The sequence below is a fragment of the Capricornis sumatraensis genome, chromosome 22 (assembly GCF_032405125.1).
Source record: "Capricornis sumatraensis isolate serow.1 chromosome 22, serow.2, whole genome shotgun sequence".
Lineage (NCBI taxonomy): Eukaryota > Metazoa > Chordata > Mammalia > Artiodactyla > Bovidae > Capricornis > Capricornis sumatraensis.
In genome coordinates this window covers 21,077,101-21,221,279 of record NC_091090.1, presented here as the reverse complement: position 1 = coordinate 21,221,279, position 144,179 = coordinate 21,077,101, and the positions used below count along the sequence as shown (strand labels likewise).

Below are 144,179 nucleotides of genomic sequence, written 5' to 3'. Positions count from 1 at the left end.
CTGGTTATGGAAATTTCCAAGAAGGAAGCCTGGAATGTTGAAAGATTTTTAAGGTCCTTGAGCAATTAGAAAGCTTATGGACATTCACTAAGAACATTACATTGAAGCTGTAGTTTAAGAAACATTAGCAAACCTAGCTTGTACATAAAACTTCCTCAAAAAGAATGTCAACAACTTAAACATATTTGCTTTATGTTCCTTGTATATTTGTATTTTATTTTCATTTCTTTTCATCTTCAGTTTTGGCATTTTTGTGGTAGGAAATGTGTTTCCTGCACTGGAAATATGAGTGAGATCTGAAGTAGCCTGACTTGTGACTGACAATAAGGAAACAATCAGTCTGTTCAGTCCAGTAGCTCCTATGACTAGGATGTGTCCCCAGGGGGCTTAATAAAAAGTGCTGGGACTTCCTGATGGTCCAGTGGTTAAGAATCCACCTTGAAGTGCAGGGAACTCAGTTTCAATCCCTAGTTGGGAAACTAAGATCCCACGTGCTGCAGAGAAACTAAGCCCCTGCCTGCAACTACTGAGCCTGCACACCACAGCTGGAGAGTTTGTGAGCTGCAGTGAAAGGTCCCACATGACACAAGGACGATCCTGTGTGTTGCAACTAAGACTCCATGCAGCGAAATAAATCAATAAATATTTAAAAGTGCTGCTTTTAACTTACAGATACAGAGAACAAACTAGTGGTTACCAGTGGGGAAAGGCAAGGGGGTAGGGAATTAAGAGGTACACACAACAAAATATAAACTAAGGGCTTCCCTGGTAGCTCAGATGGTAAAGAATCCACCTGCAATGAGGGAGACTTGGGTTCAATCCCTGGGTTGAGAAGATCCCCTGGAGGAGGGCATGGCAACCCACCCCAGTATTCTTGCCTGGAGAGTCTCCATGGACAGAGGGGCCTGGTGGGCTCTATGGTCCATGGGGTCACAGAGTCTGACACGACTGAGCGACTAAGCACAGCACAAGCAACACGGATATACTGTACAAAACGGGGAATGTAGCAAAAGTTTAAAAATGACTATAAATGGAGTATAATCTTTAAAAAAACAAATAAGAGCACTTTCTATTATTTTAAGTAGTATCAGGGTAACAGAAGGGGCCACCGACTGCTCATATTCCTTGGATTTTCATTCCTTGGTGCCCCAGTAGACATTCAACTGCCAGGATTTGGTCCCTAGGGTTCTGGTTCCCAGAGTTGTTGGAAGCCAAGTTGCTGTCCTGGTGTGGCAGGCCGGAAGAGCTAAAGCACTGCTCCCTGGGACCAATTAAATGGTGGTCAGGAGTCCGTGAAGGGAATAATTCTGAAGTGTGTTTCCTGGGGGAGATCCTCAAGGTGGAAGCCGGCTTCATAGCACACTGTTTATTAGCCTTCCTTCCTGTATCACTTCCTCACCTCCCTATTGGCATTACCTGAACCTTGCAGTGGTTTTTCACACATGGCTTTTATTATGGTGAGGTAGCTTCCTTCTATTCCTGGTTTGCTCAGTGTTTTTATCAAGATCATACCTGTGTTTGATCAGAGTTTCAGAAATAAAGAGCTGGACGGTCCAGTACAGTAGCTGTGCTGTTCAGTACAGTAGCCACTAGTTGAGTATGACACAGAGCATTTGAAATGGACTAGTCACAGCTGAGATGTGCCTTGGGTATAAAGCAAACAGCAGCTTTGGAAGACTGAATATGAAAACACACAAAGTAACTAATTAATATATTTTATTAATAACATGTTGAAATGATAATATTTTGAAAATGTTGTATTGCATACATTCGGATTAATTCTACCTTTTTTTCACTGGGTACAAGAGCATCTAAAATGCGGCTTGCTTTATATTTCTATTGAACAATGCTGCTCTAGAGCAGGCATTACAGCTGGTGGGTGAAACCTGGCCTATCATCTGTTTTTGTAAATAAAGTTTTATTGGAAAAGAACCATGCTCATTAGTTTACATTTGGTCTGTGCCTGCTGTCACACTACAAAGGCAGAAGTAAGGAGTTAGCAGGCTGTCACAGAGGGACATGCAGAGGGATATTTTCTTGCTATTTAACTCTTTCTAAAAATATTCTTTCGTAATAGTTCTTATGGTGTTGCTTTGTTCGTTCTTATCAAATCAGAGCTTGTGTTCATTATGGAGTTTTCAAGTTTAAACTGGTTCCAATGGTCGTGCTTGGTATTTTCTTTTAATTTTATTTATTTTTGGCTGTGCTGGGTCTTTGTTGCTTTCGCCCAGGCTTTCTCCAGTTGCGGCGAGCGGAGGGTACTCTTTGTTGTGGTGCACAGGAAGTGGCTTCTCTTGTTGTGGAGCGCAGGCTCTAGGCACTTGGGCTTCACTAGCTGCAGCTTACGGGCTCAGTAGTTTCGCCTTGTGGGCCTTAGAGGAGGGACTCAGTAGTAAGTGGTGCAAGGGCTAAGCTGATCTGCAGCATGTAGAATCTACCTGGACAAGGTATCAAACCCACGACCCCGACATTGGCTGGCAGACTATTATCCACTCTGCCACCAGGAAAGTCCCCTGAAGAGTAACCAGGACTATCTCTGAAAGAGGGAGGGGAAAGATTCATGAGAAAAGATTTTTGTTGCTTTGCAGTTCCATCCTTTATGTAGTAAATGAACATTATTCTTTATGCTCTTTATGTATGATATATTTAACAAGAAGAAAGAAAAGAAGAAGGAAGGGAGAAATAAGAAGAGCTCAGAGTAAAGAGTCAGAATGATAAGGGAGATAGGTTAAGAAAACAAGAATCAGCTAATTCCTCAAAGAGCCAAGGTGCGCTTCATTCTTCCTTGGGTAGGAAATGCAGGGAGACGATCTCTTGGGTTCTTCTTCTTCTTCTTTTTTTTTCCCCCTTTAATTGTATAAATTCATTATCATTCCATTAAAGGAAGTAGTAAGAAAGAAAAACTAATCACTCCTAATTCAATTAACCTATGCGATTCTCTTTATAATGGATTTACAGAGTCTAGACTTACATCCATTGGTGCAGTGGGAAAGATAGTCAGCTTTCCCCATCCTCTTCCAGAGATGCATCTTTCCTCTACAGTTGGCTTTTCTTGGCTCGTTCCTCATCATATCCTGCCTTGCTTCCTACTCGAAAAGTATGGCCAGGAACATGTCCGACGTGTCCTTTCTCTCTTGCCTTTCTATATACTTTAACATCCTGAGTGATTCTACCCTGAGAGCTGAAATCTCTCTTCCATCCACTGAAGTCATTCTCTTTTTGGCCACTAGGGGACAACCACTGACTTGCGGCTACTCCACAGCGCCCCTCCTCAGGGTGTACACTTTGGGGTCATCTGAGGAGAGAAAGGTCCTTGACTAATTGGTTTATCCCTGCAGAGCTATTTTAAACTTTTGTTTCTGTTTTTAGTGTCAAATCTTTCTTCTCCTTCCCTTTGATTTTCTCATATGCATATGTGCTACCTAATAGATTCTCTGATAGCCTCACAATCATCCACGTCCCTTTTCTCTGGGAACAATTGTCCTCAGATTTTGTGCATATGAGGTATGAGTATGGTCATATTTCTGGTTGTCCGAATGTCCTCTCTTAGGTGGAGGGAGAACTTGGCAGCACATTCTATTCAGTGTCTCTGATGATGAAGAGTTGAAATCCTTTGAGGGTCCAAAGCTATTTAGAAGCTGAATCTTAGCTATGAGAAGTGGTCTGACAATAAAATAACAAGGCTGATTTTCCCCATAAGGCTCAGAACCTGGTCTCAGAGATCAATCCCAAACTGGAGTTCAAACTTGGGTCCAGCAACGGAATAAGTGTTTTGTTTGCTGCGGTGACTACATTGGAAGGGAAATAACAAAAATCATGTCCCATTGCTTTGTTCTCACACCTCATTTATGCATAGAGAAATACTCTTTTGATTTTTCCTTAGTGACTTAAAGAGGAGATCTTAAAGAGTGTGTAGATGGTGAATCGAGTAGAATCAACACAGAAGGGAGCAAAGGAGATTCCAGGTTGGAGATTCGACCCTCTTACTGCCTTGAGCTCATGCACCTCTTATTCTAATCATGGAAACTTCCTTAGGATTCAGTGGACAGGAATTTGAGGACAAGATGGGTTTGTTCTTAAAACTCCTTGTACTTATGCATAGACTGTTTTGAGAAGTCAAATTGCATTATCATTGGGAATGTGCACTTAAAATTTTAATACAGATAGATAAATTACTCTCTCAAATGGCTGCAGAAACTTACAGTCTAAAGTAAATATTCCAATTAAAAAGTGGGCAAAAGTGCTAGACAGACATTCACCAAAGAAGATATACAGATAACAAGTAAGCATATGAAAAGATGCTTTGCATCATATGCCATTGGGAAATGCAAATTAAAACTAGCGAGATGCCACAACACACCTATTAAAATGGCTAAAATCCAGAACACTAACAACACCCAATGCAGCTAGAGTGTGGAGCAATGGGAACTCTCATTCATTGCTGGTGGGGATGCAAAATAGTACAGCTACTTCAGAAGACAATTTGGCAGGTTTTTACAAAGCTAAACATAGTCTCACCATATGATCCAGCAATTGCACTCCTAGATATTTACCCAAATGAGCTGAAAACATGTCCACGCAAAAACTTGCAGACAAGAGTTTTGGTAGCAGCTCTATTTATAATTGCCCCAAATTGGAAGCAGTCAAGTTGCCCTTCAATAGATGAATTGATAAACATGCCATGATACATTCATATTAATGGAATATTATTCAGTGATAAATAGAAATGAGCCATTACCCCTGAGTATTCACTGGAAGGACTGATGATGAAGCTGAAGCTTCAATACTCTAGCCACCTTATGTGAAGAACCGACTCACCGGAAAAAAACTCTGATGCTGGGAAAGATTGAAGGCAAATGAGAAGGGGACGGCAGAGGATGAGATGGTTAGATAGCATCACCAACTCAATGGACATGAATTTGAGCAGACTCTGGGAGACAGTGAAGGACAGAAGAGCCTGGCATGCTGCAGTCCATGGGGTCACAAAGAGTCAGACAACTTAGTGAATGAACAACATCAAGCCACAAAAAGATGGAGGAACATTAAGCACATATTGTGAAGGGAAAGAAACCTGTCTGAAAAAGTTACATTCTGTATGATTCCAACAATATGACATGGAAAAGGTAAACCTGTAGAGACAGTAGCTGCCTGGGAGTGGGCAGGGAGGGGAGGCAGAATGAAGAGGATATCTAGAGCAGTGAGAGCATTCTGTACAATACTATATGACATAAGAATGATATAATACTATATGATATTATATGATGGATTTCCCTGATGGCTCAGACGGTAAAGACTCTGCCCACAATGCAGGAGACCGGGGTTCAATCCCTGGTCCGGAATATCCCCTGGAGAAGGGAATGGCAACCCACTCCACTATTCTTGCCTGAAGAATCCCATGGATGGAGGGGCCTGGCGGGCTATAGTCCACGGGATCACAAAGAGTCTGACACAACTGAGCAACTAACACTAATATGAAATAATGGTGGAAACATGCCGTTATGTATTTAGCAAAACCCATAGAACCGTGCAACACAAAGAGTTAACCCTAATGTAAACTATGGACTTTAGTTAATAACGTACCGAAACTGACTCATCAGTTGTAATAAATGTTATCACACAAGTGTAAGATGTTAAATATAGGGAAGCTGGTTGGAGGAAAGGAGTATTTAGAAACTCTGTATTTTCTGTTCATTCTTTTGTAAACCTAAAACTGCTCTAGGAAATAAAACCTATTACTTAAAAATAACAAGAAATTTACAGATTCATCAAGGATGTACATCTCATTTCTGTTATCTTTGTTTACACTGGTGACAGAATTTTGACAGGTGTTCAATCTGATGGGTCAAGTACGGTCTTTTATTGTTGTTTTGATTGCATTGCCCATTTGTTCTACTTAGATTGACATGTTTTCCAGATCCTTGGACCTTCCAGATTCACTTGTTGTAAATCACCTGTTCATTTCCTTTGCCTGTTTTTTCAGTTGATTGTTGGTTTTTTAAGATGTGGAACTGCTGCAGTTTTTTTTTTTTTTTTTCACACGTTGCAAATGTTTTCTCACAATCTGTCATTTGTTTTTCAGCGTGGATGATGATTGCTTTTGTCCCATTTGCTGTTGTTTAGTTACTAAGTCCTGTCCAACTCTTTGCCACCCATTAGAATGTTTCCAATTTTGAAGGAGTTTAGCCTGGAAATGTGCTTCTGGGGAGACACATGATGTGATCTGAGCTAGACTTGCAGATGAAGCCCATTCCTCTGGCCAGTCTTGTCTTTTTTGCTCCTGATGCTCCAAGCTGAACCCAGAGCTCTCTGCTCCAGGGTGTCCACGGAGGCGCTTCTTGAGCGTGTTCTGAAACTGGCACGGCTTTATCTAATGGGATGAAGCTGGCTAAAGAGATTAGCAAGATGTCTTGTGGATCCCACTTTTAATCTGCAGCCTTCAGGCTGTCCCTCTTCGGTTGGGAAGGGAGCTACAGCGACGACGGGGAGGACTGGACCCTTCATGAGCTGCGACTCTGAGGTCCCTGCTCCCACTCGTGGGTTAACAGGGGTCCCGGGCTAGGGGGCACAACATGGGCAGCCCCCAGGGCAGCTCCCTGCAGCTTGGACCATCTGCACCTTTCCCAAGGCCCTGAGTCTTCAGCCTCCGGGCTTATTGAGGTCAGGAGTGAGATCTGTGCTGTGGGAGGCTACCCGGACTGCACCCTGCAAGTATGGCGCTGCTGAAAGTCAAATTTGACCAGAAGAAGCGGGTCAAGTTGGCCCAAGGGCTCTGGCTCATGAACTGGTTCTCCGTGTTGGCTGGTATCATCATCTTTGGCTTAGGGCTGTTCCTGAAGATTGAACTCCGGAAGAGAAGCGATGTGATGAACAATTCTGAGAGCCATTTTGTGCCCAATTCCTTGATCGGGGTGGGGGTGCTGTCCTGTGTCTTCAATTCTCTGGCTGGCAAGATCTGTTACGATGCCCTGGACCCTGCCAAGTACGCCAAGTGGAAGCCCTGGCTGAAGTTGTACCTGGCCGTGTGTGTCCTCTTCAACGTGGCCCTCTTCCTGGCGGCCCTCTGCTGCTTCCTCCTGCGGGGCTCGCTGGAGAGCACGCTGGCCCACGGGCTCAAGAACGGCATGAAATTCTACCGGGACACAGACACCCCGGGCCGGTGTTTCATGAAGAAGACCATTGACATGCTGCAGATTGAGTTCAAGTGCTGCGGCAACAATGGCTTTCGGGACTGGTTTGAGATTCAGTGGATCAGCAACCGCTATCTGGATTTTTCCTCCAAAGAAGTCAAAGAGTGAGTGGCCTCCGGTCCTGGGGTCAGAGTGATGGGGACACAGAGACCCCAGCCTCTGACTCCCCCCTGTTCAGTGCCCTTTCCTTTCCATTGGGCACTCTGGGTATACAACTTATTACTGGAGTGTGTGTGAGGGTGAACTTGCTTGGACATACAGAATTGTCAATATTCTATCATTTTTTACCTATAAAATTAGCAGCATTGTACAGTTCAACTTAATGTTTGGCTAAGATGGGAAGATAGCGTCAAGTTATAGTAGCAGCTTGAATGCTGGTGGCCAGGGGAGACCCAGCCAGGACTGTCTGCTTCATACAGGAGAGATGGGTCACAGATGGCTGGTATCTGGCTGCTTGCCTCATTCAATCAAAGTGAATGGATTCAGTCCTACAAGCATACATTTCTGGGCTGTTCCCTTGTTTTCCAACTTTTCAACCCTGAGCATCCATTCTCAAGGTGTTTGTCCCTGGATATGGTGGAAAGAGCAGAGGATGGGGGCAGTCAGGGGGTCTAAGCTGGAGCTTTGTCTCTACTGTTCATTAGATGGGGACCTTGGACAAGGCCTTTGACACCTTGGGCCCCCTACTTGACCATCTCTCTCTTTTTAAAGTTACTTATTGCTGTGCCGGGTCTTCGTTGCTGGGCATGGACTTTCTCTAGTTGCGGCAAGAGGGGTCTACTGTCTGCTCTCTAGTTGAGGTGTGCAGGCTTCTCACTGTGTGGCTTCTGTGTGGAGCACAGGCTCTGGAGTGCACGGGCTTCAGTAGTTGTGGCGCATGGGCTTGGTGGCCCCCCGGCATATGGAATCTTCCCTGACTAGGGATTGAACCTGTGTCCCCTGCATTGGCAGGAGGGTTCTTAACCACTGGACCACCAGGAACTCCTGTTTGCCCATCTTTTAAATGAAGGCACCAAAATACACAACCTTGGTGTTTATCTCCTAGCTCTGTCTAGACCCTGGCATACAATGGGTGCTCAATAAACACTTGCTGGTGTTCACTACTTAAGTAATAATAGTGCAACTTGATAAAGTGTTTCTAAAATGTTCTTGGCTTGTGTAAAAGTAACATCCTGAAGGGGATGTAAGGGAATGTTCCAGAGGAGACTCTCACTCTTTGTACTGACCCTGGCATACCCCTCTTCCCAGAGACCCATCATTCGAGCCTTGAGTCATTTTCCGGGGAAAGGTTGGCCAGTCCTAAGCTGGCAGCTCTCCCCCACCTCTTCTTTCTGTCCGACTCTCTCTATCCCCTGGCTGAGGCTAGGGGTTCAGTTGCTCCCCCAGGTGGTTTATCCTCTGAGTGAGGCTGGTGAGTCAGGGGGACATGCACCCGGGACACGGGCACACTGGCTGCAGGACGTGGGTGAAGCCCAGACAACGCTGGTGAGCCCAGAGGGAAGGGAAGTCAGAATGAAGGTCACTGCTGGGGACTGTATTTTCTCTGTGGGAGGGGATTACTTCTATAAATCCCTTGTCAAGGAGGCTTGTAAACCACTCTGCCCTTCCTAGGGGACAGGTCTGCAGGGACAGCACGAAGTGCCATGATTTATGTATGCCACCCCAGAAGGTGTGAAGCCAGAGGGACAAGCAGAGTTCTGGGGGCTGGGGAGAGTGGGAGTTGATGGTAGAACCCGCTTTTGTGATGGGCAGTAAGGGGTTTCTCACCGTCATTTTCCTTGAATGTCTTCTGCAGGGTCAGTCCTTGACAAGACTTACAGGATCTCTCTGTAATCCCCAAATCCCCTTCTGTTCCAGGGTAGAGCAACATTCCAGGCTGCTTCACTCCCAGTGGTCGGCATATCCAACTTGTTAGGCCAGCATTAAACTTGATCAAAATCACCTCAGTGCCCCATACCAACTTATTGGTGTGAAACTATCCTAACTCCACTGACTTGGAAAAAATTTTCTCTGCTGCACACACACACACATATGGTCACAACATTAAGAGAAACTGAACATCCCTAACTGAGCCTGGCACTTGTGGGCTCAGCCAAGCATGGACAGATAGTTGGTTTTGGGAGATTTCTCACAGGAATCTTTAAGGTCAACGGCTGGCTCCTGAAGGCTCCTGATCATGGAGATCAAGTGGAATAATGCAAGATGTTTTACAAGAGTTTACAAGCCTTGACCCACCCCTGCCCCCTCACCCCAGCCTGCCCTGTTGCTGTGTTGCTGGGGCTTTTGGGAGGAAAAGCATCCTTATTTGGTGGGCACAAAACCTTTCCTGGGGAGTTTGTAGTATTTTTAGTTGTTGTTATCTCTATTTTGTAGAAATTTGAGCCTCAGAGGGGTTAAGGGATGTTCCAAAAATCTCACAGCAGGAAGTAGCAGGCTGGTACTGGGGGTGGGAAGGGGACAGATTTTTGGAAAACAAACAAACCAGCTTTATGGACAGTATACTCCACACACCACACAACTCACCCATCTACAGTGAGCAGTTCAATGGTTTTTAGTATTCACAGAGCTGTGCAACCAGGACTGAGGCTGATTTTAGAACGTGTTCATCATCTCGCAGAGAAACCCTGCACCCTTCAGTGCTCACTCTGACCTCCCCTGCCCCCAAGTCCAAGTAGCCGCTACTCCGCTTTCTGTCTCTATAGGCTTCCCTGTTCTGGCCACTTCATTTTCAATGGACTCATGTGGGATTTGTCCTTTAGGGTCTGGCTCTTCGGTCAGCACACTGTTTTCAGGTTTCACCCATGTCGCAGCAGTGTCAGCGCTTGTTCCTTCTTCTGCTGGGACGCTGTCCCGCTGAGGGGAGGGCCAGCTCTTGATTCTGCTCTTTCCACTCCGCTGTTCCTGATGACTGAAACCTCTGGAGGGGGCCGGTTTGCTTCAGGTCGTCCCTCCTCCTGTCTCTGTCTTGTTCTTTCCTTCCTTCTCCAGAGGCACAGTGGAAGGTGTGATACAGGCTCAACAAACACCTGTGGATCGTGGTGGGCTTGCTATCCTTCTATGCCTGGATCTCAGGTCATCACGAGGCCCCCCAGAAGCCAGGACCCCGCTCTCGAGACTCCCTGTGGGCTGTGGCACCCAGGACAGGACTGTGCTCACTTCTCCTGTGATTACTTTCTCTCTCCCTTCCCAGCTATACTACACTTGCTGTATATTGGGTTCTCTATGTTTATTAACCCAATTAATCTCCACCACCCCATCAGAGACTTTATTGTCATCTCTCAGGTGAGAAAACAGAGGCTCTCAGAGGTCAAGCGATTTGCCAGGGTCCCACAGGTGTCACTCAGCTGGCACACAGGCAGGGCAGGGGGCTGTTATAATTGGGGGAGGTCCTCAGAGGAGTCCAGGAATACCACCTCCCTCCGAGACTCTTGAGTTTTCAGAGCAAGGAATTGGGATATAGATTTGGAATTCTTAACTAGAACTGCTTTTATTATTATTTTTGCATTTCAACTTTTAATGTAGAAAATTTCAAGCATTCACAGAAGTAGAGAGATTATAAGAAATCCCCATGTACCTATCACCGTATTTTGATAAATGTAAACATTCTCCCTTTCTCATTCCATCACTACTGCCCTCACTCCCCCAAAACACACATCCAAGTACTAACCAGGCCCGACCTTGCTTAGCTTCCGAGATCAGACGAGATCGGGCGCGTCCAGGGTGGTATGGCCATAGATAAGAGATAAAGAGGATCTGTGTTTTTGGGCCTTTTTGTTTTTGTTTAACAGATGCACAATAGTAATCATGTCCACTAACACTACTATCATCTAATACCCTGTCTGTGTTCAGTATTCTCTGATTGTCTCAAGATGTCTTTTACAGTTGGTTTGTTCAAATCAGGATCTAAATCACACCTTGCATTTGGTTGTTAGGAGACCTAACAACCTTTCTTACTCTTAACGTTACCTTTTTCATGCCATGTGCGTCTTGGAGGAAGTCAGCCACTTGTCCTGCAGAATTCCTCACATTCTGGGCTTGGGTCGTTGCAGCCAAGAGCTGCCGTCATCTAACGTGTTCTGTCTCCTTTGTTCCTGTGTAAACCAGTAGTGAGGCTAAGGTGTGGCTGGATTCAGGTTCAGTTTTGGCAAGAACACCTAGTAGGGTGCTGCAATGGCACCAGGTTAGACATGATGTCTTCAGACAGTTTATAATAATAATTTTTTTTTCGTTCACACCACTGGCATGTGGGTCCTTAATTCCCCAACCAGGGATGGAACTGTGCCCTCTGCAGTGGAAGCATGGAGTCTTAACCATTGAACCACCAGAGAAGTCCCTACACTCATTCCTTTAAGGTTTCTTCCTGTTTTCATGACCAGCTGAGCTTCAGGGTCTTGGGATGAGAGGCAGAGCATGAAGAAGCTCAGAGGCCTTGGCACCATCAGCCTGAGGGGACTGTAAGCCAGGAAGGCCTGGCCTGGGGCCCTCAGTCTGAGGGAGAAGCTGGCACTGAGCTCTTGCACATTACTGTCCTTTCCATGGAACCCACAGGACAGTAAACTCTTCCTAAACAATCAAGAGATATCTCAAAAATTCTCGACCTTGGCTAGAAGATCCCTGAGGCAGGGCTGTGTCTCCCCTCAGACTGGAGCTCCCAAAGGGTGGGGCCGTGTCTCCCTCAGACTGGGACTCCCTGAGGCCCTCAAACTGGGGCTCTCTGAGGCAGGGCTGTGTCTCCACTCAGAGTGGGGCTCCCTGAGGTGGGGCTGTGTCCCCTCAGACTGGGGCTCCCTGAGGTGGGGCCGTGTCTCCCTCAGACTGGGGCTCCCTGAGGCAGGGCTGTGTCTCCCCTCAGACTGGGGCTCCCTGAGGCTGGGCTGTGTCCCCTCAGACTGGGGCTCCCTGAGGCAGGCCTTTGTCTCCCCTCAGACTGGAGCTCCCTAAGGCAGGGCTGTGTCCCCTCTCAGAGTGGAGCTCCCTGAGGGTGGGGCCGTGTCTTCCTCAGACCGGGGCTCCCTGTTTCTCCCGCTGAGACTGGACTCTCTGGTGCAGGTCTAGCTCTCTCATCAGGCCAGTTCTCCCTGAAAGCAGTGCAGTGTCTCCTCTCAGAGTCGGGCTTCCTTGGGAAAGGCTGGGTCCCCTTCTTTCCCCCTGCCCTTCAGAGAAATACTAATACTGCACTTGCTGTATACCAGGTTCCTATGTGTATTAACCCAATTAATCTCCACCACACCACTGTCAGAGACTTTATTGTCATTTCTCACGTGAGAAAAATGAGGCTCTCAGAGGTCAAGCAATTTTCCAAGTTGTCCCACAGGTGTCACTCAGCTGGCACACGGGCTGGGAATTCACTCATTATCAGTTCACACTCCTGGATCCCTCCTCTCCTTCCTATGCTTATTTTCATATGGCGTTCCTTATTGATTTATTAATTCACCTACTAAATTATAGTTTTTTCCAGGAAAATTCCAATGTGATGATTTTCCTAAATTGTATCTTGGCTGTGAGAGAGTGAGCTAGAAGAAAGCCTTACCTTAATCAAGACCCCTACAACCCTTGGTGAGCCCTGAGCAGAGATTTGTAGCTTGGGAAATACTCTGATATAAATAGCCAGCTCACCAACTAAGGAGCTCTCCTCTGCCTGACTTTGTCTTAAGAGGGTGAGTGAGTGGAGCCTTAATCTGTGGTTGGAACTGGGGCGAGTGCTAAATAAACAAGACAGTACTCCTGAGGGAGGGGGAGGGTTAGTTGCAGAGATATGGGACCCCAAGAGGTCCTAGGCTGGGGGAAGCCCAGTGTCAATCAAGCCAGGGCTGCCCTCCCTTAGGCCCCAGTATGCCTCAGGGAGGATGAGGCAGGTCTGTAGGCCTTACCCCAGTTGAGGGAAACGTGGGGAGTGCACAGGAGAAATGATGGTAGGCAAGGAAGGCCTCCTGGGACAGGGAACAGTGGCGAGAACACACACCTTTCTAGGGAAGTTTAGCTAGAAAAGGGCTTCCCTGGTAGCTCAACTGGTAAAAAATCCGCCTGCAATGCAGGAGACCCCAGTTCGATTCCTGGGTCAGGAAGATCTCCTGGAGAAGGGATTGGCTACTCCAGTATTCTGACCTGGAGAATTCCATGGACTGTATAGTCCATGGGGTCACAAAAAGTTGGACACGAATGAGCGACTTACACTCCTCTAGCTAGAAAGAGCCAACAGGCAGGAAGGTCCTGGAGACTCTGAGGAAACTCTGAGGGGAGAGGTGGGAAACTGCTGTGGGCTGGTCTTCCACTTCCTGTGTAACTTGGGTGAGGGCTTGCCCTGCTCTGGGCCCCATTTAGTCCTTGGTAGAACAGTCCAGTGGGCTGCAGGGTCCCCCCAGATGGCCAAGAGTGGGGAGGATCCAGCATTCTCTCAGAGCCTGTGTCCTGGGCATCCACTGACTGCCTCATCTCACCCTCTCCACAGTCTCTGATCGTCCCACCTCACACAGTCCACAGCTCACATGTGCAGATTTGGGACTCAAAGGCCAGCTCTCTGCGCTGTAACCCATTGCCCTCCATGGGGATGCTGGGGCTGGCTTAGGTAGGAGTGGGTTCCAGGGGTGCCTGCAGGTCAGAAAGAGGGAACAGCATCTGTGTTTGGGGACCAGGGCTGTGGGGGCAGCTGGGCCCTCAGGATGGGGCTGGGAGCCCCAAGGTGAAGGTTGCTGCTCCAGTTCCACCCTGGCCAGTGGACCTCGTGCCACACAGGCCTGTTCAGATGGCTGCTCCCAGGCACTCAGGGTAGGTGAGCTTCAGCAGCGACCCCTCCTGTCCTTGGACAGATGCCGCCCAGCCCCAGCCAAGGGCCAGTGGGGAGCTCTGCCCTTGAGGGCTGGGTCACAGCAGGGGCTCCCCTCTTCTCCACGGCCGGCAGGGCCCACACCACCCGCTCATGCGCGGCTGCTCCCCAGCGGAGTAGAGTGGTCTATTCCACCCTCACAGCTGCTCCCTGAGGACACACAGGTTTCCTGCGAAAGCTCTTGTTCAGTCACCCAGCCCAGCCCCGGCCCAGGAGTCCACATTTGCTTCACAGTTAATATGTACCAGGCACTCCTCTAAGCCTTTTTACATGCATCCCTTCACACAATCCTCATGTCCAGTTCATTTTACAGATAAGTAAGCTGAGACCCACAAGGGTAAGGTGGTCCAGAGGGATGGATCTGGAGTAAACTAAGGCTGTCCTGCTCTCATCACGGTCCTAGTCCTAGACCACCTGTGCATCCAGGGCCAGCTGTGCTGTGGGTCCTGTCCATGAAGCAGAGGCCAGGGACTGCAGGGCAGGTGGAAATATGGTCGCCATGACCCAGGCACGGATTGTTCTGGAACCAAGGAGGCCACACCGTGTAGTATGGCATGGTCTTAACCATACCGATCAGCAGACAGTTCACCGAAGAGAAACCACAAATGGATCTTAAAACATATCAAAAGATTCCCAATTACACTTATAATGAGAAAAATAAAAGAAATTTAGAACAACTTTGGAGATATTATTTTTCATCTATCAGGTTTTGGCAAAGATCAAAAACAGGACTTGTGTGGGTGTGGCCAGTGGAGATGTCACTGTACAATCCCCCAGAGGAGACAGACGGCAGAGCTTGGGTGCAACCACAGATGGGCCCTGATGCAGAGACTTCTCTCCTAGCAACTGATGCCCTAGATATGGTCCCAGTATGTGAACTGACCCCGTACATGCTTGTATCAACACGAAACTGGGAGAATCCCCAATGTCCATCAGTAGAGAACTTGATAGTACCCCATGGGCTATCTGCACACTGGGGATACCATGCACCTCATTAAAACCTGGAGAACACTCCCCACTGACAGATATAAAAGGTCTCCAAGGTATTGTTACGGGAAAAAATGATGGTTTAAGGCAGTGTCAATATAATGTGACCATTGGGTAAAAACAAAACAAACAGGAAGAATTTTTGCAAAATCTGAATTTGCTTGTCCATGTGTGAGGCCTCTGTAGACGGACAGACAGAGCTGGCCACAGTGAGGACACTTGGAGGCCAAGAGACAAGAGAGTGGGAGAATTTTTTCAATCAAAGAGATATTACTTAGAAGCTAAACATTAACATGTTTTTTTCTGGCTGAGTGGCATGCAGAAACTTAGTTCCCTGACCAGGGATCAAACCCATGCCCCCTGCACGGGAAGAGTGCAGTCTTAACCAGTGGACCTCCAGGGAAGTCCCTGAACATCTTTTAATTTTTTAAAAAATATTTATTTATCTGGCCGTGCCAGGTCTTAGCTGTGGCACTTGGGATCTTCAGTCTCTGTTGTGGCAGGTGGGATCTAGTTCCTCGACCAGGGATTGAATCCAGGCCCACTGCATTGGGAGTACAGTCTGAACCACTGAACCACCAGAGAAGTCCTTGAACGTCTTTTTAAGGGTATAATTAATTACCATTTCAGTGAGCATTGGAAACAACTTCCTTCATGAGCAACTACATGCTCCCTGTTCTTATGTTGTAAAAGTCTGCTGTTATTATGTAATAATGCCTTGCAATTAAAAAATAAAATTAAAAAAACACATTTTTAAATTCAAGATAACGTGCACATAATCAAGTGTGCAAATCTTCAGTGCACAGCTACATAAACCTTTTTTTTTTTAAATTTTTGGCTGCACCATGAGGCTTGTAGAATCACAGTTCCCTGACTAGGGATTGAACCTGTGCCCCCTGCAGTGAAAGTGCAGAGTTTTAATCACTGCACCACCAGGGAAGTCCCTGCCCCTTTTAAATTTTGAATCCACATAAATGCACAGTGTGCTCTGGTGCTGCTAAGTCACTTGAGTCGTGTCTGACTCTGTGTGACCCCATAGATGGCAGCCCACCAAGCAAATATAAATAAACAGAGAAATGTGAAAGTTGGGCAAACTGCATCCTTCAGGTGAATAAAGCTCTTCCACGCAGCAGGGAAGGGTGGGGCAGGGCTCATTGCGGATGGAGAGCAAGCCACGGGCAAAGACTCATTCCTTGCCCCTGCTGCAAAGGCCCAGGGCCAGAGCAGGCCTTCGGGAAACATCTGCTAGACAGAACTGATCTGGCCAGAGGGGGTGCTGGTTGGTCTCCAGAGCTGTAAGGAGGAGATGAGGTTAGAGAAGGGGCTGGGGGCTAATATTGATGGTCACAAATGCCAGGCAGAGCCTTGTCTCACACTTACCACCTTTCCTGCGGCTCTCATCCTACCAGCCTGGCACAGCTCCAAGAAATCACTGCATGCCAGGCCCTGGCAGCACATAGAGTTGTTGGGTGATTTTTTTTGCATAAATCTTTATCTTGGACTTTATAAAAACCGATGTGGTGCTCCATAGACTGGGGTCAAATGTTGTCTACAGCGCAACATTGATGTTCTAACACACATAACAGCTTCCAGGAGTACAGTGCTCGTGTTGATCTTGTGTTCAGTTGGGTTAAAACAATGGGCAATAAAAGAATGAACACATTCCTAATGCATGTGATTCACTCTTGTCTAAACGCCCCGTCCTGTGACTTCCTTCCTATCTACACTGCTAGTTATCCCAGGATCTTGAAGAAACACTGAACCACTAATAGGCTACCCTCTGGCAGATCAGTACAGTGAACAGCACTCTCGATCTCAGTTTTACCAAAGGTTGCTCAGAGGCTTCCAGGGCATTTCAGGATCAGCACGTCCACAGAGTCCTTGGAATGTCTTGTAAGATTTTGTGGAATCTCCTTTGCTATACAAGGGCTAGAATACAGATGTTCCTTATTTACTTGCTTCTTGGTTTATCATCTGTCTCAACCCTCTAAATTTAAGCTCCAGGAAGCTGGGGCCTTGGCTTTCTGGTCCACTCCTCCATCTTCAGCAGCTGGAATAGTGGCTGGCGTGTAGCTGATGAAGAGCAAATTAGTTCTTGAGAAGAATGAGGGAATGAATATCCCAGATTTTCAGAGATGAGGGATGAGAGAAACTGGCACCTGCTGAGAAGTCCAGGAGGCCGGTCTCAAGCCAACTATCTGTTTCTTCTGCAGTCGCATCAAGAGCAACGTGGATGGGCGGTACCTGGTGGATGGTGTCCCCTTCAGCTGCTGCAACCCCAACTCACCGCGGCCCTGCATCCAGTACCAGCTCACCAACAACTCTGCACACTACAGCTACGACCACCAGACGGAAGAGCTCAATCTGTGGCTGCGTGGCTGCAGGGCCGCCCTGCTGAGCTATTACAGCAACCTCATGAATACCATAGGTGCTGTGACACTCCTTGTCTGGCTCTTTGAGGTAGGCCCTGGTCAACGAGGGGGCAAGACAAGAGGGACTCACCTGCCCCACTGGGATTCATGGGGTGGAGCTGGGCCTGGGACTCCCTCCTGGGAACCAGCCCTCTGCTGGCATGCAGGCAGGCCCAGGCTTGAACACTGGCACTCCACTTCTTGTTTCTGTCCTACCACTTAAAGAAGAGTTGAAATGCATAGCACATAAAATCAATCATTTTAAAGCGAACAATTCGGAGGCATTTGGTACATTCACAGTGTTGTGCGACTACCACCTTTATCTTGTTCCAGAATACTTCCACCACCCCCTCAAAAAAACCTCACATTCATTATGCAGTCACACCCCTCCAGCCCTCCCGCTAAGCCCCTGGCAGCCACCCATTTTTGTTCTGTCCTTGTGGCTTTATCTATTATGGACATTTCATATAAATGGAATCTTGTAATATATGATCTTTCATGTCTGACTTCTTTCTCTTTGGATGTTTTTGAGGTTCATCCTGTCTCCACATTTTGCACCTGAGGTCTCAGAAACTTATTTAACCTCTCTGTTTTAGGGGACTGACAGCACTTAGCTCTGGGGCTACTGGGAGGCAACAGGAGTTACAGGCACATTGATTTGTGCTTCTCTTTGAAATCCTGGTAGCAGTTTACTGGGTATTCTGATTATCTGTAGATTCATTTTCCATCACCTATTTGGTTTAATTCCTCTCTGTAGCTGCTGGGCTTGGGATGTAGCAAGCCCTCATTCATTCATTTGTTTTAGAAATAATTCTCAAACACCTGAGTGCTGGGCGCTGTCCTGGGTGCTGAAGAAGAGCCCGTGTCAAGGAGGGGTAAACTGAGGTAGTACAGAGGGTGACTAATGGGCTCCTGCTTTGAGCTAACAGCAGGAAGCCCAGCCTACAAAAGCTAAATTCACAAAGCCAGGAATATTAGGTGAGGAAACTGCCCATCAGAGATTCACTGAAAGTTTCCCTTAAGTAAGTTTATCTTTAGTGCTATGGAAATTCACAGGTAGCTGTGTTCTCATCTGAGACACACCACTTCTAACTCACCATGTCACACCAGAGGGGTTGAACTGCCTGTTGAGGGGGGATGAGAAGGGGAGGGAGGCCTTCTTCTCACACTGAGGGAAACGCAAGCATATTCATGGAGATTTACTGGTCCCTGGCTCCTTGAGGCAGTCTTAGGAATGAGTCTTAGGAATGAGTGGGTACAATGAGAAGAAAAGGTTAGAAGGTAGAATGAGGATAGAAGGCTAGAAGATCACATCCTTGAAAACCCATGAAAAGAAGAAAGGATAACTGAAGTCAGTGGGGAAATGAACTTCCACTGGCTGCCTCTCTGCTTACCCACTTTTCCAGAAATCTAGCAACTGCTTAAGAAGAGGACGTTTGCTGGGAACAGGGAGTTTCCATGCCCCTGACTTTTGCTTGAGGCTTTTAGTGGGCAGACTCTGAGATGGGCACAAGGGTGGCTGAGCTGATAAGATTCTGCCCTCAGCCTTGCGCTCCTGGGTTTCACAATCCAGTGAGGATATGACACCTCAATAATAATAGTAGTGCAAAATTCATAGTGTGGCAGGAGGCCTTCTTGAGGAAAGAAGGAAAGAATCAGAATAGGCATGTGGGTACCAGGAGGACTTCCTGGAGGAAGGATTTTTTCACTATAAAAATATCTTATTAAACTTTCAGTCAACAATTATAATAAAACCCTAAAACTACTAGTTACTATTATCATGCACTACCATAATTATAAAATACTCCCAGAGAATTCATTCTCACATGTCTACTGAGGCCCTGTCACCATGGGGTGCCCTTCTAGGGCTGTGACAGCAGGTGAACCAGACGCATCAAGGGCACTCCTGCCCTCAGGGAGTGAATGTTCTCTGTTAGTGGGCCTAGGCCTCTCACAGACTTTGCTATACTATCAAAGGAAGAGTGCAAGCAAAGCAGGAATTTGTGTAGAAGCAAGTGGCCAACAATACAGGGTGAGAAGAGCAGAAAGAATACTTACCACGCTGCCTAATAACCAACTACAGCTGCCACACTCCACACACACTGAAGTGTCACAGCACGCCCATGGAACAGGTGGCACTTCATCTGAAAATCTGCAAACCAGACAAGTAAACAGGCTTCCTGGACACACGGCTGGCTAGGTGCCAGGGCTGAGGCTTGAATCCAGGCATTCTGGCACCAGAGTCTGTAGCAGTGACTGCCAGTGAACAAATCCAAACCAATCACCCACTCACCCCCATACTAATCAGAATAACAGAAATACAGGGAAACCATCTATTACCTTGTTTGCAGGAAAAAAGATGACTTTTTATTCTGTCCAGCAAATAGTTGCTGAGCACCAAGTATGCACCAAGCAACGTGCTAGGAATGAGGTGGAGGTGGGCATGGAGAAGGAGCCCAGGATTAATGCCCCCCAGGACAGGGGAGACCTAAGGGGAGGGGCACCCCTAATACGCTAGGTAGAGAAAACAGCACATGGTAAAAATGGGAAGGAGAAAGGCTGGGGTGGGCAGTATCCTAAGAACCCTGGAGTGACTGGAAAGGGAGGAGAACAGGGTCAGAGGTGAGGCAGGGGCAGCGGGAGGTGTTTCGAGCACTCAGGCACGGCTGGGGCAGGCAGGCCCTCGTCAACTCAGACCCAACAGAGCCTTGTCTGAAGGGCCCCCGTGGTTTCTGGGTAACACCTGCCCCAGCTACTTCCCTGCTCCTGTAAGTCTCCTCTCCCCACACCAGGTGACCATCACTGTTGGGCTACGCTACCTGCACACGGCGCTGGAAGGCATGGCCAACCCCGAAGACCCTGAGTGCGAGAGTGAGGGCTGGCTTCTGGAGAAGAGCGTGCCGGAGACCTGGAAGGCTGTTCTGGAGAGTGTGAAGAAGCTGGGCAAGGGTAACCAGGTGGAAGCCGAGGGCGAGGACGCAGGCCAGGCCCCGGCAGCAGGCTGACGGCCCTGCAGCCCCCTCCCCTCCAAACACTGAAAAGTAGTGGACTCCAGGAACTTTGGATACCCCCCGGATCCCATGAGAATCTCCCAAAGAGGGCCGCCATCTCACAGAGGCTCTTCTGGATGCTGGGATTTAATATTCAGGGCCCCTAAACACTTCTGTTGAATAATGTCTCAACCTGTGAGTGCACAAGTCCTGCTCAGCCCCACCGCCCAGGACGCACCTTCACGGTGGGCTCACCGAGGGCCTCTCAGAGGGAGACTCTGCAGTCACAGGAATTCGGTTCCACCCGGAGGCCACTGGCCACAGCTGAGGGCTGCTCTCCTTTCACAAGCCGGCCGTTCTGGTGAGCTCCAAGTTGCTTCCTTCTATATCCAAGTGTCACTTGGTGCATAAGCCCAGGAATTCACAAATGTACTGGACATACTGTCAGTTTTTCAAATGCAAAGACTGAGAGGTCAGCCACTTCACATAATTATAGACGGTGAGGGACAGTTATGTTTTTTTCAGAGTAATGGTCTCTCCAAAGCACTGAGGGCTCCAAAGAGGAATTTTCAATCATGAGGCAAGAGAATTTAAGAGAGGGGATGATATTCCCCAGCAAAAACACAGCTTTTGTGAACCTTCACAAGCCCTCAGCACTTAGCCAGGAGTGAGCCACGGGCTGAGGGAGTGGGGCTGCTGGCAGGTTCCAGATAACGTGCCGGCTGACCTCCTTGGGCTTGTCCGTGGAAGCGCTGGGTCTGCGGCAAAGGAGCAACAGTGAGACAAGAGTCCCCCGTTTGGAGACTGGGCCTCACCTCCAGTGGGCCCAGGGACGCCCAGAAGGTGCTGCGACAGCCCCTGGACAACACGAGCCATCCACAGTGGAGGGTGGAGTCCTCTGCAAGCTCTGTCCTGCTTCTTCCCCCAGATATCCATCCTGCAAAGGGTACTTCCTGAACACCTCTGTGTTAAAAGATTCTTTGCAACTTCTCTTCTTCCCATGCTAGTAACTGCGAAAGAAGTTTTCACTTCCCTCCGGAAAAAAAGAGAGAAAAGCAGCTTTAAGGGGAAGGAGGGAATGATTTCATTGCTGTCCTGAGTCTTCAGTGTGGAGATAGTAAGACTTCTGGTGCTGCCTGGGCTATGTGCTGGGGCTCGAACTCTCCCAGACCAGATCAAAGATGTTTGAATATCCTGTCAGACTCTGGTCTCAGGTAATTAGACTTCTGAGTGTGGAGACCAAGGGATGATCCATGTGGGCAACACTGAGGGAGTCAAGCCCTCGGATGAGGGTCCCGGAGCTCTCCACCCCCAGGGGTGCTGAGTACCATCCAGAAAATGCCACTGCAGGCCCGCACACTTGACGATGCTGTTGACAGCTGTACAATAGACATTAAAAATTATATTATACAAAAATCACCTTGTTAAATGCCTGTCTTAAATGTAGGTGCTAAATGTGTTTAGCACAGGAACCCAGATTCTTGCTGATACTTGCTAACAAAACCAAGCGAATCCTGACACTGAACGGAGGCACTGCTCACGATCAGGGAGCTGTCTCAACAGTGCGGGTGTCACCTCGTCTCTGATCTGCGAGAACAGGGGCCATCAGGTTATCCAAATAATCTCAACATTTCCTAGTATTTGGACCAGGACGGAATTTAGTATTTTAGTATGTGCAATCTCAATTTAGGGATTTAAGCAAAAATTCCAAATCTCCCACCCCCACCCCCCACCCCTTGCTCTGGTCAGAATTTGAGCGCTGTTGAGAGGATGAAGGGTGAACAGACCCTACAATAAATATCAGTTAATTCCGAGCAGACTGTGTAGGGAGCCCGGAGCTGGTGTACTTAATTACGGACATGCAGATGACAACCTGCTGGAGGAGGAGGCCAAAGACACAGTGCAGGAAGCTCCCTCAGCATCCTACGTCCCACGCCGGGGAAGTGAAACCACTGGAGGCAGTGCGCTCATACGAAGGGGGTAAATTCTTAAAGTCTCTCACTTACAGGTCCCAGAACAGAAAGGGGTGGGGTGGGGTGGGGGCTGTGGACTGAGCCAGCGGGAGGGCGGTCTTTCACCCCAGGTCAGGCGAGCAGGAGGCAGAGGACAGGGCAGTGAGCACCCGTTACGTAAGAAGTGGTTGGGCTAGGCTCCATCTTGAGTGTTTTATTTTAAAAGGAGCCTCAGGAAAAGCAAAGAAGGAATACTGGGGGAGGGAAACCTAAGCTCAGGTCTTTGTCTGAATGTCCTGAGCTGGGCTGTCACACAGCAAAATGCATAGGCAGCAACTCCCGATAGCTGCTTTCTCAGCATACAGACTGCATCTCTGACTGAGGTGGTATGCCATCCTCAGTCTTCTCAGGTAGCTGCCAGAGTAAAATGCCCATCTTGTTTGGTCCTCTACAAGTGCCCAGCAAGACCGGGACCAGCTTTTTCCTGTGTCTAACCTCAGTCTTTCTTTGGGCCAGTGTCAGTTCATTTCTCCCAAGGGACTCTGCTTTTCAAATCTTGCCTGCCCAACCCTGGGGGAAGGTGAGAGATAAAGACAGTATCTTAGAATTTCTGTTTTTAAAACAACTACTCCACAGTGAAGGAGCAGTAACAGCTATTCCGAACATTTAACAGGTGTCTTAGTATCTGTGGCCCCAGCTCAAGACCACACAGACTCCTGCAGCATTTTCAAGCCCCCAGTCAATAAACCCTGAGTAACCTCAATTCAGGTTAATAAGATTAGGCGCTTGCTCCGCACACTCCCCCGCCTCTTCTCTCCTTCTGCAGGCACCTGTAACGCTAGGCCAGCAGGTCTGCAGCTTAGTCAGGGGCAGGCATGGGGTGGGGCAGGACAATCAGGGGCTCTGACCTGCTACCAGATCCAAAGGCAGTGCCGCCAGCCAGCAGCACTGTGTGTGAAGGGCTAGGACTAGGCGGGGATAACATGGAGTTCTGGGGGAGGATGCCTCCTGGTCTTAAGAGGATGAGATTGGCTGGAAGAGAGGAAATATCAGACCTTGATTCCTGAGGGCGTTATATCTTGCCCTCTAAATCAGAGGATGCATGTTAAGTGGCAAAGTGAAGAAGGTCATGTGAGCCTGGTATAAAGAAAAATCGCCCAATGTCTTTTACCTGATGACTGTGTAAACGTCTGCACAATGGAGCTCGACTCAGCAACGAAAAACCCGGATGGCCCTCAAACGCATCAGTCTTCTTAGAGAGAAGCCAGACTCAAAACGCTACGTGTGATATATTTATCTAACACTCTAGAAGACGCAAGACAAAGGGACAGAAAAAATTACTGGTTGTTTGGGGTTACGATTGGGGAAGGTGCCCAAAAAGGGGCACAAGAGAACTTAGGGTGATGCAACGGAACCAAACTGAGTGTGGTTTGTTAGAAAACACCTGTATGCATTTGTCAAAATGTATAAAATCATCCACTAGAAAGGGTGAATTTCACTATTTGGAAAATAAACTTCCATACACCTGACTTAAGAAAAAACAGAAGTAGGGACAAAGTAAGAAGGGAGCATGTCAGAGGGACTTAATGAGTCCTGGAACTTTGATGTTAGGATCAGGGATGGGAGTAAACTAGGAGCAGCATTAATGACCAGGAGACAGAGGAAGCACACTGGAAACTGTTTTATTTGATGTTTTCCTTTTAAGAGGATTTTCAAGAGCACTCGTAGGCAACGACTCCCTTGCAAATGCAGCACGCAGCTTCCTTGGTGTAAGTGTCTGGGGACTGTAAGAAGGACCTGGCAATCACTAGGTAAGAAGAGGCAAGAGGAGTTTAAACCTGGAAACAGCTTCCAGCTGGGAGAGGCGTTGAGGGCCCTGTTTCCCCAGTGATTTGAGGTCCAAGATAGTTCAGAAAGGTCACAAGCTGTCATAGTCAATCAATATGAGACTTAATCAGCTGAAATGATGAGCAAGCTTTCTTCAGAAGGTCAAAATAGTTTGGCTAACAGCCATAATTATTGACACTAATAATATAAGCATCTTAAATTTCAAGCTAATACAGATGTCCCACTTTATTTGTAGCAAGGTGACATGGGGGACAATTCCACTGCATTTCACTGTGTGAAACAAAATAAAGGAAATGTAGGCAGACCCAAAGTAATGTCAACACCTAAAGCATTTATTTGGATATCTTTAAACTTTTTACATATGATACATTCCCAATTTTACAAGTTGTCCACAGATAATAAAGTTATAGCCAATTTATTAAACAGATATGATTTTTCCCTGATATGGAAAGCATGTTTATATAAACATTTCTACAATAAACATAATACATGCGGAACAAATCATAAGACTAAGATGATTCCTTAGTTGGGGAAGACAACTGGCTTAATGATACACACACCAGAAGATAAAAGGGTGTGTTGCTACTTGATGTAAATTCACTTTCTCTCAGACTCCCTGACCTTCTCAGAAAACAGAATCCAGGGACACCCTCTGCTAACAGCAGGCTTATATGAAGTCAGTTTTAAAAGTTGAAGTATTGTTATGATTTAGTGAAGAAGTTTATAATCCTACTACAGAGGGAGAAACCTGGTTTTATTCAGAGTTTAAGCTTGGTTAACAACTGGAGAAAAGCCAAAAGAAGCTGGACTTAAAAGCTAAAGGAGTGGGGATGTGACCAAGCCCAAAATAAACATTAAAATCATGATGCCCATCCACAGACCACACCACCAGAAAGGGAGAAAGGCCAGAAGAGGGGGGTAAGCGCTGGGTTCTAACGTGGATTTTCCTCCTGTTGGGCAAGAAGCGCCTCCTCTCAGATGGGTGAGTCCGTCCCAGGCAAGAAGGGTCAAGTTCATCCTTTCAGAGGAAGGGGTTCACACACCACCCCGGTGAAGTAGCGAGTATGGCTTCTGCACCCCCACTGCCTTTAGCTGAACGTCTGGATTTCTGGCCTTCCTCCTGGGTGTACTGTGGAGGGTGTGAAGCTGAGCAGGATACAACTTTCAGACGCAGTTCAAAGAAAACTGAGTGAAACGGCTATCTGCATTGGCTAAAAAAGTCCAAGAGCCTCTTATTTATTATTCATTCATCCCTTAGTCCCTCCTCAGAGAGACTCCGAACTGACTCCTCCCCCAAATCTGCCACCACCCTCCGCGTACCCAAGCTTTCCGCACACATGATCACGCAAGAGTGGTGGGTGGCATGGCGTGGTTATGAACTATTTTACTAAGCGGCTATCATTCTAGGAAGGCACCTCTTAGTAAGAACAATATGGTTAAAAAATAATAATAAGCCTGGGCACACGGGCTGTCCCAGGAATGTACTAAGTGAACTAGCAGGTAAACAGCAATTCATCTATTCCAGAAAATGCTGGAAGGGTGGGTGGGGGTGAGGGAATTTCAAAACACTGAATTCTCATTTTTTCTGCAAGTGCTTGATTCTAGATGAATACACTCTTTCAACTTAGTCTTAGAAATAACAGAATATATTATCTGAAAAATTAGGATACTCTTAAGTTTTCAAAAAGCCCTTTAAAACGAGTATTTTTTCCTCAAAGCCAAAAGCCTTGCAAAAAGAAAAAAAAAAAAAAAAGAGGTGGGAATCCAACCTTGCACAGTCCGGAAAATCAGCTGGCACATAAAGACACCACCATCTCCCCTTTGGATTCCCACAGGCTCCTCCAGCAAGAGTGTCCCCCAACCCCCTCACAGCCAGTGGAAACAGGGAATGCCACTTTCGAAATACACTTCTTTGCTTAGAGGTAGGGTCCCATCAGCTGTGGGTACACTGATCCAGCCCCAAGGTTGAGAGTCACTGAGTGGGACCAGGAAGTGTGACCCCCAAAAGACCAGAGACTTTGCTTCCTGCCGCTGTTGAATCAGCTTCCGGCCTGGAGTTCCCTGTGCTCAGTAATGTGACATGGCTCAGATGACTGGGGAACAGTCAAACGCAGTCAGATGCCCGCAAATGGGCTGAGTCCAGCCCAGGAAGAGAAGCTCCTTCCTGGATTCGAAAATTCAAGAAGTTATGTTTGAAGGACACAGCAAATGATCCAAGAAAATCTGCTGGCAGAAAATGATTTTCATCAGTTCCTGGAGCCAGAAGCTATAATAAAAACTGGGGGCAGGGGGGGAAGCTTAAATAATTCATTTCCAAATTCAGAAGAAGCTATTTCCTATTTTCTTTCTTGAAAAGCCAGCTGGTTTACAAAAATCCAAGTTCATGTATTTGGTAGTGACGTAGCTATAGGTGTTGCCAGTCAATGCCAACCAGTGTCTGGTTTGCTTCCTGTGCGTGTCCAATTTCCTCTGTGATGCTGTGCTGGTGCCAGAGCTTCTGAATCTTCTTGAATCGCTCTCTGCACAAATGTAAAGGATTTCCCCGTCTAGAAAGAAGACACATGTCACTCAGGAGGCATTTGGTGGTGTATTCATCTATTCTACTCCAACCTTTCCTGGTTTAGAGAAAAGTTAACGAGTTTACTGGGTTTAGATCCTCTGCAAAATTTCTCTTTGGCAGGCATCTGTGGCTATTAATATGTTAGCTCTGACCGTTTGCTAGGAGCAGCTGAAGGGGAGTAAGTGTAGAAAAGAAGAGAAAAACAAAACAAACTACACTGACTCAGGCTGGGGTGAGGAACAGGAGGGTGGGGTTGAGCAGGAGGTTAACGTTGAGAGGCTAAAACTGTGCATTCATTGTCCATTTTGTTGGTAAAATGTAAAACAGGGAGTGGCAAGGGGGAGGATAAAAACATTACATAGGTAAAAATGTTCTTCCAAGTACGTCTTTTAGATCCAATGTTTAAGCAAAGCAGCCAAACATGAATAACTCTGGTGTCCAACGTAACCAGACAACAGGAGTTGGTGAGCCTGAAGCCTTGGCTCCCGACTCAGAGCACCAGTCCTCTCAACTCTCCATCCAGGGCTCCTCCTCCTAAGAGCCCACGTTTCTTTTTTTTCTGTTTGGCTCATTTCTTTTTTCATTCAGTCTTCCATTTATTCATCCAACAGTATTTATTTAGAACCTGTTATATGCTAGTTCGCTGTCCCGGCCACATAAAATCTAGCCCAGGAGACAGACAGGCAGCAGGCAGGTAAACACAGTGACTCTGGGTCAGAACGTGGGCTAAGAAGAAAATGGAGCCGGCCAGTGCGACAGACCTACTCAGAGGCCACGCTAGCCAGGGAGGCCAGGAGGACTTCCCTGAGGAGGTGGCACTGGACTGAGGCCAGCAGGAGTCAGCCACGTGCTTAGGTGGCACGGGACGAAGGGGGATGGTAGGGGTGGCACAGAGTCATTAGAAATACACCAAGAACTCATCTGGAATACGCAAGGAATACCCACAAGTCAGAAGAGACAAAAATAAAACTCTCGGTTACCAGTGGTTATACAACAAATCACCCCAAAGTTAAGGGCTCTAAGGCATTTCTCAGAGCACCAGGTTGAACCATCAACTGGTGGCACAAGTGTATGCTTGCGGTCAGTCAAGTGTCTCGGGAGCCCAACTACTTATCTTGCCTTGGTTTCCAGGCCTTCAACTTCTGCTCCCCAAGCCTGGGAACCTACATGTAGGTTAAGATTTCTACCCCATTTTGGCAAAAATAAACAGTCTGAAAATTCTTTAATAGTGCTTAAAGGAACTGCTGTTCGTATATTGCTTTTGATGCAATAGGTGCTACCAGAGTAGAATACTGCCTCAAATACTGTTTATTGCTCTGTAAGTTCTAAGTCTTTGTCCCCCAGATTCTTATGTAGTAAGGTAAGTGCTTCTCTTCTCAGTTAAGATTTGCTTTTTGTCACCTGAAGAATACCGGGTCTCACACACAAGACTGCACAAGTCACAGTGCGCTCTCCCTGCAGCGCTTGATGCCGCAGGACCATTCAACAGTTCTCTGGAGTGAGACATGGGAAAAATGTCTGCCCCATTTTCTCCCCCTTATGTATCGTGATGGTCCTCATGACTTTCTGAGGGCTAGCAATGGGAATGGCAAGCCAGACAGCAAGGGGAGCTTCCTTGAAAGAGTCCACAGACAACAGCCACTTGTGCTAATGCCCTGGGCAGGTAGCAGGCAGGCCTCTGGACCACAGGGTTCATCGGGATCACCTCAGGCTGAAGGTCCTGGAGGCCCAGAGCCAGCCAATGTAGTTCCCCAGGATGGGCCTTACCTGAGTCCCTGGTCAGTCTCCCCATAGTCATCAAGGTAAGGAGGAGAATAAAAACAGCCTTTGGTTTTGCCAGCTAAAAATAGTACTTGACATTCTCGTACTCTGTAGAGAGACCAATTTATATATTAGGAACCAAGATTTGGATTCAGTTACAAATGGACTGAAGTCCTAGAAAAATCAACAAAACCACCAGAAGTATGGGGTTAACAGATACAAACCATTATACGTAAAACAGATGAACAATCAGGAGTTACTGTACAGCACCGGGAATTATACCCAGTAACTTGTAATAACCTATAATGAAATATAATCTGCAAAAAAACAAAACAAAAAACCCCTACATCACTGTGATGTACACCTGAAACTATTGCAATATCCTAAGTCAACTACACATTAATAAATAAATATAAACAAACAAAACTAGTGTTGGAAGGCAAGCAGTGGAATTTATAGCAGAGACACTTGATAGCTTCAGGTGGACAGTGAAGGGACTTAGCCATATATATATATATGTATCCATTCTCTCCCCAACTCCCCTCTCAACACATGCCTAAGTATTAAAAATAACTAAAAGGACTATATTGTTATCAATATCAGGAGGAAGAGGGACATTTAGGATTAGATTTCAACAACTCATATAAAACTGGCATTGAAAAAATTCAATATGAGAAAGTTAACTTCTAAAAGTAGTTACTGATGTATCAACCACTATTATGAGAAAATTATTCATTAAAAAAATGATACACAGACATTATAAATTATGTTGACCTAAACACAAAGCAACCCCAACTTGACCAAAAGCATTCTGAAATATACTGAACAAAGTAAAATGCTACTTTCGTATTTTAAAAAAATTTCCTGGTTCTGTTGAGAGGTTTGCTTAACTGTTTCTGGTGTTCGTAATTCAGCTTAATTCAACATTTACTGAGAACCTGTAGTATACTGGGGGTACTAAGATGTGCCTAAAATCTATGTCCCAGAGGAGCTCAAACTCACGTCACTTCTTTCCTTCAGACCCTGAGATGGCTTCCAGCTCACTCAGAGATGTCAAGGGGACACACCAAGCCCACGACTCTCCCCACTGTCCTCGCTAGTCCAGTGGCAGTAGCCTCCATGCTGTTTATTTTTCTTTTGGCCATCCTGCATAGCTGGTGGGATCTTAGTTCCTGGACCGGGGATCGAACCCATGCCCTCGGCAGTGAAAGCTTGGAGTCCTACTCACTGGACTGCCAGGGAATTCCCTCTTTTCTTAAATAAATTTTACTGAGGTACAATTTTTTAAATAAAATGTATCCATTTTTAAAACACAGTTTGAAGAATTTTGTCCTTTCTGTTTCTTGAACATGGCAGGCACAGTTCAGTTCAGTTCAGTTCAGTTGCTCAGTCGTGTCCGATTCTTTGCGACCCCATGAATCGCAGCACGCTAGGCCTCCCTGTCCATCACCAACTCCCGGAGTTCACTCAGACTCATGTCCATCGAGTCCGTGATGCCATCCAGCCATCTCATCCTCTGTCGTCCCCTTCTCCTCCGGCCCCCAATCCCTCCCAGCATCAGTCTTTTGGCAGGCATACCCCCCAGCAATTCTGCACTTGCTGCACGTTGCACCCTAGAATGTTCTCCCCTCTTCTTTAGGTTTTTATTCAAGACACCTTCCCAGGGACCTTTTCTGGCTTCCTATCTATAATAAAATCCACCTCAGCTCCCATTTCATATTCCCCTCCCTGCCTTATTTTTTCTCTTCTGCATGGATCACTTTCTAAATTCTTATTTTCCATCTCCCTCACGAGAAAATGAGCTCCATGGAAACAGAGGTTTTCGTCTGTTGTGTTTACCACTGCATTCTCAATGCCTCGTACACAGTCACTAATAAGTATCTGCTGTACACTGTTGAATACACACAACTACCTGCATCAGCCTGTGCTTTGTGTGAATCCTGCCATTGTAACAAAAGAAGTAATTAATTCTGACTGTGTCTGGGTAGAAAATCAAAGATAGCTAGCAGTTTCACATTAGAACGAGGTGCAAAGAAAGAAGAATAGCACTGTTATGGGGATGGAAATGACAATGGAAGAATCAGCACAGAGTTAGCATGAGTCAAATATGAGGTGTGGAGACAAGGCTCCCCGTTTTCCTCAAATGAATCCACCGTTTAGATGGCCTCTAATCCTCTTCAATGCAGCAGTTTCTTGTGTCCATTCCTCAACAGGCATCTACTGTGGCAGATCTAAGCTAGAAAGCTCTTTCCAGGGCCTTACCTCAGGAAGATGCCCACCCCAGAACCACAGGAGTAGGTGTGAGCAGTGCACGCCCCCACGTCCTCCCCTTCCAACTCCGTCTGGCAGCAGTAGCTCTGGGAGCACAGCAGGGTTCCACATACAAGGCACAGAGTTGGGGCTCTGCTCTTGTCACCACCGGATTTAGGGCACCTTTAGGGAATAAAAAGAAGTACAAGTGAAGACTAAAGAGCTGATGGTGGTAAAACCATCCTGGGAAACAGTTCTGCAAAATCAAGTAGAGCTGAAGAGCCATACAGACTGCAGCCCAGGCAAACCCACTCTGGAATAGACAGCATCCCACACAGACACCCCGACATTAGGCACTGCAAACACTCAGCTGGAGAGAGGAGGAATAACATTATCAATAGGAGGGGAAACAGGTAAATGCTGCTGCTCTCAGATAATGAAACGCTAGGCAACAGGGCAAAGAGATGAATGAAACATTATGTATGTCAGATGTGTAAATAAATCTTACAATCAATGCCAGTGAAAAAAGCCACAGGAAGAGGTACAATGTTATTTTAAAGCTTAAAATAATGATATACGCAATATAATATATACTGCTTAGGAATATAACGATCTAGTTAATGTGTTACTTGAAGTGCAAATGGTTTAGATAAACTGTAATGAATCAAACTTGTTCCTCAGCATCCGGTTTCTCACATTTTATTCTGTAAGATAGCGGGATCATTCTTTCATGAGTTAAATAGTGTAAAGTCCTCCTGATGTCACCATTTCTCTACCCAAACTGAAGAGAACAGCGAAATCTCTCACATTCTGTGGAGAGAACAAGTGTTTACAGTGGCAGGAAGCGCTCAATAAACTAATATCGAAACTTACGAGAAATTAGATGCTTGATTAATGAGGCTGCTGTAATCCTCTGGAAGGTCTATTAATTTGTTAGATTCTCTTGGATAACTAGAAACAAAACAAAACAAAAGCCACACAAAAACTCAGTTAATAGGAGGACATATTGTTTAACAATAACAAAGTAACTCTTGACTTAGTCAAATAAAGGGAAAACGGGTGCTACCACAGCAGTAACAAGCTGTAGCAAGAAATTTAAAGTGCACTCTTAAATAACACAGGGCCTGAGGCCTCACAGTTTACTTAAAGAACTCAGCATAAAAACTGTCAGGACAACAGACAGTCCTCTACACTCGTATCTTGCTTCCTCCCCACCTCCTGCCCACAACCAAGAGGTTTGACAATCTTTAACCTACCTTATAGCGTCTCTTTCACCTTCCAGGTATCTTTTAACTTCGATGTTATGACACCAACTTTAATGTAAATGGAGGAAAAAATAAAACAAAACATTTTACTTTTGAAGGGCTAGAACTAAATGTACGAGGAAATAAATATCTCCACTACTGTTCTCTGTCCAGGCAAATCTACTTATGCTATTCACTGGGCCTGGCAAAAATCTTATCACAAAGGTGAACCCTTAACTAAGAAGGCCTAATGAATCACAAGAATTGAATTTTGCCAGGCTCACTATCTGAGAATTTTGTAAAATATGTGTTTCCAAATATATATATATATTTATTGCAACATAAAGAAGAAAATTATATCATTACCTTTCAATCAGTAATTTCATTATCTCCTTATTTTCTTGAAAAAGACAAAGGAGGTTGTTTGGCAGGGAAAGATAGTTACATAGATGTTCAAAATGGCTTGTTCCAGAAGCTGTAAATAGAGAAGGAAAGAGATACAGATATAACAATTAAGAGCAGATTCTATATTAGAGTAAGCAACAGCAGAGTTTAAAACAAAAAAAAGCACAAGACGGAAGAGTTCAATTTTGCTAGGTACATAACCTATACGAAGTAAATAAAATGGCACAGGAAGGAATCCACAGAGTCAGGCGACTCCTTTATTAAACTGGCCACAATTTCTTGATGTTTCAATATTATCATATGCAAAATGGGACACCTGTCCTGTGTGATATGCTTTATGGGGTTATTTGTGAACATTAAATGACGAAAATAACATATGAGGAGCTCCAGAAAAGTATAAAAGCAGTACAGAAATATAAGACAACTTTATCACTGAGAGATGGATTTAAACATTCACTTAATCATCACTGCAAATAACTAGGAAGTCTAAACTGTTCCCTCAATGGTGCCTGGACAACTAGATAGATAGAGATGCTATTCAACAAACTTGTAGAGAGTGACATTACATGCAGGTGCCCCATGCCCTGGGCCAGGCACTACGAGATACAGTTAACAGTCTACCTGTATACTACTTTCAAGAAATGAACTGAAGCAGAACATAGAGAATAACTGTGAAATAGCAAATTAACTCCTATATAAAAATCAGATTTATGTGCAATTATGAATATTCTGAACCTCAATGCCACATGTTTCGTGTTAAAAACCACCTGAATTTGTTTTCTCTTTTTAAAATCTGAAGAACCCATTTTATAAATAATATATACTGGAACATTTTAACATCTGACAGCCAAACTATATTTTTATACATGTACAAAATCAGTACATTACTGAGATCCAAATAAAATCAGATATTTACATAAATATGCATTTAATTCTGTAATTTTGTACATCAGCACTCAACTAGCTATGATCTAAAGTTTTAGTAAGTTTTAATTTTTGCAATGCACTTTAATTCTGAAATTGCTGGAGTGAAAGACAATACACATTTCCTACATTTTGAAATAAATTAGAAATTACCTTGAATTTCAGGTGGGGAAGGAACTCCATTTAAGTAATGGAAAAACAAAGCGGAACACCTCAGAAAAGGCATGATTCCAGCTTTGACATTCCTCCACAGATGCCAACCAGATGGCATTTCTTTCAAGGCACTAAAGAAGAGAAAAATGATAAGTGGGAAACTTAATTTAAAAGTGATTCATTCTAGTTATAGCACAGTGTGAAAACAGACAACTGCTATTTGGAAGTGACAGCAGATTGGTGTCAAAGGTGTGGGTAGCCCTGACTATTACAGGTATAACTGGTGATATACCTTCCACACTGTTATTAAAATTTATAAAAGTAATATAGCTACATAAAAAGAAAATCTGGAAAATAAAAAACTATCTGTTATTCTGTAACTTTGATATTAGCGAGTATTCTTCTGGCAAACTATTTTCATACTAATCAGTCTAACACAGTTATAAGTGTAACATGAAATTTAAAATTAACATAAAAAAACCACACATTTTTCAAAATACCATAAACCATAATTTTTATCAGAGTTTTAATACTCTGGATAATACCTATCATAACCTACACTAAATTACTCCCCTGTAAGCGAACTCTTAGATTGCTTTAAACTCTTTGCTAATATAAATAATATCAGTGTACACTGTTTTGTCTACAGGTTTTTCTATAGGTGGATTATTTTGTTAGTATGGATTCTCAGAAATGGGATAATTTAGTTAAAAGAACACACAGTATGGTTCCTGAGATCTACTATTAGAAAGCCAAGTGAAATTGTTGTAACCAAATCACAGGAGCCTCAATAACATATGAGGTTCTGAGAACTTCTACCACCCCTGGATATTATCTTAAAAATGTGTGGGAAGCACAGTATATTACCTTTCTTGCAGAGATTTCCAATCATGTTAGTATATTAAAAGTTCGGGAGTCCTGCAGATCCCCCACCTTCTTTTTTAAATATGTCAACAGACAGCAATTTCCTTTATTTAGCAAACAAACTCCATTTCCCCCCCTTTTTCTGACATGAGCACACTGCGGTATTTATCTATTTGTGGCTGTGCTGGGCCTTCGCTGCTGCACGTGGGCTTTCTCTGGCTGTGGTGCGTGGGGGCGACACTCCAGCTGTGGTGGTGGGCTTCTCATTGCAGTGGAGCCCAGGCTCTAGGTGTGCGGGCTTCAGTAGTTGTGGCGCAGGGGCTTAGTTGCTCTGCAGCTTGTGGAATCCACCCAGACCAGGGATTGAACCCATGTCCCCTGCACTGGCAGGCGGATTCCTATCCACTGCGCCACCACGGAAACCCCAAATGAATTCCTTTTTCATGTTATCACCTCCCAATATTTGGGGAACTGCCTATCATATAAAGAGTATGTATGATCTCACCTTCCTGTAAACTGCTGAATCATTTTATACAAAGCAAGAACTGCTAATTCTTCTTCTTTGCCAGCAGCATTTTCTTGATCCATGCCACTCTTTTCTGAAAGACAAGGCAATATTAGTACCCTGCATTTGCCTACTAAGTGGATTGCTGACCACATCATTTAAGCACTCAAATATATTCACACAGTCACATGTAATATGAAAACACACCCACGAAACACACAGAACTTTAATCCCTCAGGTCTGAGCACAGTTTACTATCATAACAAGGAACCTCTTAGGCAGAGGACGTGAATGTGCCCCAGGGTGCCGGGCAGCAAGTGGTGAGTAAAATCTGCTAAATATACAGTCTGTGGTACTCAAATATTACTAAACATGTGAAATTAAAAAAAAATAAGTATAAACATTCACATCACTAAGGGATTTTTAACAGAAGGGAAATTGTTTCAAAAATTTTCACATGAGGATAAACAGATTTTTGTTGTTTATTTTACTGTTTACCATTACAAGTAGGCTTATTATAAATTTATGTATTATTCTCATCCAAGCGCCTTTTCCTTCAGCACTTTTTTTTTTTAAGCTGAGAAAACTCAATTATTTCCTTTAAGAATCTGACAAAAAGGAGTTACCTGTACATGAGGTAAGTAAGATCTGAACGATGTGTGCCATGGTGACCAGATGGAAAATGTGAAGGTCCCCAGTGCCAAGGCTGATCCCTGAAAAGTCCTGACACTGCAGCGAAGGGAAGGCAAGCACCAAGCCCACCTGGACAGCAAATACAGGGTCAGACACACCGCCGTCCCTGTCACTGCGGAACACATCTGCACTTCCTTAATGTGATCCTTTTGTGAACTCAGTTCCCCAAGAAATCTGTTGTTCTTAAAGGGTACATCTGTTAGAAATTCCACTAGGCCTGACTAAAGACAATTATTTAGAACATTATTATCTCATTTATCCAGTGATTCCCCTATATACATTTATTGTTAATAATAACAAAAATAAAGCTTGAAATCTTTCTAGGTAGTAAGCAGCGGAAAAAGCATGAATTTTGGACCCACAAAGATCCAGGTATGAATCCCAGATTCTATTGTGAGCCTTTTAGATAATTCTTCTGAGTCTTAGTTTCCCTGTTGGTAAACTGGAGAGAATATATGTGTTTTTAATACCTTAGTGGTAAGGATGTAAAGACTAAATGAGGATGAATGTGAAAGCAGTCAGGTGCCCACTCAATGCTAGCTCCATTGTGAGTCTCCTGCCGCCTGCATGATGGTGTCGGTGGTGGTAGTTCTCAGGAGAGATGGGAACAATAACAATGGCTAATATTTACTAGGGACACATTGCTCTAAGAGCACTGCATTGATTATCCCACTGAGTTTTGACACAATCGTATCAGGTAGGTATTAACTAACTTAAAGGCATAGAATCTGATGCCCAAAAGTGATTAAGGGGCAGCACTTGGGGCTGCTGTGTGTGGTGGTATACTCAGTGTCCTGTGAAAGGGAGCCTGGTTGAGGGGGGGCTGAACTTCAGCCATGCACTGCTTGGTCAGTGCTGATCTAGCACCAGAATGCACTTGCTCAGAAGACATGACTTGCCCTAAATCACACAAAGGGACTGTGTGTTACTAAGTAGTGGAACCAAAAGGCTGTATCTGCCCCAAACCACTGTATGGGTTGGCAGCAGCCCTTACATTATGAGTGTTATTTTTACTTCTTTATTGTAAAAAGCATAGCGAGGTTACAGTACTGACCTCAGTCACAAGGCAAAAATGAGAGAGACTGGATTAGACACCCAGGTCAAGTCTCTCAACCAGATTCTTTAACATTTTTTTTTTTTAAGTACCTTCAGAAAAGAATTATACTCAGAAGTAGTTAAAGAACAATAGATGATAATTTCTCTTGTCTGCCTCTACATTACTCCAGTCTAAGATAAAGCTACAGAGCATGACAGAGAGAATTTCAAACACAAATTATAAAATACCCACCAATAAATGAAACATGTCGATATCTAATATGCATGGAAGGTCTCTGTGGTTGTCACCAGGCACCAATGCTGATATTTAAAGAAAAACAAGAGATCATATTTTATATATCAATGTAAGTATTAAATTATTTTTAACATGCATATAACCTAGCTTGAATTTATTTTTTGCAAGCTATAAATGAATTCATAGCTAGAACTTGCATATAAGACAAACAGTATTACCAAAATATTTTTTCATAGTGGAGGGAAGTTTCATTACTAAAAACCAAATTACAGAAGACGAGAAATTACCATAACACCTATGGTACATGTATTAATACTCACATGCAAAAAGTTTACAAAAGTGTCCTTGCACCACTGACAGTGACACCACTGTCCAATGTGCTCCAGCAAATCTTGTTAGTGACCTGAGACAGTCATCCTGCAATAGAGACTGACACAGTTAACAAAGACGCCAGCATATGAAGTAGCTCTCTTCTAGGAATGCTCGTTCAAAGCATAGCTAGTTGAAGGAAAGTTGGAAGCACAGTGAAATCTCTAGATGGTATGGTACTGAATCTTATGACGTTTTTACTGACATGTCTCTAACGTGAAATGAATGGAATAGAAAATATCTAATTGTATGCTGAATAAAACAAAGTTATCTCCTATCACCGTGCTGCTAGTTCTGTATGGAAAAGTTAAGAAGGATACATGCCTCAAGACAGACAGTATACAACAGAGACTCTCAGGAATGTGAAGCAGTATTTCTTTGTATTTAGTCTAAAGAAATACACTAAAATGTGGGAAATACTCCCAATACTGGGGAAACTTCATGGAAGATGGCTGTATAAAACCAGGGTGTCAGTAAACATCAAAAACTGTTATGGGGACTATGTAGCAACAATGAGAAAACTTTAAAGTTAAGAATATAGTAGGAACAAAACTACATGTCAATATCTATTATAATAAAAGTATAAACATGCTAATGAAAAAAGACAAATGGGGGACTGACTCAAGTTTTCTTCCTACTTCTCTATTTTCTAAATTTTCTATAATGTTGTTTGGTTCAGTAGATATTGAGGACCTACCATACACTAGTCTTGGTTTTGAAGATCTTAAAATGAAAACTCAACCCTCCCAACTGCTTTTGTCAAGGAGCTCACAGCCTTGAGGGTGGGAAGGGAAAGAAAAGGGAGGCGGGGACAGCTACAGGAGGCAGGACCCCAGATGAGCGATATCGCGCTCAGGGCTGAGAAACTGCCCAGGGAAGACAAAGCTTGCAGAGCTTCTTAAAGAGGAGCTGTCTGCTTTGGGCACTTGAGCAGAGGCAAAAAGCCTGGAACTAGCATCTGGGGACCAGTAATGATTCTGCAATCCCGGACAATGGATGTGGAGACTGGCAGGAAGTGAGTGATAATGGAGAAATAACATTTAAGACGTATGACTGGGGATACTTTTTGGAGAACCCCTCTGATAGTATGTTAGGAGAAAGTGAGATTCAGGGTAGAGAATCTTATTATTATATAATTATAATAATATTAATCAATAATTAAACTAATACCATTATATAATTATAAACATAATTATAATAACTACAATGATAAAATATATAATTATAAATATATTAATATTGATATTATAATAATCTTATTATGATTATAATAATCTTATCGTTATGGTTATTATTATCATAATAATCTAGGCATGAAAAGATACAGGGCTGAACCAAATAAACTGAATAGAAGAAACAGGACAAATTTCAGGAGAGAGAAATTCAAATTTGCAGGAGAAGAATTCAACAATCTCTGCTGATCAACTGGACGTGAACATCCAGACCAAATGATGCATCCAAAAGTACCTCCAGGATTCTGGCCTGGTCACCTGGATGGACAGTTGGTGGCATTAACTAAGACACTGAATACAGGAAGAAACATTTTTAAGCCGGATTGTTCAATCTGAGGTGCCTTTAGGAGATACAGGTGAGAAAAATAAAGCAGACAGTATGGTAACAGGTCAGGCTTGGAGATCTACAGGTGGGAATCATTTGGAAGTAACTCAAATCAGAGTCATAGACAGGGCTGACTGGGGAAGAATATCATGACTGAGTCATGGGCCAAACTCTGGGGGTTTAAAATAATATTTATAGGACAAAGGAGGGAAAGCAGATGGAGAAGAAGCTGCCAGCAAGATAGGGAGAAAACCAGGAATGTCACAGAAATCAATAGGTGGAGAGAAAGATAAACCACCTTACGAAGGTCCCTTATCATCTGATATAGGAGACAAAGGTCAATGAAGATAAAAAGTGGAAGTAAAAAAAATAGAAGTTTATCCCTAATGGCTATATACTATATACTTCAAAAAATTAAATTTCTCTTAGAAATTTCTCATAGAAAAATAAACTTAGACAAAATATAAACAAATCAAATATAATGTTATATAAAAAGGCTACTCTACATCAGTGGTTGCCAGCCTTTTTGGCACCAGGGATTGGTTTTGTGGACAATTTTTCCACAGACAGGGGTGGCAGGGTGAGGGTGGGAATGGATGGTTCCAGCAGTAATGCAAGTGATGGCAAGTGGCAGATGAAGCTTCGCTCGCTTGCCTGTATTCACCTCCTGCTCTGCTGCCCAATTCCTAACAGGACCGGTACAGTTTGCAGCCAGAGGTTGGGGACCCCTGCCCTACATGACCAAGTTGGGATTATTTCAGGGATGCAAGGCTGACTGGTATAACAATCAATATAAACCGATTACACACAATCATATTAGCAGAGAAATAGGGTGCCAAAGAGGTGTGAAGTATATAGAATCTAGAAAATGGAAGAACTGCCTTAAAAACCAGATAAAATAAACTCTGTTCTATACATTTGTGACTGCCTTATCAGCATATTTATCAACTCTTTATTTACTACAGCAAAAAAGTGTCACAGTCAACACTGATAGTCATATCCTATCCATCACATATCATACCTAAGACTATAGTAAACTGCTATTCTACTGATTTACTATAAAAATACAATTCAGGGCAGTTTTAATACCAGGGCGTACTCCTAAATATTCCAACGCAAAGCGACCCAGGTGTCTGTATTTTTTTAAAACTCCAAAGATCGGTCTTATATCAGTGGTTCTCAATTCTGGCCTCGGGCAAAGCTTTTAAAAAATATTAATGCCTGGGGCCCATCTTCAGACATTCTGATTTAACTGACCTGAAGTAGGGCCTAGGCATTTTTAAAAGCTCCTCAGGTGATGTTACGTGAATAAAATTACATGTACTTTTACAACTGTAAGTTTGAACAGTAAGCAGTAGATGAAGCTGATAGTAGCTACATGGTAAAAATGAGCAAGCTTTAGCTGTATATTCCTTCACTCTTCTAGGCATTAAATTACTCTGTTCTGACATTAATTTGTATTTATTTACACACTGCTTACAACAGGTAGTCAAATATGGTAGAGGGTATGTTCTGTTCAGTATTTCCGACTATAGAACTGAAAATTCAAGAACAAGCACTTTGTTCTTAGTTTTCTCCCATCTTTTTACATGTTTAACCAAAAGAGATGAAGTCTATTTAAATGAAAAATCATGAAAAATTAAATTGCAAACATTACTGCTTCAATATTGTTATAGAAAATGGGTTTTACTACAAAAGGAATGAATCTATGCTTAAACAACCATCATAGGTTTTTTGGATTAAAAAGAGCAGAACAACCTAATTTCTACTTTCCCATTCCATGGATCGAGTAAACTGATAACTTACCAGTCTACAAGGCAAAGGACCAAACAATGGTTTATCTTCATCACTTAAAATTCTTTCTGTGGTTAAAAATAGTAAAGATGATAAATTTTATGCTTTGTATATCTCAAGTTTTAAAAAAAGTAAAAAACCATTCTTTCTGCAGAAAGCATAATATTGTCAGGTTTTGAAATCTTTTAAGTCATTTCACAAGAATTAACTGTGCATGAGAAATAAAAGTGAAAATACATTACTTTAACTGACTAGAAGCTATAACCACCACTAAAATGAGTGCTCTTGTGGCTGTGGTTAATTTATAAACTGTCAATCTAATATTTTGTCAGTATACTATATTTCCTGCTTCAAAGTTTTTATATTATTGCTTAAGAATGTTGCCCACTTTAAATATCTCATTTAAATACAGAAATCTGCACACAACTCATGTCAATGTATGCTTTAGATTTAAAGACACAATTCTTGAGGTACTATTTCACACCAGTCAGAATGGCTGCTATCCAAAAGTCTACGAACAATAAATGCTGGAGAGGGTGTGGAGAAAAGGGAACCCTCTTACACTGTTGGTGGGAATGCAAACTAGTACAGCCACTATGGAGAACAGTGTGGAGATTCCTTCAAAAGCTGGAAATAGAACTGCCTTATGACCCAGCAATCCCACTGCTGGGCATACACACCAAGGAAACCAGAATAGAAAGAGACACATGTACCCCAATGTTCATCGCAGCACTGTTTATAATAGCCAGGACATGGAAGCAACCTAGATGTCCATCAGCAGATGAATGGATAAGAAAGCTGTGGTACATATATACAATGGAGTATTACTCAGCCATTAAAAAGAATACATTTGAATCAGTTCTAATGAGGTGGATGAAACTGGAGTCTATTACACAGAGTGAAGTAAGCCAGAAAGAAAAACACGAATATAGTATACTAACTCATATATATGGAATTTAGAAAGATGGTAACGATAACCCTGTATGCGAGACAGCAAAAGAGACACAGATGTATAGAACAGTCTTTTGGACTCTGTGAGAGAGGGAGAGGGTGGGATGATTCAGGAGAATGGCATTGAAACATGTAAATTATCATATGTGAAATGAATCGCCAGTCCAGGTTTGATGCATGATACAGGATGCTCGGGGCTAGCGCACTGGGATGACCCAGAGGGATGGTACGGGGAGGGAGGTGGGAGGGGGGTTCAGGATGGGGAACACGTGTACACCCGTGGCAGATTCATGTTGATATATGGCAAAACCAATATAATACTGTAAAGTAATTAGCCTCCAATTAAAGTAAATAAATTTATATTAAAAAAAAGACAATTCTAAATCTCTTACCTATGCTTTGGATGGTATATGCACAACTACCCCAACACATTATGGGCACACGGGGATCCTCTTCATTGGGATGAACTTTCAATCCCACCTTATAAGTAGCAGTTCCAAACGTTGCGAGCATTTCTTTTATGCTTTCAGAATAAGGGTTCCTGAAGTGAACATGCATAGCATTAGCTCACAACAATGTGCTCACATCAATCAAATGGCTCAGTTTCTTAACAGCTATCTTCTATGTTGGAATTGAACCCCTTAAACTATCTAAAGACAGTTGTATGAAAAGGGGGAATTAAAGACATGAAGACAGTCCCTGCCTGAGAATAGTTATGTTCAACTTGGGTTGGTGGTGATGAGGCACAAGCCCGAAAACAAGATATTAGGCTGAAGGTCTACATATTAAACTACAGGACCCTTGACCTCTTCCTCCATCTCAAGAACATCAGCAATGTACACCCACTGCCATTGATATTAGTTTCTCCAGTGATGAATCCTCATGGAAAAGCCAGCTTTTACACAATGACATTTTCGGAGTCCCAAGAAAAAAAGACTGGTAGGGGCCTGATCTCCTCACTGCAAGGCTCATCTGTCAGGACACTCCAACCTGCCCACCAGGTATCCACTGAGCTTCCTAGTGACTTATTCTTGAACAGTCACCCAAGGGCCAATAAACATTTAAGGAAAGAATCAAACACCGATGAGAGAAACACCAAAACAGAGAAGCAGAAAAAGAAACTCAGGGAAGGAGAGACAGTGCAGAAAACAGCAAATTAATTAAGAAAAAATTAGGGGATCAGTCCAAGAGGGCCAACAATGAGCTAACAGTAGGATTAGCTCTAAAAACAGAAAATCCAAGAAGAGCAAATTATCTAAGGAAAAACCAGAAACAATTCTCAGAATTGTAGGATATGAATCTTCAAAGAGCCTGTTGAAAATACACATAGCGAAATGAATGAAGAAAGATTCAAACACCAAGGAATATCACATAGAAATTCTAGAACACTGGGAATTAATGAGATGACCACAACAGTTTCCAGAAGTAATAAAATTACAAAGGAATAGGAATCAGGTGTTAATTTCTCAATAGGTGCTGCTGCTGCTGCTAAGTCCCTTCAGTCATGTCCTACTCTTAGCGACCCCATGGACTGCAGCCTACCGGGCTCCTCTGCCCATGGGATTTTCCAGGCAAGAACACTGGAGTGGGTTGCCATGTCCTTCTCCAATGCATGAAAGTGAAAAGTGAAAGTGAAGTGCTACAAGTTAGTAAAATAATGTGTTCAACATTTAGATGTGAAGTTAATTCTAACCTATAATTCTATACCAAACCATCCATCAAGCATATGGATACAAGAACTGTATTTTCAGACATGGAAAATTTAACATCCAGGAGCCTTTCCTCAGGAATCTGCTGAGGGATGCAACGTGAGGGAGTAAATGAAGAAAGAGAAGGATACAAGATCCAGCAAACAAGAGCAGCATGGACAGGGCGAGTGTTAGGGTAAGAGTTGTGCCCTGTCCTGACTGGTGCGAGAAGACAGAGGCTGTGGGAGGAAGGCTTCAGGGAAGAAGATCATCAAATGGATCCAAGCACTAATAGCTACTGCTAGGCATCTGACAGACCTACAACAGCATTTAGGAAAAAAAGTATTATATACACAGAAAACCAAGTACATAAAAAAAAAAAAAAAGAAGAAAAGGTAATTATTAACCACAGGAAAACAAAACTGTAGAAGAAAGATTTATCACACAACTTATCAGTATTAACAATTGTAACGTAAAAACTGACAAATGATTTAACCAAAAATCGTAGAATAACTCTACAGGAAGATTGGTGAGGACTAAGTGAATAGGGAAGAGGTAAAAGCTCTTCCTATATCAGAGCTCTTACTATAGTCTCTGTAAAGATACTTTAAAAAAAATGATGAATCAAGACACAGTTGATTAAGCATCTTAATTACAAATAAGGAAGGAAATAGTAGAAAGAACAAAACGACAGGACTGGGGATGGGAAGGGGGAAAGTGGGAGCACATGACTGATGTTTATTCTATTTAAATCTTTTAGTACTATTTTTGCCAGCTTCCCAGGTGGCACAGTGGTAAAGAATCTGCCTGGATCCCTGAGTCAGGAAGATCCCCTGGAGCAGGAAATGGCAACTCACATCAGCAGCAGTATTCTTGCCTGGGAAATCCCATGGACAGAGGAGTCAGGTGGGCCACGGTCCATAGGGTTATAAAGAGTTGGATACGACTGAGCACACATACATGCACTAGATAGTGATAGTGAAGTCGCTCAGTCATGTCCAACTCTTAGCGACCCCATGGACTGCAGCCTACCAGGCTCCTCCATCCATGAGATTTTCCAGGCAAGAATACTGGAGTGGGTTGCCATTTCTTTCTCCAGGGGATCTTCCCGACCCCGGGATCGAACCTGGGTCTCCTGCATTGCAGGCAGATGCTTTACCGTCTGAGCCACCAGGGAAGTCCGCATACATGCACTACTTTTGCTGAGATATTTCATATGTGCCAGGCACAGCTGCCAGGTAACTTTAAGTGTTGGGAGCCAGCGTGAGGAACTCCACCCATGGCAAAGGTCATGAGGAAGGAAGCTTGGCATATGCAAAGGCATGATCAAGCCTCAGGAAACCCCCTGTTCCCGAGCATCTACCCCCCAAATCAGAGTACTTTATGGGGAGCTCTCCCCCATAACCATTTCTCTCGGAGAAGGAGTTAACTTGCAGCTCCAAGTTAATAAAAATTCCTGGGCGTGACAAGAGTGTTTCAACTTAGGAACTCTGAAGGTTCTCTGGCCTGCCTGATCAGGCTCGTCTGGCCGCATGTGATTGTTTACAGCCTCCCAACTGTGAGAGGCATGGGATGTTTTAAAATTTTCTAAATACAGACTCTTTTGAGAAGTTAGAAGATCATTAGTATAGTATTATGGGTCGATTAGGAACTATATTGGTGAAGGGTTTTTTCTTTATTTGTCGTGCCAATAATTACTGCTAATTCCCTGCCCTGGGTGTGACAAGGATGTCTCAGGTCAAACCTCTCTGCTGACAGACTAGCTTGTGTGACAACCTCTCAACCATAAACAGCACAGAAAGTTTGGAGTATTAGCATAGGGCTTTTTTCATTGATGACTCAATGATTGCCATCAGGCCTCCATATCCTTAGGCACCTGGGAATATATTAATCAATGTATTTGGAATATAGAAAAGGAAATACAGTAGTTTTTTGATGTTAGCAATACTAGACTTTTGAGTTAATGAATCTTCTCTTTTGTTATAGATCACTGTACTTTGTTATAAATCACTGTGTCCTTGCTATGCAAAAATGTAACTTTATCACTATCTTAAGACTAAATAGATCTTAAGGGAAACATTGGTGAAGGGTTTTCATTTGTTGGGCTGATGTTTGCTGCTAAATCTCCATATTCCCTGTCCTTATAATGAATATAACTAGCATATAGGAGAAATAAGTATTAACCTTTAAGATAAATCATGTTAAACCTTAGGTTAAGTAAATTCCTTTCTTGATTCTAACTCACTACACCCTCACCCTATAGGAATGCAACTTTATTTGGAGGGTGGCGCCTGATTTAAGAAAAAATCACCCCTGGAAAAATAAGTTTTCTGGGTAACTGACCGGTATCAGAAAGGGCCATAAAATGTCAGCAGACCTCATGGCCAGAAGATGATGAAACTCGTAAGACCTTTGTATAATTTTATATGAAGCACCTGATTGTGACAAGGGTGAGGTCTGCTGACCCCCGCGTGACTCTGTATTCATCCCTATATATAACAAAAAGGTATATAAACAAACCTGAAAAATAAAGAAATCGGATCAGTTTCTGGAAAGACTGATTCCCCTGTGTCGTTTCTTTCTTGCTCCCTGCTTTCCTGGCTGAATTCCCATCTGAGATGTGGGTACTCACCAAGCCTGATAATTCTGCCTGGGCTTCTGAGGTTGGACCGGGGAGGCCTCAGTGCCTCCTCTCCTTCGGGAGAATGGAAAGACGCCTGTGGCCTACGTAGGTGGTGATTGGTATTCCATGTAAACCAGTTATTCAACCTCTTTTCTCCACTAATTCTCCTACTACACTATCTGTTTCTAATCTCCCTCTATATCTGTAATTAAATAAGTTTTTTCCAGGACGCCGATTCCGTCCCCACCTTCGAATTACCCTGGATCCACCGGGGCTGGACCCTGGCACATTATGTCACTTTATAACACATATGAGGTAGATATTATTTTCTTCCCTTTATAGATGAGGAAATTGAGTGAGGTTAAGTGATCTGCACAAAGTTGCACAGCTAATAAACAGTGGTGCTGGAACTGAACAAATGCAGCCTCGTTCTAGAATCTGGGCTATACTTTGTAACTTACTGGCTATGGGGTAAAATGTGGTGAACTATGGTGTTGGAGAAGACTCTTGAGAGTCCCTTGGACTGCAAGGGATCCAACCAGTCCATCCTAAAGGAAATCAGTCCTAAATATTCACTGGAAGGACTGATGCTGAAGCTGAAACTCCAATCCTTTGGCCACCTGATGCAAAGAACTGACTCACTGGAAAAGACCCTGATGCTGGGAAAGATTGTAAGGCAAATGGAGAAGGGGATGACAGAGGATGAGATGGTAGGATGGCATCACCAACTCGATGGACATGAGTTTGAGCAAGCTCCGGGAGTTGGTGATAGACAGGGAAGCCTGGCGTGCCAGAGTCCACGGGTTGCAAAGAGCTGGACACGAATGAGACAGTGAACTAAAATAAAGCTGAAAACACTCTGGTTTTGATCCAGAGTTACTAAGAGGTTGGTCAGACCGTAAATAGAAATACAGAAGTCAGCAGGAACCATGGACTTTGGTGAGGAGGGTGAGCAGCTTGGATTTAGATGTACTGATGAGGTGCCATCAAGGATAGCCAGATAAAGGGGTACAGTAGGGAGTCAGCAACACCTAGGAGAAGTTTGTGAGAATTAAACATGCCATGTAGGTCTTAGGTGTTTATCAGTATTCCTGCATTAAGTCTCAGGATTTATTAAGATCAATGTCCTGTAACATTTTGCTCCTCTACTTAACAAGTTTATTCTTACTAATGGCTAATTTAATTTTTCATTTCAAGCAGACCAAATGTAAAAGGGATAATATACTCACTTAGGATGAAAATCAGGCCTAAATCCTTCAGGAAGGTGCAATTCATCCATATTTTCTAAATTCTTCGATGAGGCAGTAACTACAGAAACAAGCATTTTATACTATTATTGTTCAGTCCACAATATTTCTATAAATTTCAGCCATAAATTTCTTTCTAAATTAAAACAGGAAAAATTCCCATAATGAAAACTGGTGTAATATACATTCAAAGCATGAAAAGTACTATTGCTCTGGATGAGCTAGACACCTTCCTCAATCATTGTGCTTCTCCTGATAGTGCAACCACTGGAGGAGTACGCTGTTTTGTTTCCTTAAAACCAATGGTATAAATTCTGCTCAGCTCACTTTCCCTCAAGGTCGGAAGTGCAGTGCATACCTATCAAACTTGGGAAGGTTTTGGTAATGCCAACAATAAAGTGAGTCAGCCCATGGAGAATAAAGCCAGCTCTTCGATACTCAGTTACATCTCCCCCACCCCCAGAAGCTCTTCAATAAAATGGGGGAAATAAGTGAGAAGTATCTATCATAAACTACACATGAGTTTGTGTGTTCAAGGAATAAGGAGTAATGTAGCAGTTCCAAATTTAGTTCATTAAGATAAAGAAAATTTGAGTAAGTCAAATTTTAAAATGTGAGGTTTCACTTTTAAAATATTTTAAAACAATTTATTCTGGAACTGTATTTTCTAGTGGTCTCAGATGTTAGGGAAAAATGAAAGCAGGTTATTAGAACTTACTAGGAGTACTTTCTTCTTTCCTAAGAACCTGTAATGCTTTTATTTGCTGAGATATTGTTCTAATCCACTGAGTCAGATTTGGTTGGTCTGAAAAATTTAACCTGCTAGAAAAGATTATAGAGAGTGTTTAGTATTCTGTTGTTGCTTAGTTTAAGATACAAAAAGACTCCTTAAATCATCACGGGTATATTTTAAACATACTTCAAACATTAAAATACTAAAACAACCAAAAAACCTTGGGGAAAATTTGTTACTTTAAAAAGTCAGAATAGGTATTTATTTGTCAATGGAAATGAAAGTGTATTATTTGTCAATATGATGCTACTAATTATTAGCATAAAATTGAGTTATTTGTCAAAAATTTCACTTTTCCAGTATCAGAATTTGCCAGTATTTCTTAAATATCACAACCAACACATTATGGATACTATTTATTGAGTGCTTATTATGCTGTAAGCACCTAGTTATGTTGCAAGCATTTCACAGTATTAGATTTAATCCTCAAAATTTTCTTAATAGGTTATATTATTGTCCCCATTTTACAGATGAGGAAACTGAGGTTTTGAGCTATGTAACTTGACTAAGGCTGTATATGGGACAGACGTGGCATTCAAACCTAGCTACTTCAGACACAATAGCTTGTCTTCTTAACAAATGTGCCATAACTGACTCTCCTGGGAAAAAAGCAAAACCTGCACCACAGAAGTGAGTTTTTTCTCTTTACACGCAGAGAATTTTATTCTTAATCTTACAGTGACTAATTTCTTTATCAGTTCAAATGCAGATATAAGTCAGGACCATGTTATTTCTTTTCTGATTAAAAAAGCATGAGCTTACATCATATCTAATGGTATTTTAAGAGCATTTTGCGGTAGCATAGACTAAGACACCATAGTTTGAACTCTTAAAATTGAAGAGAAAAAAACTGACTCTGCTTTAATTTAAACCCAAACAGTAGCATAGAAATAAACAGATGATTCATATTCATAAAACTTAATGTATACAAAGGTCAGGTTTGAATAGGAGATACCATCAAATTCATATCTGAAAGGAAAATGATCATGAATAACTAAAAAGCACACTAAACATCATGAAATAACAAAATTTTTACATTTTAAATACACTAACAGATATTCACTTTTTGGCCCAATTCTTCTATTGGCCAGTAAATTGCAAAAAATAATATTTAATTTTTAGTATGCTCAATAAGGTCAGTTTGAGCTGCCCCTCTCCCCACTGATTTATTGAGTATCTCAAGAAAGTATGAAGGAGATATTTAAAGCGGGGTCTTAGAAATAAAGGAGACAGTTTTCATTAACCCATGGGAATTTTATATCCTTTATAGTGTTTATGGGTGCTTAAGAAACTTAAATTTTGGTCTGTTCCTTTCTAAAAACTAAAATTGTATCTCATAGGTCAGCTAGAAGAAATGACTAAATAAAAAGTTTGGAAAGTACCTGGAAAACATGCATTTACCTAGAGGGATATCCCCACTCAGCTGTGGTTTATCATTTCATTACCTTCTAAAGGAAACTACTTCTTTGATACAAAGGTTTTATGAGCCAAAACTTACCCATGAAAAACATTTCTTGGAGGAAGCAGCAGAGGAATAACAGTATTACTCAAGCATTCACAAAGGGGACAAAGGAATTCTCCATTTTCTACATCATAGCTTGTATGTAAGCGTAATCTCTGTTGCCTTCGCTGTTCTTTAGCTTGAACGGAATCAAAATACCTTCACAATTAGAAAACATGAGGTATCAAAAACAATGGCAGTTCTTTTTTTTAAATGAGAGCCACAAGCTTCAACATTTTGTTTCCACAAAACATCTAAAAATTAAAATTTTAAAATGACCTCAATTATTTTTAAAAGTGATACTTTACATTGTAGTAATTAGTAAAAAGGGCTAAGAGTTCTAAAACAACAGAATTAAAAAAAGATTGCCTTGCAAACAGTCAGTCACCAAGTAGCATATTTCTTGGCCCTAGTGCGCTGTGGTTACTCCCCCAGGGCTAGTGCTACTTACTTGGGGTGGTTCAGGACAACTCAGCGAGCAGAGTACTAGAATAATGGCACTTCTGCTACTGCAGAAGCACGGAAAACACCGAAACAGAGTAAGTTTGAAGTTATTCCATATTAGCTCAGAGAGCCATGACAATCTTGAGAGGCAGCTAGGCAAGTGCTAGCATCTTCAGAGTCATGAGTTGTTCACCTTGGACCCGAAGAAAGACATTCTTCTTGGGTTTATACCACTGTAAAAATCCTTTTCTTCATCCAGTCTATTAGATTTCCCATATTAAAAAATACAGACCCCCTAAATTAAAAATTATATTTGATATACTATGAAGTTTCTAAGTCACTCCTTTAAATGTACTGACTAAGCAAATTAATTTTAATTGTTATTTGTTAGGCAGTAATAATGGAGTCTTTTCTCCTTCAAATGTGTTTAGTTTTCTCCCCTTTTTCCAGAATAGAATTTCCTTTATTAAAAAATTAGATTTTGAGTCTTTGGGTAAGCTTCTCTTGACTAATATTAAGAATATAAATTACCTTTGCCAACAGTGTGCATGCATAATATGCCCACAGCTACCAGTATGTATTCCACAAGACAGATCAGGGTGCATGAATAATGGATCATAATTTTCTGCATTATGAAACAAACAAAAAACATAAGAGAAAACTCAAACATTTAATATTCCTATAACAAATGTACACTGCTAAATTGTGAAATCCTTACTAAGAGCTTGTAAACTTCAAATGAAATGCTAGTTTATTCCTTTGAGATACCAATAATTTATATAAGACCCTAGATTATTTAGAATACAGGACTCTCTAATTTTCATTACCCTGAGCAAATTAATGAAACTTCCTTGAACTGTGAACTGAAACTGGAATCCTGTTGTTGTTTAGTCGCTCAGTTTTGTCTGACTCTCAGCTATGTCTGACTCTTTGCGACCCTATGGACTGTAGCCCCCTGTAGGCTTCTCTGTCCATGGCATTTTCCAGGCAAGAATACTGGAGGGGGTTGTCATTTCCTTCTCCAGGGAATTCTGTATTTAAGCACATCTAATTTTTTGAACACATCACATTTTCAGGGCACTGAGAGACTCTTATTTCCCACAAATGATGGCGCTGTCTTTAATGCCTTCAGGGCAGCTGGCTCACAATGATCTCGAACAAAAAAAGATGTCCTGGCAGTAGTGGGGCGCCCCCTAGAGGAGATTCTGCATAAGGACACTCATGCAGAGAAGAGCCACAATTACTGTATGAGTCACAGGTGCAGCAAAATACCAGGACAGCCGCCCAGACCAGAGTAGGGAAAAAAGGGCAATTCACACAGTCTTCTGTTCTGGCGCTAATTTTTATATTCAAAGGAGATGAAAAATGAAGACAAACATAAAGTGGCTACCTGGCTTCTTCAGGAATTCTTGGAATTCTCTACATAAATTAGTATAATTTTAGAAATTCTCTAACAGTAAAATTACTCGTTTCAATTTGCTTTATATAATAGAATAGTGCAAATTTCACAGCATAAAGAAAATCTTTAATGACCTAAACTGTGAAAGTCTTAAAAAAATATCTACTTATAGCCAGTCAGTTTTTCCAAGCAGGTAACAAACTAAATACAGGTGATAACTTTATGTTAAGCCTAGAATGAAATCTGTAAACCATCTGGTACAAATGATCATTTCTTCAGATGAAGCAGACCAATTTTTCTTAACAAGGGGGCTTGAGAGCCACACTCTGAAGGCCTTCCATGTAGAGAAAAGGCAATTTTACCAGTGGGCTCTCAAACTTCCTTCTAGTCTTACAATGTAAAAAGCGCTGGCTAAACAAGTGCCTTGGAATTCAAGACACAGTTCCTGTTCTCACCAAGTTTACTGGTATCACTGAGGCACATGCACATATAAACAAATAGAAGAGGAGAGACATAAAAGTATCTACGCTGTACACAGGGTGTAGCCCAGATGCCCCTGCAGGAATGAATGACTTACTCCTTCAGCTGTTAAAAGAGGGCACTCAACTGTTACCCCTCTTTAAGAGACTTTGCTCAGGGTCACACTGCTTTGCTCAAGGTCACACCTCTTTCCAGAGGCAGCCCACAACCAGTTTATTATCAGTGTCAGGGCATAAAAAACCCACTCCCTTACCCCAACTCAGGACAGCTTTGAGCTCTATCTAGCTCCAGAGCACCTATGGCGTTGGCTAAGGTCTTCTGGGAACTGTACCACAGCTCAACTTCTCCATCTGGCCAAACCTGCTTCCTTCCCCTCCATTCCATAGATACTGATTCCAAGACTCCTGAAGAATCCTGCGCTACACGGTAGTCTGTCTCAATAATCTAAATGAGAATCTGGCTCAAGGACTGCTTCTCACAAGGCTTACTCATCAGGATTTCACCCTGGAACCATCCATGAGAAAAAATTATTATTGTCATTTCAGTGTGTCAACTAATTACTGGAACTTTACAAGTGTGAAGAATGGGAAAGACTGTTAAGTACCAAAGCATGTTAATGTTCTATCACAAAGGACAGCTCTCCTCTGAATCCCTGCTATTTGTCAGCTGTGTACTTCAGGCATGATACTTAACCCGCTGGAACGTTTCTGCATTTGCTAAGTGAGGAATTCCCACCCAAGTTACCTGCCCAAGATACCAGCAAGCCTACAGAGTTATCATCGGATTAATAAAATCTCTGTATGTCACTTACCATACTAAGTAAAAATAATAAATAGGGCAGTTGAGGACACAGCTATGACTTACCTGGATCCTGAATGAATTTACTTCTATCTTTTGATAACACAGTTGATCTCTGCACAAATGCTGCCAGGACCATTGCCTTGCTTTCTGCATTCACCTCTTGCTCTTCCTGACACAATATACAGGTGACACACTGTCTCTGTTCAGGGACCCGAGTCTGTGCTGGGCCCAATGCTGTAAGAGTCATATCTGAAACCACAGGGCTGCAATAAAAAGGTTATGAGAATAATTAATGAGCCTAAGAAGTTTCTATAGAATCACAGAACAGTGACTTTAGATATGTACATACTTAAAACACAGTTTTGATGACTTGATTTGAGACAAAGTCTTTCACATCTATTAAATTATCTCCTTCAGTTCTCACAGCAATCCAATATATAACACAGAAGCCAGATGCTAAGTTGACTGAGCCTAGTGTACTCATTCATTTATGAATGTTAAGGGTTTTTTGAATAACTTACATTTTAAGCATACACAGGAATTATTCTATCTATAGTCAGAGACATGCTCATAATTATATGCTAATTAGCTCAGATTTCTAAGATTAAATCCTCTAACTACATGGCCACACAATTTTTCTATCAACTCTTCTAAATTACTCTGGGATTAAGTGTACTTATAAAGAAAAAAGGGGATTCCCTGGTGGCTCAGCAGTAAAGGATCTCCCTGCCTTGCAAGAGACACAGGAGATGTGGGTTTGATCCCTAGGTTGGGAAGATTCCCTGGAGAAGGAAATGGCAACCCACTCCAATATTCTTGCCTGGACAATCTCATGGGGAGAGGAGCCTGGTGGGCTACACTCCATGGGGTCACAGAGTCAGATACGACTGAAGCGACTTAGCACACACACATGCATGCAAAAAAGAAAACAAACAAACAAACAAACAAACCAAACATCCTCCTCAACTGAGAACCACTGGTCAAGCGTTTCAAAAACTGTGATTAATTTTTACCCATTATCAAGTACAGCAGAGATAGAGGAATCCAGTTCTAACGTCTGCTGAAAGAGTTCTTTGTTCTCATCAATAAAGTGCCGCTGCATCTCAGACATCTGAGCCATGATCTTTTCTCTGCGTAATCTGGCAATCTCAGCTTTTCTCTTCCTCTCAGCTTTGTCTTTGTCTCTCGAACTCTGAAATTACACTTCATTTAATTAGACCACTAGAGGCTAAATGCATATTTTTCCCCCAAAGGAGATACATTTTTATTGTAAATACTAATTAGATTTTTAATCAACTTAACATGCTAAAGAAAAAAAAAAGTAGTCCAAAAGATTGCTACAAAAATAAACAAACAGTGCCACAATTTCTTTGGATTTACATGTTTGTGAATAATATCAACTACCAATTTACTGCAGATAAATCTAATTGCTTAAAGCGACCCTGCCGCAACGTTTCAGTATTACCACACTTTACATCTTCTACCTCTTCCATTACGGTTCCTTCTGCCTCTGCCACAGGACTGGTGGATGAACTCTCCCTCAACTTCTTAACAGCATTGAAAGTCTATGAGAAAAAGTATCAGTTACTCTGAAGCTATGAAACATTATAAAATTTAAAGATAAACATTTAATATTTTCACAAAAAGCAGAGCGATGTAGGAAACTTTACCTTTAATATCCACTTAATCATATCTTTGTGGACTTCTAGGTAGGGAGCATTCTGCAGTGTTTCCAGCATAGCTAGTATACTAGGTGAGTTGTTTGGAGCCTCACCAGGTTCTAAGGTGGAAGAAAAAACGGGCATGTGAACAATAGTTACGACTTCATAGTGCTTACTACCAGGCAAAAGAAGAGAAAATGAAATTGCTTATAATATCGGCCCTTCATTTGATTACAGGTCTTTTAGAAATTTTCAATACTTCTCAAAATGTGACATATTTGTATTTCACAAACAAGCTTTTAACAACTAGAACACTTTCATCATTCAAAAACTGACGTCTTATACCATATGATTATTTTAAGATAGCCTCTAGCAAAATTCAATAGAAACCCAGCTGAAAGGTCTACCTGAGATTTTACAAGTCTGGGAAAATGAATTAGATCTGGTAAGTACACAGGCTCTGATAAAATACACAGGTAAATACAGATAACCTCATAAAATTGGATTCAATATAATCTACTTAAAACCTATATGATCAAATAAAAGAGGCTATACTACACTTTAAAAAATCACTGATATGTTGAGTTAGTTTAGTAAAAGTTGTATACACACTCGATATCTTCTGTGTGAAGGTAAATGTTATGACATGCTCCTCCATGACATTCTCTAAATGCTGTTTTTCTTCTTGTAGTGCCATCCCAATTAAATGTAATACCTAAAATACAAGTACATAATGTTGTCAGAAAAAACAAAAAAGAATCCACTACTGAAAAAAGAGAAATCAAACTATTAAAGATTAAGTATAGTTAAAAATAATTCAAAGTACTAATTTTTGTTAAATCCAAACTCTAAAGTTCATTTTCTAATAAAGAATTCCCAGCAAGGAAACAAAAATTTCTATTTCAGCTAGGAAGAAAATTCAATTGCAAATTCTTAAGGTAAGTTAAAATTACTGACAGCTGTGACTAGCAATTCATATAATTTTCAGTTTTATTCCATCCCTACACTACAGTCTTAAAAAACCACTGATTCTAAGGATCAGTGGTCAAATAATTAGACCTGAAAGCATTGATCACATAATTATCTAATCTATAATACTAGTTTAGTTTTTCTAAGGACTAAAAATCATCTCAGAAACGGACATACTTTTATCTCTAATGCCACATCATTTATAAAGATGTTCAGCATACCTGATGAAAAATTCATTGCTAGACTTCTAAGAATATAACTATACTGAATCCGTCTGATCTTTATTGTTCTTTACCTTGCTCTCCAATTTTTGAAGGAGATACGTGTGTGGTGTCTCTGAATCTTTCCCTATACATAGGGCTGCTGTGATTGTCAAGACATTTGGAAGAACATTAGTGTGAATGACGTAAAGCCAATGTATACATAAGATAAATGATGTTCATTCCTCTTTTCTCCATTGTTTCCCACAAATCTTTTGCTCATATAATATTGATAGTCTCCAGTACACCACAACTCCATGCTTTTACATTTTATTATTTTTAATTTTTGTAATCTCATTTTTTAAACTTTTTATTGTTGGGGTATAGCCAATTAACAATACTGTGATAGTTTCAGGTGAACAGTGAAGGGACTCAGGCATACACACACATATCCATTCTCTTCCAAAATGCCTTCCCATCCAGCCATGCTTTCACATTTTTAAGTGTATGTTTATAAACAGGAGGGGAGTATACATATACAAATATCTTAGCCAGTGGTATACTTGAGGCTGCTAAGACAATGGGAAACAGTAGCTTTGAAGCAAGGCTCACCTTCATCTGAATTCTAGCTTCACTGCATTGAAGCTACATGCCTTTAGGGAATTCCTCTGAGCCTAACTTCATCATTTTTAAAATGGGAAAAAACATTAGCTTCCCTCTAGAGTTTTGAGGCTTACCAGTACGGCACATAAAAGTGCCTGGCAAGAATAGGCTAATTCTATTAATTGAGTATTATTATTATCTTACTTTCTAGTTGAGTAACATGGACCAGTTAATTGACTCTCACTGAAACTTGCCTTCCTCATCTATACAGAAGAAAAACTATCTACTATCTATATAGAGGTATTATGTGAATTTAGTGACATAATACTTTACGAATGACTTACATTAAAGCTATAAAGTAAAATACCAACAAAGGTTCTGAACTTGCCACTAATTAGCTATAGGACAGTAAGGACCTGACTTTCAATTTCTTCAATTGCAAAATATAAGTATTAATGAACTCACAAGTTTTTAAAGAGAATTAAGTAAAAAACAAATGCAAAGATAACACATTATACAAATATCAGAGTAGTCTATAAACAAAGACAGATCAGGACCAGTCAGTGAGAGGCAGATCTGCCAACAAGAGCAGGGTAATCACAACCATGTGGTGTAAAAATATCTGCCAAGCTCTCACTTTTATCCTTAGACACAAAAATGGAAACAAAATACTTTATTTCAAAGTAAGGTAACACTACATTTTAACCAAAGTGCCCCATGTACAGATATTGAAAGAGTATTTTGTATTTTGGTTTTTACTACAAAACCACTGAAATATAAACAATAATTGTCTTCAAACTTACCCTTTGCAGCATAGACTCAGACCAGATGTGTCCACTATGTTCTACAGTCCATTGCAATACTGTCCTCATGATTAGCAACATGACATCTGACTGCAAAATGTTAACAAGACTTGCAAACAGAGGGCAGAATGGGGGCAAAACTGGAGGTGGAAGTGCTGAAAACAAAGATAGTATTGGCTTCTTTTGTATAACACGCTTTAAACCAAACCAAACCAAAAAAAACTATGACCTTATTACATACTTTTGATAGCTTTCAAATAATATTTGCATCTTAAAGCTATATTTTACCTTCTCAGGTCAGTTAAATGCATAAAAGTAGCTCCATAAATAGCAGTAGTACAAAAGAAGGTCTTTCTTTTCCCTAGGAATGTCTGAAGATCTGAGATAAAACCATTAACTCAGAGGTGACTCAGCATAAGACTATGTCTATATTAACCTATATTAGCCCTTTAAATGTTCATTCATTCAGAAAGCTCACATTTAAATCTTTCACTTCACTAAGGATCATTATCATAGTCTATACAAAACAACCTTTAACAATTAAGAGACTGACATGAGATTTTGGGAAAGATTAAAAATACCTGTATCTTCTTTATTTTGTCTTTTCAATTTCCGTTGAGCTTCCTCTGCCTAATAAAAATGAATTAATTTGGACACAGAATAAGTAATATGAAACAATATCCAAAACTACTGATATAAGTTAATCTTTCTCATACTAACTTCTGATTTTAGGAAATTTCTATCCTTAATTTTGTCATCACCCTGAAATTGATATCAAGGTTAATTTCCCCTTCCACTAAGAGAATCTCCCAAGTGGATTCTTTTTTGGTTTAAAATTCAGGGGAAACATGTATCAACCGAAGTCAAAAAATTATTTAGGTTTGAGCTCTATTTCATGCATCAAAAATGAATAAACACTGCTATATATAAAACAGATAACCAACAAGGACCTACTACATAGCACAGGGAACTATATTCAATATTTTATAATAAACTATAAGGGTAAAGTATCTGAAAAACTATATATAAAACTGTATATATATATAGTTATATAGTTTATATATATATAAACACTGAATCACTGTATTGCATACCTGAAACTAACATAACATTGTAAATCGACTATACCTCAAAAGGCTTCATGTTTAAGTTTTGTTTAATGCCATTTATTCAAATCTTATTTTTAAGAGTAAACTGCTAAAAGGCAAAATTTAACTAGTTAAATTCCGTAAGTCACCATGAGAAAGCATAATGTTAAGCACTAGCAATTCTGAAATGGGTGTAAAACAGGTTAACTGATTACCATACAGGTTGATGATTTGTCTTCAAAAGCCAATAAAATACATATAATTAGATATATGTAGGTACGTGTATAATTATATAGATCTCTTTTATGTATGTACAAAATACTAAGGGGAAAACCCCATATGTTAAGTGGTGGTATTATAGGTAATCTGTACTTTCTTCTTTATACCTTTTAATATTTTCCAAATTTCCTACAATAAAAATGTGTCCTTTTCCAATCTCTGTGAAAAGCAGTAGGAAAAAACAAAAACAAAAAAACTCCAAGCAACCCCTTCCCAATATACTTTTAACTTTCCCAATTACCTTGGATTGCTCTGCCCTTGAAAAGTGATAGAAATACAAATTGAACTCTTTGGCACACTCTGGTTTCAGTTCATACATGCCTCGTCCTGTTAATCCAGGTTTCCTTTGGGGAAGAAAAAATTCTTAAATCTCATATACTGGACTTCCCTTGTGGTCCAGTGGTTAAGAAGCCGCCTGCCAACGCACGGGACATGGGTTTGATCCCTGATCTGGGAAGATTCCACATGCCACCAAGCAACTAAGTTTGTGTGCTGTTACTACTGAAGCCACGCTCTACAGCCTGTGCTTCACAAGAAAAGCTACACAGTGAGAAGCGTGTACAACTAGAGAGAGCCCATGCATAGCAAGGAAGACCCAGGGCAGCCAAAAATTAAAAATAATAGTAATTTTAAAATCTCACACACTGCTGGTGAGTATAAGCTGGAACTACTTTCTGTGGATTCATTTGGTAATCTATATCCAAAGCTTTATATGCATCCATTTTTATCTAGCATGTCCACTGTGGATTTATTCTAACTGGACATGGGAATGTGATGGTCATTGTGGTGACAACAATTTGAAGTCTAACAATAAGGAACAGGTAACACACATTACGCTATCTCCAAACAATCGAAAACCATTAAAAGTGATGTTAACTTCTATATTTTGACATGTAAAGATGTCTGTGAAAAGTTCTACCAAGTGAAAAAAGCAAGTGTAATTTGGGTTGAGAGAAATTTTTTTAAATAATTTACTTTATTTATATTTATTTTGGCTGTGCTGGGTCTTTGTTGCTACATGGGGTTTCTCTAGTTGCAGAGAGCAGGGGCTACTCTCAGTTGCGGGGTCCAGGCTGCTTCTTGCAGTGGTCTCTCTTATTGCAGAACTGCAGCTCTAGGTGCACGGCTTCAGCAGCTGCTGCACTTGGGCTCTATATCACAGCAGTCGTGATCTAGTGTGGGCTCAGTAGTTGTGGCACACGGGCTTAGCTGTTCCATGGCATGCGGGATCTTCTTTGATCTGGGATTAAACCCAGGTCTCCTGCATTGGTAGGTGGATTCTTTACCACTGAGCAACCTGGGAAGTCCCTGAGAGTCTCTTTTCTAGTTTTTTTTTTTTTTTAAATACTTCCCCTAAAAAACATGTATTGTTTTTAAAATCAATAGAAATAAAGACACTGTCATCGAAGTAAGGAGCAAAGAAAAAGCAAGATTAAGAAAATGCCTCAACAACCTTAAGGGGAAACTAGTTTACTGACTGGGTGACACACTGGACACCAAAGAAAGCATCATTCGGAGGCTGACCCACCTCTCAGGCGGCACATTCAAATGGAAACAAAGGAAGCACAATGCATTTACCTATGATCAGGTTAATTTCAGCTATTTGAACCTACCAGCTATGAACACCTATTTTGAATACAATGAAAATTCTCATCTATCTACTTTAAGTTGCTAAGCATAGGGCTAGATCATAAAAGAGAAATGTCAGTGAGAAATCTAGTTCAGAATTACATGTCTGAAAATGGTTGCCACTCTCTGAAAACAATTTTATTCTTACTTCCGTTAAAGGAAACACTCTAAGAAAAATTAATGTAGAAAATAAAATCAAATGTGAAAAAATAGAAAATAAACTCACTTGAAATGGGCAACTGCTTCAATCACACTCTCCATGCCAGTCTCCTTGTTCTCCTAAAGGTACAGGAAATAAATGTTTTTCATGTTAATAACAGTATCTGCTAGCAGTCTGAGCATTGTGCTTTTATCTCATTAAGTTTCATAAAGCAATTGTATAAAGTGAATATACTACTATCTCAGTTTCTACAGATGAGGATTCCATAGGAAACATGATTAATATGCAGCATTTACTTGGTTAGCTAACATTCATTCAGATTGATACAATTAAAAACAAGTCACCATATGAAATCAAGGTGACAGCTTTCAAAAGGAATGAAATAAAAACACAAAGTATGCCTAATATTTAAACAAAATTTATATCTTTATAATATTTCCTGAAATAGCTATACAAATTTCTAATCTATCTTCATCAAAACAGCATTTTCCAAATCATATCTTATTTGTGACAAGATGTTAACAGGAATTGTGTGAATAAAAGAATTCTCTGGTCAAAAATGTTTGGTAGATATAGATGCCATCACTTTGTACAAGGTATTTGTATTTTTAAAATGCTGTTTAAATTTTATTTCTTCCTATTCTAACATCTAAGTGAAACTATAATTGTTCCCTCATTTCCTGCATTAAAAAGTACCTGCATACACAACTAGAAATGGAAATGGCAAAAGTAGCCCATTAACAGAGACCTAAAAAAAAGTACACGTAATTTTTATTCTGAATAGATATTTAGTGATGTTAAAATTACTATTTTTTTAGGTGTGATAACTGGCAAATGCACAGGTTTTTTCTAAAAGCTTGTAACTTTTGGATCAACCTTGGCACTCCTGACATTTGGACTAGACAGGTCTTTACTGTGAGAGTCTGTCCTGTACTGTAGGATGTTAAGAGTATCCTGGCCTCTGCTGAGTGGATGCTAGGAACACACACACTCAGGCCTGAGTAGTGACACCGTCAAATGGTCCCCTCCTGGGGCGGGGGGGTGCCAAAACTGTCCCTGGTTGAGAACCACTATTTTAGATATATACAATTCTATTTATAGATGAAATGGTAAATCTGGTATTCTCCACAAAATAACCCAGTGAGGGTGTAGGGATTAGTGGTTAGAGTAGAAGTGAGAATAAAGTCATCTGGTGAAACTGGTGATGGGTTCATTATACTATGTTCTCTATTCCTATAGATGTTTAAAGTTTTTAAAGTTTGAAATAAGACAAAGTTTAAGAGAAGTATTACAACACCACAAGGTTTAAATCCTAGAAGAATGAAAATTAAGGTTCAGAGTTCTAATCTATGTTTCAAATATGGGAAAACATTGTGAAAAACCTTTCCCAACCGTAATTGGGGTTTCTGAAAAGCCCCAGGGCTGAAAAATAGGTAGCATAGGACCTTAAGATTCTAGGAGGAAAAATAGCTACAACTGATCTACGAATGCCTATATGAATGTTAATTTACATTCACTAAAATGAGAGGAATGGCTTAGCAGGAAAAATAGAATGTTAATTTACATTCACTAAAATGAGAGGAATGGCCTTAGCAGAGTCTTTGGATGCTTCAGAAGGAAAAAAATCTAGCAAACTTTAGTTTATTCAACATAGTTGAGTAGGTATTTCTAGGTTATAAAGTGTTATCTCTATCCATCACAACTTTGTACTAAACACCCTATCAACAATCCTTCTTTAATGGATATGTAAATTCGGTTCTAAGGAACACGTTTTCTTTTATTCAGTAGCCTTATCTCTTTCAAGGCTTCACTATAAAGGATTCTATTTCTTCGCTGCTTTCCACTCCTAGTACCTGGTATTTTCTTTTTCTATGTATTTCTAATAAGAGTGACTAGAGTTATACATGTGCTAGCACTGCAGTTTTTACAACTGCGGAAAAGGTACACAGAAGTCAATCTATACGTACACTATGTGGACAGTTAAAGGTTTAAATATTTCCATATATTTATGGAAGGGTTTAAGGAAGGATTTCCAAATATTTTTTAAAATGTAGGTACTTACATCTTCAGGTAAAGACTTTACCAATTCACTATGAGCCATAGGTTTGATGCTCAACTGATGGATAATCTCTCGTTTAATCTCATCTGTAGCATTAACCTGTCCAACTCCAGGAATAAATCTCTCTCCTGTCAACAATGAATAAGTACATACACACACACTTAACAATCATAATATTTATAAGCAATACATATTTATAATTCATGCAATACAGTATATTTTTCTTTCTGTACAATGGAAAAGCAATGACTGGTCAGGCAATAAAGCAGGGTGAGAGCAGCTCCCAATCATCTTTCTGAGCCTCTGACACAACAGGTGAGTATAGTCTTTAGCCATGGAGAGAGAACTCTGGTTGCTGTTTCCAAAGAATGAGATCAGAAGGTGGGAAGGGACTAGAAACAGCAGCTGTACCAGCAGGCTAGGAAACTGCTTTCAAGTCATGTGCCATGTGGTAGGAGGAAGGGAGCCCTCCTTTGGTCTTTGATCTAGTGGCAAATAAGGTATCACCTTCTGAGATCTCCTTCTTTGGTATTACATCCTGACAGCAGCCAGGATTCTCTGCTCCAGGACTGTTGAGAGTCTGAAACAGTATGGGAGGAGGGAGAAAGTAAAGCACACAACAGGAAACATGGAGGTGACGGGACTTAAAATATAGTGAGAACACTTGCGCACCACAAAGCTATGGAGAGAAACGCAGCTAAGATATAAAGTAACAATGAATAGCTCCTAAATATCCTATTCTTGTTTGCTAAATTCTCCTGTCCCCTGTTTTATTCCTAACTCACAATTTTCCAGTTTATCCTGCGTTAGCAGTTGTCCTCGCCCCTTCTTCCAAAGCACTGTAGTGCTGTTACCCTCATCATTACAGTGACCAGAGGGGAAAATAAAAATATACACTCAAATCTCCTTCCTCTAAAACTGAGGAACTGCTCAAACAGAAGAAACAGTTCAGATTCTAAACTACTCAGATTCTAAATACAGGACTTCCCTGGTGATCCAGTGGTTAAGAATCTGCCTGCCAACGCAGGGGACATGGGTTCAATTCCTAGCCCGGGCAGATTCCATGTGCTGTGGGGCAACTAAGCCCGTGTGCTACAACTACTGTGCTCTGCAACAAGAGAAGTCACTACAATGAGAAGCCCGTGCACCTCAACTAGAGAAAGCCCACATACAGCAACAAAGACCCAGCACAGTCAAAGATAAATAAATAAAAATTTAAAAAACTTTTTAAAAAGTCAATATAATACATAAATGTTTCAAAATATCCAAACTTACCAACAAGCATTATAATGAGGTAAAGCATTTCTTCTATTAGAGTGTTGTTCTGCTGAACTAAATCCTGAAACCATCGGGGGCAATGGAAGAGAGCAAGTTCAGAGATAAGAATAAAAATCATCTGTATTACCTCAGATGATTAAAATAACCAAAAAGAATGAAAGGCACTTCTCTAACAGTTGTATTGTGGTCTCATAAGGCATGCTCTTACCTTATGGGGAGTCTCAGAACTCATTTTCTTCCCATAATCTGGGGTACTGAAAATCTGATAAAGTTCAAAGCGGCTAAGCATTATCATCAGGAAATGATTTGGATCCATCATGGAGACACCTGTCTTTTTTTAAAATGTATGAAAGAAAGGAAAAGAGGAAGGTCAAAAGGGCTACTAAACAACTAGTGAGACATATTTTGGTTTGCACAAGAGAAAGCAGCTTACTCGTTCATCAGTTCTAATAAAAGATGAGGACTCATTTAGCCCCAGTCCTTACTTGTGATAGCTACCAGTGTGGACAGGAATCTATGCTGGTAAAACAAAACAAGACACGCCCTGAACCCACATATCATAATAACATGGACTATACGTTCTCTTCCCTTTTAATGCTTTGAATTAGTTGTATCCCTATAAATTCAGTTCAAGGTTTTATGTCAGTGTTGTCACTGTCAGGGGTATGACTTCGAGAGAAATGTGGTATAGTAATAAAACTTTCAGTATTTTTTTTTAAATGCATATCATATTAAACTCTTTTCAAGAACTCAAACTAATTTTTAGTAATCAATGCTATACTAAGTGAAATGCTGGCTTTTAAATATTAGTTTTAATTCTCTTAAAATTCCATTTGCATAGATTCTCAATCAACTTGAATTTTGATTTTTCTGAACCAATAATTTTTTGAAATTTACATTTTGTAACTTATTCTATAATTTCTAAATCCACTCAGCAATAATATGGAAACACTACTTTGTGACAAGCACTGTGCTACATAAATGGACGTAAAAAGGACCAAGAGAGTTGTCACAGTTTAGTGTGGAGGAAGGAAAGGAAATAGGCAACCACAATCCAGAGTTATGAATGCTCTGGTGGGGATAAGCATCATGCTATGGGCCCTCCCCAAAAGGATACACAGCCATGTTTTAGTATGTCAGCTTTCTGGAGAAAGTGATGCTAAACTAAACATGAAGATATGCAGGAAAACAAGACAGGTAGCAAACAGAAAGGAAGAGGGTGGGGTGTACAACCTAGGTAAGGAAAGAAAGAAACGTACAAATTTTAAGACTTAATGCAGTATATGACAAATTCAGGGAGTTTTTAACATAGTTAAGTACTGAAGGCCTTGAAAATCAGTTAGAGGATTTGGGGCTTTATTATCAGAGGACAGTGAAGAAAGGATAGCTTTCAGATTTCTGACTCTAATAACTGTACAGACTGTTGAACAATTCACCAAGGTAGAGAAACTCTGAAGATAGGAAGAAGGTATGGAGGACACAGTCTTTATTTTGAATGTGTGAAATACAAGATGTGTCCAGGAAACCAGATGGAAACGTTCAATCAGTTACTTTTGCCATATGAATTTGGAGCTTAGTAGATAAGGGCTAGGCGGCTTCCTTGGTAGCTCAGTGGTAAAATATCCGCCTGTAATGCAGGAGATGCAGGTTCGATCCCTGGGTTGGGAAGATCTCTGGAGAAGGAAACGATAGCCCAGTCCAGTGTTCTTGCCTGAGAAATACCACAGACAGAGGAGCCTGGCGCGCTACAGGCCATGGGGTTACAAAAGAGTCGGACACAACTTAGCGACTAAACAACAACAGATAAGGGGTAGATCGAAGTTACAGATTTGAGAGTGATCCTAAGTGTCTGGGTCCGGTGAAAATAACAAAAAGTAAAACTCCCCCAAACCTTTAAATTTAATGCTTTTAATTCATTACCTGAAGCATTACTATATCCTTATCAAACATTTCACGTCTACATTTCACATTGTGGTAGTAATAAATCTAAAAAAAAAAAACAAGTAATTATATTGGGTAAACAGGTTTTTATTTGTGCAGTTCTCTCCTCTCTCCACTCACCAAAAGAGCACTGGCTTTTGTGCATGTGAGTATATGAACATGCAAACACACACATACAATGTGATTTCCCCAGCAGTGAATGCTATCTTAATAGAGATTAACTAATTAGAAATTTCCAGATTATAGTGTGGAATCTCCATGGAACTTTATGGTTCACATTTTGCAGCCAACTTTCTGGGTCTCCTAATAAAGTTCTTTCAATGAGATTTATGGCTATCAAAAGTAGAGAAAAATCCTATACCAAGTCTTGGTGAGGTTTAAAAATTAAAACCTCAATTTCAGAGCTACACTAACAGAATTTTATCTTTTTTAACCCAATTTTATAACTAAAGTAGGTGAAATCTTGATTTTTCATCATGTTTTTAAAAATATCAAACTTTGTTCTAAAAATGACTTCAAGTGAAAATTAAGTTCATTTCTACTTTTGATATTGTTTCTTAATAAAATATGAATAAAAGCTCTAAGAAATTTTTGGTTTAACATTACATCTATCCTGTCAAACAGTTTTTAATAAAACATTTTTAAGGTTCATTCCCAGCGGCCATTCAATAGTTTTAATATAGATGACTTTCGAAGACTATTACAACCTCCACAGAAACTGAAGAATGGACTGAAAACTCTTCACAAAATTAAAAACCACTTACCTGGTTTACGAGAGAGAAACCGTTTCTTCTCCACATTCCTGCATGTACTTGGGCACATAAAACAAGACATCTAAGAGGGTGTTCTATCAACATGGGTGGGCTAAGTTCACTCTGTGTATACAAAAAAACCACAAAATCCCAACTCTATAAAGAAGACTGGTTTAGGGATGGAAACTTTATATAAAATACAAGTCAAAATTATTTTAAGGTATGTCTGTGTGCTACTTAATTTTATGTGTTGACTTGGCTGGACCATGGTACCCAAGTTTTGATTGCCACCAGTCTAGATGTCGCTGTGAAGGCATTTTTTAGATGAACTAGTATTTAAATCAGTACAGCTTATGAGTAAAGCACATTACTCTCCATGATATTGGTGGGCCTTTTCCAGTAAGCTAGAAGGCCTTAAAAGAAAAGACTGAGGTTTCTCCAAGGATGAAGAAATTCTGCTTCCAGCCTGCCTTTGGATTTCAGACTATAAGATCAACTCTTAATCCGCCAGGTTGCCAGGTTTATTTCAGACTTGCCAAATCCCTTGACTACGTGAGCCAAATCCCTACAATAAATTAATCTGTCTTTTCCTGTATACAGACACATATACAAACACACACTCAGGTATACTATGTAATGATTTGATATTTGCAGTTCGATTCCTGGGTCGGGAAGATCCGGTAGAGAAGGGATAGGCTACCCGCTTCAGTATTCTTGTGCTTCCCTTGTGGCTCAGCTGGTAAAGAATCCGCCTGCAATGCGGGAGACCTGGGATTGATCCCTCGGTGGGATGAGCCCCTGGAGAAGGGAAAGGCTATACCCACTCCAGTATTCTGGCCTGGAGAATTCCATGGACTGTATAATCCGTGGGGTGGCAAAGAGTTAGATATGACTGAGCGACTTTCACTTTCACTTTCTTTCACTTTTTCGTAATTATGAAATGATCAACATGGTAAGTCTAGCAACCATCTGTCCCCATACAAAGTTATTACAGTATTACTCAGCATATTCCTTATGCTGGATATTGTATTCTCATAACTTATTTATTATCTAACTGGAGGTCTGTAATAAATAGTTACTTTTAAATGTTCACACTACTTACTAGAGGTAGGAGCTCTGGAAATTTATATGCCACTTCACTTTTGCTTAACAACACATGCAAACCTGCATGGAAACAAAGACAGAAGTATTTCTATAGGTGAAAGTCATTTAGATTTAAAAACAAAAAACAAAAACAACTAAATATTTGCTCAACTTTATATCTAACTCCCTTTCTGTGTCTCTTTGGAGACCTATCATATTACACTGTTATTTTCATGAACCTCTGTATTAAAGGCATGCTTAGAAGCAGAGTCTTAATTACATGTATCAACATACACTGATTACATTTTACAGAAGTAAATGTTAGAAGTACAAACATAGCAAAAGCAGCTAAATAACTATCAAAGCAATTTATATGTTAAGCCAATTTTAAGGGTCATAATCGATTGGATCATGAAGTTTGTTCCATTTAAAGTATAGCAGCAAGAGATCCTCCCGGCAACTGAACAGAGAAACTGGCCATGGAATTCAAGGTCTGCACTGATTCTGACCTCAGAATTCAGTTCCCCAGAGCTTCCAGTTTAGGATCAAAGCCTCTTTCGCCCCTAATTGCAAAGGGCTTTTCATAGCTCAACCTTAGTTAATTCTGCTAGCTAAGAATTGTCCTATTTATGTTGTTGTCTAAACAGAGAATGCTTTTTACAGTCTCATCAATAGATGCAGGCCACTTGGTCAAGCCTGGTTTGAAGCTTTCCTCATCCAAGAACACCTGTATTGAGAATCCCATTCTGACAATGTGCACTCAGCCTCCATTAGCACAGCCTCCAAGTTGTTCTTGAACTGCTCTGTGTATGTTTACTTGGCTCTCCAGTTAGATTATAAGCATTCAGGCCAAGGTTTGCCAAACACAGAAAGATAAAATGCTCAAAATATTAGAGGACTGAGGTGGGTAAATACCTCAGCAAAATTAGTACATTTTTAGAGTACTGACTGTTTTCCCTCTGGATAATTATCAGCATTAGCTTCTGCTCAGATTTTCAAAGGGCAGAAAAAATCAGTGGCTGAGTTGGAGACCCACTTTCCTGCATTCTAGTTGAACACTATGCCACACCAGCATGCCATCACTTGCCTGTACTGAAGATCAATAGTTCAGCATGCAAGTATCAATACTTATGAAAACAAAACTGGGCATGAACAAGTTACAGGAAAAAGATTTTTGCCTACAATCACAATTTCATTCCTGGTACTTTTTATTGTTCTACTTGTACTATTTAAATTCACATGTCTAAGTTCAATCAAATCACCACAATTTCAATAAGAATCTAAAAAAATTGTTGGAATGCTAACATCTATTGGCAAGATAATGTGGTAATGCACAGAACAATGAAAAAAAAAAAGGATTCAGAAATGACAGAGGGATTGTTACTACTCATCCCATAGACATTAAAAGGATAATAAAGGAATTTTATGAACAACTCCGTGTCCATTTATTTGATAACTCAGACGAAATGGACCAATTTCTTGGAAAACACAAACCACCAAAACTCACACAAGGAGATACAGATAATAGGAACTGTTGTATATCTGCTGAAGAAACTGAATCAATGATTAATTACCTATCAAAAAAGGGAAAGTATCAGTTCCATACTATTTTACTGGTGAATTCTACCAAACATTTAAGGAAGAAAAGATACCAATTCTCCAGTCTTTTACACTTGCGCACACACACACACACAAACTACTTTCACGTTATTAAGTTACTGAGCCACACATTTAAGCTACATTGCAAATTCTGCAATGAGTGAAAATATTTACTTTACTTTTCTACTCTCTGAGTTGAAAACGGAACTAAAGGGAACAGTATGTGAACAGGCTGAGAATTCCTGCACTCAAGAAATGTGGAAGAGAGTTACTATGTCTATAGAGACAGACGAGTGCATGTGCAGAGTTTCTGGCTGCCGTGAGGTAGCAGCTTCAAATAGTCGAGCATGTGTAAATAGTGTGTAAATCAGCTACTTACGATTAAAAAGGCCTATCAACCCAATTTGGAACTCACTTCAACCTGATGATTAAAAAATTTATCAATAAGAAACTGCTTAGAGAGAGAGGAAGTCTAGGGTGTTTTCAATTTATTAATAATCACTTAAGTGATAGACTGATCTGAACAAGAACACTTTCAAAATAAAGCATTGTAAGTATTCAGTAAACACTAACCACAAACGACAATTCAAAAGACAATTTCAGGGTTCCTTTTTTAGGGAAAAATGTTTTACCTGCAAGTAAGCGAGATACTGGGAGGTGAATGCTAACTTTTTCTTTGGAAACACAGTATCTGATAGTTTCCACTGAATGTCCACAAATGCTTAACGTGACTGGCTGTTCACCATCAGTAAAACCACCATGACACTGCATCAATACAGCAAGGCATTTCTTGTAAGCCTCAATTAACACTTTTTCCTGTAAAAGAGGATTTTATGTTAAGTTTCTACAATATTAAAATAAGAATCTCAAATTCAATGATGAATATTTACCTCAAATATCAATATGGGCAAACTAAATCTTCCCTTGCAACTTGCTCCCTCTATCCAAGGTCCTGTCTCAGGGAATATCTCTACAGATGTGCAGAAATCTAGAAGTCATTCTAATATATTCCTTTTCCTCATTCCCCATTTTTTTCTTTAAATTGAGGCATAGTTGATGTACATTTTTATAGATTATATTCCATTTAGTTATTATAAAATATTGACTATATTCTTTGTGTTTTACAATATATTTTTATAGCTTATTTATTTTATACACAGTGGTTTGTACCTCTTAATCTCTCCTATTTTGCCCCTCCTGGTCTTCTTTCTCTCCATTGGTAACCACTAGTTTGTTCTCTGTACCTGTGAGTCTGCTTCTGTTTTTATTTTTTAGACTCCACACATAAGTGATTATAGGATTTGTCTTTCTGACTTATTTCACTAAGCATAATACCCTCCAGGGTCCATCAATGTTGTTGCTAATGCAAAATTCCATTCTTTTCCTGGCTGAGTAATATTCTACCACACCTACCCCCCCATTCTTAGGCACTCATCTGCTGGACACTGTATCCTCACAATTGTGCTGCTGTGAACACTGGAGTCTTAGTCACTCAGTCAAGTCCAGCTCTTTGTGAGTGGACTGTAGCCTCCCAGGCTCATTGGCCAGCATGTATTTCTTCAAATTAGTGTTTCTTTATTTTCAGATAAATACCTAGGAGTGGGATTGCTGCATTTTATGGTGGCTCTATTTTTAGTTTTTGAAGAACTTCCATATTGTTTTCCATAGTGACTACAACAATTTACATTCACACTAACAGTTGTACAGGTTTCCTTTTCTCCACATCCTCGCCAACATGTGTTATTTGTGTTCTCTGTGATGACTATTCTGACATGTGTGAAGTGGTAGCTCATCGTGGTTTGATTTGCATTTCTCTTATGATTAGCAGTGTTAAGCGTCTTTTCATGTGCCTATTGGTCATCTGTATGTCTACCTTGGAAAAATGTCCATTCAGGTCTTCTGCCCATTTTTAAATTGGGCTGTTTTTTTGATATTTTGTTTGTTTGTTTTTTTGATATTGAGCTATATGGGCTGTTTATATATTTTGGATAATAATCCCTTAATGGTCATCTCATTGGCAAATATTTTCTCCTCAGTAGGTTGTGTCTCTGTTTTGTTGATGGTTTTCTTTGCTGTGTGGAAGCTTTTAAATTTAGTTAGGTTCCATTTGTTTATTCTTTTGCTTTTGTTTCCTTTGCCTTAGGAAATACATCCAAAAAATTTACTAAGATTTATGTCAAAGAGTGTTCTATGCTTTCTTCTAGGAGCTTTATGGTTTCCAGTCTTACATTTAGGTCTTAATCCAATTTGAGTTTATTCTTTTATACGGTGTGAGGAAATGTTCTAATTTCATTCTTTTACATGCAGCTGTCCAGTTTTCCCCGCATTACTTACTGAAAAATATCACCTTCTTTCCATGGCATACTGTCTCCTTTGTTGTGGATTAACTGACCATAATTCTGTGGGTTTATTTCTGGCCTCTATTTTCCTCATTCCCCATTGTGCAATCTATTACCAAGCTAGCAACCACATCCAAAATGCTCTCAAACCTGGCCACTGATATCTCCAGTCACTTAAAGGAAAGCCAATGTGTCTCCACTGAACTTCCTGCTTCTACTCTTGCCCTCCTCCTTCTGTTATCCACACAAAGTAACTTTCAAAAACATGTAAACTGGATCATGTCACTTTTCTGCTTGGGAGTCTCAAATAGCATCCACTTCAGTCAGAATAAAATTCAGATTTCTGAACATGGCCCTGCAAAGTCATGTCTTCAACCTCTGCTCCAACTACAGCCTCTCACAGCTTCTGGAACAACCATACTCCTCTTCATCAGACAGCATGATACAGCTTTTCCTCAGTCAGGAATATTCTTTACTCTGATCAGTTAACTCTGACACATAGTTTAGATCTCATGGAAGCCTTCTCTGATCTCCTAACTCACACCTCTCATCTAGATTTTACAGCCAAAGGCGGCCAACACCGTTTAAAGACACAGGATAAATGTACTAATAGTAAAATTTCATTTTGGGGTAATTTATAAACTTTTTATATGCTCAAAATCTTGATAGGATTATGGGGAAAAAAAAGAAGACAGCAACATAAGAGAAACGAGTGTGGATTATATCTCCGTCTATTTTCTAATTTCCCTAAGGCTTTAGAATTGTAATTTTTATTGAATGTATAGGTGAAAGAGGAAAATATGCTATTTTATGAGCATATCATTACTATCCTCTCCAAACTGCCTCATATTTTACTTAGGAAATTGTTTATCTCTGCCCCTCCTCCATTTATCTCCTATCCCTGACCCCAGAAGAGACTCACGTCTAAAGCACACCAGTCTTGTATCATTGAAATGACATGTGTTAATTTCATTTGTAGTGTGAAGGCTGCTTCCCACTCTGGTTCCATTTCAATATGCTGTCCTACTTGACGTGTAATTGGATCCATTCCCTTGAAGTGAAAAGATTTTAAATAAATTAAAATTACATTTGTTCTTCTACATAGAAACTTAAGAAATAATGTAGAAGAAATACATACTGATTACAAAAAAGTTTTAACAGGAAGTTTCAAGCAGTATGAGAAGTCCAACTTCTTAAATTACATGTTTATTTAATATTCCCTAAAATTTTATAAAGAAAAAAATCCCAGTAAAATATAGAATGAATTATTTTAGAGGCAATCTTCTACATGTTTTAGACAATAAAATTTGTACTTCACTGCAACAATCCTTCAAAAATTCCTTTTTAGTTCTATCATCTATAGAAAAAACTGTCAGAAGAAATTTGACAGGCTTTTAAAATGCTATTGAATTTATAAATATGTTCTATAAAATGATAAAATAAAATTTTTATATTTATTTGTAATTTGCAACTGCAAGTTTTCAGAGTCTGAAGGAAAGCAAAACTAGAAAAAGATAAACAGCTTTTAATACAAAAAAATATACCTCTTTAGAAACTAGCCTAACTACCCTGGTGGAACAGAACTAATTAAATGATGGAAAATATATGACATTTTGAGTATTCAAATTAACCAAGGTAGCTACTGTTTCTACAGGCACAAAGCAAAAAACAGAAGTACTATAATAAATTTAACATCCATTAAACTACCACATAACATGGGAACTAGAATATATCCTAAAAAGGACAGGTACTAAGGAAAGCATAATGATATTGCTCATGTTTTCTGAAATGTTCTCTATCTTTTTGCAGCCAGGGGAATCCCCTGGCTGTCTAGTGGCTAGGACTAGTGCTCTCACTGCTGAGGTTTGATCCCTGGTTGGGGACTGAAATCCCACATGCCTCAAGTTGTAGCTAAAAACAAACAAAACAAAAACAACAAAAACTGGTTAACTATACCAGTTAATTTGTTTCTAGATTTTATTTTGTATACAGAGGTGTATCCAAAAAGAAAATTAAATGGGGCAGCTGGTGAGGAGAGTTCTATACTATATCATATAAATATGTCATCCATGAAACAAAAAAGAAATATGGAAACATTAAAAAAACACATAAACATAGCTTCTTAACTAAGCTGACAATACTTCCATTCAAGCATATTCAAAACAAAACAACTAATGTGAAGCCCCCAAAGGAAGAACATTAACGGTAACCAAAAGAATAACCAAATACAAAAGAACAGCAGATGTCAGAACCTCTGCTGGGATCTCATGTATTCTACACCTTTCTAAGAGTTTCCAATTAAGAGGAGCTTCTTGGTCCAAACTGTAGCTATCCAAATTATTCTTTTAAAAATATGCCCAGAATGAAAAAAATGCAAACAGAAAGATATTTAGATCAGTGAGCCAAAAAGGAAAAAGTTAACATTTCCCTTTTGAAATGTATCCATTTATACATACCTGCATACATTTGAGTAATTCCAAAAAGGCATCAAATCCTTCCAGGAACTTCTGCCTCAGACCATCTGACCATTCAGTTGGTTTGCTAATTAACACATACCTGAACAAGATAAAAACAGCAATGAGTATACGAATAAACAATGACCTTTTACAAGTTGCAACTGGTTTAACAACTAAACAAAAACTTACTTGAGATCTAAAATAAGACTCTGAACCCTCCTAAACTTAAAGGCTTGTAAAGCAGTATATCGTTCAAACTGAAATCTGCCTTGGACGTCTCGATGCCTCAAATGATCCATGAAAGTCTTAATGATAGTGGTCATCAGGTTTTCTTCTGTGATAAGCATCCGAGCCTAAGACAAAGTATATCAGAATACACGGTAATAAAAAACTATTTACCACAAAGCTTAAAAAAAAAAGTCACCAACAGTGGCTAGCTCTTTCAGTTTAGACCTTTTTCAATACAACTATATAATATCATAATATCATAAATGCATTATTGTGTATTTCTAAATAACAATTACTTACTCCAATTGCCACGTGTATGAAGCAACAATTATATCACGGAGAAAGATGCCAGAATGTAAGGAGACAGATCCAAGGCTCATTATTCAAAGACAATTCAGGGTGGGGGATCTGAACCAGGCTGCAAATTTTCCTTAACTGAGACATTTAGACACCTATAATGGTATGGTATAATTATTCTAGGATCCACAGGCTTATATCACAGATTCTGTAGAACTCAGTATGAAATATGAAACCATATTTCTTTTAATCTTAGTTGAGATTTATCTTTTGTTTCTTTCTATGTATAGATATACATATCTATGTATTTTTGAATAAGCAAATACACTTAAATTATGCAAAAAAAGTAAAAAGGTAGTCTCTTAGCTCCCAAAGTTCCCCTTTCAAAGGCAATGTTTGTTAGCAGTTTTCTTACATATACTTCCAGAGGTGGTGTGTGTATAACATATACATGTATGCATACATACATATATATATATATATACATTTATAGTATACATGAATAAATGTTATTAAGTAGATATGAGTATGTAAAATGATCTCTGTCCTCTGCCTCCTGCCCAAAGGATAGCATATTATAAACACTGTTCTGCATTTGGTTTTTCACCTGATATATTTTGGAGATTATTCCATACCAGTTAACATAAATTCTCTCATTCTTTTTAACTATCACAACTATTCTCTTCTATCATACTTTATTAGCCAGGTCCTTTATTGGTGAGCATTTGGGTTTTTCCAATCTTATGCTATTTATCACAAAAGATACTGCAACAATTATCTACTGTGTACAGCTGCAAGGAGATTCAGAAAATAATTTCCTAGAAGTGAATTACTGGGTTAAGGTAATATACATTATAATTTTTAACTGATATCACCAAACTCCAAATTGTCAACTGAAAGAAGACAAAGATGTCAAAGAAGAAAAGATGCCTAATGTAGAGGTTTTAAGTGGTAAAGTCATCAGATAAGGAGAAAATCTATTAATGTACAGTTAAACATCCCTTTGAAAAACTCTTAAATCATCATCTCATTGCCAGGACTTAGGCTCCAAGAAGCTCAAAGTCAATAGGATTAATTTATGTTAATTTTCCTAGACAGTGAAGACTATAGTTCATGTTTGAAGGAGGGGAGGAATTGACAAGTAAAATGATTTTCCTTCTTGTTTGCTGTATTAGTCAATTTTGAGACAATTAAATGAGTATATGCAATTTCACTGACTTAAGAAAAACTTCTAGTCTCAGGGAACAAGCTTTTACTATCTTGCCATCAAGTACACTGTTTGCTTTCAATTTTTACTTTTTGTTTTGCTTTTAGGTACTTTATCAGATTAAAGAAATTCTTTTATTCCTATTTCATTTGCAATGAGGTTTTATTAATTTGTTTTAAATCATGAATTCTGGATAAGCATCTGATATGATCAATTTTCCTCCTTTTTGTCTGTTAATAAGCTCTTTTATGCAAGCTGATTTTGTTTTCAAATGGTATACTACTCTTGCCTTAAAGAAATAAAACAAACTTGGTTATGATACGTTATCCTTTTCCCATATTGCTTGATTCTGTCTGCAATTCAATCTCAGTTTTGGTAATAAGATTACAGAGGATGTCATTAAATTGTCAAGTATATTCTTTCTCTGTTTTTTAGGAAAAGTTATATAACACAGGTATTATTTTTTTCTTAAATATTTGGAAAAATTTCCCAGTATAGCCTTTGGGCCTGGGGACTTCCTTGTGAGCAGATTTTTATATTAATTAAAATTTCTATTTCTTGTTTCTCTTGTAATAACCGGTGTTTTTTTCTTAGGGATCTGTTTATCTCATCTAGATTTCCAATTATATTAACTGGACCCTAATATTGCCTATTTTCTATTTGAAATCTATAAGATTTGTAGCTTTTGCAATCCTTTTTAAATTAAAATTTTTTCTATTTTTCTTATTAGACTTTCTAGAGATCTATCTCCCACCAGTTTTGCTTTTCTTATCCTCAAAGAAAAACTTTTTGTACATTTTGTTTTGTTAATTTGTGTTCTTTACTATTTCCCTTTTCCTACTTCCTTTAGATAAAAGACAGAAGGAGTTGTATTACAATGGCCTTCAAGGTCTGGCACTATCTACTCCCATCACACCCCATCCCCAAACTCAATGACCTCACGGATCATTCTCCTCCTCAGTCACTCTAGCATCATTGGCCTGATTTGGGTTTTTTCTTCTAAAATGTCAAGTGCACATTCACCTCAGAACTTTGCATTTGCTATTTTTCTCTGCTGAGGAGACTCTTCCACCAGCTAGGCACATCACTTACTCCCTCATGTCTCTGTTCAAACACCATCTCTCCAAGAGGCTTTTTTTGGAAAACCTTGTATAAAATATGACCCTTTCACTGTCACTCTCTAACCCTTTAATCTGCTTTCCTACTTTATAGCACTTCTCAACGACCTTTATTTATAAGTAGTATTACATACATGTATCTCTTCTTAGTTAAGATTGTAAATTCCATGGGAACAAGGTCTTTTGTCTTTTTTGTTTATTGTTCTACTTATCTCCAGAGCCTCAAACAATGCCTAGTTAATAAAAATTCTAAATAAATATGCTCTGAATTACAAATACATGTTATTTTTCTAGCGTTTCTAGCTAAAGGAGTCAGGTAAGAAGCAAACATAAAAAATTGAAATATTAGAAAAAAACAAAAATTATTATATGCAGATTACTAGAAATTCTAAGGAATTAACACAAAATATTAGAGAAAATGTTAATAAGAAAACCAGATAGATACAAGACGGATATATAAAAATCAGTAGTTCTTAATATATTATCCATAATGAGATTAAAACTGTGAGTAATTTATAATAGTGTTAAAAATATAAAACATAAAACACTTTTAGGACAAATTATGTTCCTAGATGGGGATATTCAATATTGCAAAAATATCAGTTCTTCCCAAATTATCTATAATTAAAACATTTTTTCAGTCAAAAACTCTAACAAGTTTTTGAAACTGACATTTATTTCTGTTTGTTGTTGTTTAGTCATCAAGTCATGTCTGACTCTTTTAAGACCCCATGGGCTACAGCCCACCAGGTTCTTCTGTCCACAGGATTTTCCAGGCAAGAATACTGGAGTGGGTTACCATTTCCTTCTCCAGTGGATCTTCCCGACCCAGGGACTGAACTTGCATCTCCTGTGCTGTCAAGAGGATTCTTTAACACTGAGCCAGTAGGTTTTTAGTCAAAAACCCTAACATGTGTCTTTGTTTTTTGAAGTTGACAAAATGATTTTAGTCCTTAAAAAAAAAGGCCTAAAATAATTAAGAAAATTTTTTTCTTTTTTTAGCTCAGTTCTTATATTTACTTGCATCAGGGTTTAGTTGCAGCACATGGGCTCTTTAGTTGCTGCGTGTGGGGTCTAGTTCCCCAAGCAGACTGAACCCGGGCCCCCCGTATTGGTGGTAGTTGGGGGGGTGGCACACAAAGTCTTTGCCACTGAACCATGCGGAAGTCCCAAGAAATTTCTTAGAAAGAATAATAAAAGGAGATCTAGAGCTCAATAAAATATTAAAATGGAATATTAAGCTAAAATTATTCCAACTGAGCACTGGCATGGAAATGGACAAAAGGATCAATGAGGGAGAAATGCAGGTTTGATTACACATGGGACTGTCTCAGAAGCTTCTCAAACTTACTGCTGACTAAACTGAAAGCAATACTTGCCCTCTTTACAAGTTCTACTCATTCTCCAAAACTTGCTATGCAAGTGGCAGAGAAATCTACTTGGTTACAATCAAAAACCCAAGAATCACCTTCACGTTTTCCCCTCAAACCCAATAATCAACGACTCACCAAACCCAATATCCCTGAAACCCAAAGTGTGGTTGTTTAGTAGATTTCACTACTTACATCTCTCTCACAACTTCTATACCCTTTGCCACAATCCCTAACAGGCTCCCCACAACCACTACTGCCGCAGCAAATTTATTCTCCAAATTACAAAAAACTTCATCTTTTAAAAATCACAAATGTGATGATGTAAGTGCCACTTCAAACTCTTCAATGCCTTCCAATGCTCTTAAGATAAAAATAAAAATCCTTAATTTGGACCAAAACATCTCATTAGTGGGTAAATAGACTTCAGATAGCTTCAGCTGTGTTAGAATACACCTTTGAATATAAAAGTATCTGAGGAAAAACAGTCATTAAAAAAAGAAGCTGGAACAGACACCTTATTAATAAAATAAGTGTAGCATACTCTTACAGAGAAGGCAATGGCACCCCACTCCAGTATTCTGGCCTGGAGAATCCCAGGGATGGCGGAGCCTGGTAGGCTGCCGTCTATGGGGTCACAGAGAGTCAGACACGACTGAAGCGACTTAGCAGCAGCAGCAGCAGCAGCATACTCTTAACTCCATACAGTTAGGTCCTTGCCTATGTTTCTGGTCTCATTTTATTCCATGTTCAAGGATGTTCGACTGCACTTCTTTCCTTCTATTCCCTTTATAGGAATGTACCTACTTCAGGGTTTTCTCAAGTGCTGGTTCCTCTGAATAGATTTTCCTTCATGAGCCTGCATAAAGCTACATAGAATCCTCTTCCAAACTGGAAAAAGGTCAGATCTTTTTACTATTCTCTCAAAACAACCAAATTCTTCAGAGTTTTTATTATAGCTTTAATTAACCATTTATGTGTCTTTCCCTCTACAGTAAGTTTCATGAGGGCAAAGACTATGTCTGTTTTTGTTCATCGTTTCATTCCCAAAGCACAGAACTAAATAAATAATAGGTGCTCAAAGTTTTGTTAAATGAGTTAAATATTAATTTTTCAATATTATGAAAACATAAGGATGCCTGCTGGAACAACTAGTGAAACTTAGTACAAGATAACCGAATCATCATGATTCAATTGCCTTAGTAATCCCTTCCCTTAGGGTGGAAAAGGAGGCTTTTCAAAATGTGAGATTATATACAATGGGCTGTTTCTTCCTTCCTGTCTTTCTTTTTTGGCCACACTGCGTCGTTTGTGAGATTCTAGTTCCCCAACCAGGGACTGAACCCAGGAGCCGGCAAACGCACTGAGTTCTAACCACTGGACAGTCAAGGAATTTGCACAATATGCTGTTTCTAATGGATAAACTTGTTAAACTAATGAGTTTAATTAACTTGTCAGTTCAAAACCTCAAGGAAGTACTATGAGAAAGTACAGATTGAGTTCAAATAACTTTCCCCCTCCAGATTACACATTCAAAGTTATATCTTCTGGTATACAAGGCATCTGAAGTCTTATCACCCATTAATAAAATATTTTTCTATTCAGAAATATACAGATCTCAGTTCTCTATTATTTTAAGGCTTTACTCCTTCTAGTGGAAAACAAGAAAGTTCTTCTTCGTCTTTTAGTACTTACAAGTGAAGGGACTGTGAAAATCTGAACCGAGAAGTCTGCGATTGAAAACTCTCTGTCGTGGTCATCTGTCACATAATCACTCTGCAAACGCTCATAGTTCTATTAAGAAGGCAAAAAAAGGCAAGGAGTGCCAGCTATCAGTGACAAAGAAGAGGCAAGCACTACTCACCAGAGTAGGTGCGGTGAAGAACTGGACAGACAGAGCAGTCACGGACACTGCTCGCTCGTGATCATCCTCCATAAAATCTCTCTGCAACTGCTGGTAATTCTAAACAACAAGGGGGAGATTCACCTCTAATCCACAATGACCAAATGTTTAAGGATTATAATGAAAAATCAGTGCTGGAGGAGTCAATAAGATGTGCTATGAGAAAAACTGGAATGATTTCTACCAACTACCAATATACTAATCTGTAAAAACACTGATGCACTATTCAATCTTCTTGAGCACAATGGCAGTTTATGAGCTCACATAGGAGTAACAGCTATTAAAATCCTGGGCTGTCATTGAACTCAGGTGGAGCTAAATCACAGTAGCTTTACACTGTCTCTGATGAAATCAGACCTTCATTACTTCTGGATGCCTATCATAGTCACCTGATGGCTCTTTCAAAGTACACATGATTGGACCCTATTCTTGGTTAATTCTCTTTAGCAGGTTTGAGAGTGGAAAACACAAACATGTATATTTTGAAAGAGCTCCTCAAATGATTCTTATATGTTTCCTTTGTTAATAATCCCTAATTCAGGTGAATAAAAATAACCAAGCAGTTAGCTTAAGGGAGAAGAACATAATTCAATGATATCAACAACCTAGAGTTCATGATTTTTAAATCACATCCATATACACATGTCGTTTCAACTAAGATTATCTTTTCCTACACAAACTTTAATAGGAATAATATCATAATTCAGAATGGCATAGGTTTAAAGTTTCCATTTATCACTTCATGTCATAGACACTGCATAGATGGATATTCATATTATCATGGCAGGTTATAAACATGAAAAACCTCACTGCTAGACTTTTATTCTATTGATAAAAGCTAAAAAGATAATTTATGAAGTTTCTTAGAATTTAAAATTAACAATGACACATTGCTATTAGCTATTAATTTTACAAATGCTGGATATAATTATGGACTACAGCTATTCTGTATATAATCTATTTTATTACTCTTCAAAAGTGAGAAACTACTTACCTTTGCAAATCTAACAGCAAACAGTTTCTTGTATTTCAAATCCATAAGTAGACTGCTCATGAACAACTGATGATACACACTCCTAGCACCTTTTAAAAAAAGAGCAGATGTAACATGATGATATACCAAACAAGCCAAAAATTACATTTTCAAAGTTTTCATATGATCAATTGTATTTTTAAGTCTCAAGCGCAAAACTCTACATGTATTCCTTAAAACATGTGAAACCTGTTCTTTAAAAATCAGTTTTTCTAAATGTATTCTTCCAACAAAACAAAGGTTATTTGAGTCATGGATCCTCAAATCTGTTTTCTCCCCAAAGAATAAGACTGCATGAGCTAATTCGAAAAACCATAAACATATTTATTAAATATTTCCTCAAATGAAAAAGAAACTTAAATATCCCAATTACCTATGAAAGTTCCCCTATACCTTACAATAGTTAAGATACTTACCTTTCCACAATTTGGAATCACTAAGCATCAATCTATCCACTAGAGAAGAGTTTTCACCATCTGGCCCTTCTTGTAAACCAACTTGACATAAAATTCGGCGAAGGCCATCTTAAAACAGAAAGAAAAATAGTCAAGAAATAGTTAACTTCAAATATTAAAATAACATATTAGTAAAAATGTTCAAACGGACTTACTATAGAGTTTTTACTTGCCTTTAAAAGGTCAAATTTAAAAAATAAAAATAAAAAATAAAAGGTCAAATTTATTCAGAAAAAGTAACTATATTAACTATTTTATTAACATTTTCACAAAATGGAGAAAAATTCCAAATCTTGCATTATATACCAATTTTTATTCCAGAATACCAAAACATTTGTCTATCAGAATGGCAATGATCTTTTATGCTTAAACAATTTAAACAAAGAATCCAAAAGCCACTGAAGTAAACATAGTTTTCTAGCATCTATGGTAATTAAACCAGGTATTAGTAAAATTATATATTAGTTAAAAAATTATATATTAGTAAAATTATATATCCTATGATAACAGAAGATAGGTATAATATGAAATTATGCTACCATTTAAAAGAATACATGCTCTGTACTTTATATATACCAGTCCATTTTATTGTTATTATGCAAAATGTTCATTAAAGAAAAATACAAAAATATATACTTATGTATACCCACTATATGAGAGGCTTTGGAAGGCAAATTCCTACATATTCTAAATGCTAAACTAAAAAAAAAAAAAAACCTTCAAATATTAATGTAAGCATTAACAAAACTAGAACTTTAATACCTTCCAGTTTCATATTTTATATTTAAAATCACTGTTTTTAGTCATCTACAATCATGCAAAATAATCTGAAACTTCTTTTAAAATTTAATTAAAAGAGCTACCAAACAAATTTTTTAGAAGGCTACAGAGAAAATCTTATATACATATTAAATAATAGATGATAAGGTCTTTAAATTGTTGATGATAAATTTTCTCAAAGAAAATTTTTAGCAGAAAACTGTTTCCATGACACTATTTATTAATTCTGTAGCACAGTACTTGGCATTCAGATAGATACCCAATGGAAAACAGCAAAGTTAAAAAAGGTTAAGAAAACTAATTGGAAAGACATATAAAAGGCAAGCAAACATGTTCTACTAAATTTCCACACCTCCCGATTTTCACCTGTCAGTTCACAGTTGGCAATACTCTTTCTAATAGCTTCTTTTTTTTAATTTTTTTCCCCTTTATTTTAATTTACAATACTGTATTGGTTTTGCCATACATTGTCTAATAGCTTCTTAATACAAATGTTTTAGAAATTTTTTTTATAGCAAACATTGTAATATCTATTCAAAGCACATCCCTTGCCTGCAGAAATGTAGGACAGACAGCTTAGATGTATTCCTAGTTTATTCTTCAATGTTACACAACAAACTTGTATTTTTGGCATTGGACATGAAGGCTCTTAATTATTACCAGTACTTTTAAAAGATTATCTAATCTGTAGACTGTGGAAAAACAAAAACTCAAATACACAGTAACTTCAAATTTGCATATTTCCAGGGTTGCAAATTATCAGTAAACACGAATTGTAGAAATCAAAACAAAGATATCCTTTAAACAATTAACCATTGAGGTTCTATTTACAGTAGCTTTTTCTAGCTTGCTTTGTGGGAAAGAATTCCACAGGATGCTCCATTAAAAATATGTTCTTTTATAAAGTTGGTAAGATTTAGATTCATTAGCATATTAAAATCATTTACAATTGTTTAATCCACTGTTCCCTTTATTTATTTGAAGATAAATAAATATCTTTTATTTATGTATGAAAATACATAAATGAATGTATATGAAAAAGATCCCATAGATCAAAATTTGGGAAATATTTTTTTGTGTATATAAAGATATTCTGAGATGGTATTTTAAACCATGAAACTAAAGCAAAGAAAAAAAAGAAAACCAGAACACCTGATTCCATTTGTTACTTTTCCAAAATAGTTTTGCTAGAGCATATGAACTCATTTTTAAGTCAATTTGTAAAAGGTTTTATGGACCTACCTGAATATCCAATAATACTTCCCAGCCAAGACAAAAGTTTCAAACCAAAATTCTGATGTGCAACAATAGACGAATGCATAACTTGAACTTTGAGTGGCTTTGTCTGTCTACTGGTATTTCTCTTAAAAAGAAATGACAGGATGAAAACAAACAAACTTAAAAAGGCTATTTTATAGAAAATAAGTCAAATTTTTGTTTAATATAACTACACTCTCATCATTATAGGTGAGTTATTCATGAATGTGTGTAAGAAAAACAAGACTTGGGTTGCTTTATTCAGATTCTAATTTTCTAGAAGGAATCCTAGGATTCTTACAAAAAAGTAAGAAGTTACAGTTTTAATCTGAATTCTTGGTCTTATGTCTGAAAATGTGCCCCATCAATTACAAATTATTTAAGTGTTAAACTGGCTGTATGTTTTTAAACTAATTTCTTACTGTAATTACACTAATTTGAATAATTTACTTCACTGCACAAATGTGATGTTATCAATACTTTTAAAAAAATTATAGTAAACACACAACACTTTCCAGCTTAACCATTTTTAAGTATGCAGTTCTGTGGTGCAAAGGACACACTGGTGTGCAACTGATTTCCAGAACTCTTCATCTTGCAAAACTGAAACTCTGTACCCACTCTGGTACCTCATACAAACAGAACCATACATTACCTTCTTGTGACTCCTCATTTCACTTAGCATAATGTCCTCAAGGTTCACCTACACTGTAGTGTGTACCAGAATTTTCTTCCTTTTAAAGGCTGGATAAAATTCTACTGTATTTATATAAATTGTTTAACCATTCATACAGTTAAATTGCTCCTTAAGTGTCTATCAGTGGATGAATTGATAGACACTTTTTGTCAACTGAATAATGCTGTTATGAACATGAGACTCTGCTTTCAATTCTTCTTTGTACATAATCAGAAGCAAAACTGTTGGATCATATGGTAATTCTATTTTTAATTTTTAGAGGAAGCACCATACTGTTTTCCAGAGTGTTTGCACCATTTTACACTCCCACCAGTAGCACACAAGGGTTCCAATTTCTCTATATCTTTGCCAATACCTGTGATTTTCTGTTGTTGTTTATAATAGCCATCCTAATGCATATGAGGTGCTATCTTATTGTGGTTTTTACTTGCATTCCCCTAATAATTAGTAATACTGACCATGTTTCCATGTTCTTTGCCAATCTGCGTATCTTCTTTGGAGAAATGTATTTAAATCTATCAAAACTTTTCATTTAACATGTTTTCCCCCCTTTTCCTTTTGAATCATCTCTTTACCCATCTCATCCCATCTCCATAAACCACTTTAGCACAGTATACCTTTGCATATTTTATCCACCTATATATATCATATATGTACACAGTTATAAAGACTTTTATTTGATTTCCAAAAAAATGGAATATTACCATACTCTTTTGCATCTTTGTGTTAATAGATTTTTTTTTTGGGGGGTGCTTAATGACTCATCATATACTATGGTGTGGATTTATTTAAACATTCTCTAGAGAAGGGTATTCATATTCTCTCTGTTTCAATCTTCTCTGACTACAACAAAGGTAGTACTGAACATCTTTGTACACACACTAACTGGTGCTTGTATTTTTATGGGATAAATTTCTAGGAGAGGCAACATTTTAATACATGCTACTAGATTGTTTTCCAAATACATGGTAGTAATTAATGCATCTCTGCCTGCAAGGTACTTTATCACTCTAATTTCTCCATCTGTTGGGTATGAAATCTCCCTGTCATTTTGCTAATTACTAGTGAGTTTGAGTCTCTTTTTGCATATATTTATACCATTGAGATTATCTCTGCTGTGGTTGTCTTTCCAAACCCCATGTCCATTTTTCTATTCTGTTGTTTGCTCCCTACCTGATAATCTATGAGTGCTCTGTTCATCATAAACATTAAATGTCTATCCTGTGTGTCAGAAATAATTTTCCTAAATTTACTGACATTTTTAATAATATTCTGCTACACAAATTTTTTATGTAGTCAAAAAAATGTATTCTTTTTAACTCCTGGGGTTCTAGTCTTGGTTAAGAAGCTCTCCTCCTCCCTTAGAATATATCTTTGTCCTAGATTTTCCTCATCCTAGTATCTATTTCTGGACTTTCTATTCTATATTATGTAAACAGTATTGCCATATCTATGCAGACATTACCAGAGACTACAAATACTTATTTTTTAAGGAAAAACTGAAATAATACTATTATAGACAACAAATTAAAGGGAAAAAAAGTCATCTCCTTTACCCGGATTCTGTAAAATTACCTGTAAAATTCTATCCTGATTGCTTTATCACTTACACATTATCTTTTTCCACACACAAACAAAAGAGAACCACAGAAGGTAACTCATATAGATCATGTCCTCTTATTCCTAAAACTTCAGTATATAGTTTCTAAGAATGGGAATGTTCTACCACAGTATTGTTTCTAATGCATTATTAAATTGAGTATGTCCAGATAACAAGAATTTTTAAAGTAAGACACAAATTCATTAACAGAAAAATATAGTTTACTACATTAAAATTAAAGCTTTTGCTCAAGGAGAGGCATCACAAATAAGATATAAAGTTGTATGTCAGGAAAAGATACTGCAACAAAAGATCAGGAGTCAGATTATGTAAGGAACCCCTACGAATGAGTAAGAAAAAGACAAATAACTTAATAAAAAAATGGGTAAAAGGTATGAACAAGAAATTTACAGAAAACTTAAATGACCAATACATTAAATATGAAATAAGATACTCAGTAATCGAGGCAGTGCGAATTTAACAGATGAGATGCCATACATACACAGCAGGTTGGCAAAATTTTTTAATTTGACAATATAAAGTTCTGACAAAGTGGTAGAGACATGGGAACTCTACTTCACTGCTGGCTGGAATGTATATTGGGTACCACTATTTTGGAGATTAACTTGGCAAAATCTAGTATGGCTGAAAATGCTTATAACTTAACAACTTGACAATTCCATTTCTTGGTATATACACTAGAGAAACTTTTGCTTCTATGCCACAAGAGGACCAAAAGAACGTCCATAGCAGGACTGACAGTCATAGAAAAAATTGGAAATATCCAAACTCTCCATCAACAGGAGAATGTAAAATTATAGTATAATCATCAATGGAATACTTTACAGATACATATATCAAAACAGATAAATCTAGAAACAACACTGACAGGGAAAGACAAGTCACCATTGATGGTATAGTCATCAGTGGAATACTTTATACCATACATGTATCAACACTGATAAATCTAGAAATAACTCTGAAATGAAAAGCCAAGTTACAATATAATACATTCAGTATGAATCTTGTTACATAATGTTTAAAGACCTCCAAATCAATGCATATAATATTGATAGGTATTTAGCAGATAAAAGTATAAAGGCGTGTGTGGAAATGAAAAATTAATTAACAAAAGTAGTTATCTCTAGCGAAAGAGGAAGGGGAATGGGGTTTAGAAGAGACAATACAAGGGCCTCTGTACTATTTTATTTATTTAAAATAAGCACGAAGAAAATAAAATATAATGTAGCACACAGGCATTTACTGTGTTATCTCCATATTTTATCTACATATTTAAAATATTTTACAATATATAAAATTATACTTTAAAAGGACATTTACATAAAATGCAGTTACATGGAATAGTTAAAAACAATAAATTCTAACTTTTAAAAATAAATCTAAATGTGGGGAACAGTTTTGTTTCAGATGTATTATACACTAAATGCTATTAGGATATACAGCATACCTTGCTATAAGGTACCAACAACTTCCCTTGAATTCTAATCTTGGTGCTAAAGGCCAATTTAATTCCTAAAAAGGTAATATGAAACCCTATCAAAAGCAAAACAAAAAGCAAAAAACTTTCTAAGACATCTGTGATGAAGAAATAGAAGAGAGAAAAAATATATATGTATTGCATCTAAACATTCATTTTTTTATATCAATCTTAAAGCTTAAAAAAAACTAGGTAAAGCAACAAGCAATGTTAAACTAATGTATCCTTAAACATGATTTTTGGCTGACGTCAGCTTTCATGAAGGCAGAAAAATGTGTTCATAAACACCAAAATGTGGGACTAGTTTTATACTAATAAAAAATACAAGTGTAGACATGTTTTTATATTACTTACCACAATTATTGATTTTGCTTGTTCACAATACTGGAATTCTCCATATCGAACAGACCTACGTCCCTGTACATAAAAACATTTGAGATTAACTTGCAAAAATATTTATATCCAGTATTAATAACTTTTGAACCAGTAAACAGTGTTATATGAGCATATAACAACTCTGGTCAATTTTTAATATTTACAATGTTTATTTTATTCATTAATTAGAAAGTAAAGTATTTTCCTTCAAAGCAATCCTAACATTTTCAAGCCATCAGTAAGTATATACCTTTGAACAACACTACATTTGTTCTTCTGTGTAGAATGAAGGCAATTTATGTTTTCACCTAAACTTTCTGACAATAGCCTACAGTTATAGCCAATATATATTTGGGACCATATTCATATGAAATTAAAAAAAAATAACCTAGACAAACACTTTTAATTTTCTAGGATACCGTACCTGTATTAAAAGTGTAATTATGCAACATTAATGTAATGAAATTACTTACATCTCGATCTACTGTAGTTGCAAAGCCAATGGCTTCTTTTTGTGTACAGTTAACAGCTTTTTGAAGAGTATAAATAACTTGTTCATAGGTATGAACCTCATCATTAAACAGCATGCAATAGTAGGTGTCACTCTTCTCACTGTGGGATAAAACATTAATTATACATCATCTATTTGCATATCACCCTGCTCCAGGATGATTTATTAAGAGAACAATTTGTCCTGGGATTCTCTAGTATCTCAGACGGTAAAGAATCTACCTACAGCAGATTGGAACCCAGGGTTCAATCTCTGGGTTGGGAAGATTCCCTGGAGAAGGGCATGGCAACCCACTCCATTACTCTTGCCTAGAGAATTCCATGGACAGAGGAGGCTAGAGAGCTACAGTCCGTGGGGTCACAAAGAGTTGGACATGACTGAGCACCTAACATTTTCACTTCAGACACTTTGTCCTAGGGAATGTGCTAGGTACTAGGCACATATCTGTAATGAAGTCATCTGTGGTCCTTACATTCTACGATGTTATCAAGCTGGTGTGAAAGATACATACATATAACCTGTGTGAACTGGCTTTTATCAAGAACAGGATGCCAGAGTGGGATAAAACCGGTCTGGGAGTTCAGGGAACTGCCAAAGAAGTAACTTGAGAGCTGAAGTCAGAACTGGCTATCAGTGGTACTCACTGGGAGGAATTCTTCTCAGCCCTCCATAGATGACCAGTTGGCAATGTCTGGAGACATTTTTGGTCATCATGACTGGGATAGGAGTGCTACTAATGTCCAGTGGGTAGAAGCCAAGGATGCTGCTAAAAATTCTACAATGCACAAGTCATACCCATAATATCTGGCCCCCAAAGTCAACAGTGCCAAGGCTGAGAAACTATGGGCTAGAAAAAAGTGAAAGCAAAGACCCTGAGGTGGTAAAGGTAAACTGGGTGGTGGAGCACTGGGAGGAAGGAGGAGGTTAGTCTGGAGAGAGGCAGAAATCTTAAAGACCTTGAAATACATTTGGACTTTTCTATCCTAAGAGCAATCCAGGATTTGAAATGGTGAAATAAGAGCTATAGTTAGATTTGCCTTAAAATTCACTGTGGCTACAGTGTGGAGAATGAACTAAGGGAGACAAGAGTGGTTATTGCAGTCTGGTTAAGGGTATCATGCTGTCCAAGGATGAAATTAATGTAATTTGGACTACCAGAATAGTAATGCAGATGAACAAAAGTAGAACAACTTGATACAGGGGGAATCTGCTGGACCCGAAATCTAAGTGGATATATGGGTGATTCAAGTTTCTGGGTAGATGAAACATCATTTACTAAGATGAGAAAACATTATAAGAGAAGTAAGTTAGATTGTTTTCCCTTCTATGCTGGTGGTCCCAAACTTACAATGGAACAGAAAAATAAAAACACAACTTTTCTATTCTCTAGGGTCTCAATTTGGATTTTAGATTTAGATCTTAGTTGGTTCCCAACTCAAAATACATGAAGATAAAGTTATGAGGTTAACTAAGTCATTTTCAACATTTCCAAAAAGAAATGTTAACATTTCATTAAGAAACAGAAACCATAACCTGATTATTTGGAACACTGTTGAGAAAGCAAAAAAGATACAGCACCAATGTCCTTTAAACTCTCACTTGTATTCAACTTTGAGTATGAGTATGATTCCAACAAGCTTGGTTAGAATTAAAAGTAAAAGAGAAGGCTGCTCAAGGCAAGCACATTCATGCAAAAAAGTTAAGTCCTTAGCCGTAATACAGCTATAGCAGAATCCAGCTCTCTGGTTGCAAATTTACAATCTCCTCAATAATTTAAGAACAAATGGTTATAAAAAAAAATGTTAGATGTATACCCAAAGAAGGACAAAGTATAGAATAAACTTTAAAAAAATTCAGAATCAAAATGGTTAAAACTGAATTTGTGCATTTAGTCAAACCAAAAAACTCACTTCACTTAGGTCACAGTGCTCATTCCCTAATCAAATCTGACAGATGAAACAAAAAGAATTATCAAGTTAACAGCTTTAACACAAAAAGAAGAGAAAAATGCCCATGCTTGCAACCAGTGGTACAGCTTTGATGTGGCTAAAATATGGCTATAAATCAGCTAAAGCAACCAACAGGGAGAAACCTCTACTGATTAAATGGCTCACATATATTTTAAAACTATAAAATCAAGGTTATTATTTTGTTGAAAACTAATAATTAAAAAAGATTATGTTCAATCCTAGCTGTATTAATTTGAGGAATGAGAATCAAAATGGTTAAAACTGAGTATAAGCAAATACCAAGAATAAATGGGTTGTACTTACATCATCTCTAAATCTGGTGGCAATTCACATTCTTTCTCCCAGGTTAGTATCTCTACTGCATATCGAAACATAATAGCAAAAATGTTATAAGTTCTTGCTATCACATCTTCTGATAAATGGACAAGAGGATCCTGAAAGAAGAAGAAAAAAGCAACCATGTTAACCACACATTAATGCTCATTTTTTCCATTCTGACTTCCTCCTCAAAATACTACTGTAAAAGGCTGACTGATCCTCCAGCGTTAATTTCTCTTCAATTTGATCCTATGTGTTATAGCTCAGCAAATCAAACTTCTAAAACATTTTGTCCACAATAATCCCTATTACTGAATCTTCTGAATCAAAATATTCCAAGGCTCTCCAATGCCTAATTGGAGAAGGAAATGGGAACCCACTTCAGTGTTCTTGCCTGCAGAATCCCAGGGATGGGGGAGCCTGGTGGGCTGCCGTCTATGGGGTCGCACAGAGTCGGACACGACTGAAGCGACTCAGCAGCAGTAGCCAATGGCTAATAAATCCAAAAATTTTGGAATGGCATTATGGGATCTTAAAATTTAAGCATGTTTACAGCTTCATATCTCTCTAATCTCCAATTTCCAGGACAAAGAAAAGTTATCTTAGGACAGACAAGCAATATTTAGTTTTACAGGTATAAAGGAAAGCCTGATTTTGAGGATTCTAAAGGGGAGAAGTCAACAAGATCAGAAAACTGCTCCTTGATGCAGTTAAGAATCACTCACTTTCAGTGAGACAAGTTGTGTATGCATGTAACACGGAACTTCACACATTAGACTTAACAGTGAATAAGTCACTAAATTTCGAGGCTAATGTAAAAAAGTATTACTATAAACATACACTAAATTTACCATGGCATCTTTCAGTCAGGCTGGCAAAATGTTTTACACAATCTTTAATCTTAATACTTTATCTTGTGCTTAGATTTAAGATAAACATGTTATTCAGCTTAATGGCTAAAAGCGTTATATTCATCTCTCAATAAGAAAATCAATATATTCCAACATGATGGAATGGGAACCAGCACATTCTTGCAAATATACCTAAGGATACAGAAACATTTTTGTACATCCTCACCAAGGACCAGCTTAATGGAACTGATATAAATCACTGAAGGAGAATAATAACAAGAATGAAGAAAAAAGGACAGATTCCTAAAGAAGATGGGTGCAGGGCTTAAGGAATGTAAGAAAAAGTAAAGTAAGAAGAAGGTGTTCCGAAGTCTTACAGAACTTTCTACCTATGCTTTCTATGTTCCATCAAAAAAAGTTTTTTTTATACTGCTACCAGGTTTGCTACCATTTCTTATGGAGACTTTAGAAGTTAACATGGTAAAATCACCTATTATAAAGAAGGTACTGGAACTGGAACCTTTTGGAGATTCACAGAAGAGTGGCTAGTAATCATAAAATGAACCTCACACAGAACTAAAATAAAAAGTAGAACCAAAACTCAGTATTCTAGGTTATAGTATCTCACCATATAGTCATTCCATTTCTTACAATTATGTCCCATAATACAAGGCATTTTAGAGGACTGAAGAATTATGATAAACATGATTTATAAGAATTAAATGGTGTTGAGTTAGAAACAACTGCCACCTCTTGAGAATCCAAGCCAGTAGTGTTCAAACTCTGTTCTACAACATCCCAGGGCCTGGCAGAGATGTTTCTTATTTGAAATACACATCTGTTTAAAAATATATGATTATCTATATTTTTAAACAGTCTCCAGATAAAGATTCTTCTGACATCTTTGCATGCACATGTTAACTTGTGGAAAATGGTTACGGATTAAGAAACATTTCTGCGGTGAAGAGATGCTAGGCTGTGCAAGTCTATCCATGTGTACAGTGGGAAATCAAATGCTATTTGAAGAGACCTCTGTTCAAAGTGCTCTTATCACAGCATAAGTCAGTCAGTATGAGAAAATAAATGACCGTCTTATTCTATGTTGTATTATCTATCATGATTAATAATGGTTTTGATGATATTTATATTAGAGGATGCAAGCCTTTGTCAGTGAGTTAAAAAGGCTAAAAAGGCTACCATTATCTTAGAAGACCATGGGAATTATGGAGAACTTTAATCTTTTCTGTGATACATTTCTATACCTCTATAATGTCTGAATTTTTAGAATGTCAAAAGAAAAAAAAGAGAATTCACTGGTGGGTCCAGTAGTTGGGACTCTGAGCTTTTACTGCTGAGGGCATGTGTTCAGTCCCTGGTTGGGAAACTAAGATCCTGCAAGCCAAGTGACACAGCCAAATAGAAAAAAAAAGAAGGGGAAAAAAAGTAACCATATAATATAAAAGAGTTTAACTGCTGTCTTATGCAAATAAGGTATGAATGAGAGCTTTCTCCACACTGCCCAACCAAAACTAGAAATTAACTAGAAACAAAATAATCATGAATGGCTTTCTAACAAGTAAATAATATACATTCCAACTTATAAAAAAATAAATTCATTAATAATACCAATTTTATGTTTTACCATTGGGATTTAATTAAAACTTTATTTTAAAAAAATTCCACTGCCAAAAAATGTTTCCAAAAATCAGTGTAATGTACTATCAGAGTTGTCTGAAATACCTGGGTTTAAAGCCCAGCACCAGCACTTACTGTGTGGGGTATTGCAGACAACTTTCTTGAAATAAGATTCAAGTTTCCACAGCTACAAAATATGGGTAACAGTAGTATTTATCTTACACAGCTGTTCTAAACACTATCCCAACAGAAGTATATAATCCAATTTTTGCAACTTTTTCTTAAGATGTAGGCTGAATGTATAACAAAAATAAAATTATGTTCAATAAAAACAATTATATGACAGACTAAAAAGCCATGTTCCAAGTATTACATAGCTTTCTTCCATTTCAAGCACAAAATATAGAAAACTGAGATAATGTATGAATTTAGTGAGGGGGGGACCAGGTATGCTAAACAGAATGCTATCTTTTTAATACCTCCTAGTCTTTCCTCAAAGACTTCATTCTCTTAACTGAATTCTTAAGTAGGAATTAAATGGCAGAGTCTGGAGATTTGATTCTCTATCAAATTGCTGGAATATATATTCTCCAGGCAGGACCATATAATTTCACTCAAGCAGGTATCTTGCTGGCATTTTCTTTTTTTTTTCAACAGTATTAAATTTTAAACATTTATTTATGTTTACTGCACTGGGTCTTCACTGCTGTGTACAGGCTTTGTCTAGCTGTGGTGAGCGTGGGCTTATTGCAGTGGCTTTTCTTGTTGCAGAGCACGGCTCTAGGTTGCTCAGGCTTCAGTAGTTGCAGCATGCAACTACTCGGGCTCAGTGGTTGCAGTTAACGGGCTTAGTTGCTCCACAGCATGTGAAATTTTCCCAGACCAGGGACTGAACCTGTGTCTCCTACACTGGCATGTAGATTCGTAACCACTAGACCACCTGAAGTCTCAGCATCTTCTGAAAATTTAGGAAATTAACCTGTCTTCACTACTTGATAGCTACCCCACTAACGTATGAGGATAAAGCCAACAGAGTAACTGCAAGCAGATTCATAATTTTTCTTAGAAAACTTAAAGTGAATAATCTGCTGGTATCTAGTACCTCATATTGAGCCATGATCAGCTGTATCTAGTTCTAAAACATTTCTATCACTTCAGAGCAAAAGCCCTTACCCATTAAGCAGTTTTTCTCCATTCTTCTCTTCCCAATCCCCTGGCAACCACCAGTCTGTTCGAAACAGATTTCTCTTCTGGATATTTCATGTAAATGGAATCATGCAATATATGACCCTCTGTGTCTGGCTTCTTTCATGATGTTTTGAAAGTTCATTACTTCATTTCTTTTTATAACTGAGTAATATTACACTGTATGTTTATCCATTCACACACTGAGAGACATTTTGGCTATTTCCACCTTTTGGCTATTATGAATAATGCTGCTACTAACATGTTTGTGCATGAACATATCAGAATATTTGTTTTTAATTCTTTTGCATATATACCTAGAAATGAAATTACAGGCTTATGTGGCAATATTTACCGTTTGAGGAATAGCCAAACTGTTTTCCACAGTGCTGAATCATTTCGTATTCCCGCTAGCACTGTAGAGTTCCAATTTTTCTATATTCTTTCCAATCTATTTACCACTTTTTTGATTATGTTCATCCTAATGGGTGTGAAGTGGTATCTCACTGTGGTTTGATTTACAATTCCCTAATGACTAATAATCTTGAGCATGTTTTCATGTGTTTCTTGGTCATTTGTATTATATCTTCTTTGGAGAAATGTCTATTCAGGTCCTTTGCCCATTTTTAATTGTGTTGTCTTTTTGTTGCTGAGTTATAAGATATATATTCTAGATACCAGACACTTATCAGATATCATTTGTAAATATTTTCTCCCAGAATCCTAAAGTTTTATACTAGTTCTCAACTTTTTTTTCAAAAGTGAAAACCCCCTTTTCCAAATTTATCTTTGTTTGCCTTGCTTGTATTTTTATACAGAATCCCAATCCAATATGTAACAGATAAAAATGGAGCTGTTCCAACTGCCAGTGAGGAATCGGAAACCCTGACCACTTGGCATCTCTCTTTAGCAGATGATCCCAGAACACATACACAAAACAAATGAAACACAAACAAATATATGTTTCCTATAGCACTGAATCATTTTGCACAAACTTCATCCATCCAAAACACAGTGGAACACAGTTTAAAAGACACTGTCCTACACCGTAAGTTCTTTGGTCATTCTGTTAAAATACTCGAGACCAGGAAGATATATCCACGAGGAAGGACTAGTAATGTCCACTTGCCCCAAATCTATATGAGATCTACTTACTAACAACGCATAAGTACTTTAAATATACCCACCTCTCTGCCATTTAAAATTAAAATCTAAAATAAGATCCTAAATCAAATATCAACTGCCACAACAGCAGAGTTTGAAGTTATTTATTCAGTGAGAATCCACTGAATCATTCTAAATATCATTTAAAGAAAAACAATGAAGGATCAATGACAATTTTAGAAAGCACATTATTTACTGGAGTAAGTATAATTTGTACTGAGCTATCATCCCAATGTTTGTCCCATCACATATCCAACAACACTGATTTACTGGGAGACGACAAGTAGGACTGGCTGCCATGGATGACTATAGAAAAGAAAGGTATCCAGTCTACAAAGTCTTGGTCACAACACAAATAAAAATCAACTAAGCTAATTGGTCTGCTGCTAAGTTGCTTCAGTCGGGTCCAACTCTGTGCGACCCCATAGATGGCAGCCAACCAGGCTCCCCCGTCCCAGGGATTCTCCAGGCAAGAATACTGGAGTGGGTTGCCATTTCCTTCTCCAGTGCATGAAAGAGAAAAGTGAAAGTGAAGTCACTCAGTCGTGTTCAACTCTTAGTGACCCCATGGACTGCAGCCTACCAGGCTCCTCCGTCCATGGATTTTCCAGGCAAGAGTACTGGAGTGGGGTGCCACTGCCTTCTCCAAAGCTAACTCGTCTACATGTATACAAAAATAATCCTTTTAATAAAAAATGAAGACTTAAAAAAACTCATATATGCTTAAAATAAAACAAATGCAAAAGTCCAAATTAAATTAAATTTCTAGAATTTCAAGTGTGTTCTATTAGTAACTGTATGGCATCTATAAAATGCAAAAAAGCCTTTCAAGTATATTTGGACAGTTTATTGTGAGAGGACTATTTTACTTATACAATTCTATATTACAACCTAATTCTAGGTCTGAAAATATTTCAAAAATATAGTTAAAACAGTATTTCCTTAGTAACAATTTTGTGAAAATGTTTTTACCTCTTCTTCCTCAGTTTCATAGGTGTTAAGTTCATGTTTCTGACAGTAAGGACCCTCTTTCCAAGCTTCAGTATCACCACAGTCACAGAAACCTCCACCTCCTGATGTTGTCATCTTGAAAAGAAATTGTAAAGTATCTTGTCAATAAGTATTTACTGAGGACTATCAGCTTATAAATAGGAATATCAAGTGCTAAGGAAATAACATTGCTAAACTGTTTAATTTCTTTGGAGGATAAAATCAAAATGTCAAATCTTTCAATGTTTTAAAACTTATTTTAAATAAGCCTACAGGCTAGTTTAAGTGATATCAAAATAAAATAAGATACTTTATACTGTTTAGTAAGCAACATCTATTTTTTATTTATTTTTAATTGAAGAATAATTGCTTTACAGTATTGCATTGGTTTCTACCAAACAAGGCTACATCTATTTTAAAGAGGTAAAATATGTCCACTTGCATGAGTTTCTAATTAGTAAAAATCACAAGGGTTTTCTTGCTAGGTTTTGGCTAAACTGATATACTGCTGGTATTTGTGCTACCAGCCTATAACATACTATAACAGATTCAAGAGTTACAAAAATTCCTATAACTGCTATCTTCTACAAAAGTCTATAAGAGCGCTGCATGTGTATCAGAGAAGTGACCAATGAAAACCATAGAAATCATTTATTTTTTCTTTTCTAAAACTCTCTAAATAGCATTCTTTGAAAAGGAAGAAAACTTTGGAAATACCACCTGGCCACAAAACCTTTTACCACTTGTAGGAGTCAAGAATTATTCCTGCTTCCTTAAAATACAGCAATGATTCAAGGAATCTGGCAAGATAAAACTTTTTATTTAATAATTAGGAGATTGGAAATTCTGCTTCTGAAAACATGCTATGAGTTTATGCATGGGTATAGGTGCAAATTTTAGAAAGAGCCTTTCATATTTTACTCAAGGAAAGTATTTATGTGTTACATATCACAAAGTAATTAATGTAAACTCACAAATGACAGTTATTCTTAAGGGCTGCAAAGATACCAAGAAACATGAGCCGGCAGGCATATAGAAAATGGTAACTTCACCCTATAGCTCTTATGCATGTTCTGGTTACCAAAGACAGGTAGAACAACCTAAAGGAAACTAGGATTCTCTTGCTGATTTATGAAAATAAAAAGAATATACAAAAACATGAATTTAATTTTGCAGCTGTTTTAGTTGATTATTATCAATACTTGGTAGAGTAAATAAAAACAAACAGGAGACAAAGTCCTGAATTAATAAAATGAATTGAATTAATAAAATGACTGCAATATTTCTTCTCTATCATTTTACTTGAGATTAGTGTGAGAAATTCCAGCTACTAACAGCTCCCTAAATTTTTGAATGTTCATTGCTCTGGCTTCAATTTCCAGTAGAAGAACCAGGACAGGCTTAGCAATTAATCTGCCTATGTATTCTCTGGCCCTGATTTAAAAGCAAACACACTTCATTTCTGGAAAAGTACTGTTTGTATTATAGCACTGAAACGAACAAAACCTGGTTAGCCTTATGTTCTGGAGTTGGCTCTCTTCTACACTGTATAACAGCAGGTGCCTCTTTAACATTAAGAAACAATGTTCTGTAGAAGTTCACCAACAGAATATTTCTTAAAGGTATAATCCTGTCACTTTTCCTCATTTTGCTCAGTCATTCTCCCTTCAGAGTCTCCCTTTCACATTTTAACTCTCACCTTTATTCTCTAATTTTTGATAACCTGGTTTATAAACCTAGAATTAGAAAGATAATAAACATTAAAAATAAACAGCAAAGCAAACTAGCTGAAAACCAATACTGGAACATCGGTCTTGCCTTTCTTAAACCATGTATTCCATGAAATCTGGATTCATAATTTGTCTCTACACTGCCATCACATGTTTGACGGTACTTAAATAACACATTTCTTAACCACTCTCCCCAGTTTCAGTGTTAAATCTTGGAATTTTAAAAAGGAAGAAAATGTATTGAGTATAAATTTCAATACTAGGTGTGGTTATCATTTGGATATTACTAACCCTATATCGGTGGTCTCTGTGAATACTTCCCAAAAAGCACTCCATGCATAAAACACAAGTTGGATCAACTGCACAGTCTCTGTAAAGTTAAAGGAAAAAAAAATCAGAATGTATAAAATAACTGTATATTTTACAATGTAGTATTTCGAACTAGAATCTATCTTAGAAGAGCCAGAATAGTGAAAAGCCTGCTGTAAGAAGAAAAAAGTTACTGCTCCTGAAGAGCTGTCAGATCTCTGATCAATAAAGTCTGCTGAAGAAACTGTTTCTCATACTGCATGTACATTAGGGGGTCTTAGAGGGCACACATTACCAGAATGGCAATCTTCCCTAAAGATTTGGGGAAATCATATTTTATATTAAAACACACAGATGTATATGGAATCGATTTTACATATTATACATTCTTAAGATATATCCTGAGATTTCAAGTAACTTTATCCAAACAGATAATTCAGACCAAGGGTCATCTAAGTGGATTCTATGTACACTCCCCAAAGGCAAGATTCGAGAAGACAGTATTAAACATAGATCTATTTAAATTTTCACTAATTTAAAAGGCAACCACATACTAAGCATTCAATATAGGGGCTGACATGGGTCTCTACACTTGTATATCTGATGGTCGCACAACATTTATGGTTCATAAGACATCCTGATGGGAGAGTAAGATTCCACAAGGTTCATGGGTTGACAGTGGTAGCCTCTGTCACTTGATTTGCTTTTATCACACTGTCAATTAGATATACTTACATATCATACTTTAAATAAGAGAATCTCTATGATTCTATGAAATGAGTCGGGAGTCATGAAAATCTTTACATTTCCCCTTATCCTGTTTCTGTATCCTTATAGGCAACCACCCTGCTGCTGCTGCTAAGTCACTTCAGTCGTGTCTGACTCTGTGCGACCCCATAGACAGCAGGCAACCAGGCTCCCCCGTCCCTGGGATTCTCCAGGCAAGAACACTGGAGTGAGTTGCCATTTCCTTCTCCAAGGCATGAAAGTAAAAAGTGAAAGTGAAGTCGCTCAGTCATGTCCGACTCTTCGCGACTCCATGGACTGCAGCCTACCAGGCTCCTCTGTCCATGGGATTTTCCAGGCAAGAGTACTCGAGTAGGGTGCCATCGCCTTCTCCGAGGCAACCACCCTACTATCCTTATTATCGTCTCCTTTATTTGTATATGTTAGTGGCTCAGTTGTGTCCAACTCTTTGTGACCCCATGGACTGGTAGCTCGCCAGGCTCCTCTGTCCATGGAATTCTCCAGGCTAGCCATTCCCTTCTCCAGGGGATCTTCCCGACTCTGAGACTGAACCCGGGTCTCCTGCATTGCAGGCAGATTCTTTACCTACTGACCCACCAGAGAAGCCCTTTATTTGTATATGTTCTTGCAAAATGTTTTTGAGTACATGAATTTTTTTAATTCTTTTAAAAATAGTTGTTTTACAATATTTTATTAGGTATACAGCAAAGTGATTCAGATACACATATACACATATATATTCCAGATTCTTTTCCATTATAGGTTATTAAAAGACACTGAATATAGTTTCCTGTGCTATAGAGTAAATATTTGTTTACTAAGTGCATGTATTTTTGATGTGTGCAAATCTTACCCATGTATCATTCTGTCTCATTCTGTTCTTTACTTTTTCAGTTCTGCAACACAATCCATTCATTCTGTATGTGTACATTTGATGTGCTGCTTCTAATTGCTATATAATATGTCATGGAGTGTTCCAAAGCATTTTTTCTCTATACTGTCCCTGTGCCGGATACCTGGATTACCTCCAATGCCTTTCTACCACAAAGAATGCTGCAATGAACATCCCTGTAAATGTTCTCTAAAGACCTGGTTGAGATTTTCTTTGGTAAATCAACTCTAGAGCAGAACTGCTGGGTCATATACATATATAAAGTTTTTATTCTGAGTGCCATGCTACTGTAGAGTGGTTGCATGTTTCCCAGCAGTGTGTAAGGGGTTTTATAGCCCTGCATCTTCACTAGCATTGGGTTTTTCTCTGGTTTGCTTATATGTACAAGCCTAACAGGGGCTTCCCTGATGGCTCAGCAGTAAAGGATCCACCAGCCAATGCAGGAAACACAGGTTCAGTCCCTGGGTTGGGAAGATCCCCTGGAGAAGGAAATGGTAACCCACTCCAGTATTCTTGCCTGGGAAATCCCATGGACAGAAGAACTTGGTGGGTTACAGTTCATGGGGGTCACAAAAGAGTAGGACACAACTTAGCAACTATACAACAACCAGTGTAACATATATGAAATGATAAGTAAGTGTTAGTCACTCAGTTGTGCCCGACTCTTTGCAACCCCATGGACTACAGCCCACCAGGCTCCTCTGTCCGTGAGATTTTTCAGGCAAGAATACTGGAGTGGGTTGCCATGCCCTCCTCCAGGGGATCTTCCCAACCCAGGGATCAAACCCAGGTCTCCTGCACTGCAGGCAGATTCTTTACTGACTGAGCTACAAGGGAAGTCCTATGAAATGATACTTTACTATTTTAATTTGTATTTTTCTAATACATTTGAGCAACTCTTCACATACTTACTGCTTTGAGGATTTCCTTTTCTATAAACTGCCTGGTTATATCCTATGGCCATTTTCCTGCTGGGGTTGCTTCATCTTCTTTATTTGCAGGAGTTCCCTGTATAATTTAGTCTAGTGAACATTAATCACTTGGCCATTTACACATTGTAAATATTGTCTCCCATGTGTCACGTATGTATTAGTTTTGCCCATGGGGTCCTTTGTTAAACAGAACTCCCCATTTTGATGCAATTAAATTTACACACAAATTGGTTTGTGCTTTGAGATTTTTAGAAGTTCTTTTCCCAATCCTAGGTCACAAAAATATAGGCTTTTAAAGAAAATAATTTTCTTCCATGAAATCTTTTGGTATTTTCCACATTTAGGTGCTTCATCCATCTGGAATCTACTTTTGCATATAATAGGGAACAGAGATAACTTTTATTTCTTCATAGATAATGAGCTGCTTTCTTTGTCTGAAACCATCTAGTAAACAATCTAATTTTTACCTATTGATTGTGGTGTCACCTTTAAACATATTAAGTTCCATTACTTAGGTCTATATGGAACTTATTAGAGGTTCTCTAATATGTTTGAGTGACCTATTTGTTCTTATACTAAACCACACTGTATTACTATGGCTTTTAGTAGAATATCTTAAAAACTGATAGGATAAACTCCCTTTTATTCTCCTTTTTAAAAGGCTGAATCACATAAGTTTACAGAGTTCCTCAAAAATACTCAGCTAAAATTTTGACATGGATTACCTGGAATTTATTGATAAAATTCAGGAGTAATAGCATCCTTTTAAGAGTAAATTATCTAGGTACTTTCTAGGTTTTGTTGTTTCAATGACACACATTTAATTTTCTAGTTAAGGATAATGAAAAGAAACTATCGATTTTTAATACCCTTGATAAACTTAAGCAATTTTAATAGTTTGCTGATTCTTTTTTCCCCTGAAGTAAATGAGTATATAGTCTGTACACAATGACAATTTAATTTTTTTCCTTACAATATTTATATCTTTTACTTTTCTTCCCTTATACTGTTGACAAGGACTTTGAGTAAAATGTTAAACAGCAGCAGTAATAGTAGGCATCTTTGTCTTGGCTTTAGATATTAAACACATCTAAAGGTTCTTTATTACATTCACTATCAGTTTACTTGGAAAGTGATAAACTTAGTGATTATCACTCATTAAGTATTATGCTCACTGTAGGTTTAGTAAGAAAGTGCTTTTCTAAAAAGAGCCAAGCAATTATCTTGCCTTTCCTATATAAACTGTGCCTCAGGGTAATCAAAGGATTGATGAGGGATTGTATTTCTTCTTTATAGAAGACTAGCTAATAAACAAAAAACAGATGATAAATTTGAATTGCACCGTTTTGCGACCACCTAACAAAATAAAGATCCAGGCAGCAAGCCATCACTGCCTGCTAAAACATTAGGCAAAAAAGCTGGTAGAGGGAATTCCCTGGCAGTCTGGTCGGTAAGATTCCACGCTTTCAATGCAGAGAGCATGAGTTCAATCCCTGGTTGGGGAAGTAAGATCCCACAAGCCGCATAATGTGGCAAAATAAAGAAATAAATGAAAGGCTGATGGAGACCTTTACAATGGTTGCATCTGCCAGGTACCTAAACCTACTGGTCAATCTTAAAAGCAGTGCCTCCTGATATGAGGAAATAAGAAGTTATGCCTCTGACTTTCCTGGGGTGGCACAGTGGATAAGAATCCACCAGCCAAGGCAAGGGACACAGGTTTGATCCCTGGTTGGATTTATTCCACATGCCACAGAGCAACTAAGCCCATATGTCACAACTACCAAACCCGCGCCCTGGAGCCCATGCGCTGCAACTAGTCAGCTTGTGTGCTGCAACTACAGAAGCCCTTTTGCTCTAGAGCCCATGCCCTCCAACAAGAGAAGCCACCGCAATGAGAAGCCTGCGCAATACAATGAGGAGTAGCCTCTCCTCACTGCAACTAGAGAAAATCCACTCACAGTAATAAAGATCCAGCGCAGCCAAAAATAAATAAGTAAGCATGTGTCTGATGGGCAGGTCAGTTAAGATATAAGAAGTTTATTAAAAGAAGTTATGCATCAATGATTATAAAATTATTATCCACCCCCTTCCCTAATAATAGAAGCTAACCAAGCCTAACTACCTGTTTGGAAGAAAGACCAGGAAAAAAGAAAAATGTTAAGCAATATCATGCGGCCACTATCAGCCAAACCTAGAATGTGGAAAATTCCACAGGACAAATGACCTGGTTTCTTAGTAACATAAACAGAAAAATGAAAAAAAGTAAAGGAGCTATTATAGTTTAAAAGAAAAAATGATTAACAGCCAAATGCAATGTGTGAGCTCTGAAGCCACATTTATGAATCAATTAAGGTAAGTTCAACCCTGCTACACAGTAGATAATATTAAGGAATTAAGTGTTAATTATTTTAAGACATTAATGGTTATAGAGAAAAAAGGCACATAGTGAGTGTTGATTTTTTTAAAAAGTATGCTATCTGGAATGTTCTTCAAAATAATCTGGCAGGGCAGGAAAAAGTGTATAAGCCTGTACGTGTGCACAGATTAAAGAGTTGCCATATACTGGTAATTACTGAAGCTCACCAATGAGTACTCTCAGGTATATTAGACCACTCACTCTACCTTTATGCTTGAAAATGTCCATAACAAAAAACTTAGAGAAATCTAATATACAAATACTCAATATAAGTTCCCTTATATATTCTTTGTTTGCTAAGAATTAAATCACAAACAATAAATGAAATTTATAAAACACTCTTCTGATTCAAATCAGTAAAACATTTTTCTTTTCTCAACTATTAAAGTGGTGAATTACATTAATAATTATTTTAAAGATGAACTATCTTTGGATTCCTGAACTAAATTCTGTTTGATCATGATGCATCACTCTTTTAGTATATTCTTGGATTCAGATATTTAATATTTTATTTAGGATTCTTTCATCTAGATGAATGAGGGAAATAGCTTTATAACATCTCCTTGAATTTATCAGGGTTTGAAATCAAGCTGATAAGCAGCCTCACAAAGAGGTAGTTTTTACTACTTTCCCATTTTCTGTAGTAACTTGCTTAAGAAAGGAATTAACTGTTCCTTCAAAATTTGATAGAATTCACCCGTATAGTCATCCAGGTATGGGATTTTAGGGAGGGAAGATCTTTCATTACCCTTCCATGTTTTATACTATTTCACATAATATATTCAAGTTGCCTATCACTATTCTACAAATTTATCCATTTCATCTACATTTTCAATTTCTGTGGGGTTTTTTTTGCATTTACTTGTTCATAATTCTTGCATTTCAGAGGTTGTCACACTTTCTTGGTTCATGGCATCTTTAGTGTCTCAATAGTTTCCTTCAGGGCACCATTATACCAAATGAAACACCTATCAATTCTGTTTATCAAACACTTAGACTCAAAGAATATAGCACCTGTTGGACACTGCACAATTTCTCAAATTTTAGAATCAAACTGGATACTGCCACCCTCATTTCTTATTTCACAGGTATCTGCTTTTTAAAAATCAGCAACAGAGAAGACTCAGCTTTGCAAGAAATGACACCACCAAAAGGAATGCAGTGAGTGTATCAATCTTCATTCTGAATTTTATATATGTTCACCTTCTTTTTTTCTTACTTGGTCTTCTCAGAAAATTGCCTTAATAATTCCAAAGAGTAAGTATCCCAACTTTTTACTTGTGTTTCATTTTCTGATCTTTTTATTTCCTTTCCTTCTCTTCTTTTGAGTGTGCTCAATTGTTCTAACTTCTTGAACTCCGTGTTGACCTTCTTTTTCTATCTTTGAAATAATTTTATTTATAGAACAGTTGCAAAAATAGTAGAGTTCCTTTACACCCTTACTTTTCCTTAAAAGCTTTCCTTAATGTTAACCAAAGTACAAGGAATTTAATATTGGTATATTATTATTAATTACACACTTAATTTAAAGATCATTAGTTTTCCTACTAAGGTCGTTTACAGGACCTGTCAACCTTTTGGGGATTGAGGTGATTAAGGAAAAAATGACATCTAATGTAATGTGGGAGTCTGTGTTGGATCCTTAATAGAAAAAGAACAATTGAGCACACCTAAAGGAAGAAGAAGAAGGGAAATAAAAAGAAAGGAATAAGAAATGAGGGTGGCAGTATCCAGTATGATTCTAATTAGAAGAGCAGGGATACAAGGAAAACTGCTACTTTAGCTTTCTTCTGCATCATACTTTATGCCTGGTATATTTTTTCTACTGTTTATATTTCAATTTTTAGTGACCTTCTGTTTTACTTTGCCTCTGATAGATAACATTTTGGAGTTTTAAAAACCTGAGAACCACTGTCTTTATATTTTGCTGTTGTTCAGTCCCTAAGTTGTATCTGACTCTTTGCAACCTCATGGACTGTAGCACTCCAGGATCCTTTGTCTTCCACTATCTTCTGGAGTTTGCTCAGATTCATGTCCACTGAATCTGTGATGCCATCCAACCATGTCATCCTCTGTCATTCCCTTCTCCTCCTGCCCTCAATCCTTCCCAACATCAGAGTCTTTCCCAATGAGTTGACTTGTAGCATCTGCTGGCCAAAGTACTGGAGCTTCAGCTTCAGCATCAGTTCTTCCAATGAATATTCAGGGTTGCTTTCCTTTAGGATCGACTGGTTTGATCTCCGTGTAGTCCAAAGGATTCACGAGTCTTCTCCAGCACCACAATTCAAAAACATCAGTTCTTCAGTGCTCAGCCTTCTTTATGGTCCAACTCTCACATCCATATGTGATGACTACTGGAAATACTATAGCTTTGACTATACGGCCTTTTGTCAACAAAGAGATGCCTCTGCTTTTTAACACTCTGTCTAGGTTTGTCATAGCTTTCCTTAATCAGAGCCTAACCTGCTGGGGTTTTATCAAACTGACTGGAAAAAGGGAAATACCCAACTCTAGCCTGCTCTAGCCATCCTGTCCCAACTAAATTAGGGATATGGGGGACATCGAGAAACACATGTGAGGTTCACAGCCCAGAGATACAGGCTCACTAACAGACTGAGACCTAATCACAAGACTACAGAATGCTTCTCCCTCCCTGAACCATCACCACCATGTTATTTTGTTGTTGTTATACATTTTCTAGCAGATGTTTTTGCTTTTTAAAATTTTATTGAAGTATGGTTAATTTACAGTATTGTGTTAATTTCTGTTGTACAGCAAAGTAACTCAGTTATAGACTCTTTTTTATATTCTTTTCCATTATTCCTTATCACAGGATACCGAATATAGTTCCCTGTGCTATAATGCAGGACCTTGCTGTTTATCTGTCATATATGTAACAGTTTGTACCTGCTAATCCCAAACTCCCAGCAGTTCCCTCCCCCACACCCTTCTCCCTTGGCAACCGCGAGTCTGTTCTCTATATCTGTACCGTCACATTATGAAAGGCCTAATTGCAAGAGTCCCCTTCACCCAGTATACTGTAAGCCTAGTGACCAAGAACAAATTTAAGACATACTAAAAGGTCAAAAAATACAGTTTGAAGAGACAGAGCCAGGATCAAAATCAGACTCAGATATTGGAATTACGAGGCACAGAATTAAAAACAATTACGATTAACATGCTAAGAGCTCTAATGTATATAGTAGATAGCGTTTAGGAACAGATGGACAATATAAACAGAGATGGAAATCCTAAGAAAGAACCAAAAAGAAACGCCAGAGATCAAAGACACCGAAACAGAAATGAAGAATGATGGATTTATTAGCAGACTGGAGATGGCTGATGTAAGAATATCTGAGCTTGAGGATATCTCAATAGAAAGCACTAAGACTGAAAAGCAAAGAGAAAAAAGACTGGAAGGAAAGCAGAACAGAATATCTATGAACTGTGTGGCAACTACAAAAGGTTTAACACATATGTAATGGAAATACAAGAAAGAGAGGAAAGAGAAAGGATCAGAATATTGAAAACAATATGTAGGACTTCCCTGGTGGTACAGTAAATAAGAATCTGCCTGCCAATGCAGGGGACATGGGTTCAATCCCAGGTCTGGGAAGATTCCACATGCCCCAGAGCAACTAAGCCTGTGCACCACAACTACTTAGCCTGCATGCTCCAGGGCTATGAGCCACAACTACTGAGCCCGTGGGCTGCAAGTACTGAAGCCTGTATGCCTGGAGCCTGTGCTCCGCAACAAGAGAAGCCACCACAATGAGAAGCCTGTGCACTGCAGCAAAGAGTAGCCCCTGCTCCTCACAACTAAAGAAGAGCCCACAGACAGCAACAAAGATCCAGTGCAACCAAAAAAAAAAAAAAAAAAAAGAATATAAATAAATAAGCAAAGAGAAAACATTTACTGAGAAAATTTCCTTAAATGACTGTCAGACACCAAACCACAGACCCAAGAAGTTCAAAGAACATCAAGTGGGATAAACACCAAAAAACTTTGTACCCAGGCATATCATTTTCAAAATACAGGAAGTCAAAGAAACAAGAGAAAAAAAAATCTTACCTGTAGCAGAACAAAGGTAAGAATCATATCTGACTTCTTAGAAACCATGAAAACAACAGAAAAGTAGAGTGAAATATCTGAAGTGTTGAGAGAAAAGATGCCTACCAACCTAGAATTCTGTCCCTGCAAAGTTATCCTCCAAAACTGAAAGTGAAAGAAAAACTTTATCAGGCAAAGAGGACTCTTATAAGAATTAACAAATGATAAAGGGGTCACTATATCAGGAAGTAACAGCAATTATAAATATCTATGTATGTGGTTAATAAAAGAGCTTTTAGACAAATGAAATATAAACTGATAGAACTAAAGTAAATAAATGATAATCATATATGGAGATTTTCATACCCCTTTCTCAGTAACTGAAAGAACTAGTCATAAAAATCAGTAAGTATAGAAGAACTGAATGGCACAATCAACCACTTTGTGCTAATCGACAATCATAGATTATTATATCCAGTAACTGCAAAATACATCTTTTCAGGTGCATACGGAATGTACAAGACTGTGTTGCTAAGTCATAAAACAAACCTCAATAAATTCAAAGACTGCAACCTTACAGAACTTTAACTGTGTTACAAACCAGTCACAACATGATACCCTGGAAAGCCTCAAATATATGAAAATTAAATAGCACACTTCTAAAGAATAAAATATGAGCACATTAGGTCAAAAATAAGTAGAAAGAAGAGTAGAAACGAAATACACAAAACTGATAAAAAAGAAAACTAATAAAGCCCAAAACTGATTCTTTAAACAGTTTAATGAATCTTTTCAAAGAGAAAATACAAATTATTAATTTTACAAAGGAAGAGACCTCACAATAGATGCCATAGATATCTATGACATAGATACTCAATGACATAAGAACTAAATGCCAATAAATTTGGCATGATACAATGAAACATATTTCTCAAAAAGCACAATGTACCAAACATGACACAAGATGAAATAAAGTTCTAAATAACTAATGAAGTATCAAAGAAACTTAACTTGTTATCAAAACCTTCCTCTGAAGAAAACACTAGGCTTTGATGATTTGTTTTTCTGGAAAATTCTATCAAACACTGAAGGAAGGGTGAGATGGGGAGGGAAATGGGAGGGAAGTTCAAAAGGGAAGGGATATATGGCTGATTCAGGTTGAGGTTTGACATAAAAACAACAAAATTTTATAAAGCAATTATCCTTCAATAAAAAAATTAAAAAAATTTTTAATAAAACTTTTCAAAACTGAAAGAAAAAACACTGAAGAACTCATACCAATTTTATACAAACTCCTCAAAGATACAGAAAAAAAGGAATATTTCTCAACTCATTTCACAAGGCTAGCATAACTCTGTTACCAAAACCAGATAAAGACATTACAAGAAAGTGACAGATGTTATATTTCATGGATTACAGACACAAAAAACCTTAATAAAACACTAGCAAATTGAATCCAGCAATATATAAAGGTTATAATACATGATGATCAAGTAGAGTTTATCTCAGTAATAAAACCATTTGGGAAAAAAAATCAGTGCAACTATTTATAGAATAAAAAAGGAAAATTATAATAATCTTAAAAGATAGAATAAAAGCACTGGATAACATTCAGTCATTTATTATAATAATAATAAAACTCAGCAAACTAGGAACAGAAGGGAATGTCCTTAATGAGATAAAGGGTGTATATGAGAAAACTATAACAACATACTTTACGGTAAAAGACTGAATGCCTTCCATCCAAGGCAAGGGTGTCCTCTTTCACCAGTGTAGTAAGGCACAAAAAAATACAAGGCAGGAAGTTTGAGAGGGAACAAACACAACTGTCCCCATTCAGCGAGGACACAATTATGCAAAAATCCTAAAGAACCAAAACCAGAAGAAAACAAAAACTACTAGAACTACAAATGAGTTTAACAAGCTCACAGATACAAGTGTGATATCAGAAACCAACTCTTTCTTTACAGTCACAAAAGAAAACTGAAATTAAAACTAAGAAAAAAATACCATCATAAAATACTTAGGAATAAATATGTAACAAAAGGTATGTACAACTTTTACATAAAAACTATAAGACAGTTAAAAGAGATTAAAGAAGACCTTAATAAATGGAGAGATAGAAGATGTTCATGGACTGGAAAACTCAGTATTGTTAAAATGCCAATTCTCCCCAAACTGGTCTATAGAGCCAATGCAGTCCTAATCTTAATCTCAGCAGTCTTTCTTAAAAATAAACACTGACAAGCTAATTCTAAAATTTATAAAATGCAAAGGATCTGAAATAGAGAAAAGAAACTTTAAAGAAGCAAAAATGGAATCGATATGAAGTTTACTACAAAGTTACAGTAATCAAGTTAATGTGGTTACTGGCATTAGAATAGCTGTATCAGTGAATGGAATTGATGAATATTCTGAAATAGACCCACACTCATGGTCAAGAGGTCTTCTTCGGTAAGGCACCAAGGCAATTTAATGTGAAAAGTAAAAAAATGGTGCTAGAACAACTGGATCCCCACAAGTAATAAGAAAGTGGAGCTCAACCCTTATACCTTAAACTTTATTAAAAAAACAGTTTTGAGACAGATCGCAGACCCAGATATAAAACCTAAAACTTCAAAGTTTATAGGAGAAAACTGAGAGAATATTTTTGTCACCTTGGAAAAGGCAAGAAATTTCTTTAACACAACAAACAATCCTCATAAAATTTAAAAGTTGGAAAGTTAAACCATTACATTTAAAACTTCTGCCATCATAAGATACCATACAGGCAAGTCACAGACTTGGAGGAGACACTCATAAAATCTGTCTCACAAAGGGCTTGTATCCAGAATACATAAACAACTCCAAAACTCAGTAATAAAAAGATAATGAAGCCAATAAAAAAAAAAAGACTTGAAAAACTTCATTAGTTCAATGGGCAATGAACACATGTACAATTGTACCATCATCATTAGTCATCAAAGAAAATTAAAACCATATTGAGATATCACTATATAGAACAGCTAAAGTTTAAAAGACTGACAAATCAAATGTTGGTGAGAATATGGAGCAAGTGGAACACTACTGGCAGGAAAAAAAATTTTTTTTAGGAAAAGTTTTGGCAGTTTCTTATTAAGTTCAAACTTACTTGTCCTTTGATGCAGCAATTCTACTCCTGGGGTAGAATCCACTAACAGTTAAATGTGTGTGTGTGTGTGCACGTGTGTGTGCGTGTACATGTGCATGCAATTGCTTAGTCATGTCAGACTCTTTATGACCCCATGGACTGTAGCCCACCAGGTTCCTCTGTCCACGGAATTTTCCAGGCAAGAATACTGGAGTGGGTTGCCATTTCCTCCTTCAGGGAATCTTCCCAGCCCAGAGATCCATGTCTCCTGCATCTCCTGCACTGCAGGCAGATTCTTACCACTGAGCCACCAGGGAAGCCCGTAATTAAACATATGTCCACACAAAGACTTGCTTGCAAATAGTCATGGCCAGCAACTAACTAATGGATCAGCTACGAGTGTTCACTCTATCAGAATAATAACAGTATAGAAAAGCTTATCTCACTGGTATCTTCCCTGGTGGCTCAGTGGTAAAGAATCTGCCTGCAGTGTAGGAGATGCGGGTTCGATCCCTGGGTCGGAAAGATCCCCTGGAGAAGGAAATGGCAACCCACTCCAGTATTCTTGCCTGGGAAATCCCATGGACAGAGGATCCTGGGCAACTTGGGAATAAACAACCAACAACCAATTGTGTCTTAATATTCCTAAAGTGTGTCATAAAAAGCTGAAGATTTTTAATAGTATAAGATTTATTATTTGGTCTTTTATTTTTAAAAATTGCTTAGCTATGCCATGCAACATGCTGGATCTTCCCCAAACAGGACTGAACCTATGCCCCTTGCAGTGGAAGCTGAATTCCAACCAATGGACCACCAGGGAATTTCTTTATTGGTATTTTAAACACATAGATTTAAAATAATAATGTTTAATACTTGAATATGTTGCATTTAAAATAATGTTGGCATAAGCTGATATGATTTATGAAACAAACTACCATTTTCCTTTCCTTTAAATATTTTACATTTCTACCAAAAAATAGAATGAACTGATTTAAAAAAGTCATAGAAGACGTACGATAACCTCAAACTGAAACAACTCAAATGTTCATCAGTAGAACAATGGATTATGGGCAATTACGGTACATTCATACAATGGATGAATACAGCAATACAGGTAGAAACAATTTCTAATAATTACAGGATTCTAGATGAATCAGATATACATTATGCTGAGTAAAAGAAGCCAGGCGCAAAGGAGTATGATTTCATTTTAATGAAGTTCTAGAATGGACAAAACTAATCTAAGGTGAAAATATCAGAATAGTGGTTACCTAAGGCTTGGAGTCCTTAACAAGGAAATTTCCAGTCAGACAGAAATGTTCTCTGCTTGACAGGATGTGAGTTATATGAGGTTAACTATTGTCAAAAACGTACAATTAAGATTTGTGCCTTTTGAAATACGTAAATTTTCCTCTAAGAATAAAGAACTCAAATAGGGTATCATTAGGAAAATTTGGGTGATATAAATCCAAGTTTCCTTATCTAAAAGGATTATCCCACAGTAACCTATTCATACATCTACTATTCCTTAACAACTGGATAAAAGGCATCCATGTAAAGTTGGTATTATACCCCATGTATGGCTATGTTCAATCTTACACCAAACTGGTGCATAAAAAAAAGTTAATAAAAATGACCATACATATCTAAACCAAGAATACAAGATTCATTTTAGACAACCACAGAAATTCAACCTATCTAGGAGCTATCAACTACCCACTTCCTGTTACTTTCCCAGGTTGGAGAGAGCAAAGTAGACAAGGGAGATTCCAATACACTGAAGACCAGTGATAGTATACAGCAGTGAAATTCTGTTTCTACTAACAGGTATCTATCTTGAAAAACACTAAAATGCATATAAAAAGAGATGTGTACAAATAGGTACAGAATGTTCCCTCCCGCATGGTTTGCTACAGAATAAAAAAAAAATCCTAGAAATTTTCCATTTCTCATTTCATTAATAGGGCAAACAAATAAATCATGGCCTGGCCTTACTCTGGAAATACAGCAGTTAAAAAAATGAAGTAGATTTATATAAACTGACTGAGAAAGATCTCTAAGACAAATTGTTTCATGAAAAAAAGCCACATTTACAAATACACACAGCATAATTTCACTCATGTATCACATCCATAATTAGGGGTAACCAATATTTTTTAAACTAACACAGCATTGATTTCGATCTCTGGACCACTCATGTTTTTAAAAACTGTCTTAAAATAGAACTCTCCTAAAAAAACATCAAGTGTTCAAGTTTTTTAAAAAACAAAAAATTGACAAATTCTTCTTACTGAAAATAAGTGTTTCTTCTATATTAGAGTTCTGTATTACCAGAGAGAAAAGGAATGAAACCACCTCTTTCCCTCTGCCTAAGATATTTATTACTCATGGCTCAATAATGAATTTTAAGACTGAGTATTCAGCTTAAAAAATCTTACATATAAAAATTCCTTATAGTTTCCTAAGTGTTTTTCTATATGATACCTCTTTTTATCCTAACAACCTTGTGAGGAAGGAAAAATAACACTCAGACTCCAAAGATCACTGAAAACACTTCTAATGTTCATCCATTTTCAAATCTGCATCTGTACCAGACACAGGAAAAATACACTTCCTTGCCCTGTTTTGCAGTCAGACAGAGGCCTTCTAACTAGTTCTAGGTAAAGGGATGTCGGCATGGTCATCACTTTTGAGCCAGAGCAATTTATTTGCTGTTTAAGACCCTCCTCTTTCCTTGCTCTGGTGATCCTTAAAAACATATTAAGTTGACCAAGATGCCACACGGTATAAAGTAACAACTTAGAGCAGGGCCCCCACTCATCACCCCCACCAATCTGGTCACACAGTCTGAGTAATAAATGTATTTTGGGTATTTAAAGTCTCGGAGATGGTAAGTTTGTTGGTTATTTTTAGCATAACCTCATCTATCATTACTGACAGACTCAATGTTGAAAAATATTAAACAAGCAAAATTGTTCATAACAAAGAATCATAAAGTATTATCTGGAAACATGTGCTAAGAATATTCCTAACTGATGGCAGCATAACTCCCAACTCTAAATTCTGGTTATCTGTAATATTCAAGCAATAAGCTTTTAAATGTTAAATAAGAATGTTTTTAATTTAACTTTGCAACAAAAAACAATGGAACTAACTTAATGTTAAACTCATAAACCAAAGTATGATTTCATATTTTACTAGTATTTTATTTTTCTTAATGGTTATGAGATGTCAAAATATAAGTACTTATGATCAACATCACACTAACATGATTGTCCCTAATAACAATCATCTCTATTTACAAAGAAATAACAAATGCCACGTTTGATCCCATTTTTCCTAATAGAGAACTAAGTATGAAAAAGTGAAAGTCAAAGTAGCTCAGTTGTTGCAACCCCATGGACAGTAGCCCGCCAGGCTCATCTGTCCATGGGGATTCTCCAGGCAAGAATACTGAAGTGGGTAGCCTTTCCCTTCTCCAGGGGATCTTCCCAACCCAGAATCGAACCCAGGTCTCCTGCCTTGCGGGCGGATTCTTTACTGTTTGAGCCACCAGGGAAGCCCAGCTAAGTATAGACAAATATAAAAACTACCCTACTGTCTGAAAACATAGCTTTCCTGACATCACAGTGGCTTCCACGAGATCATCTGAGATCTACATGATTTTAGAAATGATGAACAAGTAACAGAAAAATTAACCTAATTTCCTTCACAGATTCATTTTAAAGACTCCTGAGTATCATTTTTTCTGGTTAAAGAAAATCTCCAACCTACAGACATAAGTCACCTTTCTCCTAAAGGGTCTAGTTTAGAAACTCTCCCAGAATTCCAATAACCATATTTCATCTTTTCAAATAACAGACTCCATGTCATCTTATCAAGGTACTGGGTTTCATGGACTACTTTAAGCATAACACATTCATCCTCAGACCCCAGCACGGCCATTTACCAAGAGTTTATTATGTACCAAATATTGCAGAAAGCACTACACAAAGGACCTCATTTACTTTCTTAACAACTGTGTGATAAAGAGTTTGGCTGACCTTTGCCTGGGGTTCCTAGGAAGTAACTCTAAATCCTTGAAATTTCCCATATATAGGAGTGTCTTTGTTATTCACGCTTCTACTCCACCCATATATCTGAAAGTTTATACTAATGAGGTAATTTTTTTTAAATTTTATTTTTAATTGGCAGATAATTACTTTACTCTCTTCAAGAAAATTTGAGATACCAAGGGAACATTTCATGCAAAGATGGGCACAATAAAGGACAGAAATGGTACGGACCTAACAGAAGCAGAAGATATTAAGAAGAGGTAGCAAGAACACACAGAAGAACTATACAAAAAAGATCTTCATGACCCAGATAACCAGGAAGGTGTGATCACTCACCTAGAGCCAGACATCCCGGAATGTGAAGTCAAGTGGGCCTTAGGAAGCATTACTACGAACAAAGCTAGTGGAGGTGATCGAACTCCAGTTGAGCTATTTCAAATCCTAAGAGATGATGCTGTTAAAGTGCTGCACTCAATATGCCAGCAAATTTGGAAAACTCAGCCGTGGCCACAAGACTGGAAAAGTTCAGTTTTCATTCCAATCCCAAAGAAAGGCAATGCCAAAGAATTTTCAAACTATGGCACAATTGCGCTCATCTCACACACTAGCAAAGTAATGCTCAAAATTCTCCAAGCCAGGTTTCAACAGTACGTGAACTGTGAACTTCTAGACGTTCAAGCTGGATTTAGAAAAGGCAGAGGAACCAGAAATCAAATTGCCAACATCTGTTGCATCATTGAAAAACCAAGAGAGTTTCAGAAAAACAGCTACTTCTGGTTTATTGACTATACCAAAGCCTTTGACTGTGTGGATCACAACAAACTGTGGAAAATTTTTCAAGAGATGGGAATACCAGACCACCTGATCTGCCTCCTGAGAAATCAGTATGCAGGTCAAGAAACAACAGTTAGAACTGGACATGGAACAGACTGGTTCCAAATTGGAAAAGGAATATATTGTCACCCTGTTTATTTAACTTATGTGCAGAGTGCATTATGTGAAATGCCATCTGGATGAGGCACAAGCTGGAATCAAGACTGCTGGGAGAAATATCAATAACCTCAGATAAGCAGATAATAACACCCTCATCGCAGAAAGCAAAGAGGAACTAAAGAACCTCTTGATGAAACTGAAAGAAGTGGCTTAAAACTCAACATTCAGAAAAGTAAGATCATGGCATCTGGTCCCATCACTCCATGGCAAACAGATGGGGAAACAATGGAAACAGTGAGACTTTATTTTGGGGGGCTCCAAAATCACTGGAGATGGTGACTGCAGCCATGAAATTAAAAGACGCTTGCTCCTTGGAAGAAAAGCTATGACCAATCTAGACAGCATATTAAAAAGCAGAGACATTACTTTGCCAACAAAGGTCCGTCTAGTCAAAGCTATGGTTTTTTAAGTAGTCATGTACAGATGTGAGAGTTGGACCATAAAGAAAGCTGAGCACCAAAGAATTGATACTTTTGAACTGTGGTGTTGGAGAAGACTCTTGAGAGTCCCTTGGTCTGCAAGGAGAAACAAACTGGTCGATGTTAAAGGAAATCAGTCCTGAATATTCGTTGGAAGGATTGATGCTGAAGCTGAAACTCCAATACTTTGGCCACCTGATGTGAAGAACGGACTCATTGGAGAAGACCCTGATACTGGGCAAGACTGAAGGCAGGAGGAGAAGGGGACGACAGAAGATGAGATGGTGGTATGGCACAACTGACTCAATGGGCATGAGTTTGAGCAAGCTCTGGGACTTGGTGATGGACAGGCAAGCCTGGAGTCCATGGGGTTGCAAAGAGTTGAACACGACTGAGTGACTGAACTGAATTGAATTACTGTACAATAATGTGATGGTTTCTGCCATACATCAACATGAATCAACCAAGGGCATACATGTCCCCTCCCTCTTGAACCTCCCTACCACCTCCCTCCCCATGTCACCCCTCTAGGCTGTCACAGAGCGCAGGCAGAATTAAGTAACTCAGAGTGGAGGTTGGCCATACCAGAAAACCAACCACGTGATTAGAGCAAGTGATTAGGGCTAATGTGATTAGAGGGCTAATACCATGTGACGACAGAGGATGAGATGGCTGGATGGCATCACCAACTCAATGGACATGAGTTTGAGTGAACTCCAGGAGTTGGTGAAGGACAGGGAGGCCTGGCGTGCTGTGATTCATGGGGTCTCAAAGAGTCGGACATGGCTGAGTGACTGAACTGAACTGAATCATGTGATTAGAGGGCTGGGGCCTTCAGGCACATCTCTGCCACTGGGAAGGGCAGTGGAATTAGAAACTGAGTCATGTGGGCAATGATTCAATTAATCACTATTCAATATAAGAAACCCCAATAAAAACTCTGGACACCTAAGCTTGGGTGAGCTTCCCTGGTTGGCAATACTTTGTTGCCATGCAGTAAATGTGCTGGGAAGATAATAACATGTCCCTGGGAACAAGAAAACATTGCATTTGGGAATCTTGCCTTTTGGCTAGTTCAGATTTGTGTGTTTTTGCTATGAAAAAACTTTAATCATAACTACAGCATTTCCCTGAGTTCCATGAGTTGTTCCAGTGAATTATCCAACTTAAGATATTCTATGGAGATGCCTGAAATTTGTAACCAGCAGATCAGAATTGAGTGTGGCTCAGGAGGTCCCCAACTTTCAGTTGTATTTTAGACAATCTTGTAGAAGTCTGGGCTCTTAACCTGGAGTTGGCCAACTTTAAGTAACAACAAAGTTTAGAAATATCCTCTAAGAGTCTGGTTCAAACTTGAGTCCTAGGGGGACCACCATAATTATATCCCTCTCCCCCATTTCAGGCTACTCATCTGTCCAAGTGTAGGTTACTGCATACTGCTTTCTTTCTTCAATCATTCTGGGAATAAATGTCCCTGATAGCTCAGGTGGTTAAGAATTCACCTGCAATGCAGGAGATCCCAGTTTGATTCCTGGGTCAGGAAGATCTGCTAGAGAAGGGATAGGCTACCTACTCCAGTATTCTGGGGCTTCCCTTGCGGTGAAGCTGGTAAAGAATCCGCCTGCAATGCGGGAGACCTGGGTTTGATCCCTGGGTTGGGAAGATCCCCAGGAGAAGGGAAAGGATAACCACTCCAGTATTATGGCCTAGAGAATTCCATGGACTGTATAGTCCAAGGGGTCGCAAAAAGTCGGACACAACTGAGAGACTTTCACTTTCACTTCTGTGACCCTTTAGATGATGTCATGAACATGAAAATTCTTACCCAAGGAACCTTCCTCTTCATTGATTCTATACATTCTTTAAATATACAGTTAGAATACCCAGGACAGGTATGAATGGATTAACCTATACCTCTACACTCTAATGATTTTATATCTCAAAGACTCCAGCCTCCACCATGCACATATAGGAAAACTCTTCTGAGATCATCCCTGACTTGGTTTCACCAACAAATCCTACAGGCACACTTAATCTTCAAATACAGGCAAACAGCTTTTCAATGTACCACTTTCACTGAGGGAATAGATACATTCCTCCTCCTGACATCCCACCTCCACTTCTCCAAACCCCCAAAAAAGCCGATTTCATGATCACCGCTGAAAACAAGATTCTTTCTACTTCTTTTTCTTCTAGTCATGGAAGCTCTCAGAACTGTCAATTTAATGAAGCCCTCCTTACAAAGCATTCAAACCAGCACCCAACTTGTTCTCCCCTGGGATGGCCCCATACACAGACACACATGGCATCATTAGAGAAGAGATAAAATATGCAAAGGAAGAAAACAAGAAAGAATCCTGTGGTGCTGGACTGGAACTAGAGAGACCTACGTACAGATACACAGATCCACTGACAGGGTTTGGGATTAGTGACATACCAACAGCAACAAGTAGACTTGGTATCTTATTTCTGAACACTGATCTCTACTAAAAGGGAACAGGCTCCTTGGACAAATGGTTGATTTCAGAACTGAGGCAGGGAAAAGTCCAAGATGTGTTCAAAACATCTTGTGTCAGAAAAAGGAAGTGCTCAAAGAATGATAGGGACATAAAAAAGAACAAAGACAGCTTGAAGGGCCTGAGTGTGTGTGCTTAGTCACTCTGTTGTGTCTGACTGTTTGCAGCCCCATGGACTGCAGCCCGCCAGACTCCTGTGTCCATGGGGATTCTCTAGGCAAGAATAGTGGTGTGGGTAGCCTTTCCCTTCTCCAGGGTATCTTCCCAACCCAGGGATGGAATCCAGGTCTCCCACATTGCAGGCAGATTCTTTACCGTCTGAGCCACCAGGGAAACTGCTTGAAGGGCCTCCCACTGGTCAAATCTAGGACAATTTTGACCACCAGAATAATGGGACTCCATGAATACATACTGATACAAATAAAAAACTGAATATTTGGTAAGAAACAGGATATTTAATAGTCTCAAAGTATCTCACCACCAAATATTTAGTGATTAGAGAGGGAAAAAGAGTAACTCCACAGTAGAGAAACCTTGCAGAAATCCCCTAATCAAGTGATCAAAGTTAAAGAGCTTTTGAACCAAACCAAAATCATATACTACTCATATAACACTGAGAACATGTGATTTTTGTAATATTTCTGTGAAAGAGACAACCTGACTATAACCATGAAGCGTACAGACAAACCCAAACTGACAGGCATTTACAAAATAAATGGCCTGTACTTGTCAAAAGTGTCCAGATCATGAAAGTCAAAGAAAAACCAATGCAACATTCCAAACTGAAGACTGAAAGACATGACATACAAATGCATGTTTTGGAACTGGATATTTTTGATACAAAGGATGTTATTGCAACAATTGGATCTCAGTTTCCTCATCTGTAAATCATGAGATTAAACTAGATCTACTGCTCCAAATACCAATAAGGGACTTAGGTTTCTGTACAGACAAACAAAAAACTAGATCTAACAGTCTTTCAATATACAAAAAGCTCTTGACTGGTATTCTAACCATAAAGAAAGATTGCCACAGACACCCAGAAGTTATAACCAAAATTAAGTTGTATGGAAAAAAGTCTTAAAGAAAAAAATATTATACAATCAATACTGTATCCACACATGGAATATTATCTAGCTATATGAGCTGACATGGACAGATATCAATGGCAAGATTTTGTAGAGAAAGGAAAACTTAGCCCAGTATATCTAACATAGTCCCTTTTCTACGTATGTCTGCATATATATGTTTAAGATAGCCCCATATATGGGCACGTATATGCACAGAAAATTTCTGGAAGGCTACATAAGAGTTTGTCGATAATGATCAGTTCTGAGAAATAGGAGATCGTCCTAAAGGGAAACAGAGCACTTTCCTCTCCATCTTCTACCCTTGTACACTCAATTCTCAACAAGAAATTTAAAGTCAGCCTAGTAGCAGTAAGTACATATAGCACCCAGACCACAGTTTCTAACATTCCCAACTAAAAGGAAACTCCCTGCATAAGTGGCTGATTGCACATATGGGTCAGAGGAAGTGCAAAGTGAGGTGTGGACATCTTGTGCCAGAAAGCAAAGAAGCACCCAAAGACTATGAAAGGCACGTGAAAAGGGGCCAAGAAGCTAGTGTGATGGGGCACTCAAAGGCCAAACATGGGGTAATTCAAACATCAGAAAGAATCACTCCATCAAGAAAAGCAGGAAAGTGATCATTACACGAGTCAAGGTAGGGGTTAACTGTGGGGGAGGAAGAAAGCACACTATGGGTTTCTGAAATCCTGGTGATGCTCTACTTCTTGACCTGGAAAATAAATTTGTTTATAACAAGTTATTAAACCAAATATATTTGTTGTGTAGACTTACACACACATACATATATAAAATATTTCATAATTTAAAAATTAAAATGTAAGGTTTCAAGAAAAAAATAAGTAAAAACAAGAAGGAAAGAAAGAAAATGGCAATATCTTACCTGCAAGAGTACGTAGGTTCTCCCACTTTAAAAACACGACCACAAAGATGAGAAGGTTTATTTGTTTGCTCAAGTTTGGAAAATCCCAACTCAGGATCTTCACCACAAAGGTACCATTCCATTGGTCCCAACAAAACTTGGTGTGCCAACATGTCTTCTTTCTGTGGAAAAGGGTTGGGACCCCTGCAGTAGATTTTGGGTACATAGTGGGCCAAATGCTGGTATACTTCTCTAGTGAGGTCAGTTGCTTGCAGCCATTTCTTTAAAAAAAGAAAAAACAATTTTAAACAAAGTCAATAAACTGCAAATTTAAATAAATCTACTCTATTTTCTTCTAGACACAAAAAATGACAAAAGAATCTTATAAATTGTTTTATTGACAACATTCATCACTGTATGCCTTTTCAAAAAGGGTAAAACATTTAGAATTTAACTACAATAGCCAGTATCTTAGAATTCTACTTAAAGTGAAAGCAAAATCTACAGTGAAATGAGCCCATCTCCTCAAAATGGCTCCTGAAGCAACCTTCTATAGGCAGTCCAGGAAAATAACCACAACCATAACCTCAAAGATGCTAGCCATTGAGCCCATCCGACTTCCTTTCTAATTTCAGCTTTTGTTCAAATGATGCTCTGCTTGTGATCTGGATTCTCTTTTCAGTTTGCTGATAGGAAGGACATACAGTAAACATGAACAGCCAATATACTAATTCTATTTCTCAATGATTAATAAATGACATGGCACAAGAGACTTTGTTTTAATGATTATGTTCTTTTCCCCCTGATCGACCTCTGCTTAAACCCTTAAAACATTTTAAAAAGCCACTTTTTCCTGTACCCAAACTTTCATGTCCTACTACCTGTGGTAATTTTACTTAGATATCTAACAGATATTGTGATATTATAATTTACAATAAGAAATATATTTTTGTTTTTCTCATTCCTGGCACAGAGCTCCTAAAACTCTTGAAATGTCCTAAGTATAAGTGAGATAAAGGAGAAAGGAGTGTCTTTTGTTATTCAAAGCAAACCTCTTTCAATCAGACCTGAACTGCAGTTACTGAGGTGACTTTTGGAAAGCCCCTAATGATGGGGAGCTGGTTGCCACAGGAACATGATTAGTAGGTGGGAACTTAGAGCCTCCACCCCAACCAACTTCAGGGAAGGGAGAGGTGCTGGAGGTGAAGTTAATCACTCATGACCAATGATTTGATCATCACGCCTATGGAGGCATGAAGCCTCCATAAAAATCCCAAAGTGTCGAGGTTCAGCCACTTTCTTCCTTGGTGAACAGGCAGAGGTGCTAATGTGCCCAGGGAGGGCATGGAAGCTCCACATACCTTCCTCTATTTCATTTGGTTATTCCTGAGTTGTATCATTTTATAATAAACAAGTAACCTAGTAAATAAACTGCTTCCTTGAGTTCTGGCAGCCACTGCAGCAAATTATTGAACCCAAAGAGGGGGTCACAGGAACTCCCCTCATTTGCAACATAAATTGTGGGTAACCTGACGACCCCCTGCTTATGAGTGGCACCTGAAGTAGCAATGGGGGCAGCTTTGTGGGACTGAGCCCTTAATTTTGGGGATCTGATGCTATCTCCAGGTGTATAGTGTCAGAACTGACCAACTTGTAGGGCACCCAATTGGTGTCTGCTGAGGAGAGAATTGCTTGATGTGGGAAAACCATTCCCCTACATTTGGTGGCTGGGAGTGTTGGTGTGAATGTAAAGAGAAACAGAAGAAATAGTTTTTCCTTTCAGGCACCAACTCAATATGTCCCAAATTGAACTCATGATCTCCCACAACACAAAACCCCCTGCTATTTTCTCCATTTCCCTATTTTAAACACCAGCATCTACCAGGTATTCAAACCAGAAAAACAACATTCAGTTAATCATCATGTCTTGTCTATTAGGATTCCTCAACATCTGTTGAATCCACCCATTTCTTTCTCTCCATCTCTACTGGCACTGCCCCCACTACCCTAGTCCAAACTGCCCAGAGCCATCAAATTAGTGCAACCATATTCTAACTGGTAATCCCCACTAGTTTGGCCCCTCTACAGTCCATTTTTCCAAACTCACTACCAGAGCATTTCTTGCAAAATGCCAATCTGATCGTGTCACTGTTTCCCCTTCTATTTAGGATCAAGTCCAGTCCACTGACATGGTTTACAAAGCCTGCTGTCTTGTATTATACTTACCAGTCTCCTCCTCCTGACTGGCATTGCTCCTCTCTGCTTCCCAGGGCTATTTTCTACTCATTCTTCAGATCTCAGTTTATGTTTCTCTTTCTCTAAGATGCCTTCTCAGCCCATTCCTTACCCTAATCTCCTGTTCCTCTACCCCACCCCCCACCCCCAGGTTTAAAACAGAACCAAGCCCCAGCAGGCATTTAGCAAAATCCGTTAACCTAATGACTATAAATATATCCGTACTACTGACTGTCACTTAACGTTGATATTACAGAAAGATGCTCCATGTGGCTTTTATGGATGCAGAAATAAAGCCAATCCAGGTGCAGGCTCTAAAAACCAAACCAAATAAACCCTATAATAAGGCATCCATCAAACTACCTCCATTCTTTTCCCTTTCTATTTCCTTAAACCTTAAGATTTTTCCTCATATTCTGTCATTTATTTATTCCTGCCTCCCATACCAATTCCATCTATGTTTATTTGTCCTCCATATTTCCCTGAGTTAATTACAATCAACTTTTTCTGGCTCTAAACCAAGTTAAAATTCAAAATCAGAAAACATGTAACAACTCACTTCTACAAAAATGCAGTTAACTGTTAACTCATAGGTCTCATGTTTACCTATAGATTACAACATTTAAGTCTCAAATTACATCCTTGTTAAGAAAGAGTGCATTCAAGTGATGTCTTACACTATAAGACAAGAGTATAAGGTCTTCTAATGGCTATACTCCAATATAAAATAAAACATTAAAAAGAAAAGAGTACAAGGTCTTCTTTTTAACTATTACTTGCATAATCTTCAGTCCACTTCTTTTTTTTGAAAAATAACTCTACAGAGAGATTTTAAATATTCATGAGGTACTATATACTAACTTTCTAGTTAATTTCACACTTTAGCGAACTCTGGTTCTCTAAAGAACTCTAGAGAACTCTTGTTTATAAGTTAAAGGCTGGATGGAAGTTTATAATTGAAAAAAGTGAAAAGTCTTTACCCCTGAAGTGAAACAATCCTTTCCAAATGTAACTAATTTTGCTCTGTTTCCTTTTATCAAGTAGGAGACTAAATTACTCTTAAAACAGTACTTCTAGGGAGACAATCATTAAGATTCAAGAATTCACCCCCAGGATCCTAGAAAACTATGCTTCAATTTTAATTTACAACATAATTAAAGGTTTTAACACCAATTTTTTGTTTTATATTTTATGTTGCCATTTCTCTTAAAAGTTTATTTTTGCAGAATTTTGATCTAGGGAGGATAAAGGATGGTGCTTTGTAAAAGAAAATGTTGTCTTGTTGCTCCAACAACACTGATGGGCTAAATATGTTCATAGATTTCTTAAACAAAAAATTCAGAAACTAATATCAGCTTCTGGCTGAGGAAAAAAAAATCAGTCACCTTATTTAAAACACTTAATAACCAAAGCTAAGTACCTTTACATGGGAATTATATACCAGAGATATAGAATTAGTGACCAGCAACAGTATAGATTAGAAAAAAAAAGCTGTGAAGAGAAAATAAGCAGGTGGAAAAAATTTCTGCTTGCATTTCAGAATAATGGTTCACATATTTCTCAAAAGAAAAAAATCGACAGCTTTTCATATTAGTTCTCAGTAACATAAGCTACTTGTAACTATTTCTTCAACAGGAAAAATTATCAGATTCCCAATTTGGTTGCATGTTAATCTGTCCTTATTTCAGACACTTGTGGCTGTCATGTAATGTGCACATCACAGTAATAAGCACTACCTTATTAGAAGTCCTCCATAAGGGAAGTGGAGAAAACTGTCAACTCATTCCACTATAGTAAACATGTTATGACAATGTTTCTAGGCTCTCTCCTATTTTGCAAGCTAATTTTCAGCCTTGGGATGGAGAGCAAGTATAATAAACACAAAAATGAAAGAATCCCTTGGGGTTAGTTCTTTTATCACAGTGAAAAGAGAAAGTGAAAAGTCGCTCAGTCATGTCTGACTCTTTGGGACCCCATGGACTGTATATATAGTCCATGAAATTCTCCAGGCCAGAGTACTGGGGTGGGTAGCCTTTCCCTTTTCCAGGGGATCTTCCCAATCCAGGGATTGAACCCAGGTTTCCCACATTGCAGGCAGATTCTTTACCAGCTGAGCCACAAGGGAAGCTTGTATCACAGTATCTAACTATAATTCTTGCCAAATTAAAACTGCATTCTTTAACCACATTTGGTTTTGCTTTTGAACAAGGATAATCAACATGTAAGTTAACTATAAAACAACAATCTAAAGCAACAATCATTAATGCTGAAACGGAGCTTTAGGGACTATATTAAGAAAAAATTAGAACCAAGAAAAATGTAACTTAACATAGGCAAAAGTTCCGAATTGACACTTAGAAAAAAAAATAAACAAATACCCAAAAAGCTTATGAAAAGATGTTCAACATCATGAGTCACAAGGGAAATACAAATCAAAACTATAAAGAGATCCAACTTTACACCCAACAGAATGGCTATAACTAAAAAAGCAATTAACAAGTGTTGACAATGATGTGCAACCCACTGAAAACCACATCTGCTTATAGGAAGATAAAACGATGCCGTCATTTCCACCTAGCAATTCCTGACCCAGCAATTCCTCTCCTGGGTGTATGCCCAATAGAAAAGAAAACATATGTTCCCACAAAAAAAACTGTACACAAAAGTTCATAGTAGCACAATTCATACTCTCCCAAAAGTTGAACAACCCAAACAGCCATCAATGGATGAATGGATAAATAAAATATAGTATATCCACATAATGGACTATCATTTGGCAGTAAAAAGGAGTTAAGTACTGAGGATACATGCTACGATAAGGACAAACCTTGAATACTTATGCTAAGTGAAAGAAACCAGTCACAAAAGACAACATATTACATAACTCCATTTATATTAAATTTTCAGAAGAGACAAGTCTACGGAAACAAAAAAACAGGTTAGCAGTGGCCTAGAGTCTGGGAGGTTGGGAGGAGTGTACAGCTAATGGATATAGGATTTCTTTTGGGAAGGTGATGAAAATGTTCTCAAACTGATTGTGGTGATGGGTGTACAATTCTGCATATACTAAAAACCACTGAACTGAACTGTAAGATATGTGAATTATATTGCAATATATAAAACTGCTGAAAATTTTAAGGTAAAAAGTAATCAATATAGATATAATACTCTATATAAAACTTCTGTAAGGAATACATAGTTCTTTCAGACTTGGGGAGAAACATATCCACTTCTTAAATCATCCACTGAAACAAATAATCGAATGTGTGCAGCATAAGATGAAGATAGACTCAAGAAGTGTTAGGGGAATCATATATACTTGCACAACCGGGAGCTGGTGATGGACAGGGAAGCCTGGTATGCTGCAGTCCACGGGGTCGCAAAGAGTCGGACACAACTGAGTGACTGAACTGAACATACTTGCAGAATCAACTCTACCAAAGGAAAGAGAAAACTAGAACACAGGGCCAGTCACTTTTCTATCCTAAACTTAAAAGTACTGGAGTGCTTAAATACTTCTGAGAGGCATTCTAGTAAAGAATAGATGGGATCACAAAAAGTCCTTCCTCCTCATACAAATAAGAAAAGCCAGTGTGTAAATAGTGTGGGAAAATGACACCAGTGCTTATTAGTAATTTTAGACAGATGTGATCCCAACCAATTACCAGCTACAGAGGTCTAAAGGCTGCAATAATTGTTTATTATTTGCTTATTCTCTCTAAAGTTTATTTTAACCTGAGAAAACTTTATTCATTTTAATTTGTGACAAAGGCTGGGCTGGAGCTAAAGCTGGAAGAATACTAAAGCATTATGCTGTTTTAACCAAATACAGACAATAAACGCGTCACAAAGTAAGGGCAAATTATACTGCTTGAAGAATCCTCTATTTTAATACTAGCCTGTCTTCTTTAAGAAATTCTGTTGGCCTTCAGACTAAATTTTTTCCCATCTTATTATTCAGAAATCCATTTAAAAGGAAACAAAGCAAAACTAAAGTGTAGCTCAGACTCTGATCTTTACAAACTCCAAGTCCAGAGTACTAAATTTTGATTGCATTTCCCTTAATTCCCCCCACTACATCTGACTGAGAATTTCACTACACAAGGACTAGGAGCACTGGTCTCTAGCACTGCTTTTATAACTAGCACTGCTCACTCAGGAAATCTCAACAAATTTGAGAAGCTCTCACTGAATAACTTGCACTTTTATTTAAAATTTTATTTCATATTGGAGTATAGTTGATTACCGATATTGTGTTAGTTTGAGGTGTACAGCAGCTTGCACTTTTAGAACTGGGAAAACAGAGTACATAGCCTGTACCACTGGGTCACAGGCAAAATTCAGCGGGAGGAAAAAAAAAATGTCAGGTAAATAACAGGACAGATGTCAACATGGATACTGAAAGGACGACGTGGATAGGGAACAGCTGTTATCATTTTACTATTCACTTTAAACACAGCTTTCGTTTTTTTTTTCAAATCTCTCGATAAATGAAAGGCAGACGGGGAAAATCCTTGGGTTGTTGCAATATTAAGCAGAAAGTAAATGAAAACGGAAGTAAGCAAGCTGGTTTAAAAACAAAAATGCATAATTCAACAACGTGTTTCTTGAAACTTTTCAACTCTACTCCTGACATTTACTTCCCCTGTGACTCTAGTGTCCTCATCAATTCGCCCAAAATAACTCACTAACCAACAGCCCCATAGTGCCCTACTACAATTTTGTTCCTAACATTCAGATTGTGCTCAAAGGTCACTTCCTCCCTATTAATAGTTTTTTAAAATCGGAAGCACAAAAGGTGGGGCCTAAGCTGTTTTGGTCCATTCATAATCATTCTGGGCAATCTGTTCTAATGGGTGTTCCCTGTCCTTCTGGAGGAAAGATACCATCGAGTTTTATTAATTGTTTTATAACTCTGCTACTTATATGAGCATATTCATATTACAGGTTCAGTACAAGACTGGCTTTGAATGCTTTAAGGTTGGGGCATTAACTGCTCTCACCATGCTGTGGCCACATTATTAGCTTCCATTTACTGACAGCCGCTCTCTCAAAGTTATATAACGTTTGTTCCCCGTCCAACTACCCCCAACTCCTAGACGAATTATTGTTTTAATCTCCCAGTCTCAACGACCACTTTCTCACACTCCATAAATGTGTCAAGACACTAACTCTTCGCACATTCAGTAACGTCGACTGACCAAACCAGGGCAAAAACACACTGAAAAGGAGGGGTAAAGACGGAGAACAGCGTCGCTGGCATCTTTGGATGCCAAGAACGGTCCCAGAAACAAAGTAAAGGCGGCAGGTTTCAAATGAGGAGGCAAGGCTCCGCTTATTTCCGGAAAACGATTCAGGAAGACAAAGTATCCAAAAAACCAGGAAGCAGAGTTGGCACAGAGGGCAAAGGCCCTGTGCTAGGGGACTTACTGGGACTGTGGGGAAAAGGAGGAATAATGGAAGAGCGGAAGGGAACGCGAGGGTGGCTGGTGCACCCAGCAGCGCTGCCGGCTACTTGTAGATAAAGAGGGAAGGAGAGGGGCAGGATCTGGGGCCTCCTCGGGCCAGGGGAAGTCCTACCCTACACGGCGAGGCCCCGCGAGCCGGGTCGTCACCCCAAGTCAGGGCCCGCCACTCGGGGATTCCCAGGAGTCGGTTCCTCCCGCGGGGCGCGGCCTGCCACGGCCGGACATCCGAGCCCCGGTCCAGGCACTCACCCCCGCGGTCTCCTCAGCTGAACATTCCAGCAAACTCCTGTCGAGGGCCTGCACCTCAGGCTCCAGCTCCGACGCCATCTTCCCTCCTTCGCCTCCCCAGCGCTGACGCCGCTACTGCCGCCCCGAGGGCAGCGGCCTCGCCACGGCCCGGGGGGGAGGTGGGGCGCAAAGCCACCACCCTGCCTGGGGCGGTCGGTCTTGAGCAGGAGTTCAGGTGGCTGCGGGTGGAGAAGACGAAGAGTAGCGCGAGGTGAGCCGGGCAGAAGGGACAGCGTTTCCTGCGCTCCCTCCCGGGCTCTGCGCCCAAGAGTCAAGTCACCGCCTCGTCCCTGCCTCGGGGAAGGACACAGAAAACATCGGACCTGGCACTACTGCCCGTTTCTACAGCGTCCGGCACCGTGAAAGGAGCAATAACACCCCAAAGAGGAAGCAGAGCACTCTGGGAGTTGTAGTCGTCCTCCGCAAGGCCAGGGAAAAAGTGGAACCCTTACAAGGAGCCCCCCTCCCGATGGCATTGTGGGAGTTGTAGTCCCTTCGTCTCCTTAGAGCTTGGAGAAATGGCAGATGAGCGGGCGGGGCTTTTCCGCACCGCTAGAATCGTGGGAAGAGACCACCTGGGAAGAGGCAGAAGCGCGAGATACTGTGTGGTACTGTAGTTTAATCCCTCAACACCGTTTGTTCATTTTTATATCCCAGAGCTTAGAACGGTGCCTGGCACGTGGTAGAACTCCAGTGCTTTTCAAAGCCTGGAGTGGGTACGAACTCAAATACTTGTCAAATGAATAAACATTCTTATAGTTCCATTTCTATAGTGTTTATGGCCCTGTCATCCATCAACACTGGTAACGAAGGTGTACATCCCCCAGGATTTTGAAGGTTTTTAAAACATGTTAAACTGGTGTGAAAGGGAACGTTTCAAGTGATTTAGTTATGACCGCTTATTAAAATTTATTACACATCTTGTTGCAAAGGAGAAGGAGTCTACTGAGCCAATTCAAAGATTTACTCTTGATCGGGACGTTTTATAGAAATAGATAATCATTGTTAGGTTGGACACAAAAGGAAATTATGTTTCGGTAGAGGTAATTAGACTCTTGACCGACAGGTGCGTGGGTTTCTTAGAACAAGTCTTCAGTTCCTTTAGAGTTTATCAGAAAATTGCTTACACGTTGTATTAGGTATGAGCTTTATTCCCACAAAGAAGTTGTGAATTACATTAGGCAAAAAAAGTTCTGATGGAATCCAGGTTTAGGAATTTTTTTTTTTTTTGCTGGGTGTTATTGTTGTTATCAAAACTATAATATTACCCAAGTTTTTTCTTTTAAGGAAATAAAAATTACCCATAATCCCACAGTCCAAATAAGCCTTGTTATTGCTTTAAAATATGAAACTAATATATATATAAGTTAGAACTTCAAACTCAATGGAAATATTTTTAAAGGGAAAAATGATAACTATGCCTCTTACCCAAAGTCCTTCTCCACAAAGAAAAACATTTTTAATACTTTCTTATGATTCTATCCAGAAAAAAAAATAGTACACATATATGCATAAATACCTAGAATGAGAGATCTTGAAAGGGTCTTTTATATATACAATGTTACCTTCTTCCTTGCCCAACCTCCTTGCCCTAATGGGCTCCCTAACCAGAGACAACCTGGAGGAAGCCTGGGATTGTTATAACCCAGAAGCAAAGATAATGCCTCTTTGAGTCCTAATGTAGAATTAAAGCTGTTAAAATGCATTTTAAAGAAACTTTAATATCATATATGAAACGAATCGGCAGTCCAGGTTCGATGCATGATACTGGATGTTTGGGGCTGGTGCACTGGGACGACCCAGAGGGATGGTACGGGGAGGGAGAAGGGAGGGGAGCTCAGGATGGGGAACACGTGTATACCTGTGGCGGATTCATGTTGATGTATGGCAAAACCAATACAATATTGTAAAGTAACTAGCCTCCAATTAAAATAAATAAATGTATATTAAAAAATAAAAATAATAAAGAAACTTTATTATTTTTAATTTTTGGATTAATTTTAATATTCTTTTCCCCTAAATTCTTGAGTTGGATATTTCTATTAACCGTTCTTTTTCAAAATGTACATCTAAAGCTGTGGTTTTCAAACCTGAGTGTGCATCAGAATTACCTAGAGGTCTTGATAAAATACAGACTTCTGAATCCCACTTTCAGAATTTCTGATTCAATAGGTTTTGGATGGAGAATGAAAATTGTATTTCCATCAGGTTCCTGGGTCAATCTGTGGGCTTAGGGACTAGCTTCAAGAATCACAGATTTATTAATGCAATGCATTTCCATTATATACTGCTTTAATTATGTTATACAAATTTTGATGTATTTTATTATCATTTATTAGTATGATTTAAAATTTTCTAGTGTGTATGACCTTGTGATCTTTTTTCTTTTTCATATCCATGACTCATTTATTTTGTAACTGGAAGTTTATACATCTTAATCTCACTCACTTTTTTCTTTCTTCCCTCCACCTGCTGCCCTCTGGCAACCACCTGTTTGTTCTCTGTACATATAGCACTGTTTCTGTTTTGTTATATTTGTTCATTTGTTTTGAATTTTAGATTCCACATATAAGTGAAATTGTACAGTATTTGTTTTATTGTCTAATATATTTTTCTTAGCATAATACCTCCTGCTAAGTCACTTCAGTCGTGTCCGACTCTGTGCGACCCCATAGACGGCAGCCCATCGGGCTCCCCCATCCCTGGGATTCTCCAGGCAGGAACGCTGGAGTGGGTTGCCATTTCCTTCTCCAATGCATGAAAGTGAAACATGAAAGTCAAGTCGCTCAGTTGTGTCCGACTCTTAGCGACCCCATGGACTGCAGTCTACCAGGCTCTTCCGTCCATGGGATTTTCCAGGCAAGAGTACTGGAGGTCCACCCATATTGTCAGAAATGGCAAGATTCCATTTTTTTTTGTGGCTGAGTAATATTCCATTGTATGTATGTACCAAACCTTCTTTATCCATTCATCTATTGATGGGTGCCTAGGCTGCTTCGGAATCTTGGCTATTGTAAACAATACTGCAACAAACATAGGAGTGCATACATATTTTCTAATTAGTGTTTTTATTTTCTGCAGATAAATATGGAGAAGTGGAATTTCTGGATCATATAGTAGTTCTATTTTTAACATTTTGGGGAATCTCTATATTGTTTTCCACAGTGACTGCACCAATTTACATTCCCACCAAGAGTGCATGAGGGTTCCCTTTCTCCACATCCTGCTATTTACTGTCTTTTTGATAATTGCCATTCTGACAGGTGAAAGAGGATACTTGTGCTTTTGATTTGCATTTCCCTGATGCAGGTGTTCCCAACCTCTGGGATCTAATGCCTAATGATCTGAGGTAGAACTGAGGTAATAAAAAAAAAGTGTACAAGAAACATAATGTTCTTGAATCATCCTGATACCATTCCCCACCCCTCCCTGCAGGTCTGTGGGAAAATTGTCTTCTATGAAATTGGTCCCTGGTTCCAAAAAGGTAGGGGACTACTGTCCCAATGAATAGTGATGCTAAACACCTTTTCATGTCCCTGTTAGCCATCTGTATGTCTTCTTTGGAAAAACATCTGTGGAGATCCTCTGCTCATTTTTTAAATCAGGTTGTTTGCTTTTTTTACTTTATTTTTTTTATTTTTAAATTAAAAAAAAATTTTTTTTTCTTTAGGTTTGCACTATGCAACATGTGGGGTTCTAGTTCCCCAACCAGGGAATTGAACCTGTACCCTCTGCAGTGAAAGCATGGAGACTTGACCACTGGACTGTGAGGAAAGTCCAGGTTGTTTGTTTTTTAAATATTGAGTTGTATAAGTTCTTTATCATATTTTAAATATTAAACGCTTATCAGATATACCATTTGCAAATACTTTCTCCCATTTAGTAGGTCGTCTTTTCATTTTGTTGACAGTGTCCTTTGCTGATCAAATGCTTTTTAGTTTGATGTAGCATGGCAACCCACTCCAGAATTCTTGCCTGGAGAATCCCCATGGACACAGGAGTCTGGCAGGGTACAGTTCATGGGGTCACAAAGAGTCGGACACGACTGAGCAACTAAGCACAGTGCACAGTCCAACTTGTTTATTTTTGCTTTTGTTTGTCTTGCCTAAGGGGACATAACCAAAAAATATTACTGAGATCAGTGTCAAAGAGCTTACCGCCTATGTTTTCTTCCAGAAGTTTTATGGTTTCAACTGTTACATTTACATCTTTAATCCATTTGAGTTTATTTTTGTTCATGGTGTGAGAGGGTAGTCCAGTCTGATTATTTTGTACATAGCTGTCTGGTTTTCCCAACACCATTTATTTAAGAGGCTGTCTTTTCCTTATTGTATATAGTTGCCTCCTTTGTCACAGAGTGACTGGGGTTCATTTCTGGGCTATCTGTTCTGTTCCATTGATCTATGTGTCAGTTTTTGTGCCAGTACCGTACTGGTTTGATAATTAAGTTTGAAATCAGGAAGCATGATAACTCGGGCTTTGTTCTTCTCTCTCAAGGCTGTTTTGTCTATGTGTCTATGGAGAAAACTTCTGTTTCCGTACAAATTTAGAATTATGTGTTCTAGTTTTGTGAAAAGCGTCACTGGTATTTAATAGGGATTTCATCGAATCTGTCGGTTGGCTTGGGTATGGTCATTTAACAAAATTAATTCTTTCAATCCATGAACACAGTATATCTTTCCATCTGCGTCATCTTAATTTCTTTCATGTGTTTTATAGTTTTCTAAGTACAGGTCTTTTACCTCCTTAGTTAGATTCATTCCTAGATAGCTTATTCTTTTTGGCAGGATTATAACTGGGATTGTTTCTTAATTTCTCTTCTGATAATTCACTGCTAGTGTATAGAAATGCAGCAGATTTCTGTATATTAACTTTGTATCATGCAGCTTTTCTGAATTCATTGATTAGTTTTATTAGTTTTTTGGTGGCATCTTTAAGATTTTACATGTATCATGCCATCTGCAAACAGTGACAGTTTTACTTCTTCCTTTTAGTTTGTCTTCCTCTTATTTCTTTTTCTTGTCTGATTGCTGTGGCTAGGACTTCTAATACTATGTTGAATAAAAATGGTGAAAATAGACATTCTTGTCTTGTTCCTGATCTTAGAGGAAATTCCTTCAGCTTTTCACCATTGAGTATGATGTTAGCTAAGGGCTTGAACTATCTGGCCTTTGTTATGTTGAGGTATATCCTCTCCATACCCACTTTCTGGATAGTTTTTACCATAAATGGATGTTGAACTTTGACAAAGTTCTTCGGCAACTATTGAGAAGATCATATGGTTTTTATTCTTCGATTGGTTAATGTGGTGTATCACATTGATTTGCAGGTGTTGAACCATCCTTGTATCACTGGGATAAATCCCACTTGATCATGGTCCTTTTAATGTTTTGTTTAATTTGGTTCGTTAATATTCTGTTGAGTATTTCTGCATCTGTGTTCAGTGATGTTGGCCTGTAATTTTATTTTTTGTGTGATAGCTTTGTCTGCTTTTGGTATCAGGGTGATGCTGGGCTCATAAAATGAGTTCAGAAGCCCTCATTCCTCTGCAATTTTTTTGAGAAGGATAGGTGCTAACTCTTCTATAAATTTTTATGTAATTCACCTGTAAAGCCATCTAGTCCTAGACCTTTGTTTATTGGGAGTTTTAAAAAATTTTTTTATTTTATATTGGAGTGTAGTTGATTAACAATGTTTTGTTAGTTTCAGGTGTACAGTAGAGTATTTCACTTAAACATATACATATGTCTATTCTTTTTCAGATTCTTTTCATTGGGAGTTTGTTTTATTAGATTCAACTTCATTACTGTTCATATTTTCTGTTTCTTCCTGTTTCAGTTTTGGGATGTTGTACATTTCTAGTAATTTGTCCATTTCTTCTAGGTTGTCCATTTTATTGGCATGTAGTTTTTCATATAGTTTCTTATGATCCTTTTTATTTCTATGGTGTTTTGGGTTAGGTTTTTTTTCATTTCTGATTTTATTCATTTGGTCCCTCTCCCTTTTTCTTTTGATGAGTCTAGCTAATTTTGGTTATCTTTTCAAAGAACCAACCTTTAGCTTCATTGGTATTTTCTGTTGGGCTTTTAAAGTCTCTATTTCATTTATTTCTGCTGTGGTCTTAATGATTTCCTTCCTTCTATTAACTCTGGGTTTGGTTTATTCTTCTTTCTATAGTTCTTTTAGGGGTGTGGTTAGGTTGTTTATTCAATATTTTTCTTGTTGAGATAAGCTTGTATCACTATAAACTTTCCTTTTAAAATTGCTTTTACTGCATCACATAATTTTCTTGTAAGTTTTAAAAAATATTTATGTATTTGGCTGCATTGGGTCTTAGTTGCAGCATGTGAGATCTTTAGTTGTGGTATGTGGGACGTAGTTCCCTGACCAGGGATTGAACTTGGGCCCCCTGCACTGGGAACATGTAGTGTTAGCCACTAGACCACCAGGGAAGTCCCATCGCTTAGGTTTTTGATTGCCATGTTTTCATTTTCATTTGTCTTTCATTTCAGTTCAGTCACTCAGTCGTGTCTGACTCTTTGCGACCCCATGAACCGCAGCACGCCAGGCCTCCCTATCCATCACCAACTCCCGGAGTTTACTCAAACTCATGTCCATCGAGTCGGTGATGCCATCCAGCCATCTCATCCTCTGTCATCCCCTTCTCCTCCTGCCCCCAATCCCTCCCAGCATCAGGGTCTTTTCCAGTGAGTCAACTCTTTGCATGAGGTGGCCAAAGTATTGGAGTTTCAGCTTTAGCATCATTCCTTCCAATGAACACCCAGGACTGATCTCCTTTAGAAGGGACTGGTTGGATCTCCTTGCAGTTCAAGGGACTCTCGAGTCTTCTCCTACACCACAGTTCAAAAGCATCAATTCTTCAGTGCTCAGCTTTCTTCACAGTCCAACTCTCACATCCATACATGACCACTGGAAAAACCATAGCTTTTGATGGCTGGATGGCATCACCAACTCAATGGACGTGAGTTTGAGCGAACTCAGGTAGTTGGTGATGGACAGGGAGGCCTGGCGTGCTGCAATTCATGGGGTCGCAAAAGTCGGACACAACTGTGAGACTGAACTGAACTGAACTGAAGTGAACTAGACGGACCTTTGTTGGCAAAGTAATGTCTCTGCTTTTTAATACGCTATCTAGGTTTGTCATAACTTTCCTTCCAAGGAGTAAGTGTCTTTTAATTTCATGGCTGCAATCACCATCTGCAGTGATTTTGGAGCCCCCAAAAATAAAGTCTGACACTGTCTCCACTGTTTCCCCATCTATTTCTCATGAAGTGATGGGACCAGATGCCATGATCTTCGTTTTCTGAATGTTGAGCTTTAAGCCAACTTTTTCGCTCTCCTCTTTCACTTTCATCAAGAGGCTTTTTAGTTCCTCTTCACTTTCTGCCATAAGGGTGGTGTCATCTGCATATCTGAGGTTATTGATATTCTCCTGGCAATCTTGATTCCAGCTTGTGCTTCTTCCAGTCCAGCATTTCTCATGATGCACTCTGCATAAAAGTTAAATAAACAGGGTGACAACATACAGCCTTGACGTACTCCTTTTCCTATTTGGAACCAGTCTGTTGTTCCATGTTCAGTTCTAACTGTTGCTTCCTGACCTGCATATAGGTTTCTCAAGAGGCAGGTCAGGTGGTCTGGTATTCCCATCTCTTTCAGAATTTTCCACAGTTGATTGTGATCCACACAGTCAAAGGCTTTGGCATAGTCAATAAAGCAGAAATAGATGTTTTTCTGGAACTCTCTTCCTTTTTCAATGATCCAACATTTGTCTTTAGGTGCTTTTAAATTTCCTCTTTGATTTCTTCAGTGATCCACTGATTGCTAGCATATTGTTAGCCTCCAGATTTTTGTGTTTTTTGCAGGTTTTTTTCCCTTATAGTTGATTTCTAGTCTTGTAGTGTTGTGGTGAGAAAAGATGCTTGATAGGATTTCAGTTTTCTTAAATTTATTGAGGCTCATCTTGTGGTCTACCATGTGATTCATCCTGGAGACTATTTCATGTGCACTTGAAAAGAATGTGTATTCTGCAGCTTTTGGATGATGTGTTCTCTATTTTCAGTGAAGCCTATTTGGTGTAATGTGTCATTTAAGGCTGCTGTTGCTGGCTGGTGTTACCTTATGGATTTTCTGTCTGGATTATCTGTCCATTTATGTAAGTGGGGTGTTCAAGTCCCCTACTATTAAGTTGTTATTGTCAGTTTCTCCCTTTATATCTATCAATATTTACTTCATGTATTTATGTGCTCCTTTGTTGGGTACATATATATTTATAATTGTTGTATCTTTTTCTTGGATTGATCTCTTGATCACTATTTAATGTCCTTCTTTGTCTCTTATAACAATCTTTATTTTAAGGTCTATTTTGTCTGGTGCAAGTATTGCTACCCTAGCTTTTCTTTGATTTCCATTTGCATGGAATAACTTTTTCCGTTGTTTCACTTTCAGTCTGTGTGAAAGATCTGAAGTGTGTCTCTTGTCGGCAGCATATAGATGGGTCTTATTTACATATCCATTCAGCCATTTTGTGTCTTCTGGTTGGAACATAGTCCATTTACATTTAAAGTAATCATTGATAGGTATGTACTTATTGTGGAGTTGTTCTGTAGTTTTGCTGGTTTTTTTTTTTTGGTTGTTCTTTTCTTCCTCTTCTGGTCTCTCCCCTTGTGATTTGATGACTATCTTTAGTGCTATGTTTGGATTCCTTTCTCTTTTTCATCTGTGTATGTATTATAAATTTTTGGTTGGTGTTTACCATGAGGTTTACATATAGAAATCTATATGTGATTATTTTAAGTTGCTGATCTATAAAGTTCCAATGCATTTTTAAGAATTCTGCTAATTGGGACTTCCCTGGCAGTCTGGTGGTTAAAACTCTGCTTCCAGTGCAAGGGGCACAGGTTCAATCCCTGGTCAGGGAACTAAGATCCCACATGCCATGTAGCCAATAAATAAATACTTAAGAAAAAAAAAAAAAGAATCCTGCTAATTACTCTTCCCTACTATGTTTACTGTTTTGACATCATATTTTATATCTTGTTTTCTGCGTCCTTTTACTACTTAGTATGGATATAGATGATTTTACTACTTTTATCTTTTAACCTTGCTACTAGCTTTATACATGGTTGATTTTCTATCTTTACTGTATGTTTGCCTTTACTAATGAAATTTCTCCTTTTGTAATTTTCATATTTCTAGTTGTAGCCTTTCCTTTTTCACTTTGAGAAGTCCCTTTAATATTTCTTATAAGGCTGGTTTGGAGGTGGCTCTTAGCTTTTGTTTGTCTGTAAAACTTGATTTCTCCATCCAATCCAAATGAATCTTGCTGCATAGAGTGTTACTGGTTGTAGGTTTTCCCTCTTTAATCACTTAAAATATATCATGTCACTCTCTTTTGGCCTTCAGAGTTTCTGCTGAAAAGTCAGCTGATAGCCTTTGGGACTCTCTGTGATTCCTGGACCTGGATGTCTTTTTTCATTCCCAGGTTAGATAAGTTTTCAGGTATTATGTCTTCAAATATGCTCTCTGTCCTTTTTTCTGTTTTCATTTTGGAACCCTTATAACATGAAGGTTAGTATCCTTGATGCTGTCCAGAGGTCTCTTCAACTGTCCTCATTTCTTTGTATTCTTTTTGTATTGAGGTTCTCTTATATTAGGTGCATATATACTATAATTGTTATAGGTTTTCCTTGGATTGATCCTTTGATCATTATATAGTGTCCATCATTGTCTCTTGTAATGGTATTTATTTTAAAGTCTATTTTATCTGATATGAATACTACGACTCCTGCTTTCTTTTGATTTCCATTTGCATAGAATATCTTTTTCTAGCCCCTCACTTTCAGTCTGTACGTGCCACTGGGTCTGTGGTGAGTCTCTTGTAGACAGCATATATAGGGGTCTTGTTTTCGTATCCATTCAGCCAATCTGTGTCTTTTGGCTTGAGTATTTAGTCCATTTACATTTAAGGTAATTATTGATATATATGATCCTGTTACCATTTACTTTATTGATTTGGGTTTGTTTTTGTAGGCTTTTTCTTTCTCTAGTGTTTCCTGTCTAGAGAAGTTCCTTTAGCATTTGTTGTAAAGCTAGTTTGGTGATGCTGAATTGTCTTCACTTTTGTTTGTCTGTAATGCTTTTGATTTCTCCTTTGAATCTGAATGAGATATTTGATGGATAAAGTAATCTTGGTTGTAGGTCTTTTTTTCCTTTCATCACTTTAAGTGTATTCTGCCACTCCCTTCTGACCTGCAGAGTTTCTGTTGGACGATAGGCTATTAGCCTTTTGGGGATTCCCTTGTATGTTATTTATTGTTTTTCCTTCGCTGCTTTTCATATTTGTTCTTTGTGTTTAACTTTTGTTAGTTTGATTAATATGTGTCTTGGCATGTTTCTCCTTAGGTGTATCCTGTATGGCACTCTCTGAGCTTCCTGAACTTGGGTGGCTACTTCCTTTTCCACGTTAGGGAGGTTTTCGACTATACATCTTCTCAAATATTTTCTCGTACCCTTTCTTTTTCTCCTCTTCTTCTGGGACGCTTATAATTTGAATGTTAGTATGCTTGATGCTGTCTGAGAGGTCTCTTAAACTGTCTTCATTTCTTTGTGTTCCTTTCGCTGTTGTGATGATTTCTACTACTCTGTCATCCAGCTCACTAATCTGTTCTTGTGTATCATCTAATCTACTAAAAATAGCCTTCTAGTGTATTTTTCATTTCAGTTATGGTATTCTTTATATCTAGTTCTTCTTTATATTTTTCTAATTTTTTGTTAATAACGTCTAACTTCTCACTCTGTGCATCTGATTTTCCGCCTGAGTTACTTGAACATCTTTATGACCATTACCTTATGCTCTTTATTGAGTAGATTGCTTATCTCCACTTAGTTCTTCTGGGGTTTTATCTTGTTCTTAGTTTGGAACATATTCCTCTATTATCTCATTTTGCCTAATTTGCTGTTTTTATTTCTATGTATTTGGTAAGTATTTATATTTCCTGACTTTGGAGAAATGGCCTTTTGTAGGAGGCATCCTATGTATCCCAGCAGTATGCTTTCCCCCTGGCCACTAGAGCTTTATGCCTTAGGAGTACCCCCTATGTGGGCTGCAAGGGTCCTTCTGTTGTGTGAGACTGATCATTGTGGGTGGTCTGATAGGTGTGGCTGTCCCCTTGCCCAGTTGGTTGCCAAACTGCATTGTGTGGAGGCTGCCAGCCACTAGAGGGTGGGGCTGGGTCATGAGGCAGCTGGCTGTGGAAGCCCGTGGCTTTCCAGGCCTAGTACTGGCACACTGGTGAGTGGCTATGGGGCAGAGGGTCCTGGATCTTGTATTAGCCTGCTGATTGGTGGGGCTGGGGCCCGGGGGCATCCCAGAGCTGGAATCAGCCTGCTGGTGGGTAGACTTGTGTTCCCCATTCCCCAGCTAGCTGCTCAGCTTGAGATGTCCCAGGCACTAATACCAACAGGGGCCATGTTCCAGTTCTAATAAGTTAGAGGGAAGATTCTAAAATGGCCCTCACCAGCACCAGGGTCCTCACAGAATGAGCACCCCAAAAGGGCTGTCACCAGTGTCTGTGTCCCCAGGGTGAGCTCCAGTTGCTTCCTGCCTCTCCAGGACATTCTCCAAGATCAGCAGGTGGATCTGACCCAGGCTTCTTTCAAATTACTGCTTCTGCTCTGGGGCCTAGAGCATGTGAAATTTTGTGTACACCCTTTAGGAGTGGAGTTTCTAGTTCTCACAGACCTCTAGTTCTCCTGAAAGTAAGCCCTGCTTGCCTTCAAAGCAAAGTTTTTTAGGAGCTCATCTTCCTGGTGCAGGACCACTGGGGAAGCAATGTAGGGCTTGGGACTCTTGCTTTTTGGGGAAAACCTCTACGGTGTTATCCTCCCATTTGTGGTGGGTCACCTACTCGGGATGGTTGTGGACTATATAACACCCCTTCTACCTGTCTTCTTGTGGTTCTTTCTTTATATCTTTAGTTAAAGAAGATTTTTTCCATCAGTCTTCTGGCCTTTTTCATCAATGGTTGCTTTTTTTTTTTTTTTTTCAAATTTTGGTGTGCCCATGGGAGGAGGTGAACTTAGCTTTTTCCTCCTCTGCCATCTCGGCCACTTCTGGCATTGTTGCCCTTTGTTACTGATTTCTTGTTGTAGTGTATTGTGGGCAGAGAACATGGTTTATATGATACAGATCTTTGGTGTTTGATGACATTTGCCTTGTGGACTAGGGTATACGGTCAAGGAATCACTCCCAAACCATTATTTCTTCAAATATTACCTTTCTTGCATTCTCTCTATTTCTTCTTTGTGGAACTTCTGTTTGACTTCCTTTTATATTTTCCAGGACTTTTGATCTCTTTTTCATTTTCCCCTATTTTTAACTTTGTTTCATTCTGGTTATATATCTTCTAGCATACAAATTCTCTCTTCATCTGTGTCTAATCTGATATTAACTATCTATTTAGCTTTTATTTTCAATGACTTCATTTCTCATTTCTAGAAATTACATTTAATTTGCTTTCAAAAAGTCCTGCTCTTTTATAATGCCTTATTTACTTATGGCACTAAATCTTTCTTTGATATCTTTAGTACTTATGAAAATGCTTATTCAGTAGTGTTCTGTAGTTGTACTTATAAAGGACTTGGGAGTGAATCTTAGTTTGTGTGTCTGTGCAGATCCTCATTTAAATGATTGCTCCTTTGTGCTTTGTGATTATCAAATTTGAGATCATTTCTGCATAGCATTGACTAGGGGAATCTCAACAGGCCTGCATGACCTTCAAAACAGTTTTCCATTTACTTCTACAAGGCCAAATTTTCTAGGAACATCATATACTCAGAACCAGGTGCACTAGGAGGATCAGATACCCAGGATCAGTTTTTATGTCAGTCTCTTGCCTTGGGGATTCCCTAAGAGTATTAATTCAATTGTGTGACATTTTCCCTGTTTATAAATTCTTATGGGAGAGTTCTTTTCCCTACTCAGAGTCTAGTTTAAAAGCTTCTTTGTTATTTCCCTCTGCCAATCAATGAGTTTTTTCCTAATCTATCCTTTCACTGATATTCCATTCCTTTGAAAGCTCTGGCTTTATGTGGGAATCTGTTTCAATTTATGTTGCTTGGCCCAGAGTCTTATCTTTTGTTCCCAGTTGGTCATTGAACACTAAGCTCCAATTTTCAGTTACACATGGCATATTGAATACCTCATGACAGTAAAGGGGGGGCAGGGAGAAAGATAGGCTAGGTATGGAGATGATAGCACCAAACTTTTGGAAGGTGGAAAGCAAATGGATGAGAAGTAACTGACTTTGCAGTCAGTGAATGCTGAAACCTGGGCTTCCCTGGTAGCTCAGCTGGTAAAGAATCCGCCTGCAATACAGGAGACCCCAGTTTGATTCCGGGGTCGGGAAGATCTGCTGGAGAAGGGATTGGCTACCCACTCCAGTATTCTTGGGCTTTCCTGGTGGTTCAGCTGGTAAAGAATCTGCCTGCAATGCGGGAGACTTGGATTTGATCCCTGGGTTGGGAAGATCCCCTGCAGAAGGGAATAGGCTACCCACTCCAGTAGTCTGGCCTGGAGAACTCCATGGACTGTATAGCCCATGGGGTCACAAAGAGTTGAGCACTTCTGAGTGACTTTCACTTTCAAGCCAGCAATAAAGCAGTACAGACTTGTGCTAATTCATATCCAGAATGCTGAAAGATTTAGAAAAATAAAGCACCATGTTACTGTGAAGGTGAGTGAAGATGACACTAAAGACAAGAATATTGTTTGAAAGTCTGTTTAACAAGAAGTTAGATCACCTCATCTCCCACCCTGGAAGAAGACTAGAGATTTATCCTCTAGAGAGGCTGCACTTAAGGGTCTTTGGACTGAGAGACTTAAGGCAGAACTAAGAACAGGGACACTGTACTGAATACTAGGGCCCTAATTCAAAGTTGATACACTGAATATGTTCACCCCAAATGCATTTCACCCCCTTGCCTCTAAGCATACCAGTGGCTGGCTTATATGTCTCAGGCAAAAGTTTGAGAGAGTCTTCTCCAGAGAGACAAAACAGCCTAAAAGAAAATCTGTCAGAGGCGTGAAACTCTGTAGTAGACTGCTTGGGCTGCCATACCAGAGTACTGCAGACTGGGTGACTTAAAGCTACTGCTACTAAGTCGCTTCAGTCGTGTCCGACTCTGTGCAACCCCATAGACAGCAGCCCTCCAGGCTCTCCCGTCCCTGGGATTCTCCAGGCAAGAACACTGGAGTGGGTTGCCATTTCCTTCTCCAATGCATGAAAGTGAAAAGTGAAAGTGAAGTCGCTCAGTCATGTCCAACTCCTAGTGACCCCATGGACTGCAGCCCATCAGGCTCCTCTGTCCATGGGATTTTCCAGCCAAGAGTACTAGAGTGGGGTTATCAAAGTTCGGAGTCCAGAAATCTAAGATTAAAGAACTAGCTGTGTTGGTTTCAGGTGAGGGCTCTCTCCTTGGCTTGCAGATGGCTACGATCTCATTGCATTCTCCCACAGCCTTTCCTCTGTGTGTTTGGAGAAAAAGAGGTCTCTGGTGTCCCTTCCCAGTGGGAGGGTAGCTGTTATATAGGTTGGTTAGCGAAACATATCTGGGAAGGGAGAATTTTGCCAAGCCCTGAGTGAAAAGAAAGAGGTAGTCACAAGAGCATTGTAAACAAAGGAAACAGCAAGTGCAAAGGCCCTGAGGCTAAAACAGACTTGGAATGAATCACGAACATTAAGAGAGCTGTGGGTTTATGGCAAAACGTTTTCAGATAAACTAATAAATACTAGCCTTCCCAAGTGGCGCTATTGGTAACGAATCTGCCTCCAGTACAGGTAGACATAAGAGACACAGGTTTGATCCCTGGGTCAGGAAGTTCCTCTGAAGAAGGAAATAGCAACCCACTCCAGTATTCTTGCCTGGAGAATTCCAGGAACAGAGGAGCCTGGCGTGCTGCAGTCCATAGGGTTGCAGAGTCAGACACAACTGAAACAACTTAGCACACACACATGCTCACTCATAATGGAACTGTTCTATTTTTCCTATTCTTTACTAAAACCTTTTCAAGATAGATGTTATTATTTTTAGTTAAGATATGATGAAACTGAGCTTCATAAAGATAAGGTAACTTGGCCAAAGTCACTGCAGTAGATTGAATCAGTTTTATGGCTCTTATTTTATGTATAAGTAAATGTTTATTCGGGTGTGCCAGGTCTTAGTGGTGGCATGTGGGATCTTCCATCTTTAGTTGCAGCATGCAAAGTCTTAGTTGCATCCTGTGGGATCTAGTTCCTTGACCAGGGATTTAACCCAGGCCCCCTGCACTGGGAACTTGGGAGTCTTAGATACTGAACTATCAGAGAAGTCCTTCCCTTACCATCTATAACAAGTCTCAGGAATACTTTTATTTTCTTTGACAGGTGCAATATATTGTTTAAGGCATGTAAATTATTGTACTTGGTCATTATGGGAGGCCAAATGAAAGAAAGCAAAATAGTGTCTTTCTGGCTCTACACAGGCATTAGAAAACCAGTGACACCAAGCCCAAAAAGGACAAGGGCGTAAGGCTGCCCCAGGCATGGGTTCTGTTATATCAGCCTCTCAGAAACCACCATTTACAAGTTCAATTATTGCAGCAAACTCTGTGGGTTGGCTTCCCCAGACAGTGTCATCTCCAGATATGCTTTCATGCCCTCTAAAGTGTGGTCAGCTAAACACCACATTGTCTACACTCCTTTGCAACTAGAGTCCTGGAAACAAATTAGATTCCATCAATTGTATGTGCTCTGGTGAGAGTTAGAAGTTGCAAGTGCACTGGAGACTACCTTGTTCCTGGCCGTTACTGACATCAAGCTTGGTCCTGGAGATGTGTATCTATTGGCTTTGTTTCTCTGAAGAGTCCTGACTGATACGATTACTATTAGCAAATATCCATTTGCCTTGCTGTTGGGTTCATTTAATTAATTCTGTTTTTCCATCTTGTATTAAAGTTTTTTAATTAAAATTTTATTTTGTAATAGATAATATTGCCACTTGAACCTAGCCATTAAGTTCCCTCTCCTGGAGACAACTACTGTCTCCATTTCTCATGTGTCCTGCTAGAGAGTTTCTGTATATTGCCGGTATATTTTTGTTTTTATGCCAGTGGTAGCATATATGCATATTTTCTGCATTTCACTTTTTCATTTAGGAGATTCCTCCATA

The 144,179-nt window shown here is 39.0% G+C and overlaps 2 protein-coding genes across 3 annotated transcripts; one reads left to right on the top strand and one right to left on the bottom strand.

The window, feature by feature from the left end:
• Positions 1–6,710: 6,710 nt before the first annotated feature.
• On the top strand, positions 6,711–20,413 carry PRPH2 (peripherin 2). The gene is made up of 3 exons (XM_068961137.1): positions 6,711–7,291; positions 17,211–17,457; positions 20,201–20,413. Exons 1-3 carry the CDS (start codon positions 6,711–6,713, stop codon positions 20,411–20,413), a joined length of 1,041 nt encoding a protein of 346 aa, XP_068817238.1.
• A 4,171-nt stretch (positions 20,414–24,584) lies between these two features.
• Positions 24,585–127,988, bottom strand: UBR2 (ubiquitin protein ligase E3 component n-recognin 2). Of its 2 annotated transcripts, none has more exons than XM_068960925.1 (47): positions 127,911–127,988; positions 119,980–120,239; positions 97,858–97,936; positions 95,819–95,932; positions 89,997–90,127; positions 87,686–87,824; positions 87,192–87,254; positions 83,028–83,148; positions 80,967–81,074; positions 80,512–80,600; positions 79,479–79,577; positions 73,584–73,747; positions 73,395–73,494; positions 71,861–71,989; positions 69,232–69,415; positions 67,020–67,081; positions 65,930–66,040; positions 65,145–65,210; positions 63,433–63,555; positions 63,222–63,285; positions 61,950–62,074; positions 59,954–60,006; positions 58,340–58,442; positions 57,313–57,361; positions 56,732–56,886; positions 54,769–54,871; positions 54,166–54,275; positions 53,980–54,060; positions 53,509–53,687; positions 52,559–52,758; positions 50,347–50,440; positions 49,369–49,530; positions 47,796–47,899; positions 47,060–47,138; positions 41,912–42,060; positions 40,581–40,636; positions 37,169–37,265; positions 36,846–36,913; positions 35,491–35,626; positions 34,865–34,958; positions 33,496–33,626; positions 32,380–32,488; positions 32,026–32,082; positions 31,643–31,720; positions 30,782–30,952; positions 28,526–28,627; positions 24,585–26,744 (listed from the first exon to the last, which is right to left on the bottom strand). In XM_068960925.1, the coding sequence occupies exons 1-47, from the start codon at positions 127,986–127,988 to the stop codon at positions 26,603–26,605; spliced, it is 5,271 nt and encodes a 1,756-aa protein (XP_068817026.1). In that variant the 3' UTR covers positions 24,585–26,602. The 2 variants fall into 2 exon arrangements, with proteins under 2 accessions (XP_068817026.1, XP_068817027.1); XM_068960926.1 differs by lacking the exon at positions 79,479–79,577 and adding an exon at positions 79,310–79,408.
• Between the last annotated feature and the right edge of the window lie 16,191 nt (positions 127,989–144,179).

Coding starts and splice junctions, on each gene's coding strand:
- PRPH2 (XM_068961137.1), top strand. CDS start 6,711: ATGGCGCTGCTGAAAGTCAAATTTGACCAGAAGAAGCGGGTCAAGTTG. Junction 7,292..17,210: donor TCCTCCAAAGAAGTCAAAGA/GTGAGTGGCCTC, acceptor TTTCTTCTGCAG/TCGCATCAAGAGCAACGTGG. Junction 17,458..20,200: donor TCCTTGTCTGGCTCTTTGAG/GTAGGCCCTGGT, acceptor TCCCCACACCAG/GTGACCATCACTGTTGGGCT.
- UBR2 (XM_068960925.1), bottom strand. CDS start 127,988: ATGGCGTCGGAGCTGGAGCCTGAGGTGCAGGCCCTCGACAGGAGTTTG. Junction 58,443..59,953: donor GAAGCAGTTGCCCATTTCAA/GTGAGTTTATTT, acceptor TCTTCCCCAAAG/GAAACCTGGATTAACAGGAC. Junction 33,627..34,864: donor ATTCAGCAGTTTACAGGAAG/GTGAGATCATAC, acceptor TCTCTTCTTTAG/TGCCTTGAAAGAAATGCCAT.